Raw genomic sequence first — 129,027 nt, forward strand, 5'->3', positions numbered from 1 at the left:
CAAGTAGCGGAATGCTACAGAGGTAAACAAACAATATCATTTGGAAGAGGATTAATAAGTGTTGACATTCATACAAATGAGTAATCCTGTAAACGTAAACAGAATATTTTATATAGATTTTTTTTAATGAAAACTTAAAATCCTGCATTATTTTCCGGACAACCCAATATTATTAAAGAATTTCTGAACTAGTTGAGAAAGTTGTTGAAGAAGTCAATATTATTATTAATTTCTAATACTGTGCAGTCTATTGATAGGAGAATGGTACAAGTAGTTCGTGGTAGTTGATGGAGTGGAGAAGATTGAGCAGGATTGGATTCGGTTCATGGGGATGTAGAAATTTTGGCAAAAATATTGAAAAATGATATTAATAAAGTATGATGAACTCATTGGGAAAACCCTCAAAAAACTTTGCGGTAAATACTAAATTCCAACTGAATAAATTGTACAAAGAAACATGCACCAATACTGTGATGAATTTAACAACTTCTTTATTATAAGTAAAAATGTGACCAAAAACAAAAATCTAGAATATCAAAAAAATTCAATAAATTTCTCTGTTGATAATAGTACAAAGTTTTATTTTCAAATCATTCTCCGGTGCTATAGTGAATTTTCTTTCAAATCATCATACTTAAATAATTGTTTAAAATTCATGAATTTCTGATCTCGTTTAAGTTGGTTTACATTAAAATGTGTATTTTGTAATTAATATAACATAAGAATACTTATAGTTTGAAATAAACAATAAAATACAATTGTCCTGTTTTTTGTATTTGGGTGTACATCAATTTTAACATCTGAAACTTAAAATGTGGTTTTAAACATTATCTCTTGTCTATGTCCTTTATAATTAATCCATTTATGTTTTAGTGGTCAATTGACCAAGTCACTTCTTTCAATTAATTATTCTTTTTATGTAAGGTCTTGGTTGAGATTAAAAAGTCAGTGTCACAAGCGGGATTCGAACCCACGACCTTTGGCTAAATACGCTGCTGCTCTACCACTTGAGCTATCATGACTTTGATCCATTCCAGGACACCAACTCTCCATCACAACCTACAATATCCTTTATAATGTTGACTGGTGCTACTGATTGTATAAATGTAGTTGTTAGCATTATAGATATAGAAACAATTTGAAGGTTTAGAATTTATATCATCATTGAAACACCTAGAAAGAGAATATAAATTATTTTGGAGGATTAAGTGGTAAGAATAAGAATAAGAATCTAGATCTCGGTATGGTCTGGATAAAAAACAAATTCAATTGTTATTGTTATGCAGAGATCTAGATTATTTGCAAGTAAAAAAAAGTGGTCGATACAGCTAAAACTGTAAACAGAATAAAAAGAAACGGGTTTAAAAATCTTTAAAACGTGCAAAGAGAATTATTATTAAGGTCAATGTAAATGCCATTTATGAAAACAAGAAACAACAGAGGCCCTAAGTGAGATCTCTGAGGAACTCCGCTCCCTGAAATAATCGATCATGTTATTTTTATCTTGTGGTAAATAGGAATGTCTTTTAAAATACCAATGGAAAAAATGATATTGTAATGTTAGGAATTTTTACTTTAATTTCGTTTTTTTACAACTTTTTAGCACTAATTTAAACGAAGTTAAGGGTGCAAATTCGATTGAAAATATCATCAATTTGTTTTTATTCGAAAATTGAGCAAAATCGCTTTTTTTATCAAGATGATAATTTTACTATTTCCTTATGGCCTCCTGGCCCGGGAAATTCGAAAGTTGGTGAGTATGAGGCGACATGACGACACAAGCGAAAGACTCCGCACTTGCGATTCTAGTAACCCACTGCCCAGACCCAGATCCGTCTGCCGGTGAGAGAAAGTCAGACACAGACTCAGACGGGAGGGAAAAGTTGGCAAATTGGATTTACCCCTCGGATCGGACCCTGTGACCCTTTCCGTACTCTTCTGATATGAGAAAGAGCCTTTCCGTGAAATGACGGAAACGGTCTTATCAAAGGCGAACATTCATTTTGAAGGGCATTTCGAAGGTGATAGCAGCCGTAAGATTACAACACGAGTTTGACCTCATTAAATATTGGTCTGTCGTCCGAGCTAAAGCCGCCGGGATTGATAAATACTGGTACGACGAAATGACGACTCACAAGAACGCCGGTAAGTCGCCTGCCTACACGTAGTTGCGAAGCGGTAAACATTTTTCACTTACGAATTTCCAGGTTGCACAATTTTAAAAAGAATGACGTTTTAATGGTGTAGGGTTGTTTTCTCGGAGAAATAGAGCGAGTGAGAGGATAAAAGAGAAAATCCTTTTTTTCAGCTTCACTTTTCGATAGTTTTTCACAAAATTTGTCACATGATTGAAGAGTTTTCCCATTGAGTAAGATGTCACTTTCTGTGAATCAGTGATCCCAACTTCTTCATTGTACAATATAAAATATAGACAAAATACATGGAACATTTAGAAATTCTCTTTGATTCGAGTGATTATTTTATTCTCACCATTTAAACGAAAAGCACATTTTTGCACTTTAATAATAATGCAAACATCTATAAGGAGCCTATAGTCATAAGCTTTTATGCAAACATTTTTTTTATAGTCTTATGTGTATATTTAAATTTAAATTACTTATATTACATTTTGTTTATCACACTCACATATTAACTTTTTCTCTCTTTCAATAAAAAAAATTTTCTACCAATTTCTGTACAAAATTTACTTTTTAAAAGGTATACTCGACTCCTAGGCATTTTTGCCTCATACTGGTTATTTTTTGTGTTGTTCCAAAATATCTGTACAACGGTAGAAGTTTTATTTAGATTAAAATCATTTATTTTTAATTTAATTTAATTGTAATATTTTGCATTGAAAAACATTTGTACGATCAATTAATTGGAAAGATTGATGTCTAGATAATTATATCTTGACAATTTAGCTTTGAAAGCATTTTGCAGATATATTCTAAAACATGTTCAAAGGATTTTTTAACGGGTTTTTGTGGGTTCATGCAAAAGACTTCTCTCCTCCACTGCGACCTAAACAGGTCAGGAAAGTGCTCAATTCCTTATCAAATATGTATATTGTATTGTATTTGTTTAGTATACCTACCAGTGAATAGTATTTATCTGTATACTACATTTGTTGTGGGCAGCTGCCTGTTAAATAAGTAAATAAAATTGAGCACTTTCCTCTTGTGGATCTCCTTGGTTATGAGAAATATCCTACCAAAGTGGTTGTACCGTACACGGGCGATGTCTCTGGTTCCTCCTGGCAGAGCCAGCATGTTTCCTTCTCTGCTTTATCCATTTCTTCCAAGATGATAGTTAAGAGGCAGTGGCTGGTATAGGGGCTTATAATTTTCCTCCTCCTGCCTGCTGAGAGAGATGAGTTACTTCGCCTTCTGTTTTGTGAGATTTATAAAGCTTTAGCTCTTAGCTTGCATACTTGGTGCATTTGTACAATGATTGAGTTTTTCTTTTTCAATCCATTTTTCCAATTCAACTTAGCAAACACTCTCTAGAGTGCTTAGTTGTGGTTCTGGGCTCATGGGTGAAAGGGCTGCCCCTTTTTTGGCTAATTGGTCAACCTGTTCATTTCCTTCTATGCTTTCATATCCGTGAACCACTTTGTTGTAATCTTGTTTTGCTTTCCCATAGTCATTAGGCAGTTTAGACACTCCCAGACAAGTTTGGAGTTGGAGTGCTAAAAGGATACTAATGAATGTTTTTATTAAACATATTCAATTTATTATACACAATTTTTTGAATGAAGTCACAGAGCTCAAGTGGTAGAACGTTGGGTATCTGTTCAAAGATCATGGGTAGAATCTTGCCTTTGACACAATTTTTTAGTTATGAATATTTTGTAAACATAACTAGCCAAAATGTATTGTAATTTGGTTGTTATTGATCACCTATCCTTGCTAGTTTGGTGTTCAGACACATTTCAGCATTTCACCATTTTCGGTGTGCATAAAATAGAAGAAGTTTTATTACTTAACTAAGTTTTACATTGATTTAATTTAATTAGAACATAATTTTATACTGTGTTTATTTTTTCATCTGATAGTATTTCCCTTATTCACTTTATTATCTATGATTATTTTGTAAAAACATCTACCTAAACTCATCAGTAAATGTGACAGCTAGACAGTTCTGCCTCATTTTGATAATATTTCGCGCTTCAAAATATTTATGCAAAAGGTGAATTGCAACATTTTGCATTCAAAACCTTCATTATGGACAATTAGTTAATAAGTTTGACAGCTAGACAATTTTATCTCGTTTGGTAGCATTTTGTGAATATTTTCTAAAATGTACTACAAGGTGTTTGAATTTATTTGTACAGCCAAGAAGTTTTAACTTTCATTCAGTTGAATTGCAACATAATTTTTCCATTTCATAGCATTTCTTTGTACACTTTATTAGAAATTGTAATTAGATAGTTATCGATCATTTTGGTCTGCCAATTCTTGTCAGATTGGTCAGTCAGACATGTTTCAGCATTTTGCCATATTCAGTGAGTATGTCTCTCTAAGAAATATCACAATTCAAAACTTATTGTCTGATTGACATTTTTGCCTCATATAGTATTTTACATTGTACCAAATTTGTACAAAAGGAACATTTTAGTTTAATTTCAGTTGATTGCAACATTAAAACCTTTGTTATGGTCATTAATTGATAAATTTAATGACTGGACAGTTTTACCTTGTTTGATAGTATTTTGCAAAGATTTTCTAAAATATGCTTATAACGGTTTGAATTTGAATTTATTTATACTGCCTAGAAGTTTTTAACTTTGTGGAATATAACTGTTAAATGATTTTTTACTTTATTTATTTTTTACCCATTTGATTCACTAATATTTTGTAAAAACGTCTAGTGAAACTGATCAATAATGTGACAGCTGGAAATTTCTCCTCAATCTGGTAATATTTCAGGTTTCAAAATAAATATAAAAAACGAGAAGTTTTACTTGGATTTAATTTTGCATTTTATTTAAAATTTTATAAAAACTTTGTTTGGGATAACTTAATTGATAAGTCAGGGTAGACAAGAATATATCTTGTTTGATTTCATTTTGCAAATATTTTCAGTGATGGGTTGTCATTTTTGCACTGCGTTGGTAATTTTCTTATGCTCCAAATAATTTAACATTTATGTTGTCTTGATCACTGATTTCTCTTTTATTTTGTCTCGTTTGATCTGCAGATTTTTTTGGCTTGCATTTGTAGTCTATTGTTTGGCTTGCATTTGTAGTCTATTGTTTGTTTTTTGTGCTTATACAAAAATGTTTATTACGCTGAGAAGTTTTACTTTGATTTAATCTATCTACATATTGCATTTTATTTATAATTTTTGAAAACCTATATACGTGAACTTAATTGATATGCTTGATAGCTAGATAATTTTATATTGTTTGTTATCATTTTGCAAATTTTCTTTCAATTTATTCCGGAAGGTAAACTTCTAATCAAAATTTTTTAATAAATGTGACGGATATCCTGCCTCGTTTTGATATTCTGTGTTCCAAAATTTTTATATAGCCTAGAAGATAAGCTTTGCAACATAATTTTCTAATTCATTCAGAAATGCTTTATTGAGCATTGGTAGCCCCACGGATAAAGTGCTGACATGTTGACTCATTACTCGAAAGGTTGACCTTTATTTATTGTTTATTTTATAGATAGTTTGATAGAATTTTTCTTGTGCATTTATAGCGGTTGTGTCAATTTCTTGAAACTTTTAGCCAAGACTTCTCAATAAATGTGGTAAGTCATTTCTGCCTTGTTTTGAGATTTTGGATTGTTTCGAAATTCTTCAAATACATTCTTAGAATGTTTAAATTGCAACATAATTGTGCACCTTATTGAAATGTAATAACTTAATTGATAATATTGATTTTATCAAATTTGATTCATTTAGCAAATATTAAAAAACATTAATTAAATAACTAAAAGTAAATAGAAAGGCCTCTATATTACTTCGATAAGTAAATAAATGCTATTGTTTTTAAGGAAATACTTAGTCACTGTAATTGTAATTCTATAATTATAAAGAATTGATATATTTAAATATTTAACCTTTTTTTTAGCAATGTATCAATTTTTAGAAATTTTTGTGACAATGAATAAAGGATTTTACTCCAGAATAGGTTTGTGATTTGAAAATTAATCAATATTGAGAAAGCAATACCATTTTAACATGAATTTGTTTTTGAAGTGGAAACACAAATTTATTTCATTTTCATCTTATTTTGGAGGGTGCATGAGTTGGGTTAGGTTGAAGTAGGGGGAAGTTTATTTATTTATTATTATTATTGTTTTAATGGTGTCTTGGGTACACATTTAGCCAAGCCTCAGTATTTTTAATAAAATATTTTGTGGTAGGGGGATGGGTCAAAAATTCCAGGGGCAATGACAACCAAAAATCATGGCAATGGCAGTCAAAACCATGACCGTGACCGGTGACAGCTGAGAGTCTGATTCTCCAGCCATCAGATTACCACATCCCTTAACAATTTTCAACTCTATGAAATTAATAATTTTTTTCAAGAATTTAGTATGTTTATTTATTTTTGTTATAACTACGTAATATTGTTACTGTTGCTAGCATCTTCTGGGATGGGTAATAACCACTTGAGGATGAATGATTAATTTCATTCACTATAAATTTAACTCTTATATTGATTATGTTTAAAAAACATAACTATGTTTTGAAAAACCATAACTTTCAATATTGTAAGATGTTCATATTTGTTAACCTTATAAATTACATTCACTAATTTGGTGGTCTGCTTGACCAATTAATACATTACAATTAAGGTTTTTCATCTCAACTAAAAACCTTAATTAATTGTAACTTATAAATTACCAATAAGAGGATTTATTTCTAGAAGGATTGATGAAGAATCCTGAGTTCCAATAAGAACTGATAAGTTAATTATCAAAATCAAAAACTGATTTACATTGAGTAATTTTAGATACAGAAATCGTACCTTGGCAATATTAGATTGTTTTTGTCAGGATAGTTCGATACTGAGTGGCGTAAGAAAAGAAACTTTATCATCTGTACTTTTCCTATCAGATGGAGTTATTTGTTTCTGAAGTATCTGGAAGTCTGACAAGTGTTGTCTTAAGTATCGGCATTTCTTCCCTTATTAAATGTCATCTGTATTTTCAGCGGTCAAAGAAGAAAACAAAAATTCAAGGGCAAAACTAATCAAAGTCTGTTCTTTACATCAATCTCAGTAATTGTAGTGCCCCTTGGTGATGTTATATAACTACATAGGAGTGTCATTATGCTTATAAATAATTACACTGTAGTCGGATGCTTTGCCTGTATTGAGAAGATTTTAGTTATGATGGTATTAATTAATCAGCCCAGGTTGAAAGGTCATTGCCAGTCATCGCTAGATTGTAGCTATCACTTTTCACAGTTTTTTTCCCTTCCACAGTAGCACATTTATGCTGCAATCGGTTTGACGATAGCCTCAGTAATTGTTCTCCTACAAATTTTTTATTGTTGATTTAAAAAATAAGTATTTAAAAAAAATCAACATTTTAAATTGATTTCAGTGGATTTTTAACACAGAGTTGTTAAAATTACATCTCTAAATATTAAACGGTTGGAGTGGAAACAAAAATGATAGATGTACGATAATTATCAAATTGTTTTTCAGAACCAAATACTTTAAAACATGTTTTGAGAAAAAAAACCCAAAATTATTATGCTTGTTCTGTCTTATTAAATTTTGCCTGAAAATTTTCTAGATAGAATGTAATAAATTCACTTTAAAATTTGAGACAGTGATGTAACTTATTAATGTAACAATATATTATACATTTAATAACTTTTTAGAGTTTCATACAATCATGTAAATGAACTTGAACAATGTCTTATTGTATTTCAGTATTGTGTCTAAAGTCTACCCTTGAGCTTATTGATGCATTGTTACAATTTGAATAGCTTTTATTCTAGTATAATCTCTTTGTAAATTACAATTCTTGGAATGCTCTTCTGTTGGACACATGGAGCATTATTCTCACCTCCTCCTTATAAGTTGCTGTTTACCGAAAGATTTTACAGTAGTTGAAGAAGCTTAAAATATCTAAAACACTGGAATAAGTAGATCTACAAGTTTTTAGCTTTTCCTTTGTGAACAGATGTAAGTTTTATTTATTTATTTGGTACTTGTATTAATTTTGTTTTGTAGTAATTATTTTATTATACAGGGTGAATTGCTACTCGTGCTACAAACTTCTCCAGTAGATTCTTCACCCTAAAATGAACAAAAAAGTTCATATTGTCCATGGTCCGATTCTCAACCATTTCAGAGTAATTTCGCTTTTTATCGATTTTGAAAGATATCACGTCCTGGCGTCGGAAAATCGTGATATCTTTTAATCTAAACATTTCTCTTAAAATCTATAAGCACCGTTGAAATCCCCGTTAATTTTTAGAGAGAATCAAAATCATAATTCCATTGAAATTTTTTAATTTAATTTAATGCCCATTTAGTATGTAATGCTTAAGAAGTTTACAAACAGCTAGAAGGTCAAGGAAGAAAGACCCAAACGTTTTGCCACCTTCATCTTCTTATTGAAAAATTAACGGGGATTTCAACGGTGCTTATAGATTTTAAGAGAAATGTTTAGATTAAAAGATATCACGATTTTCCGACGCCAGGACGTGATATCTTTCAAAATCGATAAAAAGCGAAATTACTCTGAAATGGTTGAGAATCGGACCATGGTCAATATGAACTTTTTTGTTCATTTTAGGGTCAAGAATCTACTGGTGAAGTTTGTAGCACGAGTAGCAAGTCACTCTCAAACATTAGCAATCCTTGAACCACCATTTTTTCTCTTTTTGTCATCAACATCTTGGTCTCACAACCACTAAATAAGAAAATGACGAGTGCGTTGGAAGCGTTATTAAATCAGGTAGTTTTCCTCAAATTTGCTGCCTTCTGAGACTAAAATTAGAAACTCTGGATTACTTTATACACTTTCCGATTTACACAATTTTCCACTCTTTTTGTAGTTCTGGCTGAAATAAAACACAAAAAATTAGCCCAAACATTTTGCCACCGTCATCTTCTTATTGAAAAATTAACGGGAATTTCAACGGTGCTATTAGATTTTCAGAGAAATGTTTAGATTAAAAGATATCACGATTTTCCGACGCCAGGACGTGATATCTTTCAAAATCGATAAAAAGCGAAATTACTCTGAAATGGTTGACAATCGGACCATGGACAATATGAACTTTTTTGTTCATTTTAGGGTGAAGAATCTACTGGAGAAGTTTGTAGCACGAGTAGCAATTCACCCTGTATATATGGTGTATTTAATAAAACATGCACACTTGTTTAATATTCAGAATTAGAATAAAATTTACAACTGTAAATATTTATTAAGAGGCATTAGTGGTTTTTCTTAAGACGTTAAATTGAACTTCTGTGTGTTTGAAGTTACAATGTATGGCCAGAACACACCGTCTGATTTTTCTATCGTGAAAAGTTGATAAAGGATTCACATCAAAGTCTATTCTTTGTATATAATATTATCTGAACAATCAGATATATCACGATATCTGAATAACTAAAGTATATAATAAATTTAATTAGTTGAACTGATTGACACTGATCACTTTACCGTGTCTAACTTATATTTCACTCAAATGCATTTGAGCATCACACCATCTTTAGTGAAGAGAATTTAATTAGGCCTCGAGTCAATAGAGGAGACCCAGGAAAGATAAGAGAGGGAAGAATACCCAGGAGTAAAAGTTATATATTGACTTTTGGCGGCATTGACCTTCATGACGTGAAGACCCAGGGTTCAATGACTATTAAATGAGTTTACTAAGAACAATGGTTAGGACTTGATTTGATGTGAGAATGGCATCATCGCCAAATGGAGAAAGGATTATGTCAGGCTTAGAACAGTAGTATGCTGAATAAATAGGAGGTTTAGCATTCTGCCTTGAATGAATGAAAAAAGTACTTAATTAAATAAACAAATAAAAAAAAATTATAACATAACTATAGTACAATACAAAGCACATTGTGGCTATGGTTTGCAACCATCGAATTATTAGGTTTAAAAACAAACATTACAGACATGTTTGGTAAGGGCACTAAAGCTTATGTGAATACCAACTTTTATAAATCAGTAATCAGTCACTTCCATTGCAAGGAAGTTGTAATTTCCCCTTTTTATATGAAATTTTATGTTGTAGAGTGGAAATTGGAACTAATAACCTCTAGTGTTATAATTCCAGGAAGTTTCCAGTTAATTAATCTTTAAGTAAGGTTGAGAGAAATAAAGCTTCCGTGGCCATTTCATTTGTTGCCGAGAATCAAATAGATTACACGACATTTGAAAAATGGCAAAAAAGGAGGGAAAATTAAAAAGGTGGGGTCGAGGTGGGAAGTTGGTGTCCGAGTGGGTCGAAGTCACAATAGCTCAAGTGATAGAGCAGCAGCGTATTTAGTCGAAGGTTGTGGGTTCGAATACCGCTCGTGCCACTGACTTTTTTATCTCGACTAAAAACCTTACTTAAAAATTAATTAATTGAAAAGAATTTATTTGGTCAATCGGACCACGAAACCTAATCAATTCTACGAAGGTTTAGGACCTTACAGACATAGGAGGTGTAATTTTAATGTAAATGGAAATGTAGTCAATTGAATTTACATATATAATTAAGGTTAAAAGAAGGGAGGTGATCAACTTTACAGATGATGACATTGCAGGGTTTCAATTACATCATACCACTGATAGCCCCAAGCCTGGGAAGCATAAGACAATAGAGTGGGGGGTCCCACCTCTACCTTTTAGAAATTCCAGAAATCTCATATTAACCTAAGATTAAGATTAAAGTAGGAGTCGGCCTTCTATGACCTGCATATCTCAATTTTTTGTGAATCTACATTGTTGTCTAGAGCTCTTGATTAATTAATGGCTTTTCCTCTCCAAGGAGTAGGACTCCTTTGCATCTACAGAGGACGTGTTTCACTGTTTCTTCTTCTTCCTGGGCAATCTGCATAAGCTATGCATATGCCTCCGGAATCTGCAGTGTCCAGTTAGCAGTCCAACTATTATTCCAGTCCTAACATGTCCTATGTTATGTTGTCAATTTCTGCAAGGTCCTTTGATTTTTTCACTTTTTCACATGTGTCTGTTCTGGGCTACATTCTCATTGAATGGAGGATTTATTTTCAATCATTGACCAATGGATCTAGGGTAATTTTATCGTTTTCCCCAATGTCTGAGTGGGCCCTATGCAATCTCAAATGACTCTGGGTTTTACTATCGATGCGGTAATTGCCCACTGCACTGCCTAACTGTTTAAGTATATGGCTATTCTTCTCTTAATTATATGTAGCCTTTTAATCTCATTGGCACAGGTTCTGCTTTTTTAAGCAAATTTTTGATTTGGGCAATAGTTAAAAATATTTGATGAATGAGTAAGCAGTGAATTGAAGTTGTTTTGAGCTGCCGAGGGAAATCCTAGCAATGTACATGACCAAATAGTTACTTGAAATGATGAATGGTGGAGTGAGTGCGGTGTTCAATCCTTTTTAAAAAAGAAAGTTCCTACTCACAGTAAGTTGTTTTCAATGATCCAGATTTCGAGCTTTGAGCTTAGTGGGGGATCGGTGGGGTTCACATTTGCCATTCATGTCAAGAGAGGTGGTTGTAGAACTCCTTCAATCTGATGATGAGTTAAAAGCTCGAAATCTGGATCGTTGAAAACAACTTACTGTGAGTAGGAATTATCTTTTTAAAAAGGATCGAAAATAGTTACTTGTCTAATTAACAATATTGCAGAATCATGAAATTAAGTTTCCATCTATGTTTGAAACTGCTTTAACCACCCGATTGTTTCATTCAATTGTTTAATTTTCAAAAAGGGGTTATTTTTGTCAAAAAATTATTTAAAATTTTTTTCCTCAATTAAAAGTAACTCAACAATATATTACCATTTCAATTTATACATGCTACTTGAAATTTAAATATAAGTACTGTTGTCATTGTTAGATTCGCAATTGTATCAGTGGGTGGTACAGCGATTGTTCCATTCGTATACTATTTGATTTATTCATGTACATTGTTCACAAATCAGTTCGTGCCAAATAGACTTGGAAATTACATTATGTATAATTTAACTCTTTTTTTATTATTATTGTAGGAGCTGACTTTTATAAAATGGTTGTTGGGATTTACTGTTTAAGCAAATTTAAACTGATATAAAAATCTGTTTAATAAATCAAAAAATCATTTATTAATTAAAAAGCAGTTAAAGCAAATTTAACCGCTTATTAAATTGATTGAGATTATTTAAATCAGTAAATAATTTTTATTTGAGGACACTTTTTTAAAATTTATTCTTGCCTTACATTAAATTAACATATCATTGATATTAAAAATGTGATTTAAATGGATCCCTGACAAATTTATATAATGTTTTTGGTTGTATTTTATTTTCAACCATTTCAACACACAAATAATAAGTGGAAACATTTTCTCATTGATTTTTGTACATTCAATGATTATTGTTCTCCCGAAGACAACTCCCTCTCTTAATTTCCCCCTTCCCTTCTTAAGGGTTTTTTTATCTTTTCTTAATCTCATTTCTTTAACGGCAGGATATGTGTCAAGACCTCGAAATGGTTGGGGATGTGAATGGTTCATTACAATACAATCGTTCGGGTTGTGACACTCAGGTATTTGAACTTTAATTGTATCCCTGCATTTGGTTGTGAACGATATTAGGTACTATCATCGATTAAAATCTGTCGTGATATTTTTGTAGTTTACATAATTGTGATAAAAACCGATACGTTCTGGCGGTAAGTTTTTACACACGTTGCTGTAAGGACTTTTCATATTTAATATTAACCAGTAAGTCTTGCTTACAAGATGAATAAAAGAGATGTATAAAAAATCTATACTATTATTTATTTCTTTTTAAATACAAAAATGCATATATCAAACTATTCTCTGTTCAAAAAAACCTTTAAAAATTGTTATATGTAGTTTTTCCTCTTAATCACCTCAATAATTATAATTAGTAATTACTCTTCACAGAAATTTATATTTATTTTTATAAATTCCAGATGGCTCCAAGAAGCTGTAAAGTGTGTGATGGTCTAAGAATGGCCAGTGGGACAATACCTAATGGGAAAAATACACTGGAGGCCATTGAATATCCATGTGAGTATAATTTTGTTAGTTTAAAAAAAATCTCACTCTTATCATCCTTTGCCTTCAATTTTTGCTTTTGTAATTTAAAAAAATGTTAGGTGAATACAAGCTTACTTATACTCTCATAATTTATATACAATTGACTAATTTATATTGTTTGTTGTGTATTTATTTTTTAATTTATTAAGTAAAGCAATGTAAAAGGGAGGACTTAAATTCCAGCTATTCGTGTCGCAGACGAGGGGTCAAACCACTTTAGAATATATTTTTCATATGTAATCCATTAAAAAAAGGGGGTTCGAATCAAGGAAGTGCTAGTGTCCCAAATAGTTAGACATCCTAACCACTCGGCCACCGAGTCTCCTACTAAATATATTAATAATAATGATAATAGGCAATAAAATGATTCCTTGATTGATGAGGGTGTTGAATCTCTACATAATAACAATAATTTTAACAGCAGATAATAGCATTTCATAGCTGTTAAGTCTGAATACATTTTTGTAATTATATATGAAGTATAAAGTACAGGTTGGACAGCATAACATAGACATTTAATTACAATCGTATATTTTTTCAGTTATATAATAAAGTAAGCTTATATATGTTGTGTTGGGTACTTAGTGGCCAGGTTGTTAGGGGATCCAACTCGTACTTGCCATACTAAAGGTCTGGGTTTGAATTCCAGCATAATCCATAGGATTTTAATTGAGAGTAATTTTGAAAAAGTGTTATAAGATGACCTTTTGACCTCTTCTACCATGGATGGAATGTCCCCCCCCCTCCCAATATGACAGGAATTATTTTACTTATCTGTCATGTTCTTATAGTTTTAAGCAAATATCCTGTAGAAATCCCAATCAAAAAACAAAAGTTGTTCAAACATAATCTTAATTATTTACCTTAACAAAATGGTAAGTCTCAGTTTTTAAGCTGAGTTTTAGCCAATCGATAAAACATTTTAATTGTAACATTTGAAAAAATGATTGATAATATACGATTAAAAAGAGGGATTCTCTCTAATATTAAGTTATTTTATTCTCGTTAACTTTTTTCTCTATTTAATGGGTATAAAAGCCAAACAATGGAATTGAGCTAACGGCGTATTTCTCACAATTACTCGCCCTCTCCAGTTTTTCTTTTGCTTGTTTCTTTGCCAGTATCAAGGTTGGTATATCACATGGAGGGTTTACCTATCAAATGTAAGTGTATCTATGTAAATTTATGTAATTTCTTTAAAATGCCTGTCATGTCCTTGGCAGTGGCACTGTCGGCTTGAAAAACAACAGAAAACCTTGACGATTCCCAGTCGCTAAGTTATTAATCCCATTTTGAACCTGAAATATTTTGTCTATAGGTATGCCTTGGTTCGGTATGGATATCGGTGGCACTCTCACGAAATTGGTGTATTTTGAACCGAAAGACATAACGCCGGATGAAGAAAACGAAGAGGTCGAAGTTCTGAAAAACATTAGGAGGTATTTAACGAAAAATTCGGCATATGGGAAAACAGGACATCGCGATATACATCTTCAGGTGAAGTTTTTTAATGGTTCAGTTGATAAGATAGTATATACAAAAAAATTAAATCAACTCTCTTGATAAAATCACGTGAATTAATAATTTAAAAAAAAAAAAAACCACAAAAAAACTGATTTACTCATTAGCCATATCATCTTTCGTTGATATTGAGTGATTAAATAATTTATCATATTTTTTAACATACGGTACAACTTCAATGCAAATTGAATCATGCAAACTTCATTATCAAATAAAAGGTTTAAATTTTTTTAACAAACTGTACAACTTCAACGCAAATGAATCATGCATACTTCATTATTAATTAAAAGGATTTTAAATTTTTATTATTAAAAAAAAATTTTTTTTAAAAAGGAAAGAACAAATTTTTTTACATACTGTTTAACTTCAATGCAAATTGATTCATTAACAATTAAAAGGATTATTTGCTTGTATATTAAAACATTTGATTAAAAATTATGTTCAAAATTGCCTACTAAATTGAATTTATACTATGTAGTATATATATGTTCTTTTATATATGCTTAGTTTTAGTATTATTTTCATTCTATTTTCTACATTTTTGTTTGGTCTTTGTATAAAATCTGCACTTTTATTTTAAATATTTTGTTTTTGACAATATACCTTTAACCTGAATTTTATTCCTGCTCTTCCTACCAATTGCTTTTATTCCATTTATTGAACCTTCTCTATTTTACCTTCATCTTTCACAAAGCTACTATTCCTGCTGTGTTACCTGTGTTTGTATTTATTCTGTTTTTTTTTTCTATTTTTTTGAAACATGAATGAATATTATTTCTCCTGGTTTTTCCGTTCTTAGTTTTATTTCAGGTAGTATTTTTACCCTTTTATACATTTGTTTCCAGTAGTTTTCTATAGGTTGTAATTATGGCCTTGTCCCATTGATGTTCAATTAAAAAAAAAAAAAAAAAAAAATTACCACTTAATATAATTCATTATTTTATACAAAAAAAAGTTTTAGTCCTTGCAAAATCTCAACATAATTCTCCTTGTAATAAATCTCTTTGAAGTTAAATAATTTGTAGGAGTTGTAAGGAGTGGTCAAAACTGTTTGTAGTTAAATTTTAAGTAAATATCCTTGTTTGTTTGGCATCTCCTCATTATTTTAATCATAATTTAATCCAATTATTATTTTATCTTGTCCGAATTAAGATAATAAAGGTGACTGATGTTGAGAAACTGCATATGACTTATTATAATTCCAAGTCGTTAATTAATATTTTTGTTTGAAAGTTTTATTTAAACATGTTTCTATTGTTTTTGAAGTCATTTTATCGTTAACTGACTGATAGCTGATAGAGATTTTAATTGTTTGTTTTTTTATAGATGGATAATGTCGAAATCGGAGGGCGGAGGGGATCCGTGCATTTTATACGGTTTCCTACGTCAGAAATGAAGAATTTTTTATCTCTAGCGAAAAAACAAGGGATGGCAACTTTGATAACAACAGTCTGTGCCACAGGAGGTGGTGCCTACAAATTTGAAGACATCTTTGCTAGTGTAGGTAAAAAAGATGCCCAAATCTCTGGGTCACGATTTGCAACAGTTTATAAGAGATTTTATGGTTGCAGGAAGTAAATATGAGGCTTGCCAAATTCGACGAGCTCGATTCGCTCATCAGCGGCATGCTCTTTGTAGAACTTAACAACCCCCGAGAAGTCTATTATTGGTCACATCCTACAGAAGAAGAAAGGTGTAAAAAAGAAGGCTATGACTTCAGTAATCCTTACCCGTTTATTGTGCGTATTAAAAAACCTGTGTATATTTATTTTCTGTAATAATTATATCTATCACAACATTTAGATTGTAAACATTGGCTCTGGCGTAAGTGTACTTGCTGTATATGGGCCTCACAGCTACAAAAGAATATCTGGCACAAGGTATGTTTCTAATTTTTTGGGGACCAGTCCACTCCTAGGAAACCCCAATCCTCAGAGCATAGGTCCTTATGTCATGGGTGAGAGGGCGAAGGGTCAGGCAGGGCAAAGGGGCTTTGGCACCACTCCCTTCCCTTCGCAAGGGTGAAACATCCATTATCTTCCCATTCCTCTTGCTCTACCTTATCTTCGATTCATATACAAACACCTTTCCCTAATTATTTTTCTTTAACAATTGAACATGTATAGTTTGTAATCATTAATTAATTTTACAGTTTGGGCGGTGGGACATTTTTGGGTTTGTGCTGTCTACTGACTGGCTGTAGTACATTTGAAGAAGCGATAGAACTGGCAACAATTGGGGATAACACAAAGGTTGACAAATTAGTTAAGGATATTTATGGAGGTGATTACACAAGGTTTGGTCTTCCTGGGGAACTGGTCGCCAGCAGGTTTGTACATTCAAAGAAATTTGTTACTTTTTATGGTTAAATGTAGAAAATTTGAAATAATGGAAGATTTTAAACTAAATTTTCTTTCAGTTTTGGGCACATGAATTCTAAAGAAAGACGTGAAAATGTGACTAAAAATGACCTCGCACGTGCTACACTTGTCACAATAACAAATAACATAGGTTCAATTGCTAGAATGTGTGCACTCAATGAAAAAATCAATAAGGTTTGCAATTCAACTTTTAATATTGAAATTGCTCAATTAATAATTTTATTATTGTTACTTTTAGGTTGTTTTTGTTGGTAACTTCCTACGAGTAAATCCTATTTCTATGAAATTACTGGCCTATGCCATGGACTATTGGTCTAAAGGCACTCTCAAAGCTTTGTTTCTAGAGCATGAGGTGATTACTGGCTGTTAATTTTTTTTAAAATTTAAAACTAATTATATAACATGTTCAAGGGTTATTTTGGTGCAGTCGGCTGTTTGCTCGCTTTCAACGAATTCAGCTGAATAGAAAAGCTTTACGAAAGTAATGCTCTCTGTAAATAACTCCTTGTTGCAGATATTCAAATTAAAGAACAAGTATTTAAGTGTATAATAGTATTTAAGAAAAATTTTCTTGTGGTTTATATCAAAAGAGGGAAATTTGTAAATAGTTTAATTTATCAAATAGTGTTTTAACTACAATTGAAAATATATATATTTTTTAAACTTTATTTATTAATGAACTTAATTCATAAATTATTTGCCAGATCAATTCATTCCACAAATTTGCTGTATTGCTGTGAGGATAAAAATGAATCAATATTTATTTAAAATGTCTATAAAGTAAATAGGTGTTATAACTATATTGTTAACTGTTTTTTAAACTTTTCTGGTACCTTTTTTTTCTTGTTTTTTAACAGGCTACTCTTGATTTATTGAATTTTTTTTAGCAGCCATTAGTATTTTATAAATCTATTAACTTTTATCAGCAATTTTTATTTATTTACAATTATTATTTATAAATAAAGACACATCTGAAGAGCACATATCACCATTGATTTTTAATATGTATTGCAGACTGTATTTTTATGAATTATTAATTTTATTTAAAAACAAATTTTCTTTAAATAAAAATTATTTGCTGGCCTAAATTATAAGTAGACTTTTTTTTTTTACCTAAAACAAGGTGTGTGTGCAAACACATATTTATGACAATTATTTTTAAAATTTATAGGTTTAATAAATAGTCGTTTTGAAAAATAATCTCTTGAATGTTCTTATCTAATAAATTGTTTGGATTTAATTTCAAGAGTGTGAAAAGCAAACCAAATAAAGTGCATGTGATGGTATCATTATTATTATTATTATTATACACAAGATGTTTATGTAATAATAAATAAATCATGAAAAAATTACACTTTTAAATACCCTATTTTTTCCAGTCAGCTATGAGCTAACAAACGTTATTCAACCTGCAGACAATGCATATGATTTTTTAAAATTACTTATCACATTTTTTAACTTGAATATTTAATTTTCAAATCAAACGTATATTTAATATAAAACAAAAATTATAACAATTATTACAATATTTACCTATAAATATAATTGGTATTATATTAAACTGGCTAAACATTGAATAGGAGAAATGAAATTTTTTAGCCTACTTAAGAAGTCTTTAAGTCGGGCAATTCTCCGACTAAGTAACTGGCAAAACTAAAGAATATTTAGAACATCATAATGCATTGTCTTAAGGATCGAAACAAAATCCATACTTTAACTGATTATTTATATAAACTCAAGTATGAACACACGTAAATGTATTCACACACTTGTTCAGAGTGAGCTTATCACTTCTTTCAGTCCACCAGCAATTCCAGCGTTTGTACTTTACAATGAATTACCGGCAGGCCTTGAGAATGCCACTGACAGCCCAGGGTCAGACCTTGGTCTCATCTGTCCAGCCACTGAGGTTGACCTTTGGGTACTTTCAACAGATAGGTCAACTAAATGCATACTGTTATTCAAACTCATTCACTCTCTCATTCTTAAAGTACATTCTTTCCTATCTACCGTTCACTCAGTTAGGCTGGTGGCCTCTATGCAGAGGGGAGGACCTACACCACTTTTTGCCTATTTTCCCTAAGCTAGCTCATTTATGACAAAAATGGTTTGGTGCAAATGAGTTACCAACTACATGAGCAATAAATGCACTGAATGCGGATGGTTAAGAATCATTAATGGGGGTTTCCTCTAGGGAAGTTGTAAATACTGGTCATTGGAACTATAAGTTTTTTATTTATTAATTTAAACAATTAACTGTGACGGATGAATTTAAATTTTACTGTTGAGTAAGAAATGGTTTGTAAATTATAAACCTATGTAACCACAATGGCTGATTAAAATTTTTTTTTTGTAACAACGGTTGCGAACCTTTTGTAGAATTCAGTTTACACCTAATATTTAATATTAGGTTGTACAGATTCATTAATAAAATTTACTATTTTCTTCTTGGAAATTATTGTCAGAGATGTCTACTATTATTCTTATCAAAAGGTTTAATTTTTTTTATTTATTATTATTTTATAAAGATAACAAGATTTGGTATTTGCTCAAATTTATTGGTCCATTGGTTATTGGTGTATTAACAGTACTATTTCCTAAAATATTTAATGAACAGTGAAATTGTCATTTTTCAGAATTACTCTTTGCATATCATTGCACATTTAACATATTAATCCTGCATATCTGCACATTTAAACATGCTAATACTGCAGATCGATCATTGCATATTTGAATGTATTAATACTGCATATCATTGCATTTTTTAACGTATTAATACAGCATATCATTGCATATTTGAACATATTAATACTGCATATTTGAACGTAATTAAAACTGCATAACATTACATACTTGAACGTATTAATACTGCATAACTTTGCGTATTTGAATGTGTTAATACTGCATATCATTGCATATTAGAATGAATTAATACTGCATATATGAACGTATTAAAACTGCATAACATTACATACTTGAACATATTAATACTGCATAACATTGCATATTTGAATGTGTTAATACTGCATATCATTGCATATTAGAACGAATTAATACTGCATATTTGAACGTATTAAAACTGCATAACATTACATATTTGAACATATTAGTACTGCATAACATTTCATATTTGAATGTGTTAATACTGCATAACATTGCATATTTGAACGTGTTAATACTGCATATCATTGCATATTTTAACGTATTAATACTGAACATTTGAACGTATTAATACTGCATAACACTGCATATTTGAACGTATTATTACTGTATATCATTGCATATTGTAACTTTTTAATACTGCATATCTGCATATATGAACATATTAATACTGCATATTATTGCATATTGTAACGTTTTAATACTGCATATCGATCATTGCATATTTGAACGTATTAATATTGCATATCATTGCATATTTTAACATACTAATACTGCATATTTTAACATATTAATACTACATTGCATATTTGAACGTATTAATACTCCATATTTGAACATATTAATACTGCATAACATTGCATATTTGAACCTGTTAATACTCCTTATCATTGCATATTTTAACGTATTATTACTGCACATTTGAACGTATTAATACTGCATAACACTGCATACTTGAACGTATTAATGCTGTATATCATTGCATATTGTAACGTTTTAGTACTGCATATTTGAACATACTAATACTGCAGATCGGATCATTGCATATTTGAACGTATTAATACTGTATATCATTGCATATTTGAACATACTAGTACTGCAGATCGATCATTGCATATTAGAACGTATTAATACTGCATATCAATATTTTGGAATATCATAGGACCTGTGCGTAGTCTTGGGGCACGCAGCGGGCACAAATCGCTGTACGGTACCTCAGGGCTATAGGGATCTTCAAATGTATATAGTTTATGTGTGTTTGTGCTGTGCTTGTGTTGTGTCTGAAGTGTTTGTGTCGTGTTTGTGTTAATACATTAGGATGAATGTAATTTATTTGCGTGAAAGGAAGGGGTTATTTACCCCGCCCCGAGGAATATCGAGTACTCTGGGGGAGTGAATGCGACCAGACTTTTATGTTTGTGGCGATATATATGTTATGTATTGTATGTTGTGTATCTATTCTTAAATTGACAACCTGAGGTACTAACAAAAGGCTAGCTTTTTAAAATAACGACATAATATACAAGTAAAAGCAGAGAGTCAGTAACCAGATCGAGATGCTCAAATGGCTGCAGTTCAATACAAAATACGCGAGAAAGAAAGGAAAAAGAAGGAATACTCGCGGAGGGCCGGCGATGACCTCAGCTGTTTGTCAGCCCATAAATCTTCCACTTTATATATATACTGCATATCATTGCATATTTTAATCTATTAATACTCCATATTTGAACATATTAATACTGCATAACATTGCATATTTGAACGTGTTAATACTCCTTATCATTGCATATTTTAACGTATTAATACTGCATATTTGAACGTATTAACACTGCATATTTTAACATATTAATACTGCATATCTGCCTATTTGAACATATTAGTATTGTATATCATTGCATATTGTAACGTTTTAATACTGCATATCATTGAATATTTGAATATATTAATATTGCATATCATTGCACATTTGAATGTACTAATTCTGCAGATCATTGCATATTTGCACGTATTACTACTGCATATCATTCCATATTTGAACGTATTAATACTGTATCTCATTGCATATTGCTTTCAACTGTATATTTTGATCATCTTTACTGCATAAAAATCCGGTATTTGGTTGTTCGTAATAGTAGATGGTGTTGGCTTTGAGTTGATTAAGTATTTTGAACGTTAGGCGGTCTCGAAAGACGAGGTGATGTCAATTCGGTCCGCGCGCTCTCTATCCACGGTGACCGTTTTACGACGCGCTCCGCCGAGTTTCGAGTCTCACCGCTCTCGCAGTCGGGGCTCTAGCGACTAGCGGGTACTGCGAGTAGCGACTTAGCGAGTACTGAATAGCGACGGCCAGTCATCCAGGCAGAAGCGGAACCAGCTCGCCACTTCCCATCCCGAGTGGTTCGCTCTTCATGCCCAGCTCAAACCCATCCAACCAGCCAGTTGCTCTGCGGCTGCTCGAACCTTGCGATGGTGCAAAACCTTCTACCGGCGATAACTGCCTTTTTCACTCTACTCGTCGCCCCGTTTCTATTTTTTATACCGATCATCGTCATCCTCGCCTCCATCGGGAAGTCTCTCGGCGTGAGGCGAGCTTATGTCAAGCTGCTCGTTAAGATATTCGAGGTGAGCCCTTTCAACTCTCCCTTCTTTTTAACATTACCGTAATAACATTTTTACTTCTTTCGAAAATAAAATTTAACGAGGAAAATCCTTGAACTCGTCGCACACCAAAAAAAACCAAGGTCTTTTCAAGCATGTTCATGGTTGGAAACGACGATCCGGTGGGTTTCAGAAACACTGTGATCCGATTGAAAAAGTAGACTTTTATTATTTCCCTATCACTCTAAACAAATTTTTTTTCAAGACGTAGAAAAATCTATACCGTGAGCGGGACAAAGGTAACGTCTTTATCTGTCATGTTCTGCTACAATATTGGGTGTCCTTTGTTATGACATATCATTATTTCTCTCATATTGATATTGGTTTTGAGTACGGAGAACAAAGCGATTTAAATTTGAAATGTCAACAACAAAAGTCTTGAGTTTGATAAACATTGTTTTATTAAATTGTAATTTAACTTCCTGCTTCAGGCAACTAGTTAAGAATGCGATGACAATGGACAAAGAGAATACTGTAATTGCTGTCTTACTTTCTCATAAAACAATAACAATTAGTTATTCTTTTTATCTAAGTATTTTGGTTGAGATGAAAAATTAGTGCCACGATTCGAACCAACGATGTTTGGCTCAATACGCCGCTGCTCTAACCACTTGAGCTGTCGTGTCTTTGAACCACTCGGACACCAACTCCTCATCTCAACCTAAACCGCATTTTACCTCTTTTTGACATTTAATAAATGTCCTGTAATCAGGATTCGATTCTCAGCGACTTAGTAAGTGACCGTGGTGAACTTTTAGTGTCTTTATTTATTATATTAATCCATTTGTTTAGTGGTCTAATTGCTAATATTAATTATTTAAATTAATTATTCTTTTTATGTAAGGCCTTGGTTGGGATGAAATATTAGTATCACGAGCGGGATTCGAACCCTTGACCTTCGGCTCAATACACTGCTGCTCTAACTACTTGAACTATCGTGACAACTTTTGATCTAACCAAAAACCTTAGATAAAAAGAATAATTAATTGGAATAATTAATAAGGTCAATTATGACCACTAAGCAAATATGGATTAATATAATAAAACTATAAGTTGCCTGTTTTTTGCTTTTAATTTTAAAAGAAACTGCTGTTTTTGTACAATAGGTGTAGTTTGATGTCTGCTATGGGGCACGCCATGCTGTTCATTTGATTTTTCACTTTTTAATAGGCCATTTGTTTCATTTATGTGAAGTATTATTGAAGAACTGTGTGATTGACTATAATATCATTTTGTAGTATTGTAAAAAATCAAAGTTAATTTGCCAATAAATTAATCGAGGTGTAGGTATAGGGATCATGTCAACCCCTGGGTAGTAAATAATTTTTTTTGTGTGCAAATATTTTGGCTTTGAGTTGAAGGCCGCAGAAATTCAAACCCGGTACCTTTTTTATTTATTATTTTTTTTTTTAAGAATGCTATTTGATGGTAATGGGAAAATAGCCATTGCTGCCTGAATTTTATCGTTAAAAAAATGGTTGCATTTTTTGGTTGTAAGTTTATAAGAAAGCTTTTGTTTTTGAGGTAATCGTTCCATAATTTTAAATTGACTGATGATTTTAAAATGTAACGTCAATCATTGCCTGCATGTTTATTTGACTTTTTCAGTTTTAAATTCATATACTTCATTTTACTTCAAGTATCATGATAGACTTTTCAAAACTTAACTATGCAAGTGGTTCATAAAAAATTATTTAAAAAAGGCAACTTTTAATTATAATTAAGTTATCAATAATAATTATTTGAGGTGATGTAATTAATGTTGTATTTTTTCTTCTTTTATTTTTTAAGTAGCCCAAGCCACTGAGTTTTGAACCCTGGATCTTTCAGTGATGATTTTCTGTTCAATTGTTTTATCAAATAGTTTTTTTGTTGGATAGTTTTTTGTTGAATAGTACTGGCAAATATGTGTCAACCACCAGGGTTCCCCATTTTTGCCTTATGTTTATTCATATTATCCAGATACATACATGGATTACTTAACATTATTTTTGAGGGAAGAGAAGGATAATGAAATTCCAGGGGTGATGGTAGGTAACAAACTAATGACTCTTGGCGAATCTTGATGCATTGACCACTCGGCTACCATGGTCCCTAGTTTGCTTCAGGCAACGAGTTGAGAATACAATTTGATATCAATTGGAAAAGGATGTCATTGCTGCCTGACTTCATTACAAAAAACTAAGTTGTCAGTTTTTTGGTTGTAATTTTATAAGAATACAGATGTTTATGTAGTTGTTTCATAATTCTAAATGGACATTAGTTCCTTACTTTGTTTTGCTTATCTCTGTGCACTACTGCATGTTGCCCAAATCATGTTACTATTTGTACTATCCTTTGTATGAATTTCTGTTTAATTGCTCATTTGCTTCGTATGTCAACAACTTATTAACAATCTGATCTAAATTGATTGACCTACAGAACAAACATTGACACGGTTAATAATTGTTTTAAAATGCAGTCAACCTCAGACCAACGTCTTTTCTTATTTAAACACAGTTATACTGTGTCTTATTTTATGTTTTTACTTGTTTTAAAACATTGTTTTGTCAAGACATAAATATAGCTCCCCCTACTTCAGAAAATATGTTAAAATTACAATTTCAAGGCAATGTGAAAAGTCTGTCCTTGTTGCCTGACTTTATCAACAAAACAAAATGTTGTCAGTTTTTTATTGTAATTTTTCTTCAAAGGCTGTTGTTAGTAATTCGTGGTTCTAGTTTCATAATATTAAATGGACTTTCATGGTTTTAAAATTGGATTTTTCACCATTAATTGCCCATTTGCAAGGTACATTTTCCAAATATGGTTGAAGAATTCCATTTAAATTTGTAATATTATAGAAAGTAAAAGTTTTAACTAAACTTCTGTAATTGGCTGCCATATATCATTTGATTCATCATTGAATTGCAGACACAGTTATCATAGGTAATTTCATTGTAATCTCATAAAAAAATTATCAATTTAATGACGATTAAAAAATTGCTGAATGTTTTTTAACTTCTCTCTAATCTGCTGTGAATTAATTGACCCTTACATAATAGTTAATAGTAATTTTAATCTATCTTCCTGCTTCAAAAAACTTTGAAGATTAAAATTTGATGACAATATAAAAAGTGAATATTGTAGTAGCCCCCAACGATCTCATTAAAAAAATTGTTAAGAGTTATAATTTTAAAAGGAATTGAAATGTACATCTATATTAAAAGCAAAGGAATGAATTGTACAGTTGTTTGTCCAGACCGTTAAAAGTAATGTACTAAAGAGGAGGTATAAATGAGCTTTGAAATGCATATACAATAAAAATAATTACAAAAATTGTAAAACACAATTGGAAAAGGATGATAAGTGTATTCAAACCCAAAGAAAGAGAGAAAAAAAATTTGTTTCCTGCTTAACCTTCATTCTGAAGGTGCTTATTTGCTTTTGAAGTACAAGGACTGCACAAATTTATTGTCAATTTGTAAGGTTAAAAAAAAGTAAAATAGTGTATAATGTACAACAGAATTGTTTAGACTGTTGTTGCCTGAAAAATTAAATGTGTGAGCTTAATTATCATCTTGCTTGGTGCCCAATATTCTAAGATTGAAGATATTTTTCATAGAAATTTCTAGTAGAAAAAACGGAGTGAAATGTTATGTAAATTTAAACGAAGGGTAAAGAACATTCCTCTAATCTATTGTTGAGTGGCTGTTGCAAAAAATAAATACTAATTTGAACGTTTTAAAATATTGCTTAAAAAATATGTAAATTATATTGTATTATAGCAAAATTATATTTTGCTTCATGCATCTGAAAATATTTTGAGATTAGAGTTGGATGACTGTGGAAAAAGAAGATACTGTCATTAGTGCCTGATCTCCCATTAAACCATTAAAAAACAAGAAAATGCTAATTTTTGATGAATGTCATTAATGGAGTTGCAGCTTCTTCAGATTTCGCGGACTTTATTATATTGACTAGCTGCAAATTTTCATTTGGTTTTTCATTTTGAAAGCACATTTTTGCTCTTGAATGCTTTTCTTTAAATTTCAGTAAATTAAATTCAATTTTTTTTTTTGAAATTGTCCTTTAAATACCATTACTCAAGAAATTCGTCATTAATGGTATCAAATTATATTGTATGTAATGAGGATGGAGAAGGTTAGACTGTCATTAAATATCATTTTAATTCTCAAAATGTTGATATCAATTTGAAAGCTGGGTTACTTTTAAAGTAAAAAATTCTGGCAGTTTGGAAATTACCTGAAGTTTGCTGTAGATAGATAGATAAATGTCTTTATTGATTTTCTATACAATTGTTCCATGACCATTAGCAGGCTTGTATCTTGTTACATACTTATAATTTACATAAAACATAAACCTTCAAATTTTTTAACAAAGAAATTTAGTGATTGATCAATCAAACAAATCGGTCATTTTTTCTTCCATAAATAAATAAATTTTATAATTATTTCTCTTTTTTTACTTGATGTAGAAAAAATACAGGTAGATATATATAAAAATACAAGGGGAGTTAAAAAGGAAAATAATGTACATAAATAATGTAACAATTATAAGATTAATAGTAAAATTACATGTACATTATGTAATATAATAAAGAAAATTATATAATAATAAGCAGATGGGGGCGTTAATGGACGCAACGGTTTAGGCGTTGACATGGTGCTCATTACTAAAAGTAAAGATCCTGGGTTTGAATCCAATACCCCTGTGTATTCTGCCTCTGACATATTACAAAGGGACCTCTACGGATACCTAAACATACTACAATTTAGCATCTCACCTCTCGCTTTGATTATCCAACTTAAGTAATTAATTGGATTTATGTAATTTACGTCCTTTAAGTTAACATTCAAATCTTTATAAATCCTGCCGGAGCAAGTATTCAGGGTTCTTGAAATACATTTTTACTTAAAGGATTCTCTTAGTTTACACTGCATAATTTTTAAATTAGATTGCCAACTAGTCAGTTTACTTAAACTAAAGCTAAAATCAAAATCTAATTCTGATATTATATTATTCATTTGTTTATACTAAAGTAAATATTAACAAACTGCTGTAATTTGATTGTTTTAATATATTATCTTTCAAATTGTACTTCAAAGAATCCAGTTTAAAATTTGTTGAGTTTAGGGGGGGGACACAAAGGAATTGATAAAAAGGTCTAAACTCTTACTAAAATATTAGGAATATTAAATAATTATTTAAAAAACTTGTGTGATGTTTATTACATTGTACAAATTATTACATTGTAATTCCTTTTTTTGTCCAAAAAGTTTAAATTAAACAATAGAATTAAAGAAATTAGTCATTCTTTAATCAAACTATATTTTTATTGATAAATATTTTTGTTGGCCTCTGGGATCAACTGCTTTCCATAGTTAATCTCTCTTTTTTTTTCTTTTTTTTTTGTATGTGTTTAGTAGTTTTTAGTAGTTTTTTTAGTTTAGTAGCTTTATCAGAGGAATCACTTAGATTATTTAACTTATTTTTTGTACCCGTACATAGCAGAGGTTTGCCATGAAGTATACGACAATGAAGTCAAGGAGAAAATGCCATTGTAGCACACATTTCAAAGGAGAAAGTTTTCTTTTGAAATTACATAACATGGTTTGCTAACTTGTGCACATTTAAGAATTGGGAATGGACAGTATTTAACAATACAAGTCAGCATCGGTTGGAAGGCCTGCCGACAGTGCACACATACACACGCACACATTGTGTTATATGCATATATAATTTCATGACTAATTGTTATCATGTCCTTTTCTTTTTGTATAGAACGAACAGTTCATACTTATAAATTTAAATATGTGAAATATAGGATGAAAGAAACACTTTGGATTAATTTAATTTTTGCTTTTTACTCACTTAGTTATTTTTTTTTAACACTTATTTAAACACAGATGTTTATTCTAGAAAAAAAGTATTATTTTTTCATTAATTATTTTGATTTTCTTTTAGTTGTAGGATGATAGAAAAATTCTATTGTTTTCCTGATTTATAGCAGCGGATTTTTATAGGAAAGATATGGGTGATTGTTTTGCAAGAAAAAATTTATTGAGAATCTCCAATTCTGTTAGGAAGTTCAAATCAATAATATTGTTTCTATTTGCCTTTTTTACTTTCTATTTGAATTCTTATTAAAAAATTAATTTAATTAAAAAATTACACTGGACATTTTCAATGGGTTCTGGTGTTGACATTCAGCAAATACACGTGATTTATGTCTTTTTATCTAACGTATCGTGTTTTAAAATTTGTTCAAGCTGATGGCATACAATGGTATATTTCAGCCAAAATTCTGGTTTTAGATATTCTTATCTTATTGTTAGATAATGTTAATGTGCTGTTTTGGTATTATAATTATTTATTATGCAAATGTCCAGGGGCAATTTGCTTTACAATATTTGCTTCTAGACATGACTTTTGACACTATTTTTTTTTTTTTTGTCGTCTGATTAGATAAACGTTATCCCGTGGTCTTGGTGCACGTTTTTGCCCTTTACACTTATGATTAATTTATTAATCATGTTTAATCCAATAATTATATGTATTGTAGTTGTATATATTTGTTTAATAGCATATAATATTATGTTAAATAGAAATTTTCCATTTTATTGCAGTTTGGTCGAAAGACTATAGAAGCAGAAGGAAAATGGAATATAGAACCTGAGGAGAAAAGGAAATTGTCCGATGAAAAACATTCGAAAGAGCCAAATGGAACGACTCTTATTTCCAGGGAAGATTTAATTCTCGTGCCTGACCCTGAACAGAATTACGTTGGAAACAACAATCTTGAATTATCGCAGGTAAAAAAACAAACAAACAAAAAAAAAACAATTATTAACAAACAAACAAAAAAAACCAATTATTAACAAACAATACCAGACTTTATTAACAGAAGTATCACATGTTATAAATAATCATTTTTTATTACACGACACTCCTATGATAAGATTAGCGTGATATTAATTTTGAAGTTACGTATTGATTGAATATTAGTGAGGGGGGAAGGAAAAAAAAGAAGAAAAAAAGACTTATTTATAAATCTTTAAAATTGGCAATCTTAGAGTTTGTAGTCTTGTACAAATGCCAATAATATTATATTATTACTATCACAAAGAGCACTGCCTCCTAAATGATACTATATATTTATTTATATTTTGTTTTATATTGACCATACACAAGTCTAATTGATGTTGCATTCCGATTTTCTATCCTTCGTCTTACAATTGTAACTTTACTTGTGAGCCTACATTAAGTTAATTTGATGATAAATTTGAAGAAAAAAAGAAAAGTTTTTGCAAAATGCATTGGTTTAAATTCCTCAGGTATAAATTTTATAGGTAATGCAAATTTTATGCAAATAGTTTATAACTTTACTATTTTATCCTTTGTGCTACTATGATATTGTTTGTAGCTTGGCAATCACACTTGGGATGGGGCGTTGGCACCACAATGGTTTAGGTGTTGACACTGCGCTCATCACTATAATGTGTAAGTCCTGGGTTGGAATCCATTTGCACTCTACGTATTTACATTTGGGGTTTTTTCAAAAACACCTATACCCCAAGGGTTGATATGGCCTCTGCTGTTGCAAACCCTCATAAAATAAACCTTTTAAACCCAATGTAGGTAATAAACTCTCTCACACTTGAACCAACTATATATTTTGTTTTGCAAGCTGGGTTTTTTTTTTGCCCTTGATAGACAAACTAAGAAGAATAGAATTTTCATTGTTTTGAAACTTTTTACAAATCTTGTAGAACTCGATATATATTATTTATTATATATTTATTCTTGAAAAAAGTACAGACAAAAAATGTTTGCACGTTCTGTAGTAATTATTTTCCCATAAATATATCCTCTCCAGCACTAGGATTTTTTACAATTCATGCCTTCTTGGGTGGGCTGGGAGGACCAGTTTGCAGTAAAAATCCAAACTATTTTGGATTCGTTTGCTTCCCATTACGCTTATGATGCACGAGACGGGCACAGTAGCTGAGGGCATGGACATGTGTACGGATCGTCTGCCCGTTTTCAAGCGAATTCGCACTTTTCACAGATTTCTGGTCCCATATGATGTGAGGCTCTTTATGATTGTTAGGATTTTTTTTTTGAGTAGCTGTGGGACAAAAAACAAGTAATTTTTTATTAAAGAAATTGCTTTTGAAATATCTATCGAAAGCTAAAAATTAGAAGAAGGAAAAACCAAATGCATGTAAACCAAAAAATAACCACTACTAATGGACAAATGGCTCCAACAAGTCTTTTCTAATTTGAGAGCTTATGCCGGATGCACAAGTTGTCTGTAATTACAGTCAGATGTAGACAGTTCCAGTATGAGATCGCCTTCTGCCTATTCTCATAGTTTTGGTCGGGTTTTAAAACTAATTTTTATTATTTTTCTTTTTAAATTTATTGCCATGAATAACTATTAAAAATGAATTGTCTTGTTATAGGAAGACAAAGGTATTCCAAGAAGGCCTTCATTTGAAACCCTCCGTAGGGAGTTTCAGCTGTCTGACTGTTTTGATTTAGTAAAAGCTGGTGTAGAAGCAATTATTGAAGATCAGGTAACCTCCAGATTTGAAGCTGAGGAATTAAAGGTACGTTTATTATAATTTTTTTATGTGTATCTGTATTTCATAATTTTTATTTTTCAGTCATGGAATTTACTCACACGAACCAATCGACAATACGAATTTATAAGCTGGAAACTCTCTTTCATATGGGTGTCCGGATTTTTCATTAGATATTTTTTCCTTCTTCCCATTAGAGTTTTAATATGCTTCTTTGGCGTTAGTGTTTATTTATTTTTTTAAAAATAATTTTATATGCCTGAATGTATCATCTAATTATTTTGATTTGTAGGTACTTTGGTTAACTCTTTGTACAGCTATTGTTGGTTATGTTCGTAAGGGAGATTTTAAAAGATGGCTGACCCGCAAAGTTTCAATGATGTGTTTCAATGTTCTTTCTTCTGCATTATCCTCAGTCATAACATATCATAATCCAGAAAACAGACCAAAGAGAGGCATTTGTGTTGCCAACCACACATCACCGATTGATGTGCTGATACTCATGTGTGACAACTCCTATTCTTTAGTAAGAAAGACTTATTTATTCGTTGAATCGTCGGTTGTTATTCTAATTGTATTTTTTCTCTCTTCCAGATTGGCCAAAGACACGGTGGTTTCCTTGGTATATTACAACGAGCTCTGGCTAGAGCTTCACCCCATATCTGGTTTGAAAGATTAGAAGTTAAGGACAGGGCAACAGTTGCTTTACGGTATGGCTTTACGTTTTAAATAAAAACTTTAGTTTTGTAAGATATAAAATGTAAGATTAATTAGACTGATTGTTTAACTCGCAAAAGGGGCTTAACAGGCAGGTCACTAGGCTGACTCGAGCAGATATTTCCGCATTAGTTTTTGAAGAGGCTAATTTTCATTCACAGACATTATTTTTTTAAGACTATAATTAATCAATTTTTGACCATGTAAGGAATTATTTTTTTATTATATTAGTAAATTTGAAGAGGAAAAAAAATTAACAAAGAATCAATATGACCATTGTTACTTAATCCATTAAACCACTTCAGCACAGGGTATCGATACAGGCCTGTAGTCAAGTACTAAAGATTGTGTTGAATTCACTAATTTCGTGGTCCGCTTGACCAATTAATATATTACAATTAATTAAGGTTTTTAGTTGAGATAAAAAAGTCAATGGCACGAGCGGGATTCGAACCCACGATCTTCGGCTTGATACGCTGCTGCTCTACCACTTGCGAAAGGAGGGAAAATTCAAAAGATGGGGTTGAGATGGGAAGTTGGTGTCCGAGTGGATCGAGGTCACGATAGCTCAAGTGGTAGAGCAGCAGCGTATCAAGCCGAAGATCGTGGGTTCGAATCCCGCTCGTGCCATTGACTTTTTTATCTCAACTAAAAACCTTAATTAATTGTAATTGTGTCGAAATTTGAATGATAAAGTAGGATGGGAATCCTAATTTCCACCGATTAGAGTTGCCAAGTCCTCTGTGAAAGAAAAGCTTTCAAAGAAGAAACAACGTATAAAGACATGGAAGAAGTAGCTTCCAGAAAAATATGGAAAAACATGTACCATTTCCTAACAGCTGAACATACATGTACAATACAAAATTTAAATACAACATTTATTATTTCTCAATGAAGTATTACTCATCACTGTTAGGTAAAAGTGTTCCGGGTTCGAATTCGATGTGCTTACAAATGAACTTTTTTTCAAAAACACCTGTATCCTGAGTGTTCATAAAACATTTTAGTTGAAATACCCTCTGGGAGGCGGGATTATGCATCATAACAAGCCTGAAAATTTTTTGCCCTAAAAGAAAAAAAATCATTAAAATGATCGAAACAAGTATTTTTTCATATGGTCATTGTTTAAATCTGTTCTGGAGGGGTGAAATATTCCATGACTGGCAGGAGGGGTTCTATTATAGTGGAGTTTAAAAGGAATAAAAATCTCATCTTATTTGCCAGGGAATGCAAAAATTGTCCATAAAGACAGGTTTCACTGCAGTTTGTTTTATTTCCTCTCTGGCAATTTCTTTATTTCAAACGCTTTTTGTGAAAATGATTGCCAAATTTAATCCAGGAAAATCTGAATGTTATACAGTATATGTGTTGACTTTAAATCTGCACTCTTAGAAATTTATTACTTCAGATTGTTAAAAATAATCATGAAAGCCGATACTGTCAATTTGAATTTTTTTTTTTAAATCTGTAAAACTATTTAAATCTTGGAGGTGCTGACATATTTTTTCCTCTTGTTTTCTTTACTCACTTGGCACATGTTTATTCTTGTTGTTACCAATTAATTAAGGTTTTTAGTCGAGATAAAAAAGTCAGTGGCACGAGCGGGATTTGAACCCACGATCTCCGGCTAGATACACCTCTGCTCTACCACTTGAGCTATCGTGACCTCGATCCGCTCGGACATTAACTTCCTATCTCAACCGCACCTTTTGAATTTTCCCTCCCTTTTGCCATTTTTCAATTAATCCTCATTCTTAGTGTTTTTACAATTTGGATTTAATCACATTTTGGTTTTGTAAAGAAAATCATGATTGCAATTGAGAAGAGTGTGAACTTTTAGAGATATTGTACGTAAATTTATTAACTTGTGTCCTTTTTCTTGGTTGAGTGCAATTTCATTCAACTTGTAGAGGGAAGCTTGAAGAACTAATCAACCATTTATTTTAAATTAAAATTAACTAAATGATTAATTCATCAAACAACTTTAATTACAACAACAAATTATGGAAAATCTAGAGATTTCCAATTAAGCATACTCATTAACTAACACGTTGATCGTGTCCTATGTTAATGGCGGAAACCAATTTATCACATAAAATAGCTTTCTGGTACTTACAACTAATGTACATTTTTTTATTGTTTATTTAAGTGATGTAAATTATATGGCGCAACAGGTGTATTCCCGCAATGAAGTAGGGGCAACCCGCAGAATGTATGTTCAATTTGGATGTGGTTGAATAAAAGTTGTTTCTCCTTTTTACAATTTTTTTCCTTTTTTTATGTAATTATACAAAATGGGTAAATAATTAAAAAAACAAAACACATGCATAGAAAAACAAATTTAAGAGTTTAAAAAGAATAAACGGGAGGATGCAGATAATGCAGATTACATACTCATACAGACCATTTGGTGTCACGTATGAGGGGTCAAATTACATTAAAATTGATTTTTTATACTATTATCAAAATTAAAAAGACATTGGCTCTGCCAGGATTCGAACCCTGAACCGCTAGCTTGACAAATATAAGTTGGAGCCCTAACCATTTGGAGGTCTCTTGCAATTAAGTGTACTCATTATATGACTGGTTTTACATTATAATAATCATTTTCTCACAATTTTGTTTTAGACTTAAGCAGCACGTGTCTGAAGAAAACAATCCACCAATACTCATTTTTCCTGAAGGTACTTGTATAAATAATACTTCTGTTATGCAATTTAAAAAAGGAAGTTTTGAAGTCGGCTGTGTAATATATCCGGTTGCAATTAAGGTAATTTGATAAATTTTAAGTTGTATGATTCTAGAATTTGTTTTTCATTTTCCTAAAATTTTAGTATGATCCCAAATTTGGAGACGCATTCTGGAACAGCTCTAGGTATTCAATGTTACAATATCTCTATATGATGATGACGTCATGGGCGATAGTCTGCGATGTTTGGTACTTGCCACCGATGTACCAAGCGCCGGGAGAAAGTGCGATCGATTTTGCAAATCGTGTTAAGGGGGTGATTTCTAAACAGGGTGGCTTAGTCGATCTCATGTGGTGAGTTTAGATTATTGTTTTAAAATGTCATAATCGGAACTTTTTAAATTTTTTATCCGTTATCAGGGATGGTCAGTTGAAGAGGATGAGAGCGAAGAAGGAGTGGAAGGAAAAGCAGCAAGAGGAGTTTAGTAAACGATTAAAAGTGGAGTAATTTACATATGGTATTTCATTGTAATTTCTGTTGTTTTATATTACAAATATCAGGTGCCTGAGGTCCGTGTATTGTCCCACCTTTTTCATGTCCCCCTAAACGATATAAGTATTGTAAGATTTCTTGGGAACGTTAGGACTGGCACAATTTGAATCGAATATATACAAAAAGAGTTGAAAAGAAGGACAATACAACGACAAAAAAAAAAAATTATTTTATTTTTTTAAATTAATTTTTTTATTAAATTTATTATTTAAAAAAAAAGAATTTTTTTAAGAAACAGCAAGTGATGCATTTTGTCAAGCCTGTGCTAAGAACAATTTTTATACATAAAATAGTTTTTAACACTTTTATTCTCGTAATTTTTATATTTCATTTGAAAATATTTTGTTTTGAAGGTAAAATGTATAATTAAATTACTGTTTACAAATCCCTTTTATTGCAGGATTGTGTTAGAAGTTGATATTTTGAAAATTATTTTTGTAGAATGATTAAAAAAATGTTATGAGCTATTGTTGATCGAACGATTTGATAGCTGTCCAAAGAAATTAAATGTTATTGTTTTTTTTTTTTCTATTTATTTTCACAAACCATGTACTGTGTGACATAATTGGACGGAGAATAAATTCTCGCACTAGAAAATACATATACTGTAAGGCCAAATTGTGGCTGATATATTTTTGAAAATACAAATTAGTTTTTCTATTTAGGTTTTTATACGAGGAAAGTATTTTGACATTTTTTTATACTTACAAATGCCTAAATGTGCCACTGGGTATGTTATGTTTAATTTAAAATTTATTGGGGTCTTTTTTGAGTACATAATTAAAATCTTAACTTTTGTGTCTAATGTTATTAACAAAAAATTAATCTTGTATCATCTTGCTAATTGTTATTGTAAACTGTTGGAAAAACGGATAATCTCAGGACATCACTTAATTATAACTATATAATAATACTAATGTTGAGATAAAATTTCACCATCACAAAGAAAATATATAACTTTATAAGTAAAACATAAAGTTTAGGAACATTTTCGATCAATCCTGCCAGAATTTCTTATTTTTATTACCAAAAACACATTTAAGCATTTAAACTTTGCCATTGCAATTTTTTTTAAACAAGATTATTATATCATGAATTAAGACACCTTACTTTTTCGTTTATGATTACTTTCTATTTTAAAGTTTTAAGTTACATCTTTTTTTTTTTAAAGAATAAATGCACTGTTTAGCCCCAAAATTTATTATTGCTTTATAAAAATATAAACAATTGTACAAGGGACCCCAGTTATGATGAGCAATGTTCAGTGGTAGTCAACATTTTTTTCTCAGAAATGAAGCAGGAGATATTTTTGAAGAATAATTTTGACAAAATGGAAAAAAATGAAAAAGAGTGATGGAGAATGTTTAGTACAAACTGTGATAAATTGGCAGAAGTTTGTTTTGAAGGTTGAAGTTTTTTTGTGGTTGAATTTTTTTTTTAATTTGTGTCTGGTGTTAGTTATAAAAATGTACTTGTATTTTCATCGCTGCCAAAAAAAAAAAAACCTATTTCGAATTATGAAAAAATGTTCAACCCTTCACTACTTACAACTTGAATGCAAGTCAAATTAGTACTAATTATTGTTAGTATAGGCTATTGTGTAAACAAGGAATCTATTTATTTTATGAAGAATAAAAATTATCCGGCATATGCATTATTTATTTATTTATATAGAAAGGCATCATTTGGTAAAATGTGTAAGTACCTGTAAAATGTTATTGTACTAATTTTTGTTTTGAAAAATACGGTTGATTTTTTGTTTAAGCAAGAAGGGAATGTAAATTATAACAAATTTAGAAATTAAATGGATTAAATCTAGGTGTGTATTGATTTTTGAAACCCTACGTCATTTTTCACCAGTGAGATTCGAGAGTAAACGAAAATGTTAGCAGGTAAATAACTTAAATAAGAACAAAATTAATCAGGATGTTAAACTCGTAACAGTAATTTCTTAACCGCCGGAGCATTTTGGCCTTTCATCATCATTGGTGGGTATGCATTATTTTCTTTTTAAAAGCGCCTATTGGCTGACTAAAATAATCATACATCAGAAAAGCGAAGGAATACTTAAGAACTATTTCATCCAGATTTTTGGGTTTGACTAACCCACCGATGTTGAAAGGCTGAGACATCTGACAGACCAAAATAGTAAGAATATGCAGGTCAAAGTGATTGTAAATGAATGTATGTTGTACGTATTTTGGCAAACAATAAATTTGGATCAATAAATATCTAAATCTGTTCTATTTTAAATTTAGTATGCCTTCACAATTTTATAAATATATTTTTGTAGAAGACAATACTTACCCTGGGGTTGTCAAGACTGGAGGGTATGTGTTTGAAGATGGCACTAAATACATCGGAGACTGGAATTCAAAAGGACAGATGCACGGTTTGGGGATACTACTTCTTCCTAACTACACTAGGTACCACGGGACATTTTTGGCAAATGTGTGTTCCGGGCTTGGTGTAATGAATTTTCCTGATGGGGCAAAGTATGTTGAATGTTTACTGCTCAGGAACTGCTTTTATTAAAAAAAAAAATATCAACAGATACGAAGGTGAGTTGATGCAAGGTTGGTTTCACGGACATGGTGTCTTTTGGAGGAACGATGGCACAAAGTATGAAGGAGAATTCAGAGGTGGAAGGATTTGGGGGCTGGGTAATTACGTAATTTTTATTTTAAGGATTTAAAATGGAAATTGAGATGTTCCGTTATAAATTGCAGGACTTGTGACTTTTTCTGATGGCACTCACGGCTTCCCAAGAATGGAGGGCTATTTCCAAGACTGCCGATTTTTGAGGCGTAAACCGTGCCAAGATGTTGTTCAAAGGGCTCAGAAAATATCTCTATTAGCAAGAGCCCAAGTTCAGTTTGATAAGGTAAATACATCCTGATAATTTTTAACAAAATATTTTGCCATTTTTAATCATTTTAAATTATTTACAGTGCCGGAAAATTGCAGGAAATTTCTAAGTTTTTAAGTTTGCAATTGAAGTTTAAATATGTTAAAAATAAATAAATGTATTTATGCTTGGATAATCTATAAAAATATGAGTGTGAAATAATATGAAAGTCGTTTTCATTTTGCCTTCCTACTCCTTTGTATGAATAAAATCCAATGTGACAGTTAAAATTTTAAAATATCTACTAATATTTAATTAATTAATTAATACAAAAATAATTAAAATTAGAAAATAAATGAATCCACAATAACAACAATTTCAAATGTTGTTGCTTGGCAACTGACAATTTAGAAAAGAAAAAGTAGAGTAGTAAACTTTATAGTTAGAATTTATTTAGATTGTAGCTGAGGATAATAGGTTACGAATAAAATTAATTTAAAGATGAATACTATTAAGAATATCCGAAGTACGCTGTCTAACAAAGGAAATCTAAATCTTGCTTGGTTCGGTTATCAAGGTGAGTGCATAAATCACACAAGAAATTTTACTTTAAGATTGTCGAATTTAAATTCTAACTGAAACTAACTAAACTAGAACTACTTATATACAACCAAATTATGCTTATATGAGAATTAATTTGTAAAATAACTTAAAAAAAAATTTCAATGACTAGAGAATTGTATTAGGTTCATTAGGATAACCGATTATCATATTTATCATGTAGTGGGAGTGTCGGCTAGATGATTCCTGATATTACCATTGAAAGTTTCTTTAGATAGTAGAAGGCATAAAAATTTAAAAATATATTATAAAATGCAGAAGTAAGTACACTAATCATCTTTCAGCATGAACACCCTGCAGTACAGCAACAGAACAAAAATTTAAAATAGGTAGTTGACCATAAACCCTTCATTAGATGACTTAACTTCACTTTTTTTTTATATAACTTTCTGTAAATACTTTTTTCATTACTAAATGTAAAGAAATTTGTAACTAAAATACTTAAAACCATAACAGATGCTTCACTAGCTGAAGTTTAATGAAAATTAATTTAATATTTGTTTTATTAAACCTTAATTTTTATATATATGGTATATGATATATTGTCTGTATTTTATATAAAGCTATAGATTTTAAAAATATTATTGCTTTTTTGAAAAACTTTTAATTTTTAGACTCAAAAAGAAATCTAACGCAGCAGTCAGGCGAAAACTACGATGTAAGAGTGAACTGTTCAAACACGACTTCTGTGCCAACTGGGTTGATAATCGGGGTGTACAGCGAAGAGGGCGATTTGAAAGGGCAGACTGCGGACTTCACTCCAGCAGGGAAAAAGTTCAACGATAGCGTTAAAGGGTTCGTAAAGGATCAATTGCTGAGAACGCTTCCCCTTCCAAAACTGGGCCAAGTAAGGAAGTTTACCGTATAATTCGAAGAAAGTACAATCTTTTTTATGAAAAAAAAAATGTTTTTAATTGTTCAACAGGTGCGTCTCTTCTATGGAGTTGATGACAGGTTTAACGCAGTGGCTGTTGTGGGGCTTGGGACAGACTGCATTGGCTACAATCCAGTGGAAGAAATTGACGAGCAAAAGGAAGTGATTAGGGTAGCGGCGGCTGTAGGCGCGAGAGCTCTCCAGGACTTGCAGATCTACCGTATCATGGTCGAGAGTTTTGGACATGCCGAATCGGCAGCAGAAGGTGCCACTATGGGTCTTTGGGTCTACCAAGAGCACAGGGCCGAAAAAAAGCAGCTTGTGGTACCAAAGTTGATTTTATTTGATTCCGAGGACTGGATAGGCTGGCAAATAGGTAATTTTTATTCCCTAACAGTCCACACTACTAAATTGTTTTAATAATTGTATTGATTTTTGTTCTAGGCCAACAGAAAGCAAATGCTCAAAACCTCGCTAGGCAATTCTCAGAAACACCAGCAAATTTATTGACGCCGTCAGTCTTTGCCCAGAGCTCTGTGGAAGTTTTGACTAAAGCAGGTGTAAATGTTGAAGTCAAAGTTCAAAACTGGGCTAAGTTACGTGGGTTCAATGCGTTCTTGTCTGTTGGAAGTGGATCTTGTCAGCCACCAATTTTTCTAGAAGCATATTATGAAGGGTGCGATCCTGATGTATCTCCTGTTGTGCTAATAGGAAAAGGAGTTACATTTGATGCTGGAGGTAGTTTAATTTAATATTAACTTAAAAAAAAAATTGAATAGAAACAAGCAATAATGAAATGTGTGTAATTGAATTCTAGGTGTTTGCCTTCATCGTTGCTTCGATTTGAGGGATTTGAGAGGCGACATGGCAGGAGCAGCAAGTGTAGTGGCAGCTTTGAGAGCAATTTCAACGCTACAGCTTCCAATTAATGTTAGAGGTTTGATCCCATTATGCGAAAACATGCCTGGTGCTTCTGCATATAAACCTGGTGACATAATAAGAGCTCAAAATGGTAAGAGATAAAATATATATTTGTATAAATATATTTTTATTGCATCCTGTTATATTTTATTTTAGGCAAAACCATATTGGTTCAGACAACAGCAAATGAAGGCCGGCTTATATTAGCGGATGCATTGAGTTACTGTGCAGTATACAATCCTAAATTTGTTGTTGATATTGGAACTTTGACGACTGAAGTTAAGAAGCTTATGGGAGCGTCTGCAGCAGGAGTTTTCACCAACTCGGACCAACTTTACGATCTGTTAAGGATAGCATCAATTCATACAGGGGACCGGGTTTGGCGTCTACCTCTCTGGGAGTATTTTACCGAAGATGTCACCAACACGGAAAAGTCGGATGTCCAGAATGTTGGGACCCCTGATCACGGCGGTGCTTGCAATGCAGCGGCTTTCCTCAAGGAATTTGTTCCCAATTTGACAGACTGGGTGCACATTGACACATATGGTATCGTGAAAGCGGACCTCCAAAGCCCGCCCTATCTTCGACCCGGGATGTCTGGAAGGCCGACAAGAACAATAATTGAATTTCTATCACAACTAGCATGTCGCAATTAAATAATAAGATTATAAAAAGTAAAATAAATTACTAAAAAACAAGTTAAACATTAAAAACAAATAAATATGAATAAATTTCAGTTCAGGAAAAAAGTGATTTTTGTTTACTATTGATAAGTTATTATTTTATACTGAAAAATAAAGGTAAAGAAAAAAATTAACTTATCGAGGAGGTAAGCTAATATCAGGGTTCATTATTGATAATAGTGAAGTGTTGAAACAACACATAAAAACTTACGTTTTTTTTCATTGTTCTGATAAAAGTTCTATCAATTTTGGTAATTATTACTACTTACTAATTATTCTATAATGGATCAAATCAAAATTATAAATTATTTTGGCAAATTGTTACTGTTAGAATGAACTTGCCAAAATGTAGCCGAGTTGTTAGGGCTTCTGAGTCGTATTTGGTACACTAATGGTTCTGGGTTTGGATCCCATCATAGCCCATGGCTTTGTGGTTTGACCCTTGTCTGCGACACCCAATGGGACATTAAATCCTCCTGCATGTCTGAAACACTTAACTTACTAATTGCCAAAAACCGAAAATGTTGCTTGACCATACGTGAAATTTGTGCCAACCATTAGAACCTTTGAAAAGGGCATAAATTATGGGAAATGCACAGATGAAATACTGAACATGATGAAATATGCCTGACAGACAAAACAAGAATAGGCAGGATGATCGGAGCCGATCAAATCAGAATTGATTTTAAGAATATATTTGTTTTCAATATTTCTGAAAGTTAAAATTTTAGAAGCAATATATTACATACATAAATGTAATGAATATACCGGGGTGTCGGTGGCCACAATGGTTTAGGCGTTGACCCCTGACATACTTACAAATGTTTAAGAAAAAAAAATAAAACCAAATCTAACCTAGAATAAATTGTGTAAATCTAATGGCATATATTTCAAATTTTAATATCTCCACGGCAACTAGATGAAATATTTTAAAATTAGTTTTTTGATAAAATTTAGAACTGTAGAACAATATTAGTTAATTTTTAGTACATAATTTTAAATTTTAAAGAAGAGAAACATATTAAAGAGGGTGACAACAGTGTCTGTCATTTTGGCCGGAATGATGGACAAAATGTGTTACAAGACATGCTTAAATGGAGCATGGAGAATTGGTATAGTCAGAAAATACAATTGGAATGTACATTTAAAAAAAAAGAAGAACCTATTTGATCTATGGCCACAGGTGAAACCGTTCAGTCCTTACACTATGAAACAGGGTGGATGGAGCTATTTGAAACTGATTGCACTTAACAAGGAAAATACTTTCTGCTAAGTCCCTATCATCAGATGGTTCATATGGTTTATAAAGTTTATCCATAAATTATTTATTTTTCCAAAGTGATTATGTTTAACTTTTTTTTTTGTACTATTTTATTCATTTCTCATATATGAGTAGTAGTAGATAATTTAATTGTATTTGTTTTTCCAGATTTTAATTTGAAGTTGTAATGCAGCTTCCAAACTCTTGGAAAGAAAAAGAAAATGAATTTAGGCAGAATAAGCAAATGACCATTGGTGGTCATTGAGTATGGACTGCCTGAAAATAAACTTGTACTTCCTTTTGTCCTGAAAATGAATAAAAGCCTCAAGTCAAATCAATTCTCCGTTGTGACGCTTTATGTTCTGTTTGAATGAAATTTCAAAATATAAATTGTAAAAGAACATTTTATTTTGTAGACCATACTGAAGTGTAATTTAAAAAGAAAAAGATACAAAACTACTTGCTCGTAAATTTGTAAGAACTCAATAAATCATTAAGATATAATTGGAATGAGCGGTGATGATTTAAAATGTTAGAATGTAAGAATTAACAATTAAAGTGGATTGATGCAAGATTGATTGCGATCAGGGTTACATATCAGTACTGAGGCCCGTAGTGCTTTACACCTAAGTATGGGTGCTTTATTTAAAAATTAAAAAAAATGTCCGGAAGGTTACAAAGGCTGGGTCATGTAACCAGGAAAAGTTTTTCAAAAAAAGCAATGAAGGGACATTCTAGTGGAAGACCTATGCTTGGATGGGTCGAGTGAGGGGTGGAAAAATGTAGCCAATATGGCCAAGCAGAGTGGCAATTTATTGTCAGGTAAGCCAAGGGCCTTCATGACCCAAAGAGCTAAGAACAGAACTTTCTTAAATAAGTGCAATTTTTCTAAAAAAAAAAAAAAAAAATACATGATTAATTCTTAACTAAAGACTTAGTTAAATCTTTTTCTAAATCTAAGAATTCCTAAGTTCTTAATAAAAGATCATCATTACTCCGAAAGACATTTTAATTTAATAATATTCATTAAAATAAAAATAAAATAAAAAATGTTAAAAGTTGAGTAGCCTCTTCTGACACGACTGGAATTCATAGTATCAATAGTTTTGTGTTTGAGCGTGAGTTGAGAGTGAATGTATTTATTTGCGTGAATGTGTAGTTTGAAAGGGCCAATGGCGGCATGAGCATCTCATCGTCCCTTAATTAGGTAAGTTATAAAATAGATGCAAAGATCGATTACCCCACCAACCTAACTAAGTGAATGGTATGTAAGTAAGAAAGAATGTATTTAAGAGTGAGAGAGTGGATGTATTGGGTTTTAGAACTAATTGGGTCGGAGGCTGTACGGATGGACGGATAAGACCGAGGTCTGACCTCCGGACTGGCAACACCCGAGGCGGATGATTCTTGAAATCTACCGGTAATTTATCATAAAATAGCTGGAATTGCCGGTAGAATGCGAGAAGTGATAGGCTCAGCTCTATGGGTACACGGGTGTGTGTATGTACTGCATTTTTGAGCTTTTATAAATCAGTTATCTATCATACTTATCTGTGTCTTCTGTGCAGTGGTTTTCAAAAATTATAAATAAAATAAATGAATGAATATTTTATTTCTCATGAATAAATGTCAGTTATGATAAACGAAAAGTATATTACGGCATGGCCAAAACATCCCTCAGCCAGTGGGTACGCAAATAATTATAAATAAAATGATAAAACTTAAAAATTATTTTGCGATTAAATTAAATCGAAATTAAACTTGCAGGCTGTGGGTATTTTTGTAAAAATAAGTAAACATAAAAATATGTCAAAACAAATTGTTCAAAAATGACTAGGGATATTTGTAATTTATTCTTATTCTATTAATGTTAATTAAATTAATCAATATATTCTTGGTATTTGGATAAAATAAAATAAGAAATACAAACCAAAAACAAACAAATGTTAATCCTCATTTTTAATAAGGGTTTTACTTAAGAATAGTAAATGAATATTACTCGTTTTGTAAACAAACACCTTTTCTCGTGTTTTCTCCATTTTAATCCAGTGGTACTCTCTTTAACCAAGGAAAGACATCGTCTTAAACAAGAAGTTCACAATATTATTGTAAGAACGAGTCATAGAGGTCACCGGGAAGTGGATATCGCAGAGGCAGTTGGCGTTTCTCAGAGCGTGGTCTCCCTGGCTTTAGCCCGATTCCAAGAGACTGGAAGTGCGAGAAGGAGGCCTGGTAGTGGATCTCAGGGCATTACGACGCTAATGGAGGACAGAAATATAGTCATTGCTGCAAAACGGGTCCCGTTTCCATAGTGCCCGACAGGTCCTAAATGAAGTACAAGATGTTTTGGCAAGGCAATTCGTAATAGTTTGTGGGAAATTTGCCACACATCATATGCTTCTTTGAGACGACGAGCAACAGCCCGCCACCAGCAACTCGGGGAAAATATGGTGCAGCGAGCGCCTAGAAGAATACACCAATTGTTATGCTGTTATGATTACTGATGAGTCGAACATCCCGAGTACCGGGGATGCATACAATATCCTGCTCCCTTCAGTGCTGTTTGGAGGCGGTGGAATGGTCTTGACTGGGGTTTACACTGGAGGACGAACTGGACTCCAAATTGTTGAAGGCAACCTCACCGCAGTCCATTATGTCCAAGAAATTATCGAGAAATACACCCTCAAACCAGGGACCCCATTGGCAGGGATTTTCGATTTCTGGATGACAATCCCAGACTTCAGAGAGGCAGAATTGTTCATCAATTTTTAGAAAACCTTGGAATTTTGTCCCCAGATCTCAATCCCATTGAGCACATGTGGGATGTATTGTAGAGAAATATTTTCGATCACAATCCGCAGCCAGTTGACCTGGAACAACTGAGTGCAGCGTTGCAACATCTATGGAGTGAAATTCCTTATGAAATTAGTGACAACCTTATTAAAAGTTTTTCAATTAATTAATCTCTATGTAAGGTATTGGTTGAAATGAAAAAGCTAATTCACGAGCGGGATTCGAACCCACGACCTTCTGCTCAATATTCCGCTGCTCTAACCATTTAAGCTATCGTGACTAGCTAACAGCTCAAGTGTTTAGAGCAGCGGCGTATTGAGCCGAAGGTCGTGGTTCGAATCCCGCTCGTTTCACTAGCTTTTTAATTTCAACCAATACCTTACATAAAGATTAATTAATTGAAAAAAGTTATTTGGTCAATCGGACCACGAAATATAATGGACTTGGGTAACAGTTGCGCTTAACAGGTGCACAGAGGTTTTAGCTAACAGAGGACATTATACGGTATTAATTGTTTAAAAAAATTACTGTGTCCAATAAACAAATGTGGAATTAACACCTTTTATTTTGTTATTTTTCAAAATCCCTTAATTACATTTTCCTTTATTAAAAAACATAATAATTTCTAATAAATTTTAACGAAATTTGTAATAGAAATAAAATAAAATTTTGAGCAGTTTAGGTTGATCGTCAAAGAGAAAAAGAGAGAGATACAAATAGATTGATAGTTAGAGAGAAAGAGAAAGAGAGAGAGAGAGAGAGAGAGAGAGAGAGAGAGAGAGAGAGAGAGAGAGAGAGAGAGAACAACTACCGTGGCAAATAAGAAACGGACTGGGCCATCGTCATATTTAAAAAAAAAAAAAAAAATACAGACGTACGGTTATGTAGTAAAATATGTGTCAAAGAGTGAAATATGTAAAAATGTACATTTTTTAAAAATTATGTTTAAAATACCTTGAATCTTGTAAGACTACTTTGAAATCGAAGAAATATTAATGTGGGTGAAATATGTAAAATCAGGAACTTTTTACACCCTTCTTATCGGTTGCATTTGCCCCTCCAGTAGATCTTTTAGATTTTAGACGGACTTTTGACTTTTCTTTGCTATATAAAAGTAAAAATTTAATTTCAAGATTTTAATTTAAAAAAAAAATTACTCAGCGTAGATTAAGGTTTAGAAAAGTTGATAGACGCGATTAATTTTTACAATTGGCCCCGCTGAGCGGAATGTCAGAGTTGACGGGGTGACAGTTTAAAATCCCCCTGGGAGACTAGTTGCATAACTTTTCATGCTGCTCTTCGCCCATGGAAAGCACAGAGTTATAATCGGTGAGATCTGTTCTCTCACTCTCTCTCTCTCTCTCTCTCTCTCTCTCTCTCTCTCTCTCTCTCTCTCCCTCTCGATCTGAGATCATTCTTGTTAACCATTCAAAATATCCGGATTTCAAGGAATGAAATAATGGACGAGGCCAAAGTCAAAGGGGTTAAATATGCAATTAACATTTCTCGCGCTGTACTCTGCTGAAGAGAAGTCTTCACTTTGAAATATTTAATACAAATGCAAATTTGTTTTTCAAATCGAAAAGCATGTTTTCAAATAAAGATCCAATTATCAAATTGTAAATCCATTCTGCACATAGATTTTTTGGATTTGGATTTATATAAGCTCAAAAATTTGTATGTACATAATACACACAAATGCAGAGTTGAGCCTCTCACTTCGAGGGGTTCCCCGGCAATCCCAGTTTTTATGATTTACAATAAACTACCTGCAGGCCTGGAGAATCACCAATCCCGGGTGTGTGTCCTCGGCCTTATCCGTCCAGCTTCCGAAGTTGGGATCAGAGGTCAACAATTGGGCCAATTCCACCCACCGCATGCAGTTCCTACATCCAAACCCATTCACACCATCACTCATTCTTAAATACATTCTTTCCTATTTACGTATAATTCGCTCAGGGTGATGCATTCACGCTAATAAATACATTCACTTTCAACACAAGCTAGGGTAAAAGTATCAGTACTGTATGCAATAAAACAGCCTAGTTTTCTCCACAAATCGGAACAGGGGATCCACTCCTCATATCGGGTGGCATCTATATTTTTCTCTGTATATTTCTTCAACAGGTGGCCCAAAAGTAAGTGTCCGTCTGTCAAAACTCGCATGTCCTAGCATTATTCGGATAAGGATCCATTTAGCACGTACATAAATAGAAATAACATTGACATTTTACGACGATGTCAATTTCATAGAGATTTTATGACTTGTTTTGACGGTTTTCAAGATATTATTTGTGTTTTTGTTTTTATTATCTTAGCATGCGAATCTATTAACACACATTACAATACTCAAAATTCCAAGTACGTCAATATCCTTTCTTTATGAATTATTCCGAGCTTTATGAAGTGCCGCTCATGGCCAGACGACCGACGATTCGACGCCTCGATTTTGAAACAATTTTCCATTTAACATCTTTAATTAATTTTATTAGGTTTCGTGGTCCGCTTGACCAAATAAATTCTTTTCAATTAATTAAGGTTTTGGTTGAGATAAAAAGGTCGTGGGTTCGAATCCTGCTTGTGACACTGACTTTTTTATCTCAACCAAAGTCTTAATTAATTGGGAAAAAAATTAAATTAATTGATTATTCTCGTGGTTGAGATGAAAACCTCAAATCTCGTGTGACTGGCTTTTTAATCTCAACCGAGAGCTTACATAAAAAGAATAATTAATTGAAATAATTAATATGCTCAATTAGGCCACTAAACATAAATTGATTAATATTTAATTATAACCTTTTAGATTTGATTTCTTTTTAAATTTTCGGCTTTAAAAACTGATAAGAACGTTTTGTCACTGTCAGTATAATGAATACTTACCGGTTAAATGGATCCTCAAGGTCTCATGAATACCCACGAACTTGGATTTTTCAATTCATAATTAATGCATAAATTCCAGCGATTTACTTTTTTTTTTTTGAGGATGATCTCAGTGTAAAGAACGTCTATTCGAATGTTAAAATCAAAAAAAATAATTTTTAGTTTAAAAAATGTTTAACTTGTTGGAAATATATTTAGATTGAGTTGATATATTGCATCTTATGTAAAGAAGAACTAAATTGTATATTATATAAACTAATACATATTACGTATAAAAAAGCAATATACATAAAGTAACTATGATAAAATATAATGGCTATGAATGTTTGTTAGTTATTATTTCTTATTCGGCACTGCCTTTTCGGCGAGTACTATTTGTTGTTTCCGTTGCGACACCCATCCCGAGATTCTTGCTGATTGATTGCTATTCTCTTCGTCGGCGTTGCCCGAGCATGCAACAGCTTTGAAAGTTCGATTCAAAATTCTTAAGAGGGCAAACGGCAAACGGCGAGGTGCCGCGCGTCCTTCCTCGGCTCTTCTCCTCGTATGTTTTATACATAAGTCCTTTCGGCTCCGGGTTGAAATTCGGGTTAATTATGAAGTCTTGTGCAACCTGGAACACATTGGAAGAAAAGTGGAATCGATTCAGTTCGGCAACACGCCGGTTTGAAAGAGTTGCAACAATAGGAGATTTTTTTGTCGTAACACAATTTTGCACACTTTGAAAGCTGTAAAAATCGACATTTTACAGATAATAATGTGATATGATCTTAAAAAAACATGATTTAATAATACATAAAACCTTTACTCAAAAATACATATATCACATTAATTAAACTCTAGAATACAACATGTATTTTTTTAACGTATAATCAGTCATATCTTACAAATCTGTCTTTCTACTTTTGAAGATTCATCATCTCTCTCTCTCTCTCTCTCTCTCTCTCTCTCAAATAAAAATATAAATCTCTTTCATTGTATCTAAACATGAAGCATGTAATAAAGCGTGTGGTGTTTGGGGACAGTTAGTTATGATTATTTTGAGATCGTGAGATGATGCGGTCTGGTCTGACGTGGGTTTTAGAAAAATAATTTTTTTTATCGTGGCACGTTTCGATCTTTATTGAGATCATCTTCAGGGCCTGGGATTTATAAATATCGTTTAAATTTTACAAATACATGTAGGATGTGAAAAAATGAATTTATACAATGCTAGAAATTTTAGATTAAAAAAAAAATACAATTCTACAAAATTTTAGATTCAATCAAAGTATTTGTTATTTGAGTGAGTACAAATACTTTGATTGAATCTAAAATTTTCTAGAATTGTATTTTTTTTTTAATCTAAAATTTCTAGCATTGTATAAATTCATTTTTTCACATCCTACATGTATTTGTAAAATTTAAACGATATTTATAAATCCCAGGCCCTGAAGATGATCTCAATAAAGATCGAAACGTGCCACGATAAAAAAAATTATTTTTCTAAAACCCACGTCAGACCAGACCGCATCATCTCACGATCTCCAAATAAGCATGTAATAAAATTCTATTGCATATCTGACGGTAAAAATACAATTGAAAAAAAACGATCAAAAGGAAATCGGCAGAAAAGAGACCTGTACAGCCACAACTTGACACAAGTCGAAAAAATTCTAATAACCGGATTACTTATTTTTTTGACGTATTCTGCTGTATGATGCTATTCTGTAAGTGGACTCCATGTGTCACTTTTGAATTGGCGGGAACGCACTGTCTCCATTTGCGAAAATTGGCGTATCATAGTTCTGTGTTCAGCTTTATAGCATCGGTGTAAGTACTCAGGTAAAATGGCACATTTCCAGTCAGGCCAGTTTTCTCCTTGTTTAGTGAAGGGATTTATGCTGCTCCGGAATAACTTTTAATAACCTTATTGTAATATAAACACTTTAATTTAACACATTTTAATATACTACTCCTAGGCATCGCAACTTCGAGTATTGATACTTTCAAGATTTAGAGTTATTTGAATATTATGTATAATATATATACATATATTTTCTAAATATTTGTAAAAATGACTTTTACATCACGTGGACAAACTGATTCCAAATTCGTTGACAACCAACAAGAATGAAACTGCCGTCAATAATGTCAATAAAGTCTGTCAGTTTTCACCTCTTTCGTTTTAAGTCTTATGGATCCTCTCTTGCACTTTGAAATGGTCAATGAGAAGAAAAGTACGACCCATAGTTCTGGCTCTTCGGATTTCAGTAACAAATCCGGGAAGCATGATTGCTCAGCTTCAAAGTTGGAGGTCATAAATGTTACAGAAAATCCAAATATTGTAAATACTGAATTACCATAATTATATTTTATGCGAAAAATTAAGATGTATGCTATTAAGTGAATATAACAGCATAGTACTAATTTTAGAATTATTTCAGTTTTCAATATTGGTAGTAAACGACCAATTCTTCACTCACGAACACCCTGGATCAAGGTCTTGAAGAAAAAAGTAAATTCAGTTGTTACTGCCAAGCTTTCGACCTATTTAAAGGTCATCCTAAGTTAATGACGTTAATTTCACATTATGAAAAAAAAATTGTTAAATCAATTGTACAAATATGTTTTTTGTAACGGATGCTTGTTTGTTAGGTTTGTATGTTGTGTATTACTACCATAAAGAAATTAATACTCTTACAGTAAGTCATTCATTGACCACCATTATCGTTAGAGCAAACAAACTAACCTAAATTACTGGGAGCCCATATATGCAAGAAAAGTGTCACAACTCAAAAAGCGATAGTTTTTTAGGAGTGGTACAGCTGGATTTTTAAAGCATTGTGTTTTCGCTTAAGTTTTGGACAATCGAAAGACAATATTGATGGATCATGACAGCTTATGTTGTGCATAAATAAAAACAAGTAACCTTCCATCTGTCTCTCCAGTAAAATTTTCTTTTGTTGAGTTGTGTCACTTTTCTTGCGGGTATACGATATCAGAGCAAAGCCGATAAATGGCCCTCGGAGGATCTGAATCTTAGTAGAGATATCATCCTCACGGCATTTGTTTGACACACTCTACACTTCTGCCAAAGCCCGCGTGTAGGGATTCCTTGGCTCTACATAGAGAGCGTGTAGGAATACCACTCGATTTGAGAAATGTGCTTGAGCACGGCAGTGAGTACTTGGTTCCCCTGTTCCGATTTTTGTAGGAAACAGTGCTGTTTTATTGCATGTATAACAAAGATATTTCGTTTTGTATTTCCTTTTGCGCATATTTAGACTGAATACATTTATTAGAGTGAATGTTAGTGTGTTATCTTACACATAGACCCTCAATTAGATTGGTTCTCTCTCTCTCTCTCTCTCTCTTACTATCAATCTATTTATATTTCTCTACCTATCTTTCTTTTACTCTCTCTTTTCTACCTTTTCGTCCCTCTCACACCTATCTATCGTTCTATGATCAACTCTTTTTTTCTTGTTCTCTCTTCCTTTCTATCGCTATGTATCTAAATATATTTCTATCCGTCTACCAGTCGCTCTCTCTTTCCTATTCCTCTTTTTTACTTTTCTCTAGCTATATATATTCTTGACCCTCAGTCCCTATTTCTCCTCTGCTAGATATCTCTATAGAGAAGTGTCATTGCTCTTTATTTTTCCTTCTATCTATCTTTATCTTTCACTGTCTCTATTTATTTTTCTTTAAATTTCTCTATTTCTGCCTATTTAACTACCTATACAAATCTTAAACTGTTTCTCTACCTATCGGTCTTACTAATTTCGTAACTTAATTATTTGATTGTGTAACTTGGTTGATGGCGATAAATGTGGTCTGCCTGGTTTCGCGGATTCGGTCTTTGCTTTGGTCATCTAGTGATGGGCCTGGTAAAATAACACTCAGTCCCACGGATGATGATGGCGAGCAGCCGACTTGACAGTCTAAAACAGCGAGGATAGCCAGAATGTCCTTACTTTTTTTCAACGATTATTTGTTGAATAAACTACTTATTAGACTCTTAACAACAGAAAGTAAATATCAACAGTATGTTGTTGATTCGTAGTATATAATCCCGATAAATAAATAAATAATCATTCGATTAGTTAAACTCCACCGTATTAAAAGAACGAATTTTTTTTTTTATAAACCCATGACCGCTTCTGTGTTAGCTACCTTTTGATCACATAAATCTCTCTGTATTTTCGGTTAACAGTTACGGTCAACTTTTGGTTGTGGTTGGTCTTTTAGATGATGATGACCCGTAAATCCGCAAGTTGTCGCGTCGAAAAAGAAGTCCCCACTGCCAGCGGCTTAAAATGAACAATGATCGCATAGTTACGAAAAGTATTTGACAGTAATTTATCTACCAAAAGCCTCCAGAGGTCGTGCAATCATCGAAACTACAACACATGTCAAGGTTCGATTTTATTGTTGAGGGCATGGAATATAAAATGTTTTCCGACCCTGGCATAAATCATTGAAATCATTGTCCAAAAATAAATAACATCTCTAATTCAGACCATTAATTTTTAAAACAATTTTGCAAATTAAAATCAAATTTTTACTTTCAAAACTACATAGCTCAAAAGAGGAAACGTTTCTTCTTTTTCTAAAAAAAGGTGGGGTGGTGTTTTCTCGTTTATACATTCATTGTTTATCCATAAATTTTCTATTCAACAAATTAATTAATTATTCGGATCTACTACTACTACAATACTACTCCTACTACCAGGTTGTGGATGAATTGATCTTTGGCGGATGATCAATCCTCGTAATTATATAAAACATCAAAATTTAAATGTCTAAAAATCTCATCTCCGTTCTTCTTCTTGCAATTATTTAGATTGGAGATTTTCAATGACGATACCGACTTAACTATGCCGTAAAAACACATCCTCTCCTCCCGGAGCAACCCTGTCGGGATATGAGAGTGGTGGAAAAGGATTCATACTGCTCCTTTCTCTTTTTCTAATCCTGGAGCCAGTCAGCGAGTCTGCGTTGATCGTGTAGTGAATGAGATCTAGCCATGGCACCTCCAGTCGTCTTATTAATGTACGTATATCTAGTTTTTCTATCGGTGTATCATAGACCCAAAATCCATCTCCCAACGTAAATCAATAAATTATTTCATAATTATTCTATAGAATAGTTTTGTAAACTGGAATGCAATTGGCACTAGAAGTTAAATTTAAGGGAAAAATGTTAAAATAATTATTTATATCATTACAATTTTATTTCCATAAAAATTGATTTATAGAAAAATCTATTTTAAATAACGCAGAAATATAGAATTATATATTGAAAAAGCAAAAACAGAAAACAAGCGTCTCGCATTATCTATCGATGCCAATTAATCTAAATGTAACCAAAAATAATCTGTTATTAGTAGTAAGGCTGAAACTAAAAACTAACATTCGAAGAATGAAGAAAATGGTTACTTAGTAGTAAGTAGGTTGACAGTCTGTTTTTCCCATAGAAGAATAAATTTTGCAACAAGTGTTTGTCTATAGCTTGTCGTTTAGTTTTGTAAGGTTTGATTTATATTTACTTAAATGTGTAGGAGCTTATTTGTTTTATTTACTTTGTACATTTACATAAATACATTACCTGTCCACACATGTCGAAACGTCCCATATTTGATTTGTAGTCAGAAGATTTGGAGGATTCTCACTTTATCACAGTTATACAGATTTTGTAAGTTTGACGGATTAATGATTGATCTTTTATTTATAGTCGCTTTGGTTTTTGAACTATTTTGAAAGAGATAGAGATAGAGATAGAGAGAGAGAGAGAGAGAGAGAGAGAGAGAGAGAGAGAGAAGAGAGAAAAGAGAGAAGAGAGAGAAAAGAGAGAGAAGAGAGAAAAGAGAGAGAGAGAGAAGAGATAGATAGAGAGAAATTAACTTCATCCCAATGTGTTATTAAATTCAAAAAGTTTTTTTCCCATAATATATGACTATACAATGATTTATTTATGCCCCTGTATTTAACTACATTAGAATAATGAAACAGTTTAAAATTATACACAAATCTTAATTCTTCAAACCAATGTCAGTATTATCAGAACATTAAACAATTTTTATCTAACAATTTATAATTTATTTATTGAAAATGTAACTTTTTAATTATTTGTTACCTATAACGTAGACAGTGATTTTTTTAAGTTCTTTTTGAAATTTGATGTCGTTTTATTTGATGTTATGTAAATATGTGAATTATGAAGTTGTATACTTTTGTAGATAAATTAATTTTTAATACGTTTTTGTTCAACACTTTGTCATTTTTGGTGTTATTTAGCTCTGTATCGATTTATTTTTTTAAATGAATGAATTAATTTTTTTTTCGAATTTGAGTTAACATTCTATATTTTTTAAATAAATATATTGGTCTTTTGTCATGTATTTTTTTAAACATTGAAAAATATTACAATTTTGTAGCTCTGAATTTTTCACATTTTTATTTTTATTATCATTAGCTCAGGATATATTTTATCTTTTGGGCTCTCGTGTGTGTGTGTGTGTGTGGAGAGAGAGAGCGAGAGAGAGAGAGAGAGAGAACAAAGTACATAAATTAGAAACATAGAGAGGTAAATATGGAGAGAAAGAGAGAGAGAGAACAAAGTACATAAATTAGAAAGATAGAGAGGTAAATATGGAGAGAAAGAGAGAGAGAGAGAGAGAGAGAGAGAGAGAGAGAGAGAGAGAGAGAGAGAATCTTTGCATGTGTTGTGAGTAATGCTTCGGTTCGTTTTCATAAGTCTTTTTGATTAAAATAGTTAGGCCATATTTAGAAATGATTCATTACTTTAACCACAGAGTAACAGCAAACACAAAAAGAGGCAGCGAAAGTCATCATGTTTTTATTTATTTTTTTTGTTTTGTTTAGTTTCATGCATGTGTACGCTGAAGTGTGCAAAACTCGTGGAAAGAATCGGTTTCGAAACGGACTTTTGTTCTCTTGATGCCAGTCGGTTTCTTGTTTCTGGCTTTGTAAAGATCATAAATTTCTTCAAGCGACCTTTGCCCCCTTCGGACTTTCTTTGCATAATTAAAGGTCATGGAGTGACAAAGTTATATAACTATGTTTTAAGTCTACGTTCCGATTGTGTTTGTCTTTTAAATAAGGGGCGAAATTGAATTGTATATATTAAAAAAACAGATCGACAGGGCATTTGTGAATGTTTTTGAACAATGATGGTTGCTACTGGGCTTGACAAAGCTACGGACTTCACTTCGATTCAGACCTCCATGACTTTAAGATTTTACCTAAATTTAATTTCCTTTAAGTTATTATCGGTCAGTTTTTTATTATTGTCATGGGGCGATCTTTATTTATTTTTACGGTCTATTCATTAGTGTTAAGGAAAAGTTTGTAAAATACAAATATATATCTGAAAAATTCGTTTCTCCCATGTGGAAGGCTTGTTAATTTTGGTTTCTGTTGTGACTCTTTTATCTTTTGCTTATGCTATCTTGTAACATCCTTGTAAAATTTGATAATTTAATAAATTGAGTTAATAAAACGCACTGGGAGTAGTAAATTTGGTCAGCGTTCCCACGATATCGTGTGAAAGTGATCGCGACCACGCGAGCTTTATATGCAACAAACCGTCCCAAAAAGGCCTACAAAGGAAGTCCCGAGCTTTTACTTTCCAACTTCGAGATTTATTATTAGCAATTATCAGTGTGGCGGAAAAGAAACTCATTTTCTAACGATGAAATGAATCGTCCCAAGGATTGGCTGACGGTTCCTTTGGTGCACAACGTAATCTTCGTTAACGACTAGTCATCTCGTCACATTCAGCATAAATTCACCGGAAGATAATCCACACATCAAAGAAAGGGTTCACAGTTTCAATTTATTGGAATGTTTGTTTTAGTCCACTTGCCCAGAATTGACATTATCGATATGCTATTCCTAGAAACAGAACGCTAATGAAAACATCTATCCGCGTGAAAATTATAAATAACCCATTGTCTTTTAATAGGTTAAATTTACTCAAGAATATGTTCCACGAGATTTGAAGCTTTTTCTTACAACAAAAACAACAAACGCTTTGGCAAAATGACTAGATACGGAATTGAAATTGGAAGCATGATGTGTATAGTTTCATTCCTAAATACGACACGTGTTTTTAACTATATACAATTTTTTAGTAATAATTAAGAGTATAAAGATAAGTAAGGATTGAATAATTTAAGTGTACGCGTGATCCGAATCCGCCAATTTTCCAAAACAGCCGACAAACCTCAGAAGGCGGCTTAGATAATTCGATAGTTATTTATCCGTGGATCAACAAATTGGTCTCCAGATTGTCAGCTTCTATTAATCCTTGACACGTCTAAGGTGTTCGTTCACAGCCTCCGTCACGTTGGCCAACAGCCATCTTCATCCTTCTTCAGATGGACTTGACCCATTTAAGAAGCCTTCTTCTAATAACGGTCAAACACGCGTTAACAGATAAGCTTTATTGTTTTTATTATTATTTTTAAATATATTTCTTATTAAGAATCAGTGGTGGCATTTCAAATATGAAAAGTGTATGTGGAAAGAATGATTATTTAATTAAATGGTAACACGAAAAAAACAATTTTTTCTACGTAACAATATAATTAAATTTCCAATTTTCATTGTAAAAGACTAATTTTTCAAAGATAATACTATATGGTTACCTATTAACCATCCATCATTATTTATTTTATAACTTTGATTTGAAAATATTGCTATAGTTGTAAAATTTTTAAGACTTTTTTTGATGGTTTTGTTATTGAAATTTCTAACATTGATTATCGTTAGATTATTATAAAATTTTTTACATATGAAAGGATAAATTGGCCGATTACCTTTTACGTTTAGCTTGGCATAAAGGCCAGCCTGTGTGAGAGAATGAACCCAGATTTATTTGTTTATGGTTGGATTAATTGTTTAGAAATAAAAATAATAATCGTGCTGAGTGAGAACCGCTAGGCGTCAATGGTGGGAAGAAAAAATTCATTGCACATTAATTTCACCTCATTATATTTGTAGGAACTCTCACTTTTATATACATTTATATAATACATTCGAACATAGGCACACGTGCTAAAAAACAGAGACTTGGCTGGTGAAACACAAGTATTTGAAAAGTTTCCTAGGTGTTTTCGTTTTAGTGATAAAGGAACACACACACCCCGCCACAACGAATACACATGACTTGTCAAATTCAAATTGTTTTGATTGATTTTTGGGTGTTTTCAATATTGAAAGTTATTAAACATATCATCTCTGTCCAAGAACCGTGCAAGCCGTTATCTTCAGATCTTGGTAAAGTGCATAAGTTATACTTTCCCACGGATGTACGAACGAGTAATTCCAAAACGCGTATGTTTTCAAGAATCCCAGAAATAACATTAACGGTGCGGAAGAGACGCTTTATCATTACAAATCGAAATAACACGTCTAACACAACAATCAAAAGAATCATCGATTAAAAGAAACCATACTGAATCTTTGAATTGCTTCCTTTAAAAATACCTCCCGATTCAGTCTTCGAGAACCAGTAGGACCCTTAATGAGGGAAACTGGAGATTTTATGGATCTAAGTCAGGCTCACAACATTTTAACAAACGATTTAATACTCTGTGTTTAACCCTTTGTTAATTAAACAACCAATTGCCAAGCTCAAACCTTCACCGAAATTTAGATCTTATTCACATAGCTAATTTTCTAAGTCATCTAGATGGGCTTCTCAAAAGACCAACCCAAAAATGCGGGATTCAATGCTCAATAAGGTAAAAGATGACACAAAAACCAATGAAGGATCTAGATCAGGATTTCTATACAAGCCTATAAAATGAGCAGTTAAACTCATTAGATCGATCTTTAAAACTGAAATACATCAGTACTTGAGCTTTAGAAAATCTTAAAACAGGTTACACTGATAAAATGAATCCTCATAAGATCGGATAGCAGCCGTAAAGCATTAACATGAAAAAAATAACATCAAAATTTATAAGTGAATGCATCCAAAATCTCCAAAACCTGGAGAAACAGCTTGATTATATATTGGGTACCATACACAAACGAATGTTGGGTAACGAAAAGAAGAAACACTTGCCAGAAGATCTGCAAGACTAAATACGTTCCCTAAACCTATGGTTGTGATAACAAAAACAAACATAGATCCTCCATCTCAGAATGGATCCAAAAAAAAGGCAAAAAGTGGATAAACTCTAGGGGCACTAGGTGCAGTAAACATATGGTAAAACAAACCTCACCAAGAGTGGCAAAATCACTGCTTCAGTTAGACAGGTCTAAACTCAGAGGAGTGGCAGACTATAATCTTGCAACTGGCATCTGAGAAAACATTTACACAACACGGGTGTATTCAGTGATGACCCTATTTATTAGTTATGAAATGAAGAAACAGCCATCCATATCATCTTCGATTGCGAAGCAACCGCACAATAGAGACATAACCTGGGATACAAAGAAAACCCAGGAAAAGGCATTGTAAAGCCAATGACGTGGTACTTCTTAAATGAAGGATCAAATCGACAGACTAGACTACGGAACGAGGAACATACAATACGAGAAGGCTGCAGTGTTTGAGGAACGACCCCCACGACCTAGTGCCCACATTCATTATCATCAACATCCCGACAATAACCGTCTATAAATTGAATTGATAGCCGCAAAAAGTCATAGGGTCGATTCTGCACATGTGTCACAAGCACTCACAAACCACATACACTCACAAACAGGTACACTAAAATAAAACACCAATAAAACAACACACAATTACAAGAATTTACTAACACAAAAACACAACCTATACTCATACAACACATACATAGGCACCTACAAACTCAAAAAGAATGACCTCCTCATATTTACTTAATAATAATAATAATAATAATAACTACGCCATTATATTTAGTGGTTTATTGACCAAATTATTTCTTTCAATTAATTAATATTTTTATGTAAGGTTTTGGTCGAAAAGAAAAAGTTAGTGTCACGAGCGGGATTCGAACCCGCGACCTTCGGCTCAATACGCCGCTGCTCTAACCACATGACTTCGATGTTGGTGTCCGAGTGGATAGCTCAAGTGGTTAGAGCGTGTTGAGCCGAAGGTCGTGGGTTCGAACCCCGCTCGTGACACTAACTTTCTCATTTCGACCAAAACCTTACACAAAAATATTAATTAATTGAAAGAAATAATTTGGTCAATAGATCACTAAATATAATGGCGTTATTATTATTATTAAATAAATATGAGGAGGTCATTCTTTTTGAGTTTCTAGGTGCCTGGGTAAGTATATGTCGTCGAAGGTCGTGGGTTCGAACCCCGCTCGTGACACTAAATTTTTCATTTCGACCAAAACCTTTCATAATAATAACAATAATAAGTTTATTGCACTAACACATGAAAAAATGTAAACAATTTAAACAAGAAAATAGACTTAATTCCGCAAAGTGACCGTCAGCGTATTTAATTATAATGTTAATTATCACGATTGTATAATTATAAATTGTTAAATATGCAATTCATTTTTAAAGTTACAAAATCAATCTTCAAAAGCACCAACTTAAAGTAGCCTCAATCATTGTTATAATTGAACAATTGCTTAACCAATTAATTTCTGATCATGGTTTTATTGTTATTAATTTTTATATATTTTTTATTAAAACCAATCGAAACACTCCCCTTCAATCGCCCATGAAATATCTCGAGCGGCACATCGATCAACATTTTTAGACTGCAAGCTTATTGACAAATATTGACATGGGGCAAAGTTAATTATGTGAGAAAAGATCCACGGGCGTCCTTCTTGGAACTCGCGAAACAAAAATGAATCTGACCTAGTCACGTAGTTCTCTGAACCTATTTACTGCACGAAGCTATAAATAATAAAAAAGTAATTACGAACAAACGATCTGAGGTGAAAGTTTATCGACTTTAAACCACAAATGATCCTTTTAAAACCGTCCGGTAGAATTTGTGCGTTTTTAAAACTTGTGAACATGGGTTTACCTTTGATACAATTTTATACAAGTACAATACAATAAATTAAGTTTCTTAAATTGTCCATAATTATTGTGACACACATTTACAAAAATACATACAAGAAATTTATTTATTATTGGATTGCCATGAAAGTCAAACGAAAAAGTGTATTTTTCCAGGCCAAGACAAGATATAATTGAAAAGAAGTAAGTGATAAGTAATAATTATAGTAATAAGCATGCACAATTTCATTGAATGAATTCTCTTGAGCAAAAAGGTCATTCGTAGGACAGATCTTAAGCGAAATGGCCCGGGTACTCATGGGATGCCACCGTCACAGGGAACAGGAAGAGGAATTTGAGGAAGTGATGGGTGTTATTTTAGATGACAAGGTTTCATAATGATGACATGCGTAACCCAGAATTGTCACAGTTGTTTGAGAGAAAAATCTATGGAAGAGAAACTAGCCTCAACTACACTGGATTTAAAATTATGATAAATTCTTTATTTTTGGATAAAGCCGTCTTTTGACTAGGAAAAAAAGCAAACAAAACCAAAAAGATATTTTTTTAAAAAAATTATCATTCCCTTGAATTTTCGGCAATTAAACATTCCTTTTTTTAAAAATATTAATTAAAAATAAATACAAAATTTTTACATAAAAAAGCATAAATTACAGATGGAAAACGGTCTATATTTTTTAAATGAAATTATACATAATGTAAAATTTAAAATTTTTATTAAAAAAATGACGTAAGCTTTATAATAAAAAGTCCTAAAATATTAACATCCTTTGTTATACTTATGGTTTTTAAAAATGTAGACGCTGATAATGGGTGTAACTTTCCGAAATGTCCAAAAAATTTAAAGCAAAAATAAAGCAGGAAAACCACAAGAAAAAGTAAAAAAAAAAAAAAACACAAATTGGCAAAAGTTATATTTTTACATGATGAATACATATTAGCTTGATAGTATCCGATCATACTGATATGCCTAACTAGTTTTGCCTTTTTGGCGTGTGTTAGAATTTGGTAATTGCCAGTGGTTGGTCTGTGCGCCACCACGCCTGTATGTCCTTTTTTTGTAATTTTCAGTTATTGGCCACAGTGCCAGCATATCTCAAACCTCACCAAAATCTTTCAAAATTATATTGTTATAATTAAAATTATATATTGGTCTGTATTAACTGTTTTGTCAAAACCAAGCTAGCAAATCAAAACAGTTAATTTTTATGGTAAAGCGTTCATAATAAATTTGTAGTACAAATTGAAATCCGTACTTAAAAACGAATGTTAGAGAAAATTTTGAGCCAAAAATTTTAAAACAATTCACTAACATATTAAATCCAATTATATCATATAATAAAATTTAATCTAAGACGTTCGTTTAAAGGAAAGAATATTCAGTGGTTCGTCCGTCTTTTACCACGTGTAAATGTCCTTTTTATGTTTTTATTGGTTCCAATTGTTGGCACATATAAGCGCGATTCGAGACCTCCTCACGAAAATGTTCCACTATTATTTTAGAAACAGTTTTGTCAAAATCAATCAATTTTGATCCGGGCGATATCATGTGTAATTCTTTTTCTGGAATGGGGGACATTATGTTTGGAAAACAGACAAAACCAACTAGAAAAGGTGTATCAGAATGGCGTGAAACAATCAACAGGTTCATCATATTTTAGATCTTACTAAAATGAGATTATTGATTGATCATTAAATCAAATGACTTTGGGCAATAAAATTAAATTTTGTTGTTATCGATCATTTTGGTCTGCCACTCAACGCTGGTTAAGTCTGTTAAGGTACGTTTACATCTGACAGTTATTGCATGATGTTTTTGTCAGCCAGAAATCGTGGCTAATATAAACAGTGAAGAATTTGTCAGAAAAAAATATTTCAACCACCGTATTTATTAAATTCACTAATTTCGTGGTCCGCTTGACCAATTAATAGTTACAATTAATTAAGGTTTTTAGTTGAGATGAAAAAAAGTTAATGGCACGAGCGGGATTCGAACCCACGATCTTCGGCTAGATACGCCGCTGCTCTACCACTTGAGCTATCGTGGTATAAGGTGGGGTTGAGATAGGAAGTTGATGTCTGAGTGGATCGAAGTCACGATAGCTCAAGTGGTAGAGCAGCGGCGTATCTAGCCGAAGATCGTGGGTTCGAATCCCGCTCGTGCCATTAACTTTTTTTCATCTCAATTAAAAACCTTAATTAATTGTCACCGTATTTATGTTGACACTTCTATACCAATAGATGTAAACACCGGCTAGTTTCGGGTTCAACCTCGTTTGACCCTTGTCGCAAAAGTTGGCCATTCGTCTACTTTTCTGCCATTACAATAAGTGTAGCGTAAACATGAATGACAAAAAAGAGTGGTTTAAGTGTAAAATTTAAATCTATAAAAAAAATTAAAATTATAATTTTTATTTAATAGTAGTACCTACCTACCAGATGCTAAAAATCGCAAAGTTACAGCAAGTCGTTCTATTACACTAATGGCTTTTCTGAATTTGGTATCTTGCTTTGAAATAACAGAACCAATTTTACAAGCGTGCTTTTCAAAATCAACAGATTTCATTGTTCAAAAATTCGAAAACTGAACTGGATCCTCAATACTGAGCTCAGACATTAATTGATTGTAGGCACAGACTTTAGCAAGTCTCAAAACCAAACCCGAACCCATACAGAACGTTTATTCTTCCTAAATTCATTAGATTTCGTGGCCCGATTGACCAAATAACATCTTTCAATTAATTAATCTTTATGTAAGGTATTGGTTGAGATAAAAAAAGTCAGCGTCACGAACGGGATTCGAACCCACGATCTTCGGCTAAGGCACTGCTCTACCACTTGAGCTATCGTGACTTCGATCCACTCGGACACCAACTTCCCATCTCAACTCCACCTTTTTGAATTTTCCCTCCTTTTTGCCATTTTCATTTTTCGATAATTACTCAGACCACAATTTTGCGTTTCGAAGATTCCATCGTGTCAAGTTAAAATAAACTGTGTGCAGAATGAAAGAGCATCTATCATCATATCACATCTCATATCTCATTCATGTTGATGTTGAATAAATCCCAGGCCCTGAAGATGATCTCAATAAAGATAAGAAACGTTGGCACGTTAAAGAAAATGTTTTTGTAAAACCTATGTCACACCAGACCGCATCTCACGATCTCCGAATATTGACTAACGGTCACTAAACACCACACATTATTAACAACAAAATTTAAAAGATCTGCTAAATCAATTTTTTTATTTACAAATCTTTAAACTATGTCTCCAATTCCTGTCCAATATAGATGTCATCAAATCAATATCAAGCTTGATTGAACGAAATGTCTAAAGGTAACATCTGATACTTTTGTCCGGAAATGTATGTCGAGTGTCAGAGAGAAAATCCCGTTGACTGTTTACATACTGATAGTCATGGATGTGTATACGACAGTTCTCAAAATGCGAAACTCGGAATAAATTTGCGGCCCAGTTACATACAGGATAGATTTTTGTGTACTCTTGTGTCCTGTGTACTTGTAATAACTTTTAAATTTTGTTGTTAATAATGTGTGGTGTTTAGTGACCGTTAGTCAATATTCGGAGATCGTGAGATGCGTGACATAAGTTTTACAAAAACATTTTCTTTAACGTGCCAACGTTTCGATCTTTATTGAGATCATCTTCAGGGCCTGGGATTTATAAACATTGTTTAAATTTGTTGGATGTGAAAAAATGAATTTATACAATGTTAGAAATTTTAGATTTAAAAAAAAATGAATTTATACAATGCTAGAAAATTTTAGATAAAAAATTTATACAATGCTAGAATTTTTTTTAAATCTAAAATTTTCTAGTATTGTATAAATTCATTTTTTTTAATCTAAAATTTCAAGCATTGTATAAATTCATTTTTTCACATTCTAAATGTATTTGTAAAATTTAAACAATGTTTATAAATCCCAGGCCCTGAAGATGATCTCAATAAAGGTCGAAACGTTGGCTCGATAAAGAAAATGTTTTTGTAAAACCTACGTCACACCAGACCGCATCTCACAATTTCCGAATAATCATTTATTAATAATTACTACTTTGTTTCATTTTATAAAAAATATTATGTTGGATTCAAATTGGCATGGACGGAATTTTTTAAAAAGCTCCAAAGACAATAACCCATTCCACCCGTTTATGTTAGTTTATGTGTATTGTCAGTTGTTTTCTTTTTTTCTACGTGGTTCCATGATTTGTATACAACAGTTTTTTTACACTTCTAGGGTTAATGTTAATCCTGTTACGATTAAAGTTAATTGTGCGAATGAGGATGTTATTACAAAGAAAGCATTTAATGTTTTAACCGTTTCGCTTCCTCCATGGATGTTACCGGCGAGTTGTTGAAACTTGCGTAACTTGCCCGACTACGCGTGACCGATTATCAAAATAATCACGCTCAACGAAGTTGAACAGGCCAGGTGGGGTTTGTACATCTGCACCGCACGACGAAAAAGAAGGGAAGCATCTGAAAAGAACCCTGGTTCATAAAGTTCACCCGATCCCCTCTGACTGACATCACGCAACCGGAGCCTATTTAGCATAATATGACTTGGCACAACCTTGGAAAATAAACTGCAATGTCGAAATTTTCTAAAGAGTGAATGCATCCCGTTTATATAAAATAAACACTATTGAATTTATAGAGAAATTTTGAGATGAAATGGACACTAAAACAGACTTTTAAAATTTTTCTTATGGCTAATAAAATATCGATTCGTTGACATTCAAAGATTAAAAATATGAATTGTAATGGTACTTACTAAAACAAATATAATAAGCTTTTGCAGCTTTTACATTTACTTTTTATCTCCACTTCTCTTAATACCGGCAAGAGAAAGCTGAGGGAATGCACATAAAACATCCTTGCTATGGTGAAACGGGTAAAAACCAATCACCCGATAAAAAAGTAGTATAATTTATTCCTTAATGTAGCCTCTTATCGGACACAATGGACGAAAGTTTAAGTCCTTATGACCCCAAAAGGAAAAAACGTCTGTTATTCATATGATAAATGTGTATATGATAAATAAAAGATATATATTGTGAGAAACTAGCCAACGATGATACCCAATGTGAGAGATTAAGGGGTGAGACGGTCTCAAAGCCATCCTCGTTCGACGAGGAAGGTTTTCGGGGTGGAATAGTATAGACGGACCTTGAGCAATAAGGTTAGCATGGATCGAAATTTTGGAAGGTACGTTAAGATCTGAGGGCGGTTCAATTCGTTGACGGAAAGGATATTCAGGTCAATGTGGATAGCGGGGTTAGTGTTATGACACTAATGACCTGACCTTTGATTGGTAGGATTATATACTGAACAGTTTGTTAGAAAGCCCCACAGATCCATTCCGAGTGTCGAGGTAATCGAAGCAAGGTTTTGTACAGTCTTTTCAGATTTATCATATTTTGGTCCTAATAGTTTTCGTAACTGTCCAAATCTTCTGCTAAGTCTTGTTTGAGAATTCCACCCCAGCATTCCAAGTCTGCTGACTGTACTAATTATCTAATTTGAGTTGATGTCGATAGATCGTTGATTTGTTTATGAAGTTGATATAGTATTTCCCACCACTTCATCAAATTATGGATGATTTTCTAGCTTCAGGCTTTTTATTAGTCTCCATAGTTTTGATAATAGAATGTTTGCTGAATTGACCAATAGCTTCTCTTTGTTAGTAAATATAAATGTTCCTAATAAGATTGACATAAAATACATTATATTTAGTAGTCTATGGACCCAAATTACTTCCTTCGATTAATTAATCTTTTAATAAGGTTTTGGTTGAAATGAAAAAGTTAGTGTCACGGGCGGAATTCGAACCCACGACCTTCTGCTCAATACGCCGCTGCTCTAACCACTTGAGCTATCGTGACTTCATCGGATGAGTCACAACAGCTCAAGTGGTTAGAATAGTGGTGTATTGAGCCGAAGGTCGTGGGTTCGAATCCCGCCCGCGACACTAACTTTTTCATTTCGACACCTTACATAAAAAGATTAATTATATAAAATGTCTGCTTTCTCCCTTTTCTTGGCAGAAACTACTTATGGTATTTTCTGCTAAGTTGGTCGGTATCTCTTTGTTGGTGATTCACAGAGGAAAAAATATCAATAGAAATGTATGTTTTTTTGCGGGGGGGTTGGAAAAGAATTTTAGAAATCCTTTCCTCCACTGCAATCTACTTGAAAAGTGCTCTTTTTCCGATAAGGCTTTCCTCGGTGCCTCTTCGCGCAGTTTTTTGGTGTGAAAATTGTCTCCGAAGGGGCTGTACCGTAACAGGACTAATGCTTCACATTCCCAAAGCATGTGTGCCGATGTCCTAAGGTCGTTCCTAACATATTCGGCATATTTCTGTCTACTTTGTCCATCTTCTTTAGGTGATAGAGGCCTATGATTTTCCTCAAATCCTTCCTTCAAAGAGAGCGGAGTTATTTTACCTTCCTTTTTGAGAGATTTGTAAATCTCTTAGCTTGTCTCGTACCTGGTGCTTTTTGTCCATTGAGTGCGATTTTCTTTCTCAAGTAATTTTTTTCGGTTCCAATTTCCAAGCACACACACACCTATGTATCTAATTGTGGTTCTATTCTCTCGAAGAGAGAGGGCTGCCACGTCTATGGTTTGTTCGTCAGGCTGTTCATTTCCTTCTATACCCTCACGTCCCGGAACCAACTTTAGAGTGATCTTGTGTTTTTCTCGTCACTAGGCAATTTAGGCACTCCAGACAAGTTTAGAGCTGAAATCATATTCCTTGCCTGACTGTGGTATGTAAATCTGCGTACCTTTCAGGTTTTTATTGTGTACAGAGTCGTATTGCATGGACCTCAGTTTGTAGAATTGTTGGTATAGTCCAAGAAGTTACTCCCTGTTCCATCTTTCATCCATCTGTGTTTTAAGTTTTAGATGGATCGACGTTTTTACTCAGGAATTATCTGGATCACCGTATGGTTTTGACGATAAAGCAAATTCAATTGACACTGCCAAGTTTTCACCTACTGTGAACTCAGTCCTTGGAAATGTTTGGGGAAAAATTGAAATTGTCTATTAAAAACCTAATTATGTCAAGTTGTAAACATATTTAAGATTGTTTTGCTTGATCAATCTGCGTACAGGGCCCCTCCTCAAACTTGGGTCTACCTATCTTCCAAAAGCCTTTATTATCTATGACCATTTGTGTTTTTCTTTCATTTTGTCACGTACCGTTATAGCCAAAATTCTCTCTAGAATTTTGTGGTGGTTCCTTTTTACATTTGGTTGTTCCTTCTATCTCACGAGTCTATTGGCACTCTCGAAAGCCACCTTTTACGCGTAAATATGTAAGGAGGTCGAGCACTGTTTCCATCGCTGTAGTGGGACATGCAAAGGAATGGGTTGGATGTGTTTTAGTTTGCTGATGTGCAAATTTTGGAATGATGTAGGGTCATTTTTAGTTTTACAAATATTTTATAATGATCAAGGAAGAATAGATATTTGTTATGATTGTCGGAAACATTTTACGGATGAGATCATTACAAGGATAAACGAACTTGTGCCAACTCATGGGAGGAAACAAAACGTTCAAAAGTGAAATTCCTTCTTGTTGCAAAACATATGAGTTTTCAAGCAGAATTTTTTTTTCTCATAAATTAGTTACGCAATTGTACTCGAATCGTACAGTTCATGAAAGAAGCAATACCGAAGTTTGCCGACATTAATGATGTTTGATCGTGAGCGATGGGACCTTTGTTGACCTTCCAGCGTTTCCCAAATGTCACAAAGGTCGGATTGTTGACTTTTTTGATTTTTATGTTTTGCCGAATAATTTCGACTTTGGCGTGTCTAACTGCCTGGGACTTTAGAGATCACGTTGTTGTTCTGTTTCACTCACGGAGTTGCGACATTTTTTTCCTTTTCCCAATTTGACTCCGACAACAGCGAAAGGAAAGGGAGCTTCCGATTTCCACCTCGGTAATTACAAGATCGTGCCGGCTGACTAACAGCCGACCTATTCTTCGAATCGCCGTTCTTTTACTCGAAAGATGGTGTAGCGCGACTCAAACCACGAGCCAGCAAAATTAATTGTGAATCGACCACCTTTCTCTCCACCCTACGAAGGACTCTTCAAGATTTTAACCAGGTCGGAGAAAACTTACACCTTGGAAGAACGGTTACTATTTCTGTGGGTCGTATAAGGGGTGCCACGAACTTCATGCGGACTCCTCCCCTAACAGCAGGACCGAATTTGTTTATCCAAGTTCGCAAAAATCGAAAGAACTGCTCCAGCATTTCCGACAACCACTCTCATCAAGTCCTTTTAAGACGGCATTTCCAGCAGCCACCAACCTCGGACGTGGAGTACCCGGCTAAATTCCTCTCTTGAAAAGGGGAGAGTACTGGAGCGCCACTCTATAACGCTACTTGTCCACTAGACAGAGCATCTATTTCACCTCCTATACAGGAGGCTGGCGATAAGTGTCGAAAATTTCAGTAGGTGTTTCTACTCACCATATGCATAAAAAAACTTCCTATAATCCCCTGTCAAAATCTCAACGGTAAAGAAGTAATTTCAGGATTTGGGTGTTTTTTAATTTTTCGACTTAGGTCCACTAAATTGCTTATAAACTTCAGATTACTGACTGTAGAAAAATCTGGTTTGTGCTACCTGAAGGAAAGTCAAATTTGCTGTAAGGAAACCTATTTACATTGATGAAAAAATTCTGCACGAAAAATTCAGAAAAAACAAAAATACTGAAATTTGGAAATTTTTAAAAATGTTGGATTAGTTAGTTAATAACTACAAACTCCTGGAGCTTTGCAAATTCCCTGAAAAGTTCTCCATTCAATTAGCTTCCAGCGGTATACCCACCTTTTTGGATTGCGCTCCTGGAAGGCAATAAGATTTTGCATTTTGTGGGAAAAAATTGGTGTCGATGAAGGGGGGATACGTTCAATTTTTTCAGGAAAAAATATACCCCTGTATACTCACCTTTTTGGATTGCGCTCCTGGAAGGTAAAAAGATTTTGTATTTTGTTGAAAAAACGAAGAAAGAGGGAATCAGTGAATTTATGAAGATGAGGAAATTTTTGCATTCTATACCTTGGTGTTTCACTATGGAGATACCTTCCGTCGGGAAGGATTGTACCGTAACCATTTTAAGAGGGTGATTGATGTTGATGAGGAAAAAATCAACTCACTGCTGGTGGTCATTTCGTTCCAAACTTTGCACCCTTGTAAAGAGTAAAAGAACCAGTTTCACTCAGCCTCTGATGAAGCCATTGGAAGGTGTGATCTACTGGAACGTTCAATGTGGAAAACGAGCTTGGTATTCTCCCCTTGCAGCAGTAGCATTACCGTTGCAGCAACTGTAAATGAAGCAGCATGTAAATGCAAGATGTGCATTAGGAAACAATGACATAATTTATATCACCAACCTGTCAGCCGATAACATAAAGCAAACTGATTGAATTGAACATTAAAGAACTGACACGAAATTCAAAAGCCAGACGGATTTTCTGAAAAAATTGAACGTATCCCCCTTCATCGACACCAATTTTTTCCCACAAAATGCAAAATCTTATTGCCTTCCAGGAGCGCAATCCAAAAAGGTGGGTATACCGCTGGAAGCTAATTGAATGGAGAACTTTTCAGGGAATTTGCAAAGCTCCAGGAGTTTGTAGTTATTAACTAACCAATCCAACGTTTTTAAAAAATTCCAAATTTCAACATTGTCGTTTTTTCTGAATTTTTCGTGCAGAATTTTTTCATCAATTCTGTAATATAAATAGGTTTCCTTACAGCAAATTTAATTTTCTTTCAGGTGGCGTAAACCAGATTTTTCTACAGTCAGTAATTCTAAAGTTTATAAGCAATTTAGTGGATCTAAGTCGAAAAATTAAAAAAACACCCAAAACCTGAAATTACTTCTTTACCGTTGAGATTTGGACAGGGGTTTAGGAAGTTTTTGATGCCTTTTTGATAAGATGAGTATAAATTCCTGAAATTTTCGACACTTATCGCCAGTCACCCTGTATGTCTACCAAATATTCAATTTTATTTCGAACTGGAAAACAAATTATCTATCAGACAGTTAGGTTTACGATGTACCAGTGTAATTGTTAGTGATTAAACATTACTTTGTTCATTTAATTTGTATGCAAATTATTTGTGTAGTTAAACCTACAATGGCAAGTTCAAGGACGTTCTAGAATTGAAAGTAACGAACCGAATTAAGAGATCGCCTTCATATCTGTTTTCCGTCTTGTCATATCCTTGGCCTTAGGAATTGGAATCTTCACGACTCACCGATTATCATTTCTTTTGCCTAAAAATTGGAAATATCATTAGCGTCATAAATTAAATCTGTCAAGTTCATGTTTCATTGTTAACGTATAACAGATTAATTAATAAAATTAATAAAAATTTTTAATGTTTCCTGAGTGTTTGTTCTCAATTTCACGAGCGGAACAGCCCTTGATTTACAATGACAGATCTCTTTCAACACATGACCGGCATCGAAAATAAATAATTGGTGTAAATTGAAAAACCGTATTGTATAAGGAAAGGAAGTGGTCTCACCTTCTCGTGAGAAGATTCGTCTTCCTCGTATCGTGTCTCTCCTTTTACTTCTTTCACTGTTTCCCACCTACAGACAAGAAAGTACCTTAGAAAGTGTTTTACCCATATTACGTGACAAGTCTCCTTTTATTAAGTGATGCAACTGGCGAACTACAGGGTTTTTTCATGAGGTCTGTATCTAGATTTAATAATGATTGATAAGGAAGAATATTTTATCTGAACAATTGACCGTTACAACAAAGGCCAATAAACCTGTGATTTCTTTCTTCAGTAGTTACATTTACTACAACCTACTGAAATTGATTAAGTAATAAGTCCTGACTGAATAAGTAATGAGCCATATTTGTTTAAGGCTTGTCTCAAAGTTCACAATTCCTAGCTGAGTGGTGTGTTCCGAAACAGGTCGGCAAAAAGACCAAGATGGCAAGGATAGGCAGACCAAAATGATCGTCAAAGAGGATATCAATCAATAATTATATCATTTTAAAATAATGTAATCAACTATCGGCAAATAAGTAAATGTTTACATTTATCGAAAATTTTTTACGATTATATATCGAAAAAAGTGACAAACTCACACCACATTTCAATGATATCATATCCGATGAACAACATGGCTTCACCAAACATAAATCCACTTTAAGTAATTTACTATATATATCGTTATATCGTTCTAATATGATGTTCTATATGCTTTTGAAGACCACAAGCAAGTGCACGTGGTACATGCAGACTTCTCAAAAAGCTTTTGGCTAATATTTTACTCCAAAAGTTAAATGCAATGTTCATGGCCAATTAAGGAATTGGAAAAGCAGTTGATTAAATAATAGCATCTTATCATTAATTTTATCATCATTATCATTATGATCATCAGTATCGTTATCATTAATGATACGCCATCCAATTCCATCGTGGTCACATCTGGTGTTCCGCAAGGAGGACATTTCTCACCTATATTATTTAATATATTCACTAATTTCGAGGTCCGCTTGACCAATTAATATCTTTCAATTAATTAAGGTTTTTAGTTGAGATAAAAAAGTCAGTGCCACGAGCGGGATTCGAACCCACGAGGCTAGATACGCCGCTGCTCTACCACTTGAGCTATCGTGACCTCGATCCACTCGGACACCAACTCTCCATCTGAACCCACCTTTTGAATTTTCCATCCTTTTTGCCATTTTTCAAATGTCGTGTAATCTATTTGATTCTGATTAATGAAATGGCCACGGAGAGCTTTAGTGAAGGTATACTTTCATGTTAACTTATTAAATTTACTATTTTTGTGGTCCGCTTGACCAATTAATATCTTTCAATTAATTTAGGTTTTTAGTTGAGATAAATATTATTTAATATATTTATAAATGACATTAAATCATGTTTTAAAAATTGTAAATTTAAACTGTTTGCAGATGACCTTAAATTTGCCAGAACCGTAGATTGTGCAACCGACTGTGATATTATCAAAACAGAATCAAATAACTTAGTGGCGTGGTGCTCAGTAAACTGCCTATAATTTAATATTAAAAAAAAATGTAACTTAATACGCTTCCATTGTATTCGATGCCCTCTAATCTGTGGTTATAAGATCTGTGATATTAAACTTACTTCACTAGACTCCATAAAGGACCTAGGGGTAATTTTTGATTCCAAGTTAACGTTCCTTGAACATATGGAATATATAAAAAACAAAAGTCTAAAAATGCTAGGTTTCGTTAAGCATAATGTAACTAATATAAATAACATGTCATTAAAAATCTATATTTCGCTTTGGTCAAGTCCCACTTAGAGTATAACTCACCTGTTTGGTCACCCCACTACAGTAATCATGTATACACTTTAGAAAAAGTGCAAAACAAATTTTTAAGTTTTTGTGGACTACAAATACGCCTCGAACCAGATAGCCAAACTATTCAACTGAGATCAGAATTAGGTATAAATTCTCTAGAGTCTAGAAGATCAATGACTGATGCTCTAATATTGTTCAAAATAATTTACAATATAATTAAATACCCTCTCTATTACAAGAGATAAAATTTCATGTACCTGCCTACAGAAATAGACAAACAGGGTTGTTTTATATAGCATAAAAACAATTATATGAAAAATGCTTTATTTGGAAAGGGCTTATAAAACACTCAACTGTGCAAACGACTAACTAGATATATTTTACCAGTCATAAAACTGTTATAAAAAAGAATTATTGTCACTTCAAAACCACTGAAGGAAAACATGTATATTCAGGTCTGATTATACTATCATATTTATATAAATATTTATAATGTATTTGTTATATTTGTAAATGCCTCTATTATGATTGTAATGTATACATACTGTATAAATGGAAATATTTTCCGTAAATAAAGATATTTTGGTGAGATCTAAAGGAACCTGAAGTTTTTCGGAGGATCTACGGAAGAGGTCAACACAGAGAAAAAAACATCCTTTCAGTTTTCGCCGAGCTTTCGACAGTTTTTATACTGCCATCTTCAGGCCCTGTTTTATTATCATATAAAAAATAAATTATATGATACTTTATATGATAATAAAACAGGCCCTGAAGATGTCAGTATAAAAACTGTCGAAACTGAAAGGAAGTTTTTTTTCTCTGTGTTGACCTCTTCCGTAGATCCTCCGAAAAACTTCATGTTTCCAGCAGGTCGATAACCCAGCTCATCTAAAGGAACCCGTCGATCGTCTCAGGCCACTCTTTATCGGTTTTTTTACCGACTCTATTTTCCCTCTTTATCATGTATGTGTAAAACTGTGGACAACACTAATTCCGCACAACGATGCTTAGTTTTTTTGGTTAAGTTTTCTCTAGTGTGAAAACGTTTTGAGAATGTAAATAAATACTATAAAAACCCATTTGGTTTATGTGAGGAACATTATATTTGTTTACATACATATAACGATGAATAAAGATTAAGATTAATTATTCTTTTTATCTAAAGTTTTTCGTTGAGATGAAAAAGAATGATTAATTGGAACAATTAATCTTAATCTTTATTCATCGTTATAAAATGTATGTAAACAAATATAATGTTCCTCACCTAAACAAAAGGTTTTTATAGTATTTATTTACATTCTGGTAATAAATAATAATTATTATAAATAATAATAATTATGACCACTAAGCAAATATGAATTAAGGTTAATTTAATAAAAACAATTTAAAGATTAATTTAGTTAATGACTAAGGTTCATTAAAATAATTATCAATCTAATCGTCTAACAGACCTTATATTAGGCGATGATATTAGGCAGAACAAAATGATCGATAACAACCAAATTTAATTTTACTGCTGTTGTAACTAAAATACCTTTCAAGCCATTCTGGTCGGCCTTTTATCCCTGATTTTGTCGAGAATTTTTCCAAATGTAAGACCCTCACATAAAGGGACTTGCGCACATGGTAACGCACTGACTGTACAGTATATCACTCACAGATAAATTCGGAAAAAATAATAGTGGAACATTTTCCTGAGGAGGTCTGGAAACGTGAGCGCTTGGACACAGTCGCCTAACAATATAAAAAGGACATTCATACGAAACGCACAGACCAACCATTGAATATTCTTACGCTTAAACGCACGCTTAGATCAAATTTTATTGTGTAATTGGTTATAATTTCAAACGTTTGACTTTAAATATTAATTTTTTTTTTTTTAATTTTTATTGGCCTTATGATCTTTGCATATTAGCCATGACGAATTCTTATATATGTTGTTCAAATTGGGGGTTATCGGGAAAAAAGGGCCAGAGGCGACGGTGGGAATCGAACCCACGACCGCGGCGTGAGAGTCTCTCATGCTAACCACTCGGCTACCGCGGTCCCCTAAATATGAATTTTAATTTTTATTATCAATTTGTTATCAACACTTTACCACAAATAAATGTAACGGCCAATTTACAGGTTCATCATCTTTCAGACCATAGGATGAATCTCACAATTTATTGTTTTAATACTGTATAAAGCTTTAAAATTGATTTCCCAAAACTTTAAAAAATACTTGAGAGGTAGAAAATCAACTAAGCTAACAAGTTGTTTTCTTTTATACATATTATGCTTGACTAAAGGCACTCTCAATACGACACGCAAGGATGGCACAATTACACAGAAGACAAACACTTTGAGCCCTGAAGATGATCTCAATAAAGATCGAAACGTTGGCACGATAAAGAAAATGTTTTTCTGAAACCTACATCACACCCGATCGCATCTCACGATATCTGAATAACTTGACTAAAGAAATCAATTTATTATGCAAAATCCTTAATCCATCTTTAATTCTCATTTCATGGCATGTGACCTCCGGGTGCAGCGTTAGAGTGTTAGCGTTGTGACTGTGTGAAAATTTTTTTTAATCACATTTGTAGTATGTATGAATATGTATGTAAAATCATTAATTTATTTTTTAATAAGTTCTTTTTGATATTTTTGCAAACGGTAAATCCAAATTTAAACGTACAAAATAAACAAAATATTTACATATTTATTATGCTCTTAATTAGTTAGCTTTGACCTTTGCTCAAAATTTAGGCGGATATGAATGCTGTAAGTTAGTTTTAATTTTGTATTTCCAAGCGAATCGATAAAATAAATAATCATTGTTATAAACTTTAATTTATTTTGAATTTTGGTTTCAGATGGGGACTGCTTATAACAGGAGGTGGATCGACTCAAGTGCCTTTGGAGGATCTCACCGCTTTTGTAAATCAGGCTCACGAAGCGATGAGCCAGAGGTTTCACAGTTTCGAACCGAATCTGCATAACAACGGTGAGTTGGATATTAAACCCGGAATATGGAAAAGTCCAGAAATGGATAGAAGAAGAAAAAAGTATTTTATCGAAAGTATAACCACTTATTTGTTTTCAGTGTAATTCATTCTCTGGATTTTGTTGTCATGGCTTTTGATTTCGTTTTTGAGTTTTGAGATCATAAGCCCAAGCAAATACCTATTAGATGACTTGGGACTTGAGGGTTTACTTTTTTTGGTTGTGTAACGATCATTCGGTGTTATTTTGTAGTGTTTGTTTCTGCAAATATAATTTTCTTAGACGGTACCCTTTTAGATTGCTATACTGGTTTTGAGTAATGACCTTTTATCTGTAAATATCATCCGTGCTTGTGTGAATTCTTGCTAATTCTTCGTGAGGTTCGAATTGAACCTTGTGCCATCATACCACTCCTCAAAGAATATTCTTTTGAAATATTTTGAAGTTTCATCTCAAATTCATACAAATTGGCCAACAAGATTTACAGCAAGAAAAGAAAATAGCATCAACTATGCCGTAATAAAAATAAAATAACAAACTAGTATCACAAAATTCTAACACGCGCTTAAATGGAAAAAATCCCAACCTTAGAGAAAACAATGAAAATCATGGCACATAACCAACAAAAAATATTTAAAAACAAAAGAACGTACTACAACAGGGAAACTTTGAAACCATACAAAAGTACAAAAATAACAAAACCAGAAATTTCGCATTATTACAATAAACCGGAACAATTTAAAAGGTTCGTAAATAACGAAAAATTGACACTTAAAAACCTACATTCAATAATAGAAAACTAATCAACACTCAATTTTTTTCTGTACCTACTTCGAACGTCCCCGTTCTCGCTCAACTTGTCCCACAAACACTTTTAGGCATTTAAGATTGGTCTGTGCTGTTTCATTTATGTAAATCCTTTTTAAAGGTTCTAATATTTGACAAAATGTCAAAACCTGTCATAAAATCGCGAGAACAGGTGATGGAATATGCTGAGGCTATAACATCGCACCGAAAAATTCCCTAATTTTTTGTTTTGCCGGCTAACTGCTAAGGTCATTGTATAAATGAACTCAGTGTGAGCCAATCTACGGCTCTTCGTATATTTTCTATCTACGAATCATTTTTTACTTATTGCTAATATAAGTGCTTTAATTTGTATTCAACCCTTTCACTCGTGGTTATATGATCATGATTTAATGCTTCATACATGACTACGTTCACACATTCATGCTGTTGTAAGAAACAACCTAACTTCCAAAACTAATATAAAATATACGCTACATTATTTACAAAACTACAGTTGGGAAGCCGGCAGGCTGTTCATAACCTCGACATCCTCCCAACATTCACGCTAATAAATACAGGGTAGAAACTTTCAAGCCATATCTACAAATAAATGTTGGGTAGCTGCCGTAGATTTAGTATTACTAGGTACTATATTCAGCCACAGACCCGATCATACACAAACGCACACACATTTCACATTTGCGCCTATAAATACATTCACACATAGGGGCAGTCACCTGGGTTTTTGTAGTATTCCAGTGCTTTATCTCTTCCTTTCAATTACCAATTAATTGACCAATTAATACTTTACAATTAATTAAGGTTTTCAGTTGATATGATAAAAGTATCTAGCCGAAGGTCGTGGGTTCGAATCCCTCTCGTGCCATTAACTTTTTTTCATCTCAACTAAAAACCTTAATTAATTGTAAAGTATTAATTGGTCAAGCGGACCACGAAATTAGTGAATTTAATTAAATATAGTTACACCCCAATGGAAGCAAGAAGCATATATGCAACCAGAAACTTGTATTAACTTCAGGTATTCAAATAATTTATCTCTACAGTCATTGTTAGGGTCTAAAATTCTTCCGTCGTTGGATATTATATTTTTGTAGTGACTGTTTCTCCACATGGTGGGTCTTTTGCCGATAAGGAGGTGTCCATGGGTTAACTGGGTATGGCCAATCCTCAGTCGAATCAATACTATTCTATACTTTTTTAAGATTATCCTTGGCCCACGGTTTCATCGTGCGTTTGATACCTTTTATCCTAATTTCCGTCGTCGCACTACGTGAATTGCATTGTCTCTGTTGAAATGCACATAAGCAGATATGTTTTTCTATTCTTCTTCCTATTTTTATATTTTTATTCTGTTAACTTTTAAATCTCATAGTTGGGAAATTGAAGTAAGAATCGCTTTTGAACAAAAACAGGTATAAGACAGGAACCAGGAACTCCGGCGTGGTTCATGGGTGCTTCGCACACAGGCAAACCGTCGACTAAGAACATCACTCATGCTGCTCTCATGGCGGAAGAGACGACCAAGTACATGTCCCACGCGTAAGTTTTGCTAATCGATTTTTTTGGGTCTTCTTTTCATAGTCTTGGTTTTCCTCCAGCCTCGGGTTATCCGCGTCTGCTTTGGTGGGACATCCAGTCATCGGGACCGAACTTGGACAGAATTGCCCCGCTCACGAAGAGCCTTGGTGCCAGGCGAAGAAGTACCGCTCGTTGAGCGGTCATTGCAACAACGTGCAGACGCCTTCGTGGGGTTCCGCGGGAAGTTCTTACGCCCGTTACCTGTCGCCTGACTACGCCGATGATATAAGCTTGCCTCGAGGAACGGCTTTATAGTAAGTATGTAAATAAATAAATCGAGCCTTTTTGTACGTTTAACTATTCGATTCATTTTAGCCCGGAGGGTCTTCCGAGCGCGAGAGACGTTTCGTTGGGAGTACACGACCAAGTGGACAGGCAGCACTCGCATTTAGTAGCTACCGCAGCAATCTGGGCGCAACTGGTTACCAATGACCTTTCTTTAACACCTCAAATGACAGGTGAATAAGCAATGAATATTAATTTCGTCTCGTTTCTCTTTTTTTTTACTGCGTATTTCTGCTAAAGGGTACAACGGCGTAAGGTTGAAATGCTGCGGAGTTGAATTTGCCGATTTTCACCCCGAATGCTTTCCGATAAGGCTGCCGGAAAATGACCCCATCCACGGCGGTGCACGTTGCCAAGAGTACACCAGATCCGCTACAGCCCCACGAAAGTCGTGTACACTTGGTATTGACTTTTTTTGTACATATTAAAAAAAATCTAAACTTTAAAAAGAAACTTTAACAATGAATAATGTATTTTACGTGAAAATATTTTATATTATATATATATATATATATATATATATTGGGTTGTCCGGAAAATAATGCAGGATTTTGGTATTAAACAAAAAAAAAGAAACTAGTTACTTTAAAGCAATGTTCTTTAATCAAAATAATTTCCCATACTCTCAATACATTTCTCCCAACGTGTTGGTAACTTATTAATTCCGTCTGAGTAGAATTCAGAATTTTTAGAATTGATAAAGTCAATAAATGCATTTTCCAGTTCCGTTTGATTTTTGAATATTATGTGTTGTAAGTAGTGGTCCAGGTGTCTAAAAAAATGGTAGTCAGTAGGCGAGAGGTCCGGAGAGTAGGGTGGGTGAGGCAAAGTTTCATAGCCAAGCTCCAATAATTTTTGTGACGTTACACGTGACACATGTGGTCGAGCGTTGTCATGCAACAAAATGGGCCCTTTCCGATTGACCAAAGAGGGCTTCATTACTGCCAATTTCTGATGCATGGTATTAATTTGGTTACAGTATGATTCAGCATTGATGGTTTCGCCAGGATTTAAGAAGCTGTAGTGTATCAAACCAAATGAAGCCCACCATACCGTAACCATTACCTTTTTTTGATGAGTTGGGGGCTTTGGAAAATGTATTGGAGCTTCTCCTTTGTCGAGCCACTGTCCAGAATCCACTTTTCGTCACATGTAACAATTCTGGCCAGAAATGGGTCATTTTTGTTTCGACAAAGAAGTGATGCACAAACATCAAAGCGCTGATTTTTTTGGCGATCGTTTAATGAGTGTGGAACCCAATTTTCGAGTTTTTTCACTTTTCCAATCGCCTTGAGGTGGTCAGCGACGGTCGTTTTACTGACTTTGAGTTGCTCTGCAAGTTCTCGAACAGTTGTTTTGGGGTTTTCTTCCACCACTGATCGCAGAACATCATCATTAAGAGAGGAAGGCCTTCCACGACCTTCTTCATCTTCAAGGCTGAAATCTCCCTCCCGAAATTTTTTAAACCACCTTTGCACAGTGCACTCATTAACACAACCCTCGCCCCAGACTTGGTTAATGTTTCTAGCCGTTTGGGCTCCGCTTCGGCCGAGTTTAAACTCGTAAAAGAAAATCGTACGAAATTCTCGCTTTGACATTATAAGGATGACTGAATTATTTCCAAGTAGCGGAATGCTACAGAGGTAAACAAACAATATCATTTGGAAGAGGATTAATAAGTGTTGACATTCATACAAATGAGTAATCCTGTAAACGTAAACAGAATATTTTATATAGATTTTTTTTAATGAAAACTTAAAATCCTGCATTATTTTCCGGACAACCCAATATATATATAATATAAAATAAATATGGAAATTTCTTACATTACAAATTACATAGTACATAAATAAAGTAGGCGACCAAAGCCTTAAAGAGGAGGATTTTGTGAGCAAAAGATTGGACATCTCTGGCTGAAAAATATGATGTTTCCGATAATTTGGATTCTTTCAAGCCGAAAGTATTACAAGTGGATGTAAACAAAAAAATACTGTTGGAGTTCAAAGAGGGAAAGAAAGCTTCTTTCCGTTCAAGAGCGATGACTTCTGAAAACTTTATACTTTACAAAGAACTGGCTCCAGCTGTGAAGTGCGCGAGCCTATTGCCTGCAGTGAATTTTCATACTGCAAGATGCTTTTTTAGGCTTTGTGGTGAGCTTGTCTCGTTGATCTCTAGGCCTTATACTGCTTCTGAGATATGTTCTCCCTGCAATATGTGCCAGCGTGAGGATCTATAGTTGTCCTCCAGCGAGCGAGTTCGCCAAATTTCTCTCAACTTCCAAACACTTATGCTGGATGTTCGACTCCTGAATGGTCCTGCCTGGAACGTTATAGAGCTATATGTCCCAAGCTATATGTATGAGCTATGTCCCAATACAATTTCTGACTACAATTTAATACAATTTTAAAACAAATTGTTAAAAAAAGTTTTTTTTTACCAAAATATTAAATCAATAAAAAAATTAGATTCAAATAATGATGTAGTAGTAACAATAGTATTTACTAGTTGTATTGAAAAGAAAAAAGGAATGGAGAGAGAGAGAGAGAGAGAGAGAGAGAGAGAGAGAGAGAGAGAGACATAGTGATGGGATTTAATAAAATAATAAGGAGAAGTGTTTTATACTGTTTAATTATAATAAAACAGGAATTGTAATAATTGTGTAATGTACCGTGTAAACAAATTAAAATTAATTTAAATGAAGCTATTTACGTTAGAAAACGTGATCAGTGTTTACTTTAGAATCACAAATGGCTCATTGGCATTATTTTCTGCCAGGGTACAACATCTATTTTGTGGAGGGAAGAGGGATTTTTCTGATGTTAAAGTTTTTTTAAAACATTCTTACTTTTTAAGAGCTTTTCTTGACATTTGTTGACTTAACATAAATAGTTCTCTTTCTCTCTCTTCCTGGGTGAAGAGATGGATGAGCAGTAGCTCACTGGGGCTAGCCACTTATGTTTTTAAGAAACGGGAGACGGACTTTGAAAAAGTATGAGCTATAGTAGAATCCTACAGTTTTACTGTTTCATTACAATACGACTCAAGAAACAGGCTTTTTTTTCAATTTTTTATGTAGTTTCTTTTTTTAATTTTTGAAAACTTCTGGTGAAAGAGTGACTAAAGTGCAAAAGGAACAAGTAATCTTGCCGTGTTTCTGTTGATAGTTTAGCAAGATATAAAAAAATAATTACATATTTGGTAATTGTACTTCGAACAACAAACAGTTTAATTATTGGACTTTACATTTACTAAGTCATTTGACAGGACAGTATTTTTTTGCCAAAGCAGTATGAAAATTGTTTGTTATTTGTTTGCATGCAAAAAAATTGTTATCGTAAAGGTTAAATACTTTATAATTAAATTCAAAGGACATGATATTAGCTTAGACTTACGGTAATAACATTTTATAAGTAATATAAAATTTCTTTCAGCATTTTTTCTTTTATTTAAATAAACAATAATTTGAAACGAAAATGACTAGGTCCTCGAGAGCAGGTCAATGAAGCGACCGCTTTTCTCGACGGATCTTCACTTTATGGGACATCAACTGAGGAAAATGAACAGCTCAGGACTTTCGAAGGGGGGAAGCTTCTTCTTCCCAACGGCCTGCTTCCTCCCAGCAACTCATCAGACTGCAGACCAAGTCGAAACCACAGGTTATATTCAAGGCTACTATTATCAAACCGCAAAATGCATACGATCAGCCGACTTTCTTTAATCGCGCTCATTTCTCAGGTGTTTTAAGTCCGGTGATGTACGAGTGAACGAGAATATCGGCCTCGCCACGATCCACACTATACTGGCAAGAGAGCACAACCGTCTGGCCGAACAGCTGTCGATACTGAATTCACACTGGGTCGATGAGATACTTTTTCAAGAAGCCAGGAGACTCTTGATCGCCCAGCTTCAGTACATAACTTACAAAGAATTCCTGCCTCTTATTCTCGGCCAGGTACCCCGATCGATAAAACAATCTTGATATAATAGCAATAATAATCAATCTTTGGACAGGATACAATGGAATCTTACAACCTGCAACCGTTGGACGATGGCTATTTTCAGGGGTACGACATCAACCAAGACCCCAGTATTGCCAACGCCGTCGCTTCTGCAGCATTACATTTTTCTGTATCTCTAATGCCGACTAGCATGAAGCTTTTTGATTTGGTAAGAGCTTAATAATTACAGCTTATTTAAACAAAATATTATGAAGACATCTGAAAGTATGAACCTGCAGCTTGAACGTCTGTTATCATTTGATCTGACACAACTTGATCGTCTACTAAGGTTATTTATGGATACGGGTTGAGGATAAAAGAGGTGGCCAAAAGGAGTTCTGCACTTTGACCTGAGAAGATCTATTGTGCTCTTCTATTTTTTATAAATCACTGGTGCCCATTAGGTTTTTACCAACCTCCATAGCTAGCGGCTCCTTAATCATGCTTGCGAATTTTCCTCTCCTAGTTGCAACAATCTCCACCTACATAACTCCTCACAAAAACATAAAATGTGTTCTGCGGTCTTTTCTTTATCATGGCAATATCTGCACAATGTTTCTTCTGTCTGTACTCTTATTCGGCGCATGTGCCGCTTAGGCTATAGTGCTTTGTCAGGAGTCCAACCAGAATCCTGGTTCTGATGCGGTAACCCTCCAGTAATTCCTTTGTAAGTGAGTGCATTAAGTCAGTCATGTCTTTTGTATATGTTATCTTATATTCATAAAATGTCTAAAAGGTCGTACACTATTAACTGTAGGAGTCTTTTATAGTTTTTCGTTATCAATGTGAAATCAAATTTGTTATCGGTTATAAAGTATTTTTAGCGAAGAAAATGAGTTGTTTAAGTTAACGTTTTGGTGGTACTTGATCTTCGTCTGAATCAATCGTCTTGAACTGATCGACACTTTTCTGGGTCCGGCTATTTTCGCTGTTTTTTGTGTTGTGCTCATACGAGTTTCCGCTTGGTTTCGTGCCGTCTAAATTAAAAAACGAAATGTGATCAGGGTCTTCTACTTGAATGTGTCGTGCCTCTGAGATATTCGATTATATCTATTTTAATTCCTGTCCGCACTTCCCAAAACACCTATTTTAATATTAAAAAATGGCATATAGATGGGTAAACCAACCTCTATAGATGCCAAAACGCGCCCGATGTGTGCGGATTTTCGATATGGTTCCATCTCATTCTGTAAAAGCTTAAAACTATGAGAAATTATTTTAGGATGGCCGAGTAATAGGAGAAGACACTTTGGACAAAACATTTTATGCACCGTTCAGACTGTATTCGAAAAACGGCGTAGAAACAATTGTACAGTCGTTGCTCAGATCTCCAGCACTCGACAGTCAAAGGCATATCAATTCTGTTTTCACCCAACACATGTTCCAGACGCCAGAGCAGGGTAAAATAATTATTTCTCAATATATAAATAAGAAACGATAATGTATGTAAATGAAGCGTTCTAAGAATTTTGTTTTGATTGGTAAAGAGGGCGGAGGTTTGGATTTAATCGCCCAGCTTATTCAGCAAGGCAGAGACCACGGCATTCCTGGCTACACGAAGTGGTTGAAGTTTTGCGGGATGAAAGAGCCTTCCACATTTTCTGAATTGATCAACGTTATGCCCCAAGAATCCATCAACGCTCTTCTAAATGTTTACAGGTGTTGCAATATGATTTAACTCAATTATATCGCCAACAGGACGATCGATTTTAATACATTATTGACTTTATTCACTTAGAAATGTATCGGAGATCGATTTACTCTCAGGCGGTCTGAGCGAGTACGTCCCTGAAGGAAGCACGGTCGGCCCTACCTTCCGATGTCTTCTAGCAAAACAATTTTTATCCGTAAATATTACAAACATCTATTGTCTATATTTGAAAATTGGTTACATGAAAAAATATATTTTGTAGATAAGATCTGGTGATAGGCACTGGATGGAATCCGAGCATTCTGGTTTCACACGTGCACAACTGAAATCCTTGAGGGAAGGTTCAAGCCTCGCTAGAATTCTTTGCGATAACACCGCCATCAAGTACGTCCAGCCGAACGCTTTCCTGACAATCGATCCTTTCCTGTAAGGCACAAAAAATGTATATATAAATATGTTACATTAAATATTGATAATTTCGAAGGAATTCTTATATGGAGTGTGGAACTGATATCCTCGGCTTGAACTTAGCACCGTGGAAGGAAGAGAAGAAACAGTTCATCATTCCGAACAAACAAATATCAGAAGCTATTGAGAAAGCCGAGAGTGATCTTTTAAAGCTGCATAAGCACGAGTGGATGCTTCATACTCAAAGTAAAAGTCATGAAACCTTTTAGACGTTACTAAGGATTTTTTAATATTATTTTTTATAGATTTGATGGCAGATCCGCAATCTCCAGTAGGAACCGCTTTTGGTTTCAATCGCCCAAAACGCCAGGCGGCCAAAATCGCCAATACCTCTTTACTGCTCGAATACGCTTCCACAAGATTGATAAGAAGCTTCATCCAGGGGTGTGTAAATTTTAGGACCGTAGATAAATTGTATTTCTAATAAATTTGTTTGAACAGGGAGCTTCAGGATTTAGAAACGAGAGACATCAATTCTCTGGTTTCAACTTTGCCTCAAGTTGAACTCGGGATAACAAGGGAGACGGAATGTCTCGAAATGAAACTGCCCTGTGATCACACGTCCAAGTACAGGACTTACAGCGGTTGGTGCAATAATCTCGAGCGACCTGAATACGGTCAGAGCTTCAGGCCTTTTGCTAGGATACTACCGCCAGTATACGCGGACGGTAACGTTCTTTAAAATTTAAGAAATAACAATAATATTCATTTTCATTTTTTTAAGGTATTGGTGCTCCACGAATGTTTTCCGTCAATGGAGGTACTTTACCTTCGCCTAGGCTGATTTCGACTATGATCCACACGGACAAGTCACGCCCTCACACCAGATACACTCTCATGATGATGCAGTTTTCTCAAATAACAGACCACGATCTCACATTTACACCTGTCAACAAGGGTTTCGTCGGGGAAGGGATTTTAAACTGTCAATCTTGCGATTCGCCGCAGACCGTCCATCCGCAATGTTTCCCCATCGAAATTCCAGACGGTGATCCTTATTTCCCTTCAAAAGGTCCTAATGGCGAGAGGCTCTGTATACCTGCAACGAGATCAATGCCTGGGCAAGAAACTCTAGGTAAACTATTAACAATATAAGACGATTTATAGAATAATAAATATTTTTTTAATTTTAGGTGCACGAGAACAAATGAACCAATTGACCGCATACCTCGATCTTAGTTTCGTTTACGGAAGTGATACTTGCGATGCATCGGGCCTTCGAAGCCGTAGTGGAGGCACGTTGAACGTGACAAGGAGTCCGTTCGGCCTGCGAAGAAAGCCTCTGTTGCCGGAAACGCCTACAAACCTCGAATGCAGGTCAAGGAACCGTGTTTGTTTTAACGCAGGTAATAAACACGAAATGGAATAACTTAACATAACTAATTACTGTACAAAATCTTTCAAGGTGACGCCAGAGCGAGTGAACAGCCGGCGTTAGGTTCTTTGCATACTGTCTGGTTAAGAGAGCATAACAGGATTGCGAGAGAGTTATCTCGCATCAATCCTCACTGGGACGATGAAAGATTATACCAAGAGACAAGACGAATCTTAGGAGCGGTTTATCAACATATAGCGTTTTCCGAATGGCTTCCACGAGTAGTCGGGAGGTCGGTCATTTCCAAATACGGACTACAACTGAACAAAGACGGCTACTTCAGAGGTACGCACGTACAAATATTTTCTCAAAACTCTTGCTTTATGTACCGTATAAATTGTAGATTATGACCCGCTGTGTGATGTAACGATCGTCAATGAATTTTCCGCCGCTGCGTTCAGGTTCGGCCATAGTTTGCTCCGTCCTAATTTCAGAAGAGCTACTCCTGATTACCAAACAAAAGATCCGGCCATTCGACTTAGAGATCATTTCTTCAACCCAGAGGTTTGTTTTAAGCATACATAACAATATTTAAATTTACTTATAAATATATTTTCTTTAAAGGTTTTATACGAGCCAGGTATAATAGACGAACTGATTTTGGGATTGGTCGACACTCCTATGGAAACTTTAGACAACTTCATTACAACAGAAGTGACAGAACACTTGTTTGAAAACAAGAGCGTCCCATTTTCAGGGATGGATTTAGTTTCTTTAAACATTCAAAGAGGTTCGTTTATAATTGACGATTGTAATTATAATAAAATAAATATTTATTCTTTACCAACCAAATCCAGGTAGAGATCATGGTATACACAGTTACAACGACTATAGAGAGTGGTGCGGGCTTGGAAGGGCGAATTCATTCAACGACCTCCTTTCCACGACAAACTCAGATTTAGTCGAGCAATTAATCAGAACGTACGCACACGTAGACGACGTAGATCTGTTTCCCGGTGGGATGAGCGAGAGGCCCATCCATGGAGGAGTCGTCGGGCCGACTTTCGCATGCATAATAGCAAAACAGTTTTCAAAAATAAAACGCTGCGATAGATTCTGGTACGAGAACGACAGGGAATTCACACGATTCACGCTAGCTCAGCTTGGAGAAATAAGAAAAATCCACTTGGCATCGTTGCTCTGTAATAACTTAGACAGCGTGAAGAGCATCCAAAGAAACGTGTTCGACCTCCCTCATACATTCATGTCAGTTAAATTAAATTTTAAAACAATGCCCAAACTTAATGAGTCGAAATTTCAGGAATCCGAGAGTGCCGTGCAAAAAGATACCGCAAATCGACCTTGCACATTGGAAGGATAGCGCGTCGTGTTCTATCAAACAGATCAACATTGATATCGGAAGAACGGCAAATATTTCACCTTGTGTCAGTTGCACATGTACAAAAGAAGGGGTGTGTATATAAAAATAACGATTTTGACTAATTAATATAATAAAACGAGTTTTTATTGCAGCCGATTTGCCAGACCGTGAAAGTCAACAACTGTATATCGCTGCTGCAGAATTTTTCACCGGATTCTGTTGCCGCGGATACGTCTTGTAAAGTTCAGTGCCTCTATGTTTTCAAAGTCGTACAGGAGTACACGCAGAGCCAAAACAAAGTTAATTTAGCATGAGGATCTAAAAATAAATTAAACTGTAAATACTGATTGAATTTTTTGTTGTATATTTCATATGTATGTGGGAGTAAAGTAACCATGAGACTGTTTTAATAGTTTTTAATAACTGAATAATAAAAATACAATAGGAATATAGATACATGTATATACGACTTCGACAACGACTTGCCTTCGGCACTACTTCTGTACGTCTGTCGTCTTTCTTTTGTTCTTCTGTCTTCCTTATTTCGTCGCTAGGAGCATTGTCGCGGCACCATCTGCGTCGCCACCTACATGTATATATATATTTTTTTTATAAACCGAAAGGTCATAAAAGTATTAATTTATTGTCTGCAATAGCAATATGCAGCATGTCACATGGAAAATTTTAACTTTTTCATAATTCACAAAAATGCATACAATTTTTTAAAAAAGTGTCTGTTTTAAATAAATAAAATGTAAATAAAATGTCATTGTTTAAATAACCTTTGCCCAAATTATGTTACTTTTTAGATATTCTGTTAATACAGAAATAAAGACGATGGTGGCTCTGCCTTCCTTGTCTGTACCGATTCCTTCAAGCGGTTATTAACCGATTGCAGTCCGTGACGGGTTCTTCGTCGACCTTCTCGTTGTGGACTGGATACCCGGACAGATAGATCTTAAGCGTAACAAAAGGTGGCTAAGGGTGGGCGTCCCGACCTCCGGACCACCCTCTGACTCTAAAACTGCATTATAAAACATGATTAAAAGTAAGTGGCAATGTCGGTTGGGCAGATCGGCAGATAAAGCCTCACGTAAGGGACTCGTAGAATAAGGGTCATCCTCGTACGATTAAGAATACGCCACGCGAGGCTGACACATGGCACTTACTTTTGGACTAAACCTGACTATGCATCCAGCATATAGAGAAAAGCAGTTCGATGTGTCCCACATAATTGAATTGTACAATTCCTTGGCAATATGTAGAGAACGCGTGGGAACGCTAACGGATAATTGTGCTTGAAGTCGGTAGCGAGTATTGCGGTCCCCTGTTCCGATTCTTGGAGGAAACGGAGTTGTTTTATTGTATTCATTCATTCATTGTATATTACTAATAGTTTTGTTTCCAAGCGTGAGTGGTAAGAAGAATGTATTTATTGGCGTGATTAGTTAAGAAAGGCCGGTTGTGACACCACATCATCGCTTTATTCCACCTTACCTCACCTTCTCCCTTAATGAAGACTGACGGTGAACCCGTCTCCCCCTCACCTCCATAACCCAACATAAAATTTCCACCTCCACCTCCACCTCATTCTATAAATTATATAAATCAGTAATCACTTAACATAGTCATACCAGGGAGCTAAGTGCTATAGATAAATCCACTAATTGCTTCATATGTTCAATAAAAAATGAAATACTATTTTCTTTTATTTGGTATGTTTGTTTTAATCAACAAATAAAAGCTTTTTTCGAAATACATTCACAAACAAACAACTTTAAAACTCAAGTTTCTTAAAGAGAGTAATATTACTAAAAGGTTAATGCAAATCTAGCCAGAAATATTTAAAATGGTAAATAATTAATGAAAAGTAAAAATAATTAACAGAAATAGTTGAAAAGTTAAAATGAATTAAAATGACAATACGGTTATACCTACCACTCAACTCTGATCAGTCTTGAAGGTTTAGTATATCCAAGTTAAAATCAGGCGTTCATACTTTATTATTTAACCAATCACTAACTAAAAAAAAGAAAAAGTAACAAGTAAAAAATTTATCTTACTCTAATTTATTTAATTTTAGAAAAAGGAAGCGTAAAAATATTTATTAATATTAACTTTTGAGATATTTAGAAAAGTATTTATAGAATATAAGTTCAGAGGTTAATTATTACCTTTCTATGAACGCTCTTAGTACTCCTTTTTAACAAATTGTGACCATCGTTATAGTGGTTGGCCTGTGCGATTTCCCGTGTGTATTGTCCTGCTTTCTAACGGCAAATGTGCCACAAAATCAAAATGAACAGAAAATCTACCGATTTTTTTCTTACAGAGCCCAGAAAATGAGAAGTTGATTTCGTTGAGGATTTAATAAAATAAAATACAACTAACTCGTTTTATAACTTTTTAAATTCTTTTATAAATAGAAACCATGTCCAAATGCAATTTTGAAGTGGTCTTACAAATACAAATACAAAAGTATGAGTAGATACTGTAAAATGTAGATAGCGTTATCTCAATGATTGTGCATTAAAAATAAAAATTGCTTAACTATCCAGCACCAAAACTGCGGCACAATTTAAATAATAACTAGTACTTTCGTATTATCGGACCATATTTGGTATAATATAATAAGCAAATAACGCCTACGAGCAAAGGGATAAAATAGGTTAAAAAATCTTCTATGTTAAGTATTTTGTTTAAATTAAAATTTTATACATTATTACACAGTAATAATACAACATTTTACAACCGGCATTGCGGATTACAAGTAACATTTTTAATTTAAATAAGATTTAAAGGCAGATAATGGAATTGTCGATTTTGATTTAATTTTAATTTATTTAAATAATTTGACGTAACATCACCTAAAGTATAAATATAAAATTGGAAGAATCGCAGGGAGGATCGTACGATGTTTAGAAAATGATGTTGAAGCGACGGAACGGCCTCCTGTATCTCCAATAATAGCTAGAATAAAACATCAAAATTGTTATAAAAAGGTCCCAAAAGAAAGGGTTAAATTTAAAAAAAATATTGTTTTGTTTTTCGCTTACGGTTTGATTTAACAAACAAAATCACTAACTCTCAAAGTAAAGTTCTTGACTATCAAAAAATTTATTCAATGGGTAAAGTTTACCTGGTTAAGTCCTCAAAATAACACTTTTCAAGTACATTGTCGAAGAGACAAATGAAAATAGCACTGTGAATTGGCTGCGCGAATTAGGTCAAGATAAGATTAGTGTTTTTAATTATACATTTTATTTTTGATTAATTAAATCCTTGCAAAAACACTTTTGATACATGCATTCACAATTCAATTTACTTAATAAATAGATCAATTGAGTTTGGTCATTTTTAATTAAATGAAAATCATGTAGGACTTCAAGAATTTTTATTTTGGCGTCTAATATAAAATCCGGTGTAATATAAATTATAAGAGAACAATACGTGACACTAAAGACAATTCATTTCCTTCTATTTTAGATATATATTCCAAAGAGTATATTTTAACTGTTAATACAGATATAAATGACTGCAGTATATATTTTTTGTATAATTTTAGAGAGGGGTCATAAATGGCACTGTTGAATTTTCCACTCCCAGCTGAGCCGTCGGAAAAATTAACTTATGGCTTGATAGTAGGTCATTCACTTCCACTATGAAAGAAGCGTTTGATAAATTCGAGAGATATACCGAATAATGTTGAAGTAATTTTTAGGGAAAACGAAATTTCTTTATTATAGTCAAATTATAGAACAAAAATAGAACCTTCAGTTTGAAACTATATTCATTATGTTTTGTGTTTATTATACTATTATTATTATAAGAACATTATTAGCTTTTATAATAATTAATATTCAACTTACATCTTAGTAATATGCAATCGTTTCCATTTCTTATCGCTCCGTGCACGCACTGGCAGTAGCCGTTGTAACATTCAACGCTCGTGTCATTCTCCGATCCAGGATGGCATTCGTGATTGTGACTACAGGCTTCGTCCAATTCTGGATTTTTTGGTTAATATTTTTTCGTTTAAATTAAAAAAAAAAAACTATAGTGCATACTTAATACGGGAAAGCAAGTGCCGTTTATTTCCCGTGACCACATTTCGCTACAGACGCATTTCTTTTTGATCGGGTGGCATATGGAGACGTTCACGATGGCGGAACACTGAACGTCTTCTCTACAGTAGCCGTTCAAGCCCGTAGAATCTGAAATAAATTAAGTACCGAAAATATTTAAAAATAACTATATTAGATTATTTTCTCACGTGGGAGGCATTGGTTTTTCGCGGCGTTCAACACGTACTTCTCCTTGCAGACGCATCTAGCTAGGCATTTCGTGTTCAGTGCTGTACAGGAAGCGTCTGAAATACATTCTCCGCCCAGTTCTGAAAATTTAAACCGAATGTTTAACAAAACATAAAGGTTTGTTTTGGGGAAGTTTAGTTAACATAATGTTCGATAGTCACCGGAAGAAGCGATACAGTCGGTTCCATTGTCCAGCGAGTGGAAGCCAGGAGGACATACGCAGACCCCCTTGTTGCCATACCCGCTGGTGCAGTAGACTTTAATATCACTGGATTTGATGTGGCAGTTGTTGTGAACCGTACATGGTTCTCCTATCCCTTTGTAAAAATTAAATCAATAAGATTATGTTACAAGTTTTCAGTGTTCTTTAATTTTATTAACGTCTTGGAAGAAAACTCAATTTAAGGTTAAACATTACAAATGGTTCACATGCATTTTCTTTATCCTATTCTATAAGCCTTTATTATACTATGATTATTATATAAATTTTACAATGGTTTATTTGTTAGTTGTACTGCCTATTCTTTTGGTTCATTTATTATAATCTCTTTTACGTTGTTTTCTTTCTGTATTACTTTAGTGAATTTATCTAGACTGTGTTTACTCTTATTTTTTCTTATTTTAATTTTTCGTTGGTTAGCTGTATTGATTCGTTTGTTTAATATCTGCTTCTGAAGTGACATTTTTTAAAGATTTTTTTTAAATTTTGTACTTTTTATTTATTGATTTGTTCTGAATCTTTTTATTCAAAATTGAAAATTCTCGTTTGCTCTAGCGGATATCGAAAAGTAAAATAACAGGAGTATATTGGTCAAAGAGAAGGTCGACAGATTGACCATCTCACGGTGATGTTAGAATGAATTTACTAATTAGAAATTTACTTTGTGATCAAATAAATTGGTTTGTTTATTTCTCGTTAGATTCTCATAAAACCATCATTTTAAATTGACAGCTTATATGTGTCTAACTTTTGGATTTGTTTCCATCGCGGATTTAAATCGTTCAACACCATATCTTTTAATTTGGTCTTGTAGTTCCTGATATTAAAAATCAGCTTATTTTTAGAATTAGGTTGTTTGAAAATGTTTGCTGTCTTGAATTCTCAATCATTGGAATCAACTCCCCATTTCAACCCCACCTTATGAGTTTTCCCTCCTTTTGCCATTTTTCATGTTTTTTTGATGTCCGAGTGGATCGAGGACACGATAGCTCAGGTGGTAGTGCAGCGGCGTATCTAGCCGAAGGTCGTGGGTTCGAATCCCTCTCGTGCCATTAACTTTTTTTCATCTCAACTAAAAACCTTAATTAATTGTCATGTATTAATTGGTCAAGCGGACCACGAAAGTAGTGAATTAAAGAAAATAATGTGTTAAAATGTCCGTTCATTCAAGAAAATGGATTGCAGAAATGTTCTGAGTCCTTACAAGATTTTTAGTTGACTATCTCAAAAAGAAAAGATCCAGGGTGAAGAACTGAATTTTCAGAGATGATACTTCATAGTTGTTACTTCATTGTTGTACTTCATAGTGATACTTCACAATAATTCATTCTAATTCGATGAGGACACCGCCTGAACCATTTTGTGACTCCAAACTGCCAAAAACACGGATCATTGGACAATGGATTAAAATTAAGTCCCTCCGTTCAATGAGAATGTAGCCCAGGATAAAGGCATGCGAAAAAGTTCATCAAAGGACCTTCACAGAAACTAACGCAGAACTATTAAATCTTGGGCGAGTTAGGACTAAACTAACAGTTGAATTGATAACTGGACAATGCAGACCCCGGAGGCATATGTATAAAGTCGAAGTGGTAGAAACAATCCTGTGCGGATATTCCGAGGACGACGAAACACCGGAACATGTCATCTCTTGATGCGAAGGCTTATTAGATGACTGTTCCAGAGAGAGGAAAAGCCCGGGCCTAAAAAAGAAACTCCAGATCAAGATATGGTATTGAAGATGAAAGCAAATTCAGTTGTTACTGCCAAGCTTTTGACCTATTTTAAGGTCATCATCAGTGCAATCTTAAATATGTCTACAGATTACACAATTAACTTTTTTTTCTCAGATTTCAAATTTCCTTAAAGACCGACTCAGTTTCAACCTCAATCTTGTAACAGATCATGACAATAATGGGACTGAGTTGGTCTTCAAAGAAATTTGAAATCGTCTGTGAGAAAGTTAATTATGTCAATCTATAGGCGTATTTAAGATTGTTTTGCTCTGATGATGACGTTAATATAGGTCAAAAGCATAGCAATAATCACTGAATTTTTTTAATTTATTTTTTTTTATCACGAACATACCGAGATCTAGAGTATTGATGAGTAGAAGAATCTAACTTAAGACAGAAACTTTATTAATATGGTAATTGTGTATTTGCTATTATATAGCTATTATATAACATTTGTAGTAATATCTTTTTATGCCGTTTTCTTTTTAACATTTTTTGAGCCCTTTGTGTAATAATTTGGCAACTGTTACTATGCTGTAGCCGTTATAGTTTTTTTATTTTACTTTTTTATTGGTGAATTGTATTGATTTGGTTGATTCTGATTGAAGATTGTTTTTTAATATTTGCTGTTTTCCTTTTTTTTTAATTTAATTTATGTATTAAAACTGGTCTTATTAGATCAACCATTAATTTTACAATAATACTATAGAGTAAATAAATGTTTACATTCTCATAAACCATTGGTACAATAAGAATGTAAATAATAATGTAATGTAAACATTTCACTATTCATTTTTAACTACACTTCATATGGCTTTGTTCTTTTTAATCTTCTGACCGTGTTTCTGTTATGTAAGAGTTTGGTCCCTTCCTCATTCTCGTGCTGGCTGAGGAGAGCCTGGTGTTTGGCGGCAAATCTTTGCATTTTTTTATATTTTGTAAGATCCCTACGTAAGATTTTTTTACGAGGGTTCACAACAGCAGCGGTCATATAAACTCTATGGGTGCTGGTGTTTTTGAAAAAAACAAAAATTTGTAAGTATAATTATTCAGAAATCGTGAGATGCGGTCTGGTGTGATGTAGGTTTCAGAAAAACATTTTCTTTATCGTGCTAACGTTTCGATCTTTATTGAGATCATCTTCAAAAAAATATATTTTGCATTGTATAAATTCACTTTTCCACATCCTAAATGTATTTGTTAAATGTAAACAATGTTTGTAAATCCCAGGCCCTGAAGATGATCTCAATAAAGATCGAAACGTTGACACGATAAAGAAAATGTTTTTCTGAAGCCTACATCACACCAGACCGCATCTCACGATTTCTGAAGAATTATCAATTAACGGACAGTAATGAATCACCACACATTTGTAAGTATGTCGTGTTCGAATGCAGGGCCGCTGGATTCGAACCCGGGACCTTTAACTTACAGTGATGAGCGCCGTGTCAACGCCTAAACCCTTATTCCTTATGTACCAAGGTGTATTGACCATGTTACGAAAGATTTTATTTTGGAGTGTTTTATGATTTTGGTATTACTGTGTTTGGTACAACCCCATAGTTGAATACCACATGTCCAAATAGGCTTTATGAGTTGTTTATATGTATATTATGTTTTATTTTATATAGCAAGGTTGGAGCCAGGTCCTATCAACCAGTATGGTTGTCTATACCTTAAACCTATTTCCGTCATTTTTTCTTCACGTGTTCTTTCTATCTCGGCTTGGCATCTAAGGTCATTCCCAGATATTTAGCTGTATCACTGTATTGTGAGCGACGGAACATTGTCCACTTTTTTGTTTGTAAAGATTAGATGAACTGATTTATGCTGATTTAGCTTGATTTTCTATTTTTTTGTCCATCGCTGCTTTACTTGCTAATTAATTTGGCGTTTACTCTGTACTTGGTATTATATGATTATTATTGTTATACATTTCATTGGTGTGTTGTATCGATTTGGTCTATTTAAAGACTGTTCTGTGACTTTTTTTGTCTATTTCATGCTATATTTAGTATTGTTCTCTTTCTTATTTGAATTTTTCATTGGTCAGTTGTTTTGATTTGGTTCATTTAATCTCTGCTTCTGAGGTAGATGAAAATTTTTTTATATATTTTTTTGTGTATAATAGATATAATTTATGTCTGCTTCTGAGGTGTTTTGTTGTTAATATGTTGTGCGTGTTATCTTTTTTACTAATTTGGTGCTTATGCTGTCCCAGTGTGTGTATGTTTAATATTATTTGTTTTTCTCGTATCCTGGCTGTCTTGTATTTTAGTGCTGGAATTTTGGAACCATAGCTATAACGTTATCTGTTGCTTCTCGTTTTGTGTGTGTGTGTGTGCGTGTGTGAGTGTGTTCATTAATTGAAGTTTGTTGTAAAGCAAGTTTGTGCTTTTCTTGTATTCAATTTTTACAACGTTTATGAGGTCAGGTTTTTTATATGGCAATTCGTTGATAAATGTATCTGAACTATATACTCAGTTTACAATTAATTAAGGTTTTTAGCTGAGATGAAAAACAGCTAATGGCACGAGAGGGATTCGAACCCACGACCTTCGGCTTGATACGCCGCTGCTCTACCACTTGAGCTATCGTGACCTCGATCCACTCGGACATCAATTCCCCATCTCAACCCCACCTTATGAGTTTTCCCTCCTTTTGCCATTTTTCAATTGAGATGGGGTGTTGATGTCCGAGTGGATCGAGGTCACGATAGCTCAACTGGTCGTGGGTTCGAATCCCTCTCGTGCCATTAGCTTTTTTTCATCCCAGCTAAAAACCTTAATTAATTGTAAGGTATTAATTGGTCAAGCGGATTACGAAATTAGTGAATTGAATTATATACTCAGTTTTTAATAAGCAACAAGCTATAATAAATAATTGATTTTGTGAGTTATAATTATATTTAATAATTGTTGTTTTCGTCATGAAAAAGAGGTTTACGTGTTGGAGGTTATTTTTAACTAAATATGACGCTTACTTGCTGTTTTGTAACATCTGTTATCTCTGAAATGAGACCCTTGACGGCATGTGCAATTTCCGACGCTTTCCGACGATCTGGGCAAACAGATCGAAAGAGTGCCGAGAGTCTTTTCGCACTGAATGTCATAAATGCAGTGATCGCCGATTTGCTTAGCAGCTAAAGCAAAACAAAATTTAATGAAAACAAACTGGTAACTTTTTTTTTTAAATTGTACCTGGAATACAAATGAACGAAGTTTTGTTTTGGTTCACTGCGATGTACGTGTCCCTGCAGAGGCACATTGATCTTTCATAACAGTAGGAATTGGGTGTCGTGCAGTCTTCATCGAGATCACAGGGACGGTTCGATCCTGCATTGCACCATTATCAATACTAAATAAAATATTCGAACTTAAAAACCGAAGACTTACTTCTTAAAAGTTTGGTCAGGGGTAACGTGATCTTCCCGCAAGATACAAAGCTGCAGGCGAAAAGGGTCGAAATAAAAAAAAGTTTTGAAGTCATGACAAAATAGGAACGCTAAGGGGAGTGCCAGGTGCGCAAATGAATGAATGTTTTATCACCAGTTTGCTTTTCTTATCTCTTTATGAGTCGACATTATAAATATTGTTCGTCTTCCATGTGAAAAACCCTATTGAAAAAAATTTTTTTGCCACTTCGCACCGTTTGGTATGGTTCCGAAGGGACTTCGGTATTCTCGGATTTCTAATACATCAGATTTCGGTGCCATTTATCTTTCTGTCAAATCCATGATACAAGGATGGAATGACAAAATTGCACATTTTGAACTTTTGAAGCTTAATTATACGAATTCGATTTTTATTGCACGAAATTGCTCAATTGTATCCACTAATTCAAAAGTTTACCTTTTACTTCAGTAAATGTAGAACCTTTTTATCTGATAAACGACAACTTGAGAACTCACTCTTTATTTGGAAAAATGTACAATATTGAATAATTTTATAAACGTAATTGGTAATTAATAAGTAATAGTAATTAAAAATTTGCCGTGCATTATTTAAACGTTTTTTTAATCCAAATATCCACCAATTTCTAGTTATTTCACATACATATATATTTTTTATAGAAATTTTTTTAATTTTATGCTATCTCAACATGCAAACATTTGTTATCTCACATAAAACTTTAGATATTTAACATAAAATAAAATGGAATAGAGATCAGCTTAATTGGCGTAATTGGGGGCCACTAATTCACTGTGCCTAAAAAGACGTACATTGCTTCAATTTCTTCTTCAAAGCCTTATTATAACCGATTACAACTTTCGAAAATCGATGTTTTTAAGGAAATGAATGAATTCTTTTCATAAGTCTTTTTTTATCAGCGCTGATAGGCTGGCTAGAGGGCAGGTAATACTAGCAGAATTTGCACGAAGTGAGTACAACCTTTGCTTCGAAGTTAAAATAGTGAAACAAAATATGCTCCCAAATTCTACACAATAGCGCTATTTTTCTATTTGTACACAGCATTGTGGAAGTACTGCTTGGGCAAAGGGCTTGTCCGTTGGCTGGCTACACCTAGAAAGAACGTTTTTGTGTAATTTCCATTTCCGGTTTTTGTCGAACAAGATTCCCAGTCCTCCATATTTTCTATCTCCAGCATTGCCCTGAAGCACGACCGGGGAAGCCTGGAAAGTGCCTCTGCTAAAGGCTTGTATATTCGGAAGCTTGCTTAGCTATAACGTCTAGAGCTTTATTGCCTTTGTGAGGTGTTTGTATTCTTTCACAACTTCATCAATTCATGTTCTATTCTACAAAAATTCAATATTTTTTAAAAATTTTATTTGTTTTTATAAATAAAGCCTATAATGTACTTAAAAACCTAAATGAGATTATATTAAAAATTATAACCGTACAACATAACATAAAATTTCCAGTTTTAATCTCCTGAAGGAACAATATTTTTTTTTTGAAATTGTAAATTTAAATCTAAACTATATTTTCTTAACTTAAGACTTTTTCGTAGTCAATTCGTGAATTTTGAGAAAGCGCCTTTAGTTCAAACGCAGTTCTTCGAAGGAATCTTATAGAGAAAGTTGATGACCAGAGAAAGAATCAGGGTTGTCAGCCAGAAATTATCCCAACGGGCTGCTGAACTTGGAACGGCTGGAAAAGAACAAAATATTATATACTTAACGTATCATTTAATAATCCCATTAAATATAAAATATAAGAAAGACGTGGGTCAATAAGATACGAAGTATAAGGGTGATGGTCTCTTTTTCACTCTTACCTCTTCAATTTCAAGCCCCCTCAAAGCTGTAAAGTCTATGTACTATGTTCGCTTTCATTTTTTTTATAATATAATTTTTAAATATATAATAAATTTAATATAACTTTCAACTTATCTACTTACCTCAAATTGAAATTCTCAGCAATTTGAATAGATTTTATTTTTATTTGTTTATTTTTAATTTTTTTTATACCAAAAACCAGTATAGTTAACAATTACTTACGATAAAACTTACTATCGCAGATGTTGTCTTTTTTCAACTCCTTGAAATTTTTAAGACAGGAACAGGTGCCGTTGAAGCAGGTCCTTCTGTTTCCAGGTTCAACATCAACAGGTATGAGACAATCAACGTCTTTCTTGCAGTCAGAACCCAGAGCTTAAATAAATAAAGAAAACCAGTTAGCAGAACAGGTTTTTATGTAACGTGAATATATATTCTCTAAAGGGACTGGAACTTGAAAAAATATCCTATACTCACGGCTCCACGTGGTGACATAATTGAATTTAAAAAGCTTGCAGATAACCACAAAACTACACGGTTTGTTACTACACCGATGGATTTAAGTCGTAATAAGGAACAGGGGTATTTAGTCCCAGAATTAAATATTAGAGACCTGTGCTTATAAAACGATATTTTTCAAGTCTAAGCAACAGCCAAGCAGCCAGCAACTAACTCCAAAATGGCCAGTTCAAAGATGGTTGCAAAATTCAAAATCAAACTAAAGTCTATAGGTTTGGAGAGACACTTTCTACTGGGTTCAAGGTCGTGCAGGAGTAGAGGGAAACTAAAAACATAGAATCCATACTATTAGAGGACATCTTTCAAGAGAAGGCAAGGTGAGAAATAGGAAATAGTGAGAAACTCTTGCTGAAGGCGAACAATCCAAGAACCTCTTGCGTGATTAGATAGGAAAGAAAGTACTGGATGCATCAAAAGGAAATCTTTTCAGTTTCTGAGCATTAGAGAAAGAATGGCATCAATCTGGTATTCTTCTTCCGTCATATCAACAGATTATGGCGCCACAGTTCTCCACCGTACAACAACCGGTTGAAATAATCAAGTACGGAACAGGAAATACAATAATCCTTAAAGGGTGGCCGCAACGGTTTAGGCATTGACACGGTGCTCATTACTAAAAGGTAAAGGTCCTGGGTTCGAATCCAACGGCCCTGCGTTCGAATCCTACATGGCTTCTTTTTTTTAACACCTGCACCCTGACGGTTGATATGATCTCTGGTGTTGCGAACCCCCGTAAAAACAATTTTTTCACTTAAAAGGGGTGCAGTATAGCCGCCAAACAATCTGATAAGCATTAAATAAAAATTTTATAGGCCGAAGGTAATTGTAATTAAGACTCAAACAAACATAAGCATTGTTCAAAAAACGTTAGCACTATCGTGTTATCACATCGGCTTCTTTTCTCCTGGGCTAACAAGTGCATTAACTCTAGTTTTTGCTCTGTTTACCATTATCGTTCTTTCTTTAATCATATAGAAAAATACATATTTACGTTTGTTCTCAACGCAGACGTCGCCATTGAAGTGAAATGAGTTCAAGCAGGCGCATTTGTTCTGCAAGCACAGAGCTCCATCGCCCAAATAAGAGTTGCACTGAGCGTCCATCTCGCACGTCGCATTCATTTCCTTCAATACTTCAAATAGAAAATTATTAACTTCAATGATATTTTTTATTGTTGTGATATTTTACTTGGCAGACAACGCATGCCGTCGGCATCTGGCACGTAGTTGTCAGAACAGACGCAGACCTCTTGGTCGCATTCGGAGTTTTTCACGCTGCAGGACTCGTGCTGTATACACTTGCCTCCCAAATCTGAAAATACGGACTTTTTTACGGAATAACGACAAATTGTACGACCCCTTTTGCCAATACTCACGCGATTGCTCGAGACAGGCCTCTTTGTACAGTTTTGTACGGACCGGGTCGCATCTGCAGGATAGATTGACGCACACGACTTCGCCGTACGTGTCTTTCAGAGGAGAGCATTGCACGTCCTCGCTGCACTTCTCGCCGAACTCGGTTACCACTGGTAATTTAACGCGTACATTTATTTTAAAAACCTAGGTGATATCCTAATTACTAACACTCAATATTAAATTATTACTTTCCAGGCATTCTTTTCCATTGGATGCGAGAACGTTGTTTTCTAAGCACTGGCAGGTTCCGTTGAAACAGCGCGAATTGGTATTCTTACAGTCTTCTTTTTTGGTACAACTTTTACCTAAATCTAAAAAAATAAGAGTTGATATAATAAAATATTTAGATTATCCATTTATGTTTAGTGGTCTAATTGAACAAATTGCTTATTTCAATTAATTATTCTTATAATGAATAATTAATTCATTTTTGTTACTGTGCTTTCATTTATTCTATTTTATTTTTATTTGTGTGTTAAAGCCTATAGATACATATTACCTATATTACAACTTCTATTGTGCAGATTATTAACAGATTATTAACAGATTATTAACCAGTCTTGGTTGAGATGAAAAAGTTAGTATCACGAGCCGAAGGTCGTGGGTTCGTTCCCGCTCGTTACACGAACTTTTTCGTCAAGAAAAGAATAATTAATTGGCATATGTATATTATATTTTTTATTATTATTTATTGTTATAGAAATAATCTGCACAATAGAAGTTGTAATATAGGTAATATGTATCTATAGGCTTTAACACACAAATAAAAATAAAATAGAATAAATGAAAGCACAGTAACAAAAATGATGAATTTTCTAAATCATACATAATATAATAATAATTACTCAATTGATTATATACAATTTTTTCGAAATGAAAAATTTGTATCACAGGCGGGATTCGAACCCACGACTTTCGGCTCAATACGCCGCTGCTCTACCACTTGAGCTACCGTGACTTCGATCGCCCATGCCATAAACTTCTCACCTCGGCTCCCCGTTTTATTCCAATTGTAAGCAATGCACAATACAACTACAATACAATTGTATAAAACGGGGAGTCGAAATGAGAAGTTTGTGGCATGGGCGATCGAAGTCACTTCGCTCAAGTGGTAGAGCAGCGGCATATTTAGCGGAAAGTCGTGGGTTCGAATCCCGCCTGTGACACAAATTTTTCATTTCAAAAAAACTGTGTATAATTAATTGAGTATTTATATCATTAGCCATAAGCTGATAAAATAATTAAAAAGTAAGTAATAATAATAATTGCTCAAGATAGTGGGTTTCTCATTTTACTCGCTTTTTTTTAAAGCAGATAGGCAGAAATAGTAATTATTATTATCATTTATGTTGTTAAAAGATGATAAAAAACTAGATATTTTAATTATTACTGTGGAATTGAAAATTGACCTATAATAACACTCCCGTTAATTAATACTAATAGATTCTGCCCGCTTTTGTCCTTCCCAATGAGTTTACTAACTCTGCCTCAATACTAACATTACAAAAAATTTTCTTTGTTTTTCCGTTATACTGCTTTTTCCTGCACATAAGATTTTTATAATTTTTGGAATATAAATACCAGACCGCATGTCACGATCTCCAAATAAATATAAATCCTTTTGTAAGTTTTCCCCTCAAAACCATATTTGTTACGTATTTTGTAACTTCTATTAAGAAGTCGTTTGCTTCTCAATAATATTTATTCGCCCGGGGTGTTGTAGTATTAGCTTGTTGATTACAAATAAATATCTTTTGTCACAAGTCGCTCACATAACCGAACAAATCAAGTTCATCAACATCATTGCTATTAGAGTAATGGAAGGCGAACTACTGTTAATTTCCTTCATTTAGTTTAGTTTAACCTCATTGGACGAACAATTATTCTATTCTTGCTGTTTTATTTGATTTTTTAGTTAAAAAATTATTACTGTTTTACAGGATAAATAAAACGTACTTCAAAGTTTTGTACCATAGATATAGATTATAAACTAATTCAATTAATTAAGGTTTTTAGTTGAGATAAAAAAAGTCACTGTTACGAGCGGGATTCGAACCTACGACCTTCGGCTTGATACGCCGCTACTGTACCACTTGAGCTATCGTGACTTCTATCCTCTCGGACACCAACTTCCCATCTGAACCCACCTTTCGAATTTTCCCTCCTTTTTGCCCTTTTTCAAAGTTTTTTCAAAGAAGTTGGTGTCCGAGTGGATTGAAGTCACGATAGCTCAAGTGATAGAGTAGCGGCGTATTAAGCCAAAAGTCGAGGGTTCGAATCCTGCTTGTGACAGTGACTTTTTATCTCAACTAAAAACTTTAATTAATTGAATGATATTAATTGGTCAAGCGGACCACGAAAAATAGTGAATTATAAACTAAAATTATTTTTTCTTTCTTAGCACTTCAATTCTTTTAAACGTCCATAAAACTAACTACATAAAAAATTTAAATAATATTTATTTAAATAATAAACTACAATAAATAAGTAAATAGTATCATTTACTCGATATGCATTCAATAACAATAATGTTGCATAACAATTGTTTAGAACAGCGCTAATCTTCAGAAACGATAACAACAATGTAAAATAATCTTTCGCTTGAAAAAAAAATTGAATGTAAATTCAATCAAACCTCGATATGTTGTGCATCTCAATTATTTAAACAAGTAGATTTTTTTATATTTTTTGAAATCTAAGTGAATAAAGCAAGAGTGATAAAAATATAGCCATGTGGATTTATTTGGATTGTAGTTTTCAAATCTACCCATTGTAACTCTTAAAAATGAAATTACCACTTTTGTAAGACAAAACACTCATGTTCAAGCAAATAATCAAGAAACAAACTTTCTTTTTAAAGGTTACAGGCGTTAATCCGCTTCTTGAACGTCGTCGACCACACTCGCGCCACTTGGTTATAAACCGCGACAAGGAGAAACCGAAAAAAAAGAGACAATAAAGTCAAATGAAGGTGATAAACATTATGTAAGCCGTTTTGTGTTTGCGTAACAATTTATCACAATGAACGCCCCGACGAGAAAAATTAACCAGGTGAGAAGTCTGACTAATCCGGGCTATGAGTTGAGGCCGTTTTCTATTCTAAAATAGCACCACTGGCAAAGCGTTAATTGGTCTTTAAAAGACCTGAAAATGAACTGAAATATTGAAAAAAATTAATATCACGTATGATATTCGAGTCTTGCTGAGGAATTTGAAAGATTTAATGACAAACGTTCATTAATGCTAATTTTGTTGGATTCAAATATTATACCCTATTAGTATGAGTACCTCAGCATGATGTAGTGTGTGTTCTTGTAATTTATTTTAAAACATCTTTATAAACGATTTGGGCTTTTCATTAAATATAAAATAATTAAATTTTTTATCTGTGATATCAAAAATATATATGAAAACTCTTTTCATGCCACTAACGTACTATCTTTATTTCTCTTAGTTGCTTCTTCATGTAAATAGGCAAATAGGCTCTCTCTCTCTCTCTCTCTCTCTCTCTCTCTCTCTCTCTCTCTCTCTCTCTCTCTCTCTCTCTCTCTCTCTCTCTCTCCCACAATATCTGTCTGCCCATATATATCTCACACCCGTTCTTTCTATAACTAACTTTATCTTTACTTTTCTTAGTTTCTTCCTCGACTTCACAAACAGGCTCTCTCTCTCTCTCTCTCTCTCTCTCTCTCTCTCTCTCTCTCTCTCTCTCTGTTCTCTCTTTATTTCAATCTTGCTCTCTCAATCTTTTTCTATCTACTCATCAATAATTCATATTTTTTTAGAGTACCAAGATGGCGACCGAATACAATCAGTCCTTTTATGTCTCAATAAAGAAAATAAAAATTAAAAAATAATTCAAAACGTAGTGTCATTTAAAGGAAAAGTGTCGAGAGCAAAAGAAGTGATTTGTGATTTAACCGAGACGTTCAACACAATAAAATAAAAAATCTTGCCTCTCACCCAACAAACACAAACTATCCACCGGCCAAGTCCGCTTACAGCAAAGTACTACAAAACCTCTAGTTTAGCGAAAGTATAGTTCAAACTTTTGCTGCAGTTATAAAACTCAAAACACCAACGAAATGAGAAGAAACCCGGAAAGGCCTTAACAAACAAGCGTAACAAGAAAAAATCTAATTATTGCTTTTTTATCTCAACCAAACGTTAAGATTAAAAGTACAATTAATTAAACTAATTATTGAAGTTGATACTGCTCTCGTAAATTGCTGCTAAATAATATAATTAAAATCGTGTGCTCCCTCTGTCGTGTGGCAGACAATTTGTTCGTTCGCAGTTGCAACAAATGCTCTCGATACCATTCAGGCAAATCGCACGAGTAAGGAAACAACTTGTCCCGTTATGCGCTAGTGGAACGAGTGTATGAAATGTTAACATCATTCAACAGCAAAGTAAGAAATAAACCAATTGAAAAACGAGATTGTAAACGCACTGCTGTTCTTATGTGACATAGGAACCCATACTATCAATAAGTACCTCAGACAGAAGGATAAAAAGAAAATGAGGGATCAATGGAACTCACTCATTGGACATAAACAGTCCAAGAACATCCTAAAAAATTTCGGAAGGAAAGAAGTATCAGAACGTTTCAAGAGAAGAGGGAAAAAACTGCGAAACTTAACAGGATTCTTAACAGGTCACTGCAAACTAAATGGACATTTAAAGAAGATTGGCACGACACGACACGGCACGTGCAGATTCTGCAAAGAAGCAGAGGGGACACCAGCACACCTTTTAAAAAACTGTGGGGCTACACTTGCCCGCAGGAGGAAGTTCTTTGGGAGGTACAAAGTAACCGAACAAGAAATTCAACCATTGAAAACGGGCCTAATAATCAAATTCCACGATGACCTCGGACTCACCGGGGTGCTATAAGCACAGAACACAATTCTTCAAGGCCGCAGTACAAAATACACCCTGACCAATCATCTACATCTACACTGCTGTTGACGAATAATACTGGTCGGGGAAAATTGTGCAAATATAAAAAGCAGAGTTATACGATGCCTTCAACACAATATGCAACCTTTATGTAAGATAAAAAAGCCAGAGTCACGAGCGCGATTCGAACCCACGACCTTCGACTAAATACGCCTCTACCACTTGATCCACTTTTTTATTTCAACCAATACCTTACATAACGTTTAATTAATTGAAAGAAGTTATTTGGTCAATCGGACCACGAAATCTAATAGATTTATTAAGTAAAATGAAGTATATCTACACTAAAGCTCTCCGTGGCCATTTCATTTGTCGCCGAGAATCGAATCCTGATTACACGACATTTGAAAAATGGCAAAAAGAAGGCGAAAGGTAGGTTGAGATGGGAAGTAGGTTCCGATGGATCGAAGTCACGATAGCTCAAGTTGTAGAGCAGCGGCGTATTTAGCCGTAGGTCGTGGGTTCGAATCCCACGCGTGACACTGGCTTTTTTATTTCTAGCAATACCTTAAATAAAGATTAATTACTTGAAATAAGTTATTTGGTCAATCGAATCACGAAATCTAATGGATGTAATCTGCAACATTCAAGGGCTGCGACCCATGCCTAAATGATATGACTGAACGTGAAACATTGCAAACATTGCATTATTACAGGAAGCGTACTGTCAAAATACCAGCATAGTCGGTATTCACAGAGGCTGGAAAATATTTCAGGCTGGTCAGGGAAGAAACCGTACAGCGATCGTCGTACTAAAAAACAATTTAAATTAAATAAAACAATTTGCGATTCTAACTCAATTCTCAGACAAGGATGTGGTAGAAATCTCTGACTATCTATTTATTAGTGTGTACTTCGATGTAACAAAGGATGTTAATGTAAACACCTCTAAAAAGTTTGACCTTGGAAAGAGCTAAACTAAGGGAAATTCNGTACTACAAAACCTCTAGTTTAGCGAAAGTATAGTTCAAACTTTTGCTGCAGTTATAAAACTCAAAACACCAACGAAATGAGAAGAAACCCGGAATATCATCAAAAATAATATAAATTCGGTAGAACTAAACATCGAAGTTTTTGTTCATGTATGCTCAAAAAACGATAACGACACGGTAATGAACGAATTTAATAATAGTTGCCGAAAAACCTTGAAGGCAGAAGTAGGCACAAAGCTAAACCCTAGATTAATAATACATGAAATTCCGGGAATTCACAAATGAAAATGCAAAACAAATAATAATGGGACAAAATCAGGAAATCTTTTCAGAAAACAATTTTTTGAGAGTACCAAGATGGCGACCGAATACAATCAGTCCTTTTATGTCTCCATAAAGAAAATAAAAATTTAAAAATGCCTGACTATCTATTTATTAGTGTGTACTTCGATGTAACAAAGGATGTTAATGTAAACACCTCTAAAAAGTTTGACCTTGGAAAGAGCTAAACTAAGGGAAATTCAATAGGCAAACAGGACTTCAGGAGTACTTAGCCGCTAAATCCCTAACAATTTTAAATTGTAAGGACGGCAAACGGTCAAGGCTTATCAGGGTATTCACGGAAACGAAGAGGCACATAGGTTGTCTAAAGAGGCAGCCCAGGATCAGCCATCTCTTCACATTGGAGTCGAAAATGAATCGATCCCGACCTAGGGACGAGGTACCGAAGATGAGGAATGTTTAGGAATATTGTATAGAGTGCTACAAGAGAAGGCAAATGGACAAAAACACTTTTTCGAAGACAGCAGCTGACCTAAGTACTGAGTAATCATGGTAAACACAAGAATTATTTATACAGGCTTAAACTGGAGGACATTGAATTATGCAACTGCAGGACAACGGAACCCCAAACTTGGGAGCATGTCATACAGCACTGCGAACTGAATGAATCTTCGAGATCACGGCTCATAAGATTAATAATCACTCGAGGAGGAACTCGGTCTACAACAAATCAGGAATTATTTAAAGAGCACAATAAAGACTTTTGTGAATTAAATTGTTTGTAAAAGTTATGAAAAATAATAAAAATTAAATAGATAAATTGTAATAATAATTGCCACCTACGTGATCAGAGTGAAGTGAAAAAGATCATAAAGTGTTGTAATTGTAAAAATCGTATTGTACTATTTATAATTTTTTATTTATTTATTTTTATTTATTTATTTATTTATTTATTTTTTTTTTTTTTTTTTTTTTTTTTTTTNGATTTAGGTTATTTATTTCACATATACGTTTCGCGCTATTTTTTCTTTTTTTCTGCCCATCTGCAGGAAAACCTTATAAAATGTTGTAGTTTAAAAATATGGTAATATATTTATAGAATAGAAAAATATAATGGTAGCCCCATTTTACAGAGAATAAAATGGAGCTACCTTATAAAAAAAACGCAAAGGGGGGACAGGCGAGACAGATAGGTAATTTATATTGATGTTTTTAACCATAAAATAAAAATAATAATATAAATGAAAGTTTGATAATTTTACAATGTAAACTATATGACTGTACTTCTTGTAAAGGTTTTCCTGAAGATGGACAGAAAAGAAGGAAAACTACCCGAAATTTAGATCTGAAATAAATAACCTAAATCAAAACCTCTTGTCAAGGACTAACCCTGCCTAAAGAATAACCTAAAAATAATCTATAGAAGTGGAATCCTACAAAAAAATAAATAAAAAAATCAATTATTAAAAAATTATAAATAGTACAATACGATTTTTAAATTACAACACTTTATAAGGTTTTTCTGCAGATGGGCAGAAAAAAAGGAAAAATAGCGCGAAACGTATATGTGAAATAAATAACCTAAATCAAAACCATTTGTCAAGAACTAACCCTACCTAAAGAATAACCTTTCTAGAAATATAAAAAAAAGTAAAAATATATTAAAATATTTATAATTGTAAGAGCCTGCAATCTTAAAGAGGGCAGTCTGTAAAATAAATTTTAAAAATCTACCTTTCTACATGTTTTTTCAATTATCTTTTTTGTGATGAAAACGTGAAGTGAAATTCATATACACTCAATCCTTCACTTTTGTTTTTTCATTTATTATCCTCTCCATTTCTTCTATTATTATCACATCATATTTATCACACTTATTTCTTCATCATACGCCGTACTCACGGTCTCTACCTTCAAACTATCATTCGTCCGAAACTGTTTTTAATGCGTTTCTGATATTTTTAACATTTAGAATGAATATTTCGATACAACTCATAAACATATTCTTCTCCATTCTCTTCCACACGGTTCAGTTTATTTTTTTATTTTTTTTATATGCTTTATCTTCATACCTTCTTAGTCTTTAACGGATCGATTAACCATATCAAGTATTGGATTTACTGTGTATTTAACTTGTGCATTAAAAAAGTAAACTGTTCTTCATTTAATAACAAAGATTAAATATCACCATTGGGTTAAGAACAGCTCATTTCGAACTCACCCTCGGGTATTGGTAATAAATCCAAAAGGTGATGAACACTTGTGGCAAGAACCGAGCTGGCATTATTCGGCGGCGTGGTTTCCACGTTCCTAGCAGTAGTAACCGTGGGCATGGGCTGATTATCTGCCTCGGTCGCGTTTTCTCCAGCAACCCCGGCAATCAAGACCAAAGCTGAAAGAGTTGCGATGAAAAAAAAGCCGTTTTCGAACTCCATGGTCATCCCTCTGTGAAGATCGCGACTGGGAAAAGTTGGACCGACGACTGTCACTTTTTACAATCCTCGACCGCCTTCTCCCTCCCCTATTTAACACGGCTCTGCCAGTTTTACTCTCCTTCGATAAGATAAGAATATTGATACAGAGCTCAATCATCATTTGTTAACCAGGCGAGAGGGAGAGATGGAGAGAGAAAAGAGAGAGAAAATTTGCTTAAAAAGCCAATTTGTTGAAAAATGCATGACTCCTTTTTAATATTGCTTTTGATAAGTAATAATGATTCTAAGAGATAAATTAAAAAGATAATTTCTAGCGAAATTAATTACCGTCTATAAATAAAATAGCAAGTTATCTTTGTCATTATGTGCACACAATGGTATTAAAAATTGTTCTACTCGTAAAAGAATAAGAACATGTAAATATTGATCTTTTAGAATAAAAAATTCCTTTGGTGAAGAATGGTATTTTTTACAACAGTTAGATAGTCCTATAGCTGTAAGAGCGGCTTTCCAAGTACATACTTTCCTTCGATTGATTTTAATCCATCTTTTCAGTATTAGAAATATCGACCACTTTTTCAGTCACGAACATCTGGATAAAGGTATGGTCTTGAAGAAGAAAGCAAATTCAGTTGTTACTGCCAAGCTTTCGACCTACTTTAAGGTCATCATTAAGGCTAAACAATCTTAAATAGGTCTACAAGTAAAAATATTTAAACTTTTAACAGGCGATCTCAAATTTCCTTGAAGGCCAAGTCTGCCGCAAGAGGTTACAGACCTTGGCAATGTTGGTACTGAGTCTGTCTTCAAGGAAATTTGAGATCTGTAAAAACCTTAAATATTTCAATGTGTAGACCTATTTAAGATTGTTTTCCGCTGATGATGACCTTAAAGGTCGAAAGCTTGGCAGTAACAACTGAATTTGCTTTCTTCTACAAGACCATACTTTGATTCAGAATGTTCTTAATCCATCTTGTTTGAACGAACAGTCGAGTTTTTAAGGGTATATCTTTTTTCTTATTAACATGGATTGATAACTAAAAGTTTGGTTTGATAGCGTGCATAAATCAGTTTGTTATATAATGCTTCCTATGAAGTATATTTTTCGTTGAAGGGTAAATCTAACTTGAGTTGATCTTGATTAGTCTCCGAATCGGTGAAATTACTATGAACCGGCACCGGGTCACTTATTGGGTCCGTCTTTACTCGTGAGTAGTTGGACTACTCAAACGTGTTACGCGGATTCTCTTTAGATCTTCGTTGAATAAACAAGACTTTAACGCCATTCATTCCTGATGATTGCCTGAACGGTACCTACGGAATGCTTTGAACGTAAAGTAAGTTCACCAGTGGGCCCAGAACGCGCCCATGGAGAACACCCAAAGGAAGAAGCAATTGTTATAAAGGTATGACTGGGATTGGTACAATTGACGAAAAAATTGTGCATTTTCTTTCATGTTGGCCTACTCCTTACTTTAGAACCTAAAAATACATTATTGAAAGCTGATATTATTGTATCAGAGACAATTACTATAGCTAGTTTTCAGCTTCGTGATGGCATTGTTGACTTGCATAAAATCATATCTAATGATTTTGACTGATTTATCAACATCGTCCGATAAAACATGATTCTTTGTTTTTCTTGATTTTTCGTAGCAAGTCCTGAAGATCAAGTATCTCGCTATGGTCTATTAAAGTTTGAGGTCATTTCTTGCTTCATTGCATATCTTGTCAGTTCCACCGTCTATGGGATTAGAATTAGCTTTTATTGATTTAATATTGTACCATTAAAGAAAAAAATAGAGGATGGATGTTAATTTTGTCATTTTGCACATTAGCTGCCAGTTGGAAGTTCCTATTGGATATACACTGACTATCCTTGGGTATTTTTAGAGTTATTTGCTGATTTGTCAGGTTTTTCAAGGTTTTGGTGTACACATTCCAATTAAGCCTTTCCATTTTAGCTACTAATTTCAGTACTAAGAAACATCGCACCAAAAATATATGGAGCACATATTCTTGAAATGGGTTCAATTGGCCTGAAAGTATCAAGAACCACGGAGTTTAACGAGATAATCCTCGTGGATTGTGAACATTCGAACCCCATCGCGGATGTTTACTGTTATAATCTACGCCCAACAGATAGTATTGCCCCATTTCGTGCGCTAAACCTAGAAGGTCGTGTAAGCATTGCACAATCCCATGTTTTCCTAGCCTGAGTAAAATGGCGTTCGTGAAGTTTTTAAAAAATGTAGCAAAACGTTTTTACAAATTTTAATAGGGGTGTGTGAATGAAGTTAAAATTGTCCAAAGCAGCGAGGATAGGTACAGGGTGATTAGAAACGACCGAACTACAAGTTCCCAGCTCACAGACATCAACAAATCTCACAATGGATGTGCCTGTTTCTTATCTTTTATCTTTTTGTTGCTTTGTATGTTTTGGCTTAATGCTTCACAAATTATTTAAGTTTTAATCCATTACTTGCTTGGATGTCCAACGATTAACCTCCAGCCTCCTATATCATTTCTCAAGTATACCAGTTTACTTAAATCTTAAAGTTTACTGAAGGGAAAGAAAAACTCATGATAATTAACTTTAGCTCTATTAATGAGCTTTTGAATCTTTAAGTGATGTTAATTGGTCAAGCGGACCACGAAAAATAGTGAAGTTAATTGTAAGACGGGTAGATTTCTTGGATTAATTTTTGACCTGGCGATTTAACATTCAACCCAATTTCAATTAATTAATCTTTATGTAAGGTATTGGTTGAGATGAAAAAGTCAGTGTCACGAGCGGTATTCGAACCCACGACCTTCGGCTAAATACGCCGCTGCTCTACCACTTGCGCCATCGTGACTTTGATCCACTCGGACACCAACTCTCCATCTGAACCAACCTTTTGAATTTTCCAACCTTTTTGCCATTTTTTCAAACCAATACCTTACACAAAGATTAATTAATTGAAAAAAGGTCATTTGGTCAATCGGACCACGAAATCTAATGGGTTCAACCCAATGATGAAACAAACAGTAGACAAAGATAAACGAAATTGATGAAGTTTTTTTAATTACTACTTTTATTTTATTTGTAAAATAATTTTATTTTATTTGTAAAATTATTTTATTTTATTTGTAAAATTATTTTATTTTATTTGTAAAATTATTTTATTTTATTTGAAAAATTATTTTATTTTATTTGTAAAATTATTTTATTTTATTTTTTGTTAATTTTTTATTTTATTTGTAAAATTATTTTATTTTATTTGTAAAATTATTTTATTTTATTTGTAAATCATAATTTTATTTTATTTGTAAATCATAATTATATGATGATATTAAATTACATTATTTTCTATTAGGTTTGATGTACTTTTTTGTGTTACCATTTTATGATTCATGAAATCTTTAAATTTCGTAATGTTATATTTTTATCCAAAAAATAGTTTCCCAGTTTTGAAGGTTTTCCTTCATATTTTCAAAAGATAATGGCACAGTAGAGAGCATAATTCCCCGGAGCCTTTGACACCTCAAATATTTCAGTTTAATGCCTTTTTTTGTGTAACTGCAATGACCTGATTCTTTACTTAATTAAAACTATTGCCATTTGAATGGCCAAACAAAAAGATACACATTTCAGTTTTAAAGAAAATATAAATTTAAAATCCAGCTCTCATAAATCAAATAAAAATGTCTGTTTTATTTATTCACAGGCACCTTTAACATCACAATAGACTCCATATTTTCTTGTAATAATAATTTTCTGGATGTATCGTTCATTCGAATAGTGGGACAATGCAGAATAGTGATGACGAGTAGAAACATTATCACATATTTTGCAATTATCAAACAGATTAACCTACATGACTCATCTCAGCAACTCTGCAACCAAAACTTTCAAATGGTAGGTAGACCAAAATGATCGGAAACTACCAAATTATAACTTTTTTATTGTTTGATTGTTAAATTTTATTTTTGTAAATCGTAGTTTTTTAAATAACCAATACTTCGATTGAAGGATGTTATTTAATTACAAATGTCATTTTTTCAACAATCTCTAATTGGTTGGTCCTTTTGATGCAGATGCGGCGAAACACCTTCATCCTACATGTTGTTCCAGCAAAACTGAAAACAACCAAAATGGGCGGAGCCAGAAATGAATCATAACTATTCTAAATTTAAAAAAGTAAATAATTCATCTTTTAATTTATTCACCGGACTTATAACCGCATAATTATCTCCTATATAATTAATAAATGACCTTCACTATTATAATTTTATATTAAAAAACGGCCAAGGCTTTGCCCTCATCTCTGACCGCATAATAGCCTAAATAATTATTGTATTAGTGTAATATTAGTTCAACATAACTCATCAACAGGTTCAGTTAATTAAAACTCAATTTTTAATTATTTATATTTTGCAGAAAAAAATATCCATAAGTTTTCATGATGAACACGTTGGATTATGCATAATAATGATGATGACGAGTAAAACATTTTTTACATAACTATAATCATCAAAAAAGACTTCCTCGGACTTACATATAAGGACCAAGAAATTATTATATCGATAATAACGTAGTAGCTTGAAGGTTAAAACTGCGATTAAATATTTGAATTTAAGAAAGTGTTTACGTAATCAATTATTTTTAATTTATACAATCACAGTATTAATAAATGGCAACTTTTCATTGTTTATTATTTAATTACATGAACCGTAAAGTTTTTATCGTGGGATTTTTATCTTGGGGTAAATCTGTAGTTTGGTTGTTTTGCCATATTTTACTTTGGTCTGTCAGACGCGTTTCATCTTCTCGCCACCTTCAGTGGTGGGTCTGTCCTAAAAGAAGACATACACTATAGAGGAAATTCACTGACTTCTGTACACCAAAACAGCTGGAATTTGTGTATTTTCTGTTATCCGACCATAAAGCAAATTTTAAAATTATTTTATGTGCGTAATAATGCATGCATTAAATTCAATATTCCTGGACTTTACCACTAGATAGAGACATGAACTTGCGTATTCGGAAACTGATACATCTGTCTTGTTTACCTTCTGCTGCTAATCTTATTTCCTTCCATCTATCTGACAGAACTCAAAGCGTTAAAGTTTCAAATTCTATCTCCTCTTTTCTCTCAATTTCAGCTGCTGTACCCCAAAGATCAATTCTTGGTCCTTTGCTCTTTTCCAGGTAATCCTAAATGGTCATCCATTAGTCCTAAATTTCTCCCATTTTCGTCTATTTGCTAATGACACTCAGCTTTAAAGTCACTTTCTAAATGCAACATCTTTGAAGCCCTCTGCTCAACCGTGATCTTCAATCTCTCAATGAATGGTCAGATAATAACGGCATCCTTTTATATCCTAATAAATCCCAGTCTTTGTTAGTTTCCAATAAACTCACTAATACAGAGTGTATATTCCCTCGTCATATCATAACAAGTCCCCCATTAATTTTATCCTAAAGTTAAAAACCTCTGCGATATTTTTAACTCCAAGCTTTCATGACCATGTGAGCTCTTATTATTAGCCAGATCTACTCAAGCCTACATTCTCTTCGATGCCTTAGCTTTTTCTCTCCCCAGAAAACTAGTTCTTCTTATTAAATCCATAATAATTTCTTTATCATTTTCCTGTAGAACAATTTTTCACTTTCTTTAAACTCTCAATCTGCTCATCCCCTTCAAACTGCTAATCATTCCTTCATTAGATACTATTATGATCTTAAATCAAGAGATCGTATTTTTTCTTATGTTAACGTCTTCAGGAGCCTTAACATTCTAAGCGATTATAAACTTTGAGTTTTAATATACATTTTTTAGATTAGGTCAAATAAATGTCCTAAATATATATATCAATTTTTTCCACATTCCTTATCCAAACACACTAATCATATCCCAAGCCTTCAACACTCCTCTAAAACTTTAATCTTTTCCTTCAGAATTGCTTTGTAAATTTGTTCCGCTTCCTCCCTCTCTTATTTCAGGCCCATGGCATCTGAGTTTTTAAATTATATACTGACCCTAGGGTCTATACCTCAGAGGAGATCACCTACCCTGTTATGATGCCGGCACGCTAGTATCTACCTTAAGGCAGATGTCAAGGAGATCGTAACAACTGGGGTTTTCGACAGGTCAGTCATGTATATTTTTATGATATAACTTATATTTTACGGAATAAATCCAATTTACAAAAATGTTTAAACATAGAAATGTAACAATAGGGGTATTCACGATTTTTGTGTTAACCCTGTTAACTGTGTTAGGTCGTGGTAGATGATGACGTAGACTTGTAAGAATCGGCATTGCTCGATCTAACAGGCCAGGGCCAATGTTAGATGTTAGGTCGAAAATGTAGTCACATTGCTATCCGTCAGTTTTATTATTATTGCTATTTGTATTTCTTAATGACCTGTTGTTTCATAACTTGTTGAAGCCGTGAGGAGCGGTCAAGGATGAGATAATTTAGAAAAACACCTTTTTCATTTTTTGCCAACGTTTCGACCTTTATTCGGGTCATCTTCAGGGCCTGGGTAAGTTACAAAACATACGATGATTGAAAAAAAAATTTAACATATAATATAAATATGTATAAATATATATGAAATAATTTGGTTCAAAATTTATATTTACATCTTAAATTGTAATTTTTTTTTAAATTTAAGATGTAAATATAAATATGTATGCATATATATATAATATTTTGGTTCAAAATTTATATTTACTTCTTAAATTGTAATTCTTTTTTTAATTTATTTAAGATGTAAATATAAATATGTATACATATATATGAAATATTTTATTTATATACTTACATCTCAAATTGCATTTCTTTTTTCAATCATCGTATGTTTTGTAATTTACGCAGGCTCTGAAGATGACCCGAATAAAGGTCGAAACGTCGGCAGAAAAATGAAAAAGGTGTTTTCTAAACTACCTCATTATTGACCGCTCCTCACTACTTCAACGAATTAATGCTATTACTGCTAACTATAACTATTAAACTAAATTTATTTCTAAGATAAATACATGAACCTCTAAAACAAATAAATATGACCAAAAATATGACACCCAGAAAGTCCTAAAAGAAGAGAAATACACAGACTAATTGAATTATTAAATCGATACCTATCGTCCTAACAATCCTGAACTAAAGGTTAACCAATGGACAAGTAAATTTATTCGGATTTAAGAATAAATACTTTCTCAACTAATTATTTTCAATTAAAGACATCATCTGAGTGTTTTTTTAGATTTTAAAACATAAATGTAACATAATTTATGTCTTAATCGATATCGTTTCGGTTCTCACACAGCCGATCGATAATACTGAGTTAATATTTTTCACGGAGGCTACTCTGCTATCACCCTTTCGGTGGAACTCCATCTGATTCTTACCCAATTTAGCATACAGTAAGAAAATTGAAAATCACATAAAAAGATGAGTAGTTTACCACCGCCTGTTAGCGTTTCCCCGCTTATTAAGGTATGCTTTTCATATATTAAATATACTTTCTATTATTAGATTAACCTAGTTTTCAATTTTTCAACCCAAGGTTATTAAATCGCCACAAGTAACAATAATAATTCTTACATTTTTTAATATAAGTATTCTATACAAACTATTAATTATACATACGTATGCTGTCAAGAGTTTTTTTTGTAAATTGCTCCTTGATTTTTTTTTCTATATGAAATAGCAAGTAGTAATAAGCTGAAAAATTCATTTTTAAAAATGGGCTTATAATTTCTTGTATAATGAATTTTGCAAGTAAATTCTGTTAAATTATCCATAAGGGGAAAACAGCAAAGTACTAAAAGTTTTTTTTTCCAGTTCGGAAGATGGAGCCTGCTTCTAACCGGTGTAGCATACGGTAGCTTTTGGCAGAGTCGGTATACCAAGAAAGAGCTCGCAATGAAAGATATCAAAATGAAAGAAAAAGCCGAAAGGGATGCCCTACTCGCTCAAGAAAAGGCCCGAAACACAGCTGGTAAATTACACTAAATAAATTCCCTATCTATACTTATATAGTTGTGTTTTATTATATGCTTTTTTTTTTCACTTTCCAGCTCAGATGGCTGAGTTAGAAAGCTGGAGCAGAGGAAAATGAACAGTCATCTCTTTATTAACATAGCAACCATAGTATCTTTTATGTACAATTCTGTTTTTTACAATTCTCAACAACAGATGGGGAAATGTTGGCCGATAATTTTTTCAAGCATTTTTGGTATTGTTTCTTTTTCAGTGGTACTGTAAATACAATTACTAGATTATAACATCATAAACTATGTTGGGTTTTTTCTTTGATACCTCTATAAATTTATTTTAAAAGCGCAGCTTGGTGGTGGTATAACACGCCAGGATGATAGTGCCAAACAAACTGCAGGTTCATCACTATTTACTAATTTGACTTAACTTTAAATTGTCCAGTGGGATCAGTGGCCACAACGGTTAAGGTAAAGGTCCTTGGTTCGAATCCAGCGGTGCTCATTCTAATTTGACATACAAATGGGCTTTTTTTCAAAAACATCTGCACCCTGACGGTTCATATAACCTCGTTTAAAAAAGTATATGTATAAATAATAAAAATGAAATTGCGCATCTGTTTCCTACTTTATAAGGATTTTGGTCCAAACCCTTTTCTTTCCTTAATCCTGTAGGTAAGCAGGGAAACCTGTGTTGAGCAAAAAGTACTTTGTACCTTGGAAATCTAATGATCTAATCTAAGGTGATTGACCAGCTGTTATTCAACAATATATTTGGTAGGATCGAGGATGTGGTCTAATAAATGTTCTGATCTTGAAACTACGCCAAGCTTTCAGTGTTTTATTTCACTTTCCTCAGGGCTCTATAACGGATATATATACATATAATATTTTATAGCTGCTCATTTGTGTAAGTGAAAATCAAAAATCAACTTGTTTTTACAACTTACTGTTTTTACTCAGATTCTCTGTCAGTGTTTAAAATATTTTTCTCTTATCGTGTATAGATATTTTTTCTCTCTTTGTCATTTCTTATACTTAATACTATGTTTTTAACAAATAAATAAGTGCCATTTATTTATTTGGTATTAAAAACATTGTATTTAGTATGAGAAATGACAAAAAGAGAGAAAAAATATATGTGTTGATAAGAGAAAACAACTATAAACTCTGACAAAGAAGCCCTGAGGAAGGTGAAATAAAACACTGAAAGCTTGGCGTAGTTTCAACACCAGAACATTCATTGGACCGCATCCCCAATCCTACCAAATATATTGCTGGAAATATAATTCAAATGAACTGGAATCTTTGTGCAATTGAAGGGTAAAAGAAGATATTTTTCGTTTTAATATCGTCTTCGCATCTACATAGATGTATTTTTTCTGCCTCACTTTTCATTTATCCAAAACCTGAATGATAAAAAAACTAAACCCCTTGCTTGCTTCTCTGTGTTGCTTGGCAATACTGGTATCAATTGATTCAACAATTCAATTGGTGATAACTTTTCAAAGAAAGAGAAAAAATTAACTAAAACAAAAGAAAAAATAAATAAAGATATGATTTATTTCTCTGTCACTAAGAAATATTAAATTTTGTTTAAATTCACTTAATGTTATAATTTTGTTTTTTAACTCACATTTTACTATATTAGAATGTATCTATCATTGCAGTATTTTTCATTTTATTTGTGATTTGTCACTTTTTTACACACTCACTTAACTGACAACCCGACAGAAAGGTAAACATGTTGTTTTGAACTTTTGTTATTTGTAGTAGTTTTCTGTATGAAAGGAATTATAAATTAAAGTATATATTAAAAAATGAAATTAAACTTCAAACTCGGATAAAATTACAAAAATAATTTTTACTAAAAATTCTAGACATGGTGACCATATATCCGAATCATACCTCCGTGGTACAATGGTTCAAATTTTATTATGCATATTTGAAAATATTGCAAATTTGAAACATTTCTGATTACTAAAAATAAATTAGACAACTAAGAACATGAAAGGAAAACAACGAAAGCCTAAAATGGGATTTGGATTTCAGTTCACTTGCCAAAAACGAAAATTTAAACACAATATTGAAATAAATAATCAGTATCTTTTTTTGAGGCCTTATTTCCAAAATTGCCAGGGACAGTTCTTTGCCTTTCCTGAAAAATTACTCTTCTGAAGAAGTCTGGTTGTGGAAAAGGGCCTCATGTGAAACTCCAAAATAGTCCTCTTCCTATTTTATATTAAACACAAAACTATGGATCATCAGTTTTTCTAAAATAGAAGGTTCTATTTTAAACAAAAAATAGTAAAATTCCTAGTGATACAAAAATTAAATTAAGAAATTTTATTTTTACTTCATTTATTTTTTTATCTACAACTGTATTTATATACAACCTTCAGATTGGATTTAAATTTATAATTGTGACATTATAGGTGTTAGCGAGAAACTTGTTGGCAGCCTCTCTGGATTAATAAAACGATATTAATCATTTAAGAGGTCTGTTATCCATATTCTTTTGAGTCACTTAAGTGGTAATTGTGAGGAATGGAGTAATTGTATCTGTGTGTTAGTGTGATTTTGTAGTTTACTAAGAAAATGTCTGTAATATGTTTTGATGGATGAAAAAAAGTTGTCATGTGAAAACCTGTGTAAAGTGTGTTCTTGCTTATGCAAAAAGGAGCAGAAACTATTAGTCTTAAAATTTTGGATTTCAAATTTTGTAATCTTTGAATATTTGGCTGATCAATAAGCTTGTCACCCGTACATTCAAATAGGTTTCAGTAGGAATGTGTATATTGAAAGTTTTTATTTTAATAGTAATTTTGATTGTCGGTTGAGTAAGTAATAAAGCATTTTAATTCATTTATTAAGTGCCTGTTTTTTTAATCGTATGTGTCTTTTTCAAGTTAATCCTCTATCCAATGTAAGTAAATAGTTAACTTTAGATAGAGGAACTGGTTTATTGTATGCTAGGACAAGCCTCACGACGCATTGTAAAGGTGATATCTTGTGACTGAGTGGTTAAACTTTATTTTCCAAAGATTGCTCTTTTGTTGATATGTAACAATTTTGTAACAATTTTGTAACATAGTGAAGTTTGTGTAGAAGAGGGACGACTTGATAATATGGTGATGTCTTCGTGGCCCCCCTCATTTGTGGGCTGTCAGAAGTAAAAATTGTGTACAACAGCAGAGCAGTATTGACTCTTGTGGCACACCTGCAAGCTCTTCTTTCATCTCAGAAATATTACGATTAAGAAATGCAAAAAAGAAATTTAAAAAAAAAAATGCTTGAAAAAAACACCAGATGACTGATTTGGGAAAAATTAACCATCATCATTATTAATTATTCAACAATGTAATATGTTCATTATTCAACAATATGTTAAAAAAGATAGTGCATTTTAAATTGACTTCCAGCACATGAATTCTCATCCTGAAAATTACCTTAAACTATATATTATGCAATTATTTATTCTTTTCATCTAAGGTTTTTGGTTGAAATGAAAAATTAGTGATGCGAGCAGGATTTGATACTAATTTTTCATCTCAACCAAAAACTTTAGATGAAAAGAATAATTAATTGGATTAAATTAAATAAATATGGATTAATATTATGTACTGTTTATAATATATTTTTGAAGTAAAGTATATTATTGTTATCATTATTATTAATCACCCATCACATCTGTCAACATTGAAACGTATTTTTCAGGATACAAATATATGTCAAAACATTTCAAAATATATCTCATTGTCAATTTTGATTTAATTGAAGGTAGTTGTAATGAACTAAATAAAAAATAATATTTAAAAAAAAAGCTTAAATGGCTTTTTTCTTGAGACATCAACAAATAAATATTACGGTTCAATTTTATATTTGCGATCAGATTTTTCAATGACAAAAACCATGACACCAACACTACGGACGTCAATTCTCTCACTCCAATATAATTTCTAATTAGAGCTGTTATAGTGGAGATAAGAAATCTTAAAGACAATCCTATTATTTTATAATGATTTTTTATTCATTAACTTCATCCCAATGTTTTATTAAATTCAAAAGGTTTTTTTTTTTTAATCATATATGACTATACAATGATTTATTTATGTTCCTGTATTTAACTACATCAGAATAATGAAACAGTTTAAAATTATACACAAATCTTAATTCTTCATACCATTGTCAGTATTATCAGAACATTAAGCAATTTGTATCTGGCAATTTATCATTATATATATTTTTAATTATTTATTCTCTTTAACGTTTTTAAAGCAATTTTTTAAGTTCTTTTTGAAATTGATATTGTTTTATTTAATGTTATGTAAATATGTAATACAGGTAAATTATAAAGTTGTATACTTTTGTAAATATATTAATTTTTAATAAGTTTTTGTGTCACTTTGCCATTTGTGCTATTATTTAGCTCTGTATCTACATTTTTTATTTATTTATTTAGTTTTTTTTTTTTTTTTTTTTTTTTTTTTTTTTTTGTGTATCAGAAATAACATTCTATATTTTTAAAATAATTACATTGGTCTTTTGTTATGCATTTTTTTTAAATATTGAAACAATATTAAAATTTTGAAGCGCTTCGTTCGTATTTTTATAAATTTATCTGTAAATTTATCGTCTTTTTTTAAGCTTAGGATATTTTTTATCATTTTGTTTTCGACTCTTTTGTGTGTGTGTGTGTGTGTGTGTGTGTGTGTGTGTGTGTGTGTGTGTGTGTGTGTGTGTGTGTGAGAGAGAGAGAGAGAGAGAGAGAGTGTGTGTGTGGGAGGGAGAGAGAGAGAAAAAAAAAGAGAAAAATAGAGAGAAACAAACAGAGAAAAAATATATAGAAACAGAGAGGCAGTGATAAAAGCAAGAGACCTGAGAGGGAAGAGGGAGGAAGAGAGAGAAAGAGAAAAAATATATGGAAACAGAGAGGGATTGATAAAAGCAAAAGATTAGAGAGGGAGGGAGTGAGATAGTTAGAGGGAGAAAGAGTTAAATAATAGAGACAAATAATAATAATTATTATAATGTATAATCATACATAAATAATAATATGTAAATAATAGAGAGTTAAATAAGACAGAAAAGAAAGCGTGGTACAGTGGGTGTGTGTTTTATCAGGTTATTTTTCAAAATTGATAATTTATTATATTTTCCAATCTATTTTTTTATATTAATATTTTAATCTTTTTTTATTAACGTTTATTTATTTATTTGGTTTTGGAAAAATCGAAAGATCACTTTATACATTCTGTGCTGCTCTCTTCAGACAGTACCAGAAGGAGTGTAATGGAAAAAAAGAGTACAGTTTGTCTGTGTTGCCATCTGTTAGAAAATATGGTGTTAAGGTGCATGACCTGGCCTCGGTTTTTAACCGTGAGTTTCAAACTACAATGGGGATAAGGACTGAAGGAGCTAGGGGCTACGCCATTCCCCCTTGACCAAAAAAAAAAAAAAAAAAAGAATCCTTTGATAAAATGTCTGTCTATAAATACCCTTTGAAGGAGGGTGTAATACAAAGAAACCAATATAAATCGTTTAAAAGAAAACTTGTAAATATTCACGAAATGTAACAAAAAGTTAATAGTTATACTGTATGTTTTCTACAAATTATAATATACATCTCTACTTTCATGATTCTTCAAAAAATATTTTTTTAAACACTGGCCAATTTGTAAATATATTCTTTCTTTTACTTTAGAATAAAGAATATTCTTCTTTAAAATTGTTAACAGCCCGTCTTTCTTATGGAAATTTTCGTGATTGGAGGAGACTTTAACTCCTCCCAATTACCAATCCCCACGCCATCTGCTATATAGTATGGTGTTCCTATCCACAAATGTTCAATGAATTAAATTTTTTTGTTTTTATTGAATATTCTACTGGGAAAATGTATGCCTGAGTTTTTTATTGGTGTATTTTTAAGCTGATATATTTTTTTTTAACTAGTGGTTTTTGGGCCGTTCGATATGTGATGTAGTGCTTAAAGCCCCCACTGTGACGACCTACTCTCAGTCTTCACAATCTGGCCATAAATGGTCTCGTCCGACTTCCTTTTCGTCCCACTCGCGTAGTCCTTGATGACGACGTGTTCCAGTCCGACACCCACTTTCATTCATGCCCACGTGTCTGGTCCAAGGATTGAAGCTGTATTCTCTATCGTCCACAACCGCATACAATGAAAAGGAAACGTGAGCTTTTTAAGGAAATGAAATCGGTGTTTTCGTTTTCGAAAGGAGGACGAGCAGTCTGAATATGCAAACTCGTTTATGTTCCGTTGCCTGACATAAATCTTACCCAACTGCAATACTGTTCACATGATATTCAAAAAGATTCATTTGAATTTTATTCATCACCTACTGAAATTAAAAAGTCCGAAGTTGATTTTTGTTCATGAAAACGTTTTTTGACCAAGTTGTATCCATCGTTTTAAACTATTCAGAAAATTAGGCAGTTGGGAAATAATCAGCATAATTACATACAAACCGAGGTCGTGGTTTTAAAAAAAGAAACCGCCCAGTCGGAAGAAAAAGAATAAATACCAAATTTCAATCAAAGAAACAAATTAGCGCTTTTTCTTTTGACATTGTCAATAGGATAAATAAAAATATACATATAAGTTTAACTCAGTGTTAATTGTAGTTAGTGTACAAACTAGTAGTAGTATACAAAGTATTTGAATTCTTAGACATTCAGAATACCACCAGCCATTCTATTATTTCATAAATAAATTTGAACATAGTATTTTGCCTGTAATTTTATAACAAACTACTCAAATGTAAGTCTTCAAATACTTATTTATATGTAATTACACGATAAATAAGTACTTACAAGTATTTACATAAACATAATTTCTGTGCTATCTAGTTATATTTACAATTGCTATTTATCATAACAAACAACATTACCCATGCAGTGTCCCAAGGGTCTATTTGGGGTCCGATTCTATTTAAGATTGTCTCAGTTCCCCGACTTAGGTACAATCCTGTCTCTGAGGTTTGTATGAGGACAAAATAGTTCTGTTAAAATAAAATTAAATCTACCGACACAAACTAAAAAGATGTACAATAGGTAGAAGTTTAATCTAGACATAACCTAAAACTGATGCACAATGAAACGCCGTTCTTTCAAAAAGATACTAAGCTAAATGTTAGCAGTGTATACATAGGATTACTTATTTTTAAAATGTATAAAATAAAATAAAGGAAAAGGCAACTGTTTCAAATATTGTGTTTCCAATTTGTTCACAATTAAAAGAGCTTGGAGAATGAATAGGTTAACGATTTCTTTTTCAGGCGAGAGGTTAACGATGCAGCTTACAAGGAGAAGGTAAAATGCTATTTCCAAATGGCCCAGTCGGAAAAATAAAAATAAATAAATACATAAATAATTCTATTGTTAAACCAATGCGTTTTTTATGTATATAAACGTTCCAGAGCTTATAAAATAAATTAAATTCGTTAGGTTTAACATTACCGGTTTTCAAAGCAATCAGAATATTTCAGTTTGCCAAATCCCATGGAAAGCGCTTAACCAGTATCGTCAAACCAATGTCTATTTTATAAAGATAAAAGTTCTGCAGGGTATAAAATAAGTTCCTTAAGGTCTAGACCACTTTCCGAGTTGGATGATTTACAAAATTTCCAAATATTGTTTTCAAATCATTTTTGACATTCCAAATTGTTTGCCCAGAAAAAGGCCTTAACCTGTGATGTCATTGTTATACTAATGCTATTTTTAAGCATCTAAAAGTTTCAGATAGCATAAAATAAATTGCTAAAGTTTTTGTTTTCTATTCGAAGATGGACGGTTTGTAAGGATATGAAAAAATATGGTTTCCAAGGCAATTGAAATGTCTCAAAATTTCCAAATGCAAAATGAGCTTAACCTATGATATTATCGTTATATTAATTAAGCGTCTAAAAGTCCCAGAGATTTTAAAACAAGAACTTTACGTTCTTGACTTCCATTCCAAAACAGACAATTTATAAGTGAATGCAAAAATATGGTTCCCAAAGCAATTTAGGCATTTCAAATTCTCCACCAAAACAAAGGGCTAAACCTGCGATGTAATTGTTATACCAAGGCTACTTTTAAGCATATAGTCATTTGCGAGATGCTTTCTACCTTACCTGTTTATACAAAGAGCTTTAACTTTGAAATGCCAAAAAGGTCCAGAAAGTAAACAATACTTTTCTTAGGTTTTTACCTCAGGATAATTTACAAGATGCCAATATTCAATTCCCAACACTTTCCTGTCATTCTTAATTGTCTACCCCTAAAAAAATCTAAAACAGTGACGTGCAGTCAATGGTTGTTTTATAACAGTAATAATTCTAGAATATATAAAATAAGTTCCTTATGTCCTTGACTTCCTTTCAGAGAAGGACAATTTTTAAGGAGTGGCCAAAATTTGGTTTGTAAAGCTTTTCGGTAATTTTAATAAAGCTTTTCACCGGCTTTTTATAATTTACTTGGGATTATGATTTTCGAGAAGTTCAAGTAAGAAGAAGCCAAAATGTTTTTTCCACCCAAACATAATTCCATTGGGAACAGAATAAATCCCTTCGGTTCGTGACATCCTCTCCCAGGACGAGACTGAATTGCATGACTAAAATGCTTTTTGACTTAATGAAACAAAGCCCACGTTCAAAGCAATCCGCAAACGTTTAATCTTTCCACAAGGCCGATTCCGCTGAGATGGACAGGAAATTAATTATGTTAATTTTCCATTACACTAAGGTTAAGCACTGTACGTTCTAACATTTTCAACTAGTTTTTCAGTTATTAATGTTTATTTATGTTTAAATCAAACTTTTTTTACGATTCGGTAAAATGTATTTGATACTTGTTCGTGCAGAAAATGTAACCTTTTATAGCTTCAATCAAAATTCTAGATCAGTTTTCGTTCTTTTATTGATTTATTCGCGTGCAGTAAACTTTATAGATAGGTATATACTAAAAACTGAGTCATTTTACGTCAAACGTTTAAAGTACCTTCTTGACAATATGACTAATCTTTGTACAAGTAAGAAACTCATTCAAATAAATTACAATTGATTTTGTGAGCGGAATTTTTTTATAAGCTGGTTTACTAGGATTGTTAAATAAGACAGCTAAAGTACAAAACAGTCCATGTGTGAAGCTGAAACCTTGGTAGTGCCAGCCGATGAGTCATAGGGGGGACCTTAACGTCCAATTGCCTCATCGAATTAATTTCGTTGTTACTCAGCAATACAATAACGTTTGTGCACCTTCCGTTATTTGTGTTGTACAAGCAGAGTTTAAAAAAATAAAATAAATTTGATTGAAAAAGTCCTTCAAGCAAAGGCGTCCTTGTTTGCCTTATTGTTCTATTGTGTCATTCGACGGATAAGGATTAAAAACCGTGGATTTTATTCTATGAAAAAATAATAAAAGATCAACTTCGGACTACACAACAAGGGCGTTAAGCTAACAAGGGCAATGACCTGGATAGATATACAGTTAATTAATATTTCGCTTCAATAACCATGCGGTATAATTAGTCCATGAAAACAGGTATAGCACAGAAAGAATTACAATACTTCATTTTCTAGTTTTTGAAAGTCAAGCTTTCTCAATTTTGATAATGATTTTGAATCGCTAGTTGTATTTTCACATTTAATGTTTATAATTTAAAAAAAAATTAGAAGAACTAAACGTCTGACAAAACAAATCCTTAAGTTGTTGTATTTTGAAATGTTCCATCTTCTGGGAGCAAGGTATAAAAGAGTAAGGGGGACCCCCTAGAAATGCTTATTCTCGTCTCGTCTCATTCCAGTCTGTACAGGATTGGTTAAATATAGAAAGGCACTGCTGGAGAAAGGAAAGGGAATCTTCATTATCAGCGTACAAAGACACTCTTTTTTTCAATGGTGAATCCCACAACTCAGCTTACAAAACCGACTTGTTTGCAACGCAGTCGGAAAAATTTATTACAACCTTTATTTAACGTTGATTAAAAAGTTAAAGAAAAATTTCTTTCTTGAGGTACAAATTTTAATAAAAACTAAAACCGCCTGAAAGGTACATGACCTCGCCCTACAACATCGACCAACTGAAAGATTTGCTTAACAGATAAAAAAAAGTCGTTGATGTACAATCGGTCAAAACAAGAAATTTAATACAGGAATTTGTTTTAGTTTTGCTGTTTCACAATAACAAAACATAAAATTCTAAAAACAACGCTGACTCAGTAAACATCTGTTAATCAATATTTTCCCTGTCGCTTAACATCCCCAAGGAAAACACCTCGTCATCAAGTTAATTAAATACTTTTTTTTAAATTTGATCCCCTTGATTATTTATGTACTATAATAAACATTTAAACAAAAATTCTAATAAAAGTTACTTATGTAATTTAAAAAAATTATAATTAGCAACAAAACACAACTAAATATTTGCATTTCTTAAGAGATGACTCGATATTCACTCATGGGTTTGATAGAAATACTCATTAGAGGAACAGTCAAAGGATAAGGTGGGAAAATACTAAACAATCGAAGCCCCTCACCGGACACAGGCAATCAGAGAATCTCCTAGCAAGATTTGAAAGTGAAGAAATTTTAAAATGCAGAAGAATGGAGCTAGTCCTCCTCAGAACTTTTTGGAGGCAACGCGATAGAAGAAATAGGCTGAAAGTTCCGAAATTTGGATATAATACCTCTCGAAGTGTTCAGTACAGTTTATAACCCTGAAAAAGGAATGAAATAATGAAGTCGGTTTTACAATTGAAGACCTGACTTTACATATTTTAAGAGGATTATAAATTTTCGAAGAAAGTGAACAAGTTTGTTTATATTTGTTGTACTGTGTCTAAAGTTGTCTCAGGGGAGTGTACTAAGGCCGCTTCTTCGTCTTATGTTTAAGCTACGTCTCAACTGGGAATCATTTCGAATATGCTACCTTAAAACGTTCTTTGACGAATTTTCGACATGTTAACGTTTTATTATTACAAATTTGAAATATCCACTTGAAGTCACTGGATTGATGAGCTTGTAGCTACCATATAAAATAACGCAAAGGACCACCGGTAAAGATTATAAAACGCTAATATATGCCTGACGGATCAAAACGAAGCTAATTCAGAATTACAGACCACCACTCAAGACTAAAAAATGAAATTTCATAATTAAATTGAATTATCAAACTTGGCTACCTCGAACGTGCTAAACTGTGAGTAGTTAATTCAATAAAATTAGATAGGAATTATAAAAGGAAATGGTTTATAAAATAACGCTCAGATCAACAAATGAAGATGACAAAATTCGTGTAATGTATCATACATTTATGACAGATCAAGACAAAAAGAAAAACCGAGGATAGGCTAAATCAAACAACAAATTTAATTCTCCTCTCTCTCTCTCCTCTCTGTTCTCTCTTTCTCTCTCTCTCCTCTCTGTTCTCTCTTTCTCTCACTCTCTCTCTCCTCTCTCTCTCTCTCTCTCTCTCTCTCTCTCTCTCTCTCTCTCTCTCTTTTTCTCTATTTATATCTCTCCTTAAATTAAGTTAAATTGACTAATTTAAATTATCACGTTAGACAAATATGTAATTTATTAATAATGTGTAATGGCCAAAACAGCGAGGACAGGATCACCAAAATACCCAGAAACGACCAAACTAATTTTTTTATCTTCTCTCTCTCTCTCTCTCTCTCTCTCTCTCTCTCTCTCTCTCTCTCTCTCTCTTTTTCTCTATTTATATCTCTCCTTAAATTAAGTTAAATTGACTAATTTAAATTATCACGTTAGACAAATATGTAATTTATTAATAATGTGTAATGGCCAAAACAGCGAGGACAGGATCACCAAAATACCCAGAAACGACCAAACTAATTTTTTTATCTTCTTTCTCTGTCTGTCTGTCTCTCTCTCTTTCTCTCTCACACACTCTCTCTCTCTCTCTCACACACACACACACACACACACACACACACACAGACTTACTCTCTCTTCTTCTATCTATCTCTCACTCTTTTCCAAATTGATGGATATATTGAGACGCATGTAAAGTTTAAAATAATGTAAATTGTAATGTAAAGTATAAAGTATGACGAAAACTGTGTGGACAGACAGACCAAAACGATTGTAAACAGCCAAACTTCATTACTGGTTGTGCCTTTTTGAGATTTTATAGGTTTATTTTTTTATCTTTTTTGGTACTGAGTTATAAGTAAAGGGGAGGATTTTTATTTGCATTCTTTGCGCGTTAGGAAATTGTT

General features: G+C 33.2%; 8 protein-coding genes and 2 long non-coding RNA genes across 16 annotated transcripts; 7 read left to right on the forward strand and 3 right to left on the reverse strand.

The window, feature by feature from the left end:
• Positions 1 to 1,790: 1,790 nt before the first annotated feature.
• LOC106661775 (pantothenate kinase 3) lies at positions 1,791 to 18,501 on the forward strand. Of its 4 annotated transcripts, XM_024228749.1 has the most exons (11): positions 12,644 to 12,727; positions 12,817 to 12,853; positions 13,121 to 13,217; positions 14,566 to 14,744; positions 16,095 to 16,268; positions 16,340 to 16,507; positions 16,572 to 16,648; positions 16,921 to 17,097; positions 17,188 to 17,323; positions 17,388 to 17,501; positions 17,561 to 18,501. In XM_024228749.1, the coding sequence occupies exons 1-11, from the start codon at positions 12,687 to 12,689 to the stop codon at positions 17,609 to 17,611; spliced, it is 1,251 nt and encodes a 416-aa protein (XP_024084517.1). In that variant the 5' UTR covers positions 12,644 to 12,686; the 3' UTR covers positions 17,612 to 18,501. The 4 variants fall into 4 exon arrangements, with proteins under 4 accessions (XP_014240889.1, XP_014240887.1, XP_014240885.1 ...); XM_014385403.2 differs by lacking the exons at positions 12,644 to 12,727; positions 12,817 to 12,853 and adding an exon at positions 1,791 to 2,178; XM_014385401.2 differs by lacking the exons at positions 12,644 to 12,727; positions 12,817 to 12,853 and adding an exon at positions 1,791 to 2,145.
• Positions 18,502 to 22,069: 3,568 nt separating this feature from the next.
• On the forward strand, positions 22,070 to 35,597 carry LOC106661865 (glycerol-3-phosphate acyltransferase 4). Its single transcript, XM_014385582.2, has 9 exons — positions 22,070 to 22,432; positions 29,098 to 29,283; positions 30,937 to 31,083; positions 31,141 to 31,275; positions 31,349 to 31,582; positions 31,651 to 31,766; positions 34,402 to 34,543; positions 34,608 to 34,816; positions 34,883 to 35,597. The coding sequence occupies exons 1-9, from the start codon at positions 22,277 to 22,279 to the stop codon at positions 34,968 to 34,970; spliced, it is 1,413 nt and encodes a 470-aa protein (XP_014241068.1). The 5' UTR covers positions 22,070 to 22,276; the 3' UTR covers positions 34,971 to 35,597.
• A 1,189-nt stretch (positions 35,598 to 36,786) lies between these two features.
• LOC106661866 (MORN repeat-containing protein 4 homolog) lies at positions 36,787 to 39,316 on the forward strand. 3 transcript variants are annotated; one of them, XM_024228746.1, is made up of 5 exons: positions 36,787 to 36,907; positions 37,309 to 37,510; positions 37,569 to 37,678; positions 37,745 to 37,899; positions 39,099 to 39,316. In XM_024228746.1, the coding sequence occupies exons 1-5, from the start codon at positions 36,898 to 36,900 to the stop codon at positions 39,114 to 39,116; spliced, it is 495 nt and encodes a 164-aa protein (XP_024084514.1). In that variant the 5' UTR covers positions 36,787 to 36,897; the 3' UTR covers positions 39,117 to 39,316. The 3 variants fall into 3 exon arrangements, with proteins under 3 accessions (XP_024084514.1, XP_014241069.1, XP_024084515.1); XM_014385583.2 differs by lacking the exon at positions 39,099 to 39,316 and adding an exon at positions 37,967 to 38,082; XM_024228747.1 differs by lacking the exons at positions 36,787 to 36,907; positions 39,099 to 39,316 and adding exons at positions 36,918 to 37,007; positions 37,967 to 38,080.
• On the forward strand, positions 38,248 to 40,990 carry LOC106661864 (cytosol aminopeptidase-like). The gene is made up of 6 exons (XM_014385581.2): positions 38,248 to 38,440; positions 39,099 to 39,331; positions 39,410 to 39,734; positions 39,803 to 40,096; positions 40,176 to 40,370; positions 40,436 to 40,990. Exons 1-6 carry the CDS (start codon positions 38,365 to 38,367, stop codon positions 40,933 to 40,935), a joined length of 1,623 nt encoding a protein of 540 aa, XP_014241067.1. The 5' UTR covers positions 38,248 to 38,364; the 3' UTR covers positions 40,936 to 40,990.
• A 7,236-nt stretch (positions 40,991 to 48,226) lies between these two features.
• LOC106661889 lies at positions 48,227 to 73,894 on the reverse strand. Its single transcript, XR_001339792.2, has 4 exons — positions 73,800 to 73,894; positions 70,477 to 70,543; positions 70,124 to 70,222; positions 48,227 to 48,509 (listed from the first exon to the last, which is right to left on the reverse strand). It is a non-coding gene; the product is annotated as an uncharacterized LOC106661889 (long non-coding RNA).
• On the forward strand, positions 52,055 to 87,089 carry LOC106661888. Its single transcript, XM_014385624.2, has 25 exons — positions 52,055 to 52,652; positions 52,725 to 52,933; positions 75,127 to 75,257; positions 77,479 to 77,605; positions 77,665 to 77,898; positions 77,960 to 78,102; positions 78,170 to 78,331; positions 81,411 to 81,585; positions 81,665 to 81,881; positions 81,941 to 82,096; positions 83,150 to 83,327; positions 83,415 to 83,586; positions 83,666 to 83,774; positions 83,841 to 84,004; positions 84,063 to 84,232; positions 84,292 to 84,430; positions 84,488 to 84,714; positions 84,771 to 85,121; positions 85,180 to 85,392; positions 85,452 to 85,706; positions 85,765 to 85,925; positions 85,986 to 86,151; positions 86,219 to 86,627; positions 86,683 to 86,833; positions 86,895 to 87,089. The coding sequence occupies exons 2-25, from the start codon at positions 52,908 to 52,910 to the stop codon at positions 87,054 to 87,056; spliced, it is 4,398 nt and encodes a 1,465-aa protein (XP_014241110.1). The 5' UTR covers positions 52,055 to 52,652; positions 52,725 to 52,907; the 3' UTR covers positions 87,057 to 87,089.
• A 2,344-nt stretch (positions 87,090 to 89,433) lies between these two features.
• LOC106661882 (prion-like-(Q/N-rich) domain-bearing protein 25) lies at positions 89,434 to 96,561 on the reverse strand. The gene is made up of 8 exons (XM_014385617.2): positions 96,407 to 96,561; positions 96,212 to 96,346; positions 95,995 to 96,153; positions 91,217 to 91,372; positions 91,016 to 91,135; positions 90,810 to 90,956; positions 90,612 to 90,749; positions 89,434 to 89,712 (listed from the first exon to the last, which is right to left on the reverse strand). The coding sequence occupies exons 1-8, from the start codon at positions 96,498 to 96,500 to the stop codon at positions 89,606 to 89,608; spliced, it is 1,056 nt and encodes a 351-aa protein (XP_014241103.1). The 5' UTR covers positions 96,501 to 96,561; the 3' UTR covers positions 89,434 to 89,605.
• A 768-nt stretch (positions 96,562 to 97,329) lies between these two features.
• Positions 97,330 to 108,917, reverse strand: LOC106661884 (uncharacterized protein DDB_G0272512-like). 2 transcript variants are annotated; one of them, XM_014385618.2, is made up of 7 exons: positions 108,582 to 108,917; positions 100,373 to 100,495; positions 100,145 to 100,294; positions 99,958 to 100,080; positions 99,761 to 99,901; positions 98,473 to 98,625; positions 97,330 to 98,122 (listed from the first exon to the last, which is right to left on the reverse strand). In XM_014385618.2, exons 1-7 carry the CDS (start codon positions 108,799 to 108,801, stop codon positions 98,016 to 98,018), a joined length of 1,017 nt encoding a protein of 338 aa, XP_014241104.1. In that variant the 5' UTR covers positions 108,802 to 108,917; the 3' UTR covers positions 97,330 to 98,015. The 2 variants fall into 2 exon arrangements, with proteins under 2 accessions (XP_014241104.1, XP_014241105.1); XM_014385619.2 differs by having other exon boundaries at positions 98,485 to 98,625; positions 108,582 to 108,916.
• A 3,299-nt stretch (positions 108,918 to 112,216) lies between these two features.
• Positions 112,217 to 113,366, forward strand: LOC112127590. The gene is made up of 3 exons (XR_002910639.1): positions 112,217 to 112,696; positions 112,876 to 112,978; positions 113,219 to 113,366. It is a non-coding gene; the product is annotated as an uncharacterized LOC112127590 (long non-coding RNA).
• Positions 113,367 to 116,136: 2,770 nt separating this feature from the next.
• LOC106661687 (ATP synthase subunit e, mitochondrial) lies at positions 116,137 to 117,088 on the forward strand. Its single transcript, XM_014385234.1, has 3 exons — positions 116,137 to 116,283; positions 116,632 to 116,788; positions 116,868 to 117,088. Exons 1-3 carry the CDS (start codon positions 116,239 to 116,241, stop codon positions 116,906 to 116,908), a joined length of 243 nt encoding a protein of 80 aa, XP_014240720.1. The 5' UTR covers positions 116,137 to 116,238; the 3' UTR covers positions 116,909 to 117,088.
• The last annotated feature ends 11,939 nt before the right edge of the window (positions 117,089 to 129,027 follow it).

Source organism: Cimex lectularius, unplaced genomic scaffold, assembly GCF_000648675.2.
Source record: "Cimex lectularius strain Harlan isolate CLEC.00 unplaced genomic scaffold, Clec_2.1 scaffold312, whole genome shotgun sequence".
Classification (NCBI taxonomy): Eukaryota; Metazoa; Arthropoda; class Insecta; order Hemiptera; family Cimicidae; genus Cimex; species Cimex lectularius.

What these genes read in the sequence shown, in the direction of transcription:
- LOC106661775 (XM_024228749.1), top strand. Translation starts at nt 12,687, where the DNA reads ATGGTTCATTACAATACAATCGTTCGGGTTGTGACACTCAG. An exon ending in GGAGGCCATTGAATATCCAT is followed by an intron (nt 13,218 to 14,565) that starts GTGAGTATAATT and finishes TTTTGTCTATAG; the next exon opens with GTATGCCTTGGTTCGGTATG. An exon ending in GGGGAACTGGTCGCCAGCAG is followed by an intron (nt 17,098 to 17,187) that starts GTTTGTACATTC and finishes ATTTTCTTTCAG; the next exon opens with TTTTGGGCACATGAATTCTA.
- LOC106661865 (XM_014385582.2), top strand. Translation starts at nt 22,277, where the DNA reads ATGGTGCAAAACCTTCTACCGGCGATAACTGCCTTTTTCACTCTACTC. An exon ending in TTGAAGCTGAGGAATTAAAG is followed by an intron (nt 31,084 to 31,140) that starts GTACGTTTATTA and finishes TTTATTTTTCAG; the next exon opens with TCATGGAATTTACTCACACG. An exon ending in TATATCCGGTTGCAATTAAG is followed by an intron (nt 34,544 to 34,607) that starts GTAATTTGATAA and finishes CTAAAATTTTAG; the next exon opens with TATGATCCCAAATTTGGAGA.
- LOC106661866 (XM_014385583.2), top strand. An exon ending in AATTTTCCTGATGGGGCAAA is followed by an intron (nt 37,511 to 37,568) that starts GTATGTTGAATG and finishes AAATATCAACAG; the next exon opens with ATACGAAGGTGAGTTGATGC. An exon ending in TGGAAGGATTTGGGGGCTGG is followed by an intron (nt 37,679 to 37,744) that starts GTAATTACGTAA and finishes TATAAATTGCAG; the next exon opens with GACTTGTGACTTTTTCTGAT.
- LOC106661864 (XM_014385581.2), top strand. Translation starts at nt 38,365, where the DNA reads ATGAATACTATTAAGAATATCCGAAGTACGCTGTCTAACAAAGGAAAT. An exon ending in TGCTTGGTTCGGTTATCAAG is followed by an intron (nt 38,441 to 39,098) that starts GTGAGTGCATAA and finishes TTTAATTTTTAG; the next exon opens with ACTCAAAAAGAAATCTAACG. An exon ending in CCCTTCCAAAACTGGGCCAA is followed by an intron (nt 39,332 to 39,409) that starts GTAAGGAAGTTT and finishes ATTGTTCAACAG; the next exon opens with GTGCGTCTCTTCTATGGAGT.
- LOC106661888 (XM_014385624.2), top strand. Translation starts at nt 52,908, where the DNA reads ATGGCACCTCCAGTCGTCTTATTAAT. An exon ending in ACGAAAGTCGTGTACACTTG is followed by an intron (nt 78,332 to 81,410) that starts GTATTGACTTTT and finishes GAAAATGACTAG; the next exon opens with GTCCTCGAGAGCAGGTCAAT. An exon ending in ATCATTTCTTCAACCCAGAG is followed by an intron (nt 85,926 to 85,985) that starts GTTTGTTTTAAG and finishes TTTTCTTTAAAG; the next exon opens with GTTTTATACGAGCCAGGTAT.
- LOC106661882 (XM_014385617.2), bottom strand. Translation starts at nt 96,500, where the DNA reads ATGACTTCAAAACTTTTTTTTATTTCGACCCTTTTCGCCTGCAGCTTT. An exon ending in TTCGTTCATTTGTATTCCAG is followed by an intron (nt 96,154 to 96,211) that starts GTACAATTTAAA and finishes GTTTTGCTTTAG; the next exon opens with CTGCTAAGCAAATCGGCGAT. An exon ending in CGACTGTATCGCTTCTTCCG is followed by an intron (nt 91,136 to 91,216) that starts GTGACTATCGAA and finishes TTAAATTTTCAG; the next exon opens with AACTGGGCGGAGAATGTATT.
- LOC106661884 (XM_014385618.2), bottom strand. Translation starts at nt 108,801, where the DNA reads ATGACCATGGAGTTCGAAAACGGCTTTTTTTTCATCGCAACTCTTTCA. An exon ending in CGGCATGCGTTGTCTGCCAA is followed by an intron (nt 99,902 to 99,957) that starts GTAAAATATCAC and finishes TTCTATTTGAAG; the next exon opens with TATTGAAGGAAATGAATGCG. An exon ending in CTGCGATAGTAAGTTTTATC is followed by an intron (nt 98,123 to 98,472) that starts GTAAGTAATTGT and finishes GTTCTTTTCCAG; the next exon opens with CCGTTCCAAGTTCAGCAGCC.
- LOC106661687 (XM_014385234.1), top strand. Translation starts at nt 116,239, where the DNA reads ATGAGTAGTTTACCACCGCCTGTTAGCGTTTCCCCGCTTATTAAG. An exon ending in GCGTTTCCCCGCTTATTAAG is followed by an intron (nt 116,284 to 116,631) that starts GTATGCTTTTCA and finishes TTTTTTTTCCAG; the next exon opens with TTCGGAAGATGGAGCCTGCT. An exon ending in AAAGGCCCGAAACACAGCTG is followed by an intron (nt 116,789 to 116,867) that starts GTAAATTACACT and finishes TTCACTTTCCAG; the next exon opens with CTCAGATGGCTGAGTTAGAA.